This window comes from Loxodonta africana, chromosome X (genome assembly GCF_030014295.1).
Source record: "Loxodonta africana isolate mLoxAfr1 chromosome X, mLoxAfr1.hap2, whole genome shotgun sequence".
Taxonomy (NCBI): domain Eukaryota; kingdom Metazoa; phylum Chordata; class Mammalia; order Proboscidea; family Elephantidae; genus Loxodonta; species Loxodonta africana.
In genome coordinates, this window is record NC_087369.1 from 20,341,203 (window position 1) to 20,447,293 (window position 106,091).

The following is a 106,091-nucleotide window of genomic DNA, read 5'->3' on the forward strand; positions in this document are numbered from 1 at the left end:
GATTGTTGGGAGAATTTAATTAAATAAAAATCAAATTAGATGATCCACAAAGAAAGCACAGTCCCTGACACAGTTCCTGACACAAAGCAAATGCTCTGAATGTGTTGCTTTACTCCATGATCTCCTGCATGTATTTTTAATTCCTTGCCACATACCATGATAGCGACCACCATCAGAAAAATAATCCATTAAACAAACAAACAATTGAAAAAACTCCAGCTTGGCGATGGAGAAACCACCCGTGCTGGGCACAGAAAATCGGTCAGGTAAATTATTAAACCTATGCTGTTGCTTCTTTCTAGAAACAAAAATAGTGGGCCCTTGGGAAACATATGGCAATAACTTTTATTTTTATTGTTTTTTCTGCATGGAATTAATGTGACAGAGAAGACAAGCCTTGTTAGATGATGAGGCAGCAGGACCAGCAGTGAATCTAAGCTGTCCAAGCTCAGAACTGGACGACACAGATCTTCGACTCCACAGACAGGGCTGGTTGGGGGTCATGGAGCCAGCGACCCCTCAGGGTAGAGTCCATCAGATCTGGGCTCTACACTTGTCATTTTGGAGGTTTCTGCATCAGAGGAGGGTCCTCTGCTGTCTAGTGTTGCCCCAGGGTGGGTGGGCTCTCAGGCATCAAGTGAGGTTTTGGAGGTACTATGATGGTATGCTGCCCTGGAGAGGTTGCTGCAGGAACTGTAGGCCCAAGGGACAGCAGAATGTGAATGAAAGGCCGCCTGGTGAACCACTGCACAGGTACCCAGAATCCCAATGTAGACCTCTAGTAACGGCCCAGGAAGTTGGAGGCTTGAGGGCTACACAGGACCTACTTCTTTCTACTCCCATGGGACTAGCTGATCAGGCAGGATCTTAGTCAGGAGTTATTTGGACAGAGAGAATGTAATACAAAGAATTGTCAACTAAGCATCAAGTTGTTTACTAGGTAACCGAAAGGGTAACTGAAAGGGAACTCTGAGGTATCACATAGGTATCAACTGCAGGAAACAGTTACCGCTCCTAGGGCTGAGAGAACAAAGGGAAAAGATTGAAATTATTAAAACCGAGAAAGTTGGAGGGGGGGTCCCACAGAACTGAACCGCTGGCCTTTGAGAACGAGTGCTGCTCAGCTTGTGCTGCTGTCTCTGAGGCGCTGTCACGAGTCTGGCTCAGTAAGTGTTGGATAACCTGCAGACTGGACCCAACCGCTGCTACAAGGAAAAACTGCTGCTGCCTGAGAGCAGCAGCTAGATTACCCTGCCAGGAACAGGAAGCAGACAGAAAGAAGTGTGTCCCTTGTCCCTCTTCCGGCCTCTGCTCAGTGCCCCTCCTCCAGCCGGTTCCGACTCATAGTGACTCTATGTACAACAGAACGAAACACTGCCTGGTCCTGCGCCATCCTCACAGTCATTGCTATGTTTGAATTCAGTATTGCAGCCACTGTGTCAATCCATCTCGTTGAGGGTCTTCCTCTTTTTCCATTGACCCTCTGCTTTACCAAGTATGATGTCCTTCTCCAGGGACTGGCCCCTCCTGGTAACATGTACAAAGTACGTGAGACGAAGTCTTGCCATCCTCGCTTCTAAGGAGCATTCTGGCTGTGCTTCCTCCAAGACAGATTTGTTTGTTCTTCCGGCAGTTCATGGTATATTCAATAGTCTTTGCCAACACCATAATTCAAAGGCATCAATTCTTCTTTGGTCTTCCTTATTCATTGTCCAGCTTTCTCATGTAAATGTCTTATTTAGAAAATGGTAAAACCAAAGCAGTTGCTACAAAGTCAATTCCAGCTCATGGCGACCCCATGTGTTACAGAGTAGAACTGCTTGATAGAGTTTTCTTGGCTGTAATCCTTATGGTAGCATATTACTAGGCCTCTTTTCTGTGGCATCGCTGGGTGACTTTGAATCATCAGTCTTTTGGCTAGTGGTTGAATGCTTAACTGTTAATGCCAGACGGGGACTTTAGAATGTTTTGTAGTAGATCCTCAACATATGGTAGCTATTTTGTTCTATTATTAGTTATAGAAATAAAAATAAACTGATTATTTACTATCGATGTTGCTAATACTAACTAGAATAGACTTTAGTGATTATTTATTCCACTACATCATTGTACAAATGAAGATGCTGAGGCACAGAGAAAGGTCAACAGCTCTATGGAGGTGAAGAGCTTGGGCTATGGAGTCGGTCAGACCTGGTTCAAATCCTTGCTGTCCATTTCCACTTATTGGCTAAGTGACCTTAGATAAGTTACTCAGTCTCTCTCGGCCTCATAGTGTTGTGAGGACTGTGGGAGTTTTTACATTGCCTGGCCCTCAGTAAGTGCTCAGTAAATAGCACTGGAACAGTACTGTTGTGCCTGGAGATTAGGAGAGCCCCTGAGGAGAGGGTGGGTGGTCATGACATTGATTGTCTCACACAACAGGCATTTAAGGGAACCTGGGCCCTCACAGGAGTTGGAATCAACTTGATGGCGATGGGTTTGGTTTGGGCCCTTCATAATGATATCGTGAAAACACTTTAGATTTTAGCTAGCACTAGTTTTTTTTTTTTTTTACTACCAATTATTTGGTTTGTATTATTGAACAAGTCACTCTATTTCTTCTCACTGTGGTTTTTCCCAGTAAAGATCATGATGCTTGACCTAATGTCTATTTCCTGGAGTTTTCTGGAAGCTGAATAATGAATTGAGAGTCTCTGGAATCTAAAAGCCTTAGGGAAGCTCATAAATAAACCCTCTCAGATGACTTGTTAGCTGCATTCGAGTTGGCCCCTGACTCATGGCAGCCCCATGCACAGTGGGATTGGACCATTGTGATCCATAGGGTTTTCACTGGCTGATTTTCAGAAGTAGATCTGGGTCCTGGTATATACTCAGGGTCCCACAGCAGTACTAAGCCAAAGGACACTGTGCAACTTAAGGCTAGATTCCTGCTTTCAGAACTCATTGCTCTTGTTACAGTCAATTCTTAGTGTTTATATGCTAACAGGGAAAAATGAAAGAAGCCAGCTGATGTTGATTGCTCTTCACTCTTAACTTCAGGAGGACATATGAGACTATATTTTAAGTCTCATTATTTCTTACCTGATCTCTTTCTTCAATACCGGGAGACTACAGGATGGTTCAAAGGCTAGCATTCAGAGGGGAGAAAAGGGACCTGAATAATCCACAAACAAGACAATAATTATCATTATCCAAAAAAAAAAATTCCATTGCCATCGAGTCAATTCCTACTTACAGCGACCCTACAGGACAGAGTAGAACTGCCCCATAGAGTTTCCAAGGAGTGGCTGGTGGATTCAAACTGTCAGCCTTTTGGTTAGCAGCTGAATTCTTAACCACTGTACCACTAGGGCTCATTATCATTATACCAAAACCAAAACCAAACCCAGACCCGTCGAGTCGATTCCGACTCATAGCAACCCTATAGGACCCTACAGGACAGAGTAGAGCTGCCCCACAGAGTTTCCAAGGAGCACCTGGCGGATTTGAACTGCCAACACTTTGGTTAGCAGCCGTAGCACTTAACCACTACGCCGCCAGGGTTTCCCATTATTATTATAGTTGCCATTTATTTAGCATGTGCTTTACACCAGGCATTGGACTAAACTCTTCAGTTCTAGTATCTCATCTCATCCTCAAAATAGCTCTATAAGGAAGGTGTTATGAATTGAATTGTGTCCCCCTGCCCAAATATGTGTTGTAAATCCTAACCGCATACCTGTGACTATAATCCCATTTGGGAATAGATTATCTTTGTAATGTTAATGAGACAGTATTAGTGTAGGGTGTGTCTTCAGTCAATTTCTTTTGAGATATGAGAGGAGCTGATTAAGCAAAGATGTGAAGAAGCAGAGATGGGGAAGGATAGGTGCCAAGCCACGTGAATATCACCAAGGAACAGAAGCTCAAAAGAGACAAGGACCTTCCTCGACAGCCAACAGAGAAAGCCTTCCTCTAGAGTGGCACCCTGAATTCGGACTTCTGGCCTCCTAAATTGTGAGAAAATAAATTTCTGTTTGTTAAAGCCACCCACTTGTGGTATTTCTGTTACGGCAGCACTGGATGACTAAGACAGAAGTGGGGTGTGTTTATTTATCCACTTGCCTTTTATCAGTTGAATCTCAGTTGCAGGTGGAGTGAATCAGTTCATCGTGTGTTGTCATCATTGGTCTGTGCAAGACCCTGTCTTATGTTAATTAATTAATTAGTTAATTTTTTTTACCCACGTATCCCATGCACATTCACCTCCACCTATAAATAACCAATCTGTTGCATTTAGTGTGTATCTTTTTCTTTGTACACATTCTTATGAAATGTATATTGTGGTTTTGTGTATGTATATTTTTAATTTATGTGATATGGTATCATGTTATATTTCATCCTGGCTATAACTTTTGTTTCTAACTGTTCTAACTGAAGCACTAGGTTTTTAATGATCCATCCATGTTGCTTTGGGTTTCTTTAGTCTATTGCTTCCACCGGAAGTGTAATACTCCATGTTGTGAACCCACCACAGCTACACATTCTCATTCCCAGCAATGGGCCTCAGGCTGCACTGGTATCAAACTTCCTACTGCCACAAGTTGCAACTGTGTCCCCACACAAGTCCCCTTAAGGGACTGTGTGACGATTGCTTTGGGGTGTACATAGAAGAGTGAAATTGCTGCTTTATAGGGTATACATAGACTTTATTTGCCAAAGTAGTGCCAGATGTTGGCACTGTTATCATCCTCATTTTACTGGTGAGGAAACTGAGGCTTTGAAAGTTTTAATAACTTACCCAAAGTCACACAAATAGTAATTAGCACAGCTAGGATTCAAATTCAGGCAGTCCTGTTCCAAAATTTGTACTCCTAATAGCTATGCCATTGTTTTTCTCTGAACGTTTGAGGCTTGAGGACATTTTGACAAAAAACATAAAGATAAATTTCATTGCTCTTAGTCTTGATGTTCTTAGAACCTAGGAAACCAGGTGGACTGATTTTTTTCTAAAGCACCTATTTCCCCCATAACTGCATAGTAACTGTTTTTCTCTGACTTTCATATTCTGTGGTCGGCAGCGATAAGAGCCGCAATGATCATCCAGAATTGGTACCGAGGTTACAGCACCCGGTTGAAGGCCAGACAACGCTATGCCCTCACCATCTTCCAGTCTATCGAATACGCTGATGAGCAAGGCCAAATGCAGGTCCGTTTTGCAAGCTTGTCTTTTCTTTTGGTAAAATGCTTCCCTTTACCCCATTCTCACCCACCTTTACCCCTCGTTATTAAATGAATGAGAAGTTTGGGTCTATTTTAAGCTGAAGAGCTTTGGTGAAAGGCTTTAACAGGAGATGTAGTGAATGTGATTTGGGAAGGGGATGGTGTTTCTTAGTTTTGAAGTTCACATTTTTAGGGGGATTGCTAGATGTCTGGAGCCCTGGTGGCCCAGTGGTTAAGAGCTCAGGCTGCTAACCAAAAGGGCAGCAGTTTGAATCCACCAGGCGCTCCTTGGAAACCCTATGGGGCAGTTCTACTCTGTCCTATAGGGTCTCTATGAGTCAGAATCAACTTGACGGCAATGGGTTTGCGTTTTTGGTTTGCTAGATGTCTAGTTAGCAGATTTAAAATGGTCTTATTCTATTTTTGGGTACATGTCCCAAAAGGGAGTAAAGTTGTTACTTGAAGAAAGAAAAAATACTTAAAGAAGTTGAAAAATAAAAGAATTTCCTGGGAACAAACCTATGAAAGTTCTAGAAGAAAATATAGGCGGGTGAGGAAGGCCTTTTAAAAGCTTACAAAAAGGATACATAAATCTAACTTTAGTGCTCATTAATATAAAAAAGTACTTTTCAACAATAAAAAGATCTTGGAAAGATTACCAATAGAGTTGTGAATGAAAACAATCAACCTGTAGAACAATATGTAGCGTTTTATGCCATATGTATGAAAGAAAAACGTATAGCAGAGGCCTGGAAAAAGAAACAGGAAATTGTTTACAGTAATTACCTGGGGGGACAGGAGTGGAATTGGTGGGTGCATGGAGGTGTTAAGAAAGACTTTTATTTTCATTCTATATTCTTTGTAGTTTTTGACAATCCTGTATTTATATTTCACATAATAATCTTTTTAAAGATAATAAAATTTCAACAAGAATTAAAGAAATTGCTGAACTTATTTTTGGCAGCTATAAAAATGGAATGTTAAGGCTCAGTCAGGTACTCCCTTTGCCTTGGTTAGGAACTCAAGGCCTTGGCTGTCCTTTTAAGCCCTCTACAATATAGTGATGAATATAAAGGTAGCGTGAGCCTCCACATTGATATGCTTTATACACACACATTCCAGTATTAGGACATTCTTTTCTATTGACTTTTTTTTTTACAGCTTTATTGAGATATAATTCACATACTGTGTAATCCCCCATAGAATTAAATTATTTTTAATATATTCACAGAGTTTTGCAGCTATCAGAGCTATCAGTTTAAGAACATTTTCATTGCCACCCCGCAAAATCCCTGTACCCATCAGCAGTCACTCCCCCATTCCCTCTTTGCCAGTCACAAAAAAAGTCACAAGCAACCATTAATCTACTTTCTGTCTCCACGGATTTGCATTTTCTGGACATTTCATGTAAATGGAGTCATACGGTGTGTGGCCTTTTGTGTCTGGCTTCTTTTACTTAGCATCATGTTTTCAAGGTTCATCCATGTTGTGGCATGTGTCAGTACTTCATTCCTTTTTATGGCTGAATAATACTCCGTCGTATAGATAACGCCACATTTTGTTTATCCATTCATCAGTTGATGAACTATTTGGGTTGCTTCCACTTTTTTTTGGCTGTTATGCATAATGCTGCTATGAACATTTGTGTATAAGTTTTTGTGTGAACATATGCATTCAATTTTCTTGGATATATCCCTAGGTGTGGAATTGCTGGATCATATGGTAATTCTATGTTTAACTTTGTGAGAAACTGCCAAACTGTTTTCCAAAGCAATTGCCCAATTTTACATTCCCACTAGCAATGTACGAGAATTCTAATTTCTCCACAACCTTGTCAACTCTTCTTATTATCTTTTTTTAAAATTATTATTATTATAACCATCCTAATGGGTGCATTGGTAGGTCAGTGGTAGAATTCTCACCTTCCACGTGAGAGACCTAGGTTCAATTCCCGGGCAATGCACCTATCTATCAGCGAAGGCCTAAGGGTTGCTATAATGCTGAACAGGTTTCAGTGGAGCTTCGAGACTAAGACAGACTAGGGAGAAAGGCCTGGTGACCTACTTCTGGAAATCAGCCAAAGAAAACCCTATAGAGCACAACGGTCTGATCCCCAGCCCATCATAATGATGGCACAGGACCAGGCAGCATTAAGTTCTGGGGTCACCATGAGTTGGGGCTGACTGGGAGGCAGCTAACAACAACAAATGGGTGCAAAGTGGTATTTTACTGTGTTTTCTATTGACGCTTAATTGAGAAACCCATCAACAGCTTTAAAATCATGCATTTTGATATTCGTATGGAAAGTCTCCCTCTTGTCAACTGTCAGACTTACTCCCACATTGATAAAGTTCCCCAGTGCTCACTCTTCCTGGGAGGCAGGGCTTCCAGAAGAAGTTATGTGTACTGTATAAATGCAGGGCTTTGCAGGCCGCTGGTAGGCACCGAGACAGCATCTAGGCTATGGTCAGAAGAACGCCGGTTGGTTTTCACCTTCATCTTCCTCCCTTCCTTTATTTTCTAAATGTATTTGACACTTAAGAGTATCTCAACTTGGAATCTCACCACCAAAAAGAAGAGAAGAGGCCATAATAAACAAAATTCAGTAGCAGTCTTAAGTTGGGCTTCCTAGAAGCCGAGTCTGAGGCGGAGATTCTGGCACAAGTGATTTATCGAGAGAGTCTTCTCAGGAAAACCTATACGGACAGCAGTGAGGAAATCAAGAGAGGACAGGCAAGAAGCTAGGCAAAAATGTGGTGTCTGGAGAGGCACGACTTCAGCCTGATTCCACGGGGAATGATCACAGAGTTTGTCCCACCCAGAGGCTGGGGGGTGAGGGGGAGGACTGGACTGTTATATCCTTGCTTCCTTCGGTCATTGTCCATGGGCAGCCACCCAGGAGGGGGATACTAATACCCCATGCAACTCTGGGTGTGGTGTTTCCGATCTGCCAAGGACAGTTCTCCAGAGGAGAGGATAGGTGAGCCCACTGTAAGCACCCAGCGGCAGCAGTTGGGACAGGAATGGGCCAGGCTGGGGAAGGGGACTGGGACAGAGCACCCAGCATTTGCTGCAGTAACTGTTTGTGGTGCATTCATTGACTGATATATTTTTATTTTGTTCAGCTATCCAACTTTTTTTCCTTCATGTTGGAAAACTATACAAAAGCACATGAGGAAGAACCAGGTAAGCAAACACGTTCAGTCTTTTGAAAAATAGTCGTTAAGTATTGAGTTGTCCTCATCAAGGGTTGTAAATTTGGAAGATGGAAGAACACTAAGAAACTAAAAAGAGCCACCTGTCTTGCCAATGTGACACCAAACAACCGGTGAAATCAGCTCAACTGGCTTTTTTCCTCTCTGAATGGTGCAAACGTAACTGGCCGCTTAGAACTCTCACTTTTCAAAAAACCGACTTAGATTTCATTCAGCTCTCATTTGTTGAATCCCTTCTCTGAACCACAGTCTATTGATGTGCAACGGTAGCTTAGTAAAGATGGGCTTATTTTTCATCCACAAAACTTTTGTGCTGAGAGCTCAAAATATCTCGACTATTTCAGGCAGCAGATTGGGGAGAAATGACATACTTAACACAGTTGGCTCCATCGTCTCTCAGTTGTCTGTCTCCCTCTGTAGGCATTCTGAAGCAGAGATAGGCAACATAGATGTGGTTTACAACTCATTTTTTTTCTTTTTTTTTATTGAACTTTAGATGAAGGTTTACAGAACAAACTAGTTTCTCATCAAACAGTACACACATTGTTGTATGACATTGGTTAACAACCCCACAACATGTCAACACTCTCCCTTCTCAACCCTGGGTTCCCTATTACCAGCTGTCCTATTCCCTCCTAGCTTCCTGTCCCTGCCCCAGGGCTGGTGCGCCCCTTTAGTCTTGTTTTGTTCCAAGGGCCTATTCAATCTTTGGCTGAAGGCTGAACCTCAGGAGTGGCCTCATTACTGAGCTGAAAGTGTCCAGGGGCCATACTCAAAGGGTTTCTCCAGTCTCTGTCAGGCCACCAATCTGGTCTTCCTTTTTGAGTTAGGATTTTGTTCTCCATTTTTCTCCAGCGCTGCCCGGGGACCCTCTATTGTGATCCCTGTCAGAGCAGTCAGTGGTGGTAGCCGAGCACCATCTAGTTGTACTGAACTCAGTCTGGTAGAGGCTGTGGTAGATGTGGTCCATTAGTCCTTTGGACTAATCTTTCCCTTGTGTCTTTGGTTTTCTTCATTCTTCCTTGTTCCTGAAAGGGTGAGACCAGTGGAGTATCCTAGATGGACGCTCACAAGCTTTTAAGACCCCAGACACTACTCACCAAAGTAAAATGTAGAACATTTTCTTTATAAACTCTGTTATGCCAATTGACCTAGATGTTCCCTGAGACCATGGTCCCCACAGCCCTCAGCCCAGCAATTCGGTCCCTAAGGGAGTTTGGATGTGTCTATGGAGCACAACCTGTACAAGGCAAGGCCGTGGTAGCTCCATGGACACAAATGATTTTAAATGATAATTATTCACAAGGCATGTATTTCCTCAGCAAATTAAGATCTCCAAGGTAGATGTTAGACTCAAAAACTCCCTTTTCTTTAATTTGGACCAACCATTGTTTTGCTCTAATTAAAATGTGCATTGCAATAAGACTGTATTTTTAAATAATCTGATAAATACCCATCAGTGTGGTGAAAGAATGGTGTTTTAATGGCATGATTTGAGCTAAGTGCATATGTCTGAAACTAATTAAAGCCTTTAATGATCTGTAGAAGCTTTCTGAATGGTGGAATAGCCAAACCTGAAGAGTGAGGAGTGGGTGGAAGTGGGTACTTTGCCATTTTCTTTCTTTTAGATAATTGCAATTTGAAGACAGTTGTTTACGCTTCATGTTCGTTGGCAAGAATATTTTGGGGAGGAAATATAATAATGATGAAATGAAACAGCACTTTTCTGCTAATGGCCTAATATTTCAATCCAAACCATGCATCAGAACCACTTGCGGAGTTTCATAGCCTCAGATGGCTAGGTTCCAGCCCAGAGCTATTTACTCAGACTCTGTATTTTTAAAAATATGCATTAAAAAATTTCTCCAGGTGATTTAAAAATTTAAAAAAATACGTTTCCCAAAGAAACTGTCTTAGACATCTAGTGCAGCTATAACAGAAGTACTGTAAGTGGATGGTTTTAACAAAGAGAAATTTATTTCCTCACAGCAAAGTAGGCTAGAAGTTCAAATTCAGGGTGTCAGCTCCAGGGGAAGGCTTTCTCTGTCTCTTGGCTCTGGAGGAAGGTCCTTGTCATCCATCTTCCTCAATTTTGTAGATTGAGTCCTGCCTCATTAACGTAACTGCCGCTAATCCCACCTCATTAACATCATAGAGGCAGGATTTATAACGCATAGGAAAATCAAATCAGGTGACAAAATGGTGGACAATCACACAATACTGGGAATCATGGCCCAGCCAAGTTGACACACATTTTGGGGGGGTGCAATTCAATCCATAATACAAATGAATAACATAACCACCTGAAGGAGGTAGGGAAGAAACAAAATAACCTAGGTAACTATGGAAAATAGCATTTTGATCGTAATGTGCCTTGGCAAGGTTTCATTTTTATTTAGCCTGCTTGGGGTTTGCTGAGCTTCTTAGATATCTAAGTTGAGGTTTTTCATCAAGCCTAGGAAATTTTCACCCATGAATTATTTAAAATACCTTTCTTTTCATGTCCAAATATCTTTTTTTGTTGTTGTTAATTCTTTTCTATTGCTTTTAAACTTAGAAGGCCCTGAAATACTTAAAATGTGTACCACTGTCTTTTTTTTTTTTTTTTTTTGTCTTAGGCTGGGTTCTCTAGTAAAGCAAAACCAGTAAGGCATATAAATATATGTCTAGAGAGATTTATACCAAGGAAATGGCTCATGCTGTTGTAGAGACTGGAACATCCCAAGTCCGTGGGTCTGGCTGGAGGCTTCTCCTGATTCATGTAGCTGCAGGGGCTAGTGAACCCAAGATGGGCAGGTCAGAGAACACAGTTCTTGCTCACAGGTTGCAAAGATCAATGAATCCCAAGATCAGCAGGCAAGACTGCAGGTAAGCTGCTAGCTCATGTCCCAAGAACCTGAGGTTAGATGAACAGGAGCCAGCTTCAGGAACCAGAGTGAGCAAAAGCCTACGAGCCTTGCCATAATGTCCACTTATATTCGATGCAGGCCACATGCCCAAGGAAACTCCCTTTCAACTAATTGGCTACTCACAGCAGATCCCATCATGAAGGTGATCACATTATATCAAATCTCAACATGGAAGTTGAGATTTGACATAATTCTTATTTCATCGTATCAAATCACAACATCATACAACAGCCAAACCACTGAGAAGCATGGCCCAGCCTAGTTGACATACAATCTTAACCATCACAACCACCATGCCTATATTTCTAGACTTTTTTTTTTAGTTTTTATTGTGCTGTAAGTGAAAGTTCACAAATCAAGTCAGTCTCTCATACAAAAACTTATATACACCCCTCTATACATTCCTATACATTCTATATGGCTGCTAACCAAAAGGTCGGCAGTTCAAGTCCACCAGGCGCTCCTTGGAAACTCTGTGGGACAGTTCTACTTTGTCCTGTAGGTTGCTATGAGTCGGAATCGACTCGACGGCAGTGGGTTTAGTGGGTTATACATTCCTTACTGCTCTCCCCGTAATGAGACAGCACACCCCCTCCCTCCACTCTCTATTTTCGTGTCCATTCAGCCGGCTTCTGACCCCTCCGCTTTCACATCTCCCCTCCAGACAGGAGAAGCCAACATAGTCTCATGCGTCCGCATGATTCAAGAAGCCCACTCCTCACCAGCATCATCTTCCATCCCATAGTCCAGGCCAATCCCTGTCTGAAGAGTTCACTTTGGGAATGGTTCCTGTCTTGGGCTAACAGAAGGTCTAGGGGCCATGGCCTCCAGGGTCCTTCTAGTCTCAGTCAGACCATTAAGTCTGGTCTTTTTACGAGAATTTGGGGTCTGCATCCCACTGTTCTCCTGTTCTCTCAGGGGTTCTCTGTTGTGTTCCCTATCAGGGCAGTCGTCGGTTGTAGCTGGGCATATGGTTTGACTTTTTAAAATTTTAACTCTGTAGGGGGGCACTATGGGTCTCAGGGAACATCTAGCTCAATTGCATAACATAGTTTATAAAGAAAATATTCCACATTCCACTTTGATGAGTAGTGTCTGGGGTCTTCAAAGCTTGTGAGTGGCCATCTAAGATATTCCACTGGTCTCACCCCATCTGGAGCAAAGGAGAATGAAGAAAACCAAAGACACAAGGGAAAGATTAGTCCAAAGGACTAAAGGACCACAAGAACCACAGCCTCCACCAGACTGAGTCCAGCACAACTAGATGGTGCCTGGCTACCATCACCAACTGCTCTGACAGGGATCACAATAGAGGGTCTCAGACAGAGCTGGAGAAAAATGTGGAACAAAATTCTAACTCACACACACACACAAAAAGACCAGACTTGCTGATCTGACAGAGACCGGAGAAACCCCAAAAGTATGGCCCCTGGATACCCTTATAGCTCAGTAATGAAGTTACTCCTGAGGTTCACCCTCAGCCAAAGATTAGACAGGCCCATACAACAAAATGAGACTAAATGGGCACGCCAGCCCAGGGGCAGGGACAAGAAGGCAAGTGGGGACAGGAAAGCTGGTAATAGGGAATCCAAGGTTGAGAAGGGGGGAGTGTTGACATGTCGTGGGGGGTTGTTAACCAATGTCACAAAACAATATGTGTATTGATTGTTTAATGAGAAGCTAGTTTGCTCTGTAAACTTCCAAGTACAATAAAAACAAAAAAGGAAAAAGAAAAAATACGTATTTGAAGTAAATATAACAAAATAATTTTTTTTTAACACTTCATCAATTTGGATTTCAAAATAAATCTTGAAGCCATAGTGGTTGAGAATAATTAAAAAAACACAACTACAAAGAAAATTTCCAAGTAGTTAACCAATTTTTCCTGCACCAGAGTATATTTGATGGTATATGTTTTCCCTACTAATTTGTAGTGCCTCCCTCACAATGTATTTGTTTAAAAACGTGTAGTATATTTCTGGGCTGACTATTCTCTTATATATCTCTCTATTATAGAGTCCTGGAAACCCTGTTGGTGTAGTGGTTAAGTGCTACGACTGTTAACCAAAGGGTCAGCAGTTTGAATCCACCAGGAGCTTGTTGGAAACTCTATGGGGCAGTTCTACTCTGTCCTTATAGGGTTGCTATGAGTCAGAATCAACGGCAACGAGTTTTTCTTTTTTTTTTTTATTATAGAGTCCTAGAATCACCCTGTTTTAGTTATTGTAATGTACCAGAAAAAGAATTTATAGATTATTGCTTTTGGTTGATTTGTGATGGCCAGGGAATCTTCCTCTTTGATGAGAGGATTCCAGACAACCTCCACCTAGGCCTATTTCACTGAAGTGCTGTGTTAGGTAAGCAAAGTATTTTCAGGGGCCAGATGGTCATTTAATATTCCCAGGTATCAATGCCACTTTAATGATTTTAACTCTTGAGATCCATGGCGGGGGGCAGAGACTCCACGCATACGCTCCCCAGCCCACTTTTAACATCCTCCCATGGCTGTTCTTTTTTTTTTTCATGAGTAGAAACCAAAGTTGCCATACATAGGTTTAAACAGAGGTGGCGGAACTGGGGAGTAGATGAAGTGTGTGGAAGTGTTGTTTGGACTATTCTTTCTGCTTCCCAGATCAGCCAAAATGTCCTGTCAGACCAGATATTTTATATTTTTTGTTGCTATAGTGAATAAGATATTTTTCTATTACATCGTCCCATTGATTATTGGTATTATTTAACAAAGTTTTTGATTTATGCCTTTTTGTATTGTGCTATTTTGTTGTTGTTAGTTGCTGTCAATCAATTCCGGCTCAGGGCGACCCCATGTGTTACAGAGTAGAACAGCTCCACAGGGTTTTCTTGGCTGTAATCTCAATGGAGGAAACCCTGGGTGGTGTAGTGTTTAAGGGTTCAGCTGTTAACCAAAAGGTCGGCAGTTCGAATCCACCAGATGCTCCTTGGAACCCCATGGGGCAGTTCTACTCTGTCGTTAGGGTTGCTATGAGTTGGAATCGACTGGATGGCAATGGGTTTGGTTTTTGGAATCTTAATGGAAGCAGATTGCCAGGTACCACTGGATGAGTTCAAACCTCCAACCTTTAGGTTAGCAGTCTAACACAAACCGTTTGCACAACCTAGGGACCTTATTGTGATACTATTTAATAATAATATTAATAAAATTATTATTACTGTTGATATTTATTAAATGTTACCATGTGCCATGTATTTGAGTGCTTTAAATACATCACTTCATTTAGTCTCATGATAAACCAATGAGATTAGGGTTATTAGTATCCCGTTTTATAGATGAGGGTACTGAGACCTAGAGGGTAATTTCCCAAAGGTGTTCATCTCATCGGTCGTGATGGTGTGATTCTAATGTAGTATGATTAACCTCTGTATTATATTTAATTCTTTTATCAGTTCTGGGAGATTTTGAATTGATTTTTCTTGAGTGTAAGTATTTAATCACATTGGCCACAAGCAACTTCATTTTTATATCTTTCTATCCAATAGTTACCGCTCTTATTTTAGCTCCATGTCTTATCACACTGGGCCGAGGAGCCAAAACAATGTTAAAGTGAAATAGTGAAAGTGGACATCCTGGTTTTCTTTACGATTTAATGGAAAAACCATTATTGTTGATTTAAATTTTTTTATTGTGTTAAGAAAGTATCCTAAAAATCCGGAGCGGGTGTTGAATTGTATGACATTTCATTTTGGCATCTACTGAGTGTATTATATGGACACCAATGGTTTTGATCCGGATTCATAACTGAGAGATGAAATAATTATATAAGTGGTTAAACTGGTGCTTTTCTTTTTCTAGCAAGATCTGAAGCTTGTTTTCAAGGTGGTTTGTGGGTGGTAGAGGCAGAAATTATTTTGAAAAAATTATGGGCTTTCAATTTTTCCCTGTCCAGATTTTATGACTGTACTTGGTAAAAGAAAAGGCTGTGTAAGGGGGTATTTTCTGAGGTATTTTCTTTAGAATAACTTATAAAGCTATCGTTTGATTTCATTCAAGATTTTCTTATTTTTAATTAGTTTAGATTCATGTTGACAGAATGGGAAATCAAATAGGTAAGGATAAATTCTAGTTCCATGTTGCACAAAGCTTCATATATTGTTTGCATTCATGAAATTATTATTTTAGTTATAATAGTTATAGCCCACAAGGACAGTACATGCAATAGAAATGTTCAAGCTTTTGATTGTTTTCATAAAGGACGTGTATTATCTACTAGAAGAGGATCTATGTTACTATTTTTTATGTGGCAGAAGGATTATGAGTCAATGTGGACCAGTATTTCATATTGAGTAGTTTCTACTAAGAATAAAAAAAACTGTAAGAATAGGCTTAGGGAAATGGCACTTTTTCATATAGAGGTAGTCCCTGACTTGACCGTCAGAAGTCAATTCTGATGAGTCAAATACCTCATTTTTTTTTAAGTATTCATTATTATTGCCTTTTATTATCAGTATATTTATAACTCTGATCTTTGTCTCTGGGGGTTGGAAACATTACATATAAACTTACAGATATATTTTAATACATACATACATGTATAAAAAAATGCACAAATTATAAGTTTACTTCGACGGTAAAGAAGAGTTGGAAGATGTTGGCGTTTTGTCAGTTGTGGTAATAACTCCACTTGTGCAAGGTTCTGAATCATCTGGATTATCCCTGGGAATGAGGATGGCATTTCTACCCAGAAAATTAGAGTTTTCCGTATGGTCCTTTTCTTTTTTTCTTCATATATTTCATGGTAACATCTCACTGCTTCCCGAATTGGCCTGTAGACTTCAGCAAAGCAATCAACGTTTCAATCCATGTTTTCAAGTAACTGGAGCCCCTGATTTAGTTAGAAAACTAAATCTATATGGCAATGTTTTAAACAGTAAATCAGAAAATTGAACATCTGAGGATGATAACATCAACAAATTACACGCTGCAACTTTGTATGTAGTACATATTACTAACGATAAGATGTACAAAAATAAGGACAGTGTCTTAAGTGTAGTTCATTGTAACTCGAATATGTCGTAAGTTGGGAACTACCTGTATTTATCACTGAACTGATGAGGAATGAGGACCATCAGCTCTATGGGAGAAAGGGCTAGACTGAGCTTCTGGTTTAAAGAAAAAAAGACAATATTTTTATTTCATTCTTAAATGGCCAGACTGATTTTTAAGGACTGGAGGTGATGGAATTGGTTTGTTGTGTTAGTTAGCCAATGGGAAAGGGATTGTTGAGAGAGCACGAGTGAGGGCAATGATTGGGAAAATAACATACCTCACAGAGTTGGGATTGCTCAGTAAATCAGTGGTAAGTATATAAATAATATGTTATATTTTGCATGACGTAGTTAATGTTTTCATATGTAGTAAGAGTGTAGTGGTTAAGGGTTTGAGCTCTGGAGGCAGCTTCTCTGGGATTGAGTTCCATCTTTCTCACTTACATGCTGTACCCCGTGTTCCTCATCTGTAGAATGGGGATAATAGCAATATTACCTCATATGGTAGCTGTGATCATTACATGAATATATATGTGTAAATAGTATAGAACAGTACCTGGCACACAGGAAGCATTCGATAAGTGGCTGCTCTCATCATCATCCTCCTAAACATGATGCTATGGTAAAGGTGTACATTTGGACTCAACCTGGGGTGATGCTTAGTTTTGGAGAATGAGAAGAAATTATCCAAGGAGGAGAAAAGGCAGCCCAGGGAGAGGGAATGCAGGAAACAATAAGGAAAGAAATCTGTGGTAAAATTTATCAAGATGCTCTGCATTTCTAGTTTTCAAACAAAAACAGGAAAAATTATTTTTAAATTTCAAACCAAATCCAAATGAGAAAAATGACCTCTGCTGAATGACATTGAAGGCAGACATTATTACTCCTAAATTAAACTAAATTAAATTTCTTATCAACCAAACATCTTCAACCACCACCCCAATTTAGAAAAAATTTTAAAATTCCCAAATATTATGACTTATTTTAGAAATTTTGTTTCCAAGTTTAGTTTTTAACTGTAATCTCTCAGCATAACTGGATCATAGAAAAGATGTATTCTATCCACATCTACTAATATCTTACTGTCTTAGTCATCTAGTGCTGCTATAACAGAAATACCACAAGTGGATGGCTTTAACAAAGAGAAATTTATTTCTTCACGGTGAAGTAGGCTACAAGTCCGAATTCAGGCCATCAGCTCCAGGGGAAGGCTTTATCTCTCTGTGGGCCTTCTCATTAACCTTCCCCCGCCCTAGGAACTTCTCCTCGCAGGGACCCTGGGTCCAAAGGACATGCTCTGCTCCTGGTACTGCTTTCTTGGTGGTATGAGGTCCCCCATCTTTGCTTGCTTCACTTTCCTTTTTATCTCTTGAGAGATAAAAGGTGGTGCAGGTCACACCCTAGGGAAACTCCCTGTACATTGGATCAGGGATGTGACCTGGGTAAGGGTGTTACAATCCTACCCTAATCCTCTTTAACATAAAACTGCAATCACAAAATGGAGAACAACCACACAATATGGAAATCATGGCCTAACCAATTTCACACATATTTTGGGGGGACACAATGCAATCCATGACATATACCTTCCAAACATGCCCCACTATAAACATTCAAAAAGACAGAAACTTTACAGAGAACTTCGGATTAACTGCTTTAGTAGCAATCCAGTGTTAAGGAGTTGAAGAGTATGTCATCATCCCCTATACCCATTATCCATTATCATTAATAATACTGTGTATCATACAACTACAACACCTCAGTGGCATATAATAATAAATATTTATTTTTGCTCACCAATCTACAGATTAGCTTGACACTTCTGCTGATCTTGGCAGGCTTGGTAGGGCAGTTTTCTGGTCTTGGCTGGAGCTCACGCATGTGTCTAGAGATTGGTCCTGTGGCTGTTGGGTGATCTAGGATGGCCTTGGCTAGGATTACTTGGTTTTGCTCCTCATGGTCTCTGGCTTTTAGGAGGCTAGCCTGGGCTGCATGGTAGTAGCACAGTTCCGAGAGAGAGAGCGTGGATAGAGGCTGGGATAAAGAACTGGGGTCACTTTTACAATCAATTAACCACATTACCTTTCATCTTTCTCTACCTGATTTGGCCAGATTTCTGTTTGGGGTCTGGCCATTTCATAGGCAATCTGGCAAGAAGGGACCCGGGGTCTCAGTACCTACTGAAAGGAGCAGTGCAGGCAATCTGTTCTACAGAAATGCCTCTGTGAGGGAGACGCCTCTTGGGTGTTTCTGCCTATGGTTTGTCATCCGACTTTATCTGCTTTGTTACCAAGAAAAAAGAAAATCGTGTCAGAAAATTTTGTTTTTATGTGAATAGAGAAATCAATTACAGCTAAGTAGACATGGCTGAGGTGTTTAATGGGAAAAATTGAATGACTGTTGCAGTTTGATTTTCTGAAGATCCTGAAAATAGCAACGGATGTTTGAAACAAATGCAATGCAACGTTTTCAGCTCTATTTGTAAAAATCTGAGATAGAAGAGTGGGCAAAAACTTAAGACTTTGAGCTTCAAAGCATCAAAATAACTTGACTGACCAATTTTCCTTGTCCTTTTCCTTCTCCTCCCCACTGACTATGGACTTACTGCTTTGGTAAAATGTAGACCTAGGAAGGGATGATGGTGACCCATGTGAATACACCTCCGGGTCTCGGAACCTCCCATTTCTCATGGTTATATTTGGAATAGCTTGGTATTCTTAACATTTAGCACAGTGCCTTATGTGGACTAGGTCTTGAAGAAGATATTTAATAAATGTAAGTGTGGGAACATTGATTTTCCTCCTTTCTATCCTTCCCTTTCCAGAATTAATAACTCGACTTTTTGGTAGCAACCTCCAGTACAAGGATAGAGAGGACTATGTGAAGATGATAGATGTCCCGGACTCCTACAATGGTCCTCGGCTGCAATTCCCACTCACTTTTACTGACATTGATTTACTTCTTGAGGGCTTCAAGCAGCAAAAGGCAAGTAGAAGCAGATACTTCCCTGATTTTTGTATCTAGCAGGTGCTCAAGGACTCTCTGTTGAATGAATGAATGAAGATACTATAGCAGAAAACTTTCACATTAAGTGAGAGCTACCATCTGCTTTGCTGCTTAGCCCATTAAATAGAAATCTCCTCAGGTATGTAGAAGCCTACTCTCTACCTCTAGCAGTTCCCTTTTTCTTCCTTTCTTTTCTTCTTTCCTTCTTTCTTTGAGATATAATTTACGTACCATAAAATTCACCATTTTTAAATACACAATTTTTTTAGTATATTCATGAGGTTGTGCAACTGTTGCCACTATCTAATTGCAGAATATTTCATCACCTCAAAAGCAATCCCATACTCATTAGACATCACTCTGCATTCCTCCCTCTCTCCCCCAACCTTTGGCAACCAAATCTTTCTATCTTGAAGGATTTCCTATTCTGGACATTTCATATAAGTGAAATCATACAGTATGTGCCCTTTTGTATCTGAATTCATTAACTTGGCAAAATGTTTTCAAGGTTCATCCATGTTGTAGCATGTACAAAGACTTCATTCCTTTTTATGGTTGAATAATATTCCATTGTATGGATAAACCACATTTTGCTTAAGGGATTATATATTTATACATCTCTTTACATATTTCATATGTGATTATATTAATTTGTATATGCTTACAAATGCACAGAATTTTTTTTGAAAGATACTTGAGGCATAATTAACAGTGTTTCTAGGGCCAGGGATGAGGGGACTGAAGTCTGGGAAAGAGAGAAAATTGCTTTTCATTGCTGTGCTCCTTTTTACTGTTTAAATTTTTATTTCAACTAAAAAAAGGGTTAAGTTTTTTTCATTTAAAAACTAGTTAAGTTTTATTTTTTAGAAAAGAAACATTCTTTAAAAATTGTATTTTCCTTCTTCAACACCTTTAAAAGAATGTGACCATTTCATATGTTGTTGTTAACCTGAATATATTTATAAATGTAGAAACTAACAGCTGAGTTATTTTGAGTATTTAATATTGCAGCTGTAAACACAGCAATTATAACTCAATTGAAAGATAGCCTTATAAGTAAGTACTAATATTACCAGAGATAATTTAGCCAATCTAAAAAGGACCCAGAAAAACTATTTTAATAATAGGATTTTCTGTTGTTTTGATATATTCTCAATGAATATTTGTTAATTTAAAAGAATCACCTGATAATCTCAATTGATGCAGAAAAGGCATTCAATAAAGTCCAACACCCATTCCTGATAAAAACTCTCAATAAAATAGGTATAGAAGGGAAATTCCTCAACATAATAAAGCACATCTATACAAAACCAACAGCCAACATCATTCTTAATGGAGATCGGCTGAAAACATTCCCCCTGAGAACAGGAACAAGACAAGGATGCCCTTTATCACCACTCTTACTTAACATTGTGCTGGAAGTCCTAGCCAAAGCAATAAGGCAAGAAAAAGAAATAAGTGGCATCCAAATTGGTAAGAAAGAAGTAAAACTGTCCCTATTTGCAGATGATATGACAGTACACATAAAGAAGCCAAAAGGCTGCACAGGAAAAGTACTGGAACTAATAGAATGATTCAGCAAAGTAGCAGAATACAAGTTAAACACACAAATATCAATTGGATTCCTATACACCAATAAAGAGAACTACAAAAAGGAAATCAGGAAAGCAATACCATTTATAGTAGCCCCTAAAAAAATAAAATACTTAGGAATAACAGACCTATATGAAGAAAACTACAAAACACTGCTGCAAGAAACCAAACGAGACTTACATAATGGAAAAACATACAATGCTCATGGATAGGTAGACTCAACATGGTGAAAATGTCAATTCTACCCAAAGCAATCTACAAATACCATGCAATCCCGATCCAAATACCAACAGCATTCTTTAATGAGATGGAAAAACTAATCATTAACTTTATATGGAAAGGAAAGGGGCCCTGGATAAGTGAAGCACTATTGAAGAAGAAGAGTATAGTAGGAAGCCTCACACAATCAGACCTCAGAACGTACTACACAGCTATGGTAGTCAAAACAGCCTGGTATTGTACAGTGACAGACCCATTGACCAATGGAACAGAATCAAGAACCCAGATGTAAATCCATCTACCTACGGTCATCTGGTCTTCCGCATTAAATGGGGAAAAGACAGTCTTTTTAACAGATGGTACTGGCAAAACTGGATGTCCATCTGTAAAAAATGAAACAGGACCCGTACCTCACACTATACACAAAAACTAATTCAAAACGGATCAAAGACCTAAATATAAAACCAAAAAACTATAAAGATCGTAGAAGAAAAAATAGGTTCAACGCTAGAGGCCCTAATACATGGCATGAACAGTTTATGAACCATAACTTACAATACACAAATACCAGAAGATAAGCTAGATAACTGAGATCTTCTAAAATTTAAACACTTATACTCATCAAAAAACTTCACCAAAAGAGTAAAAAGAGAACCTACAGATGGGGAAAAAAATTTTTGGCTATAACAAACCTGACAAAGTTCGAATCTCTAAAATCTACAGGAAAATCTAACACCTCTACAACAAAAAGACAAATAATCAAATTTAAAAATGGGCAAAGGATATGAACATACACTTCACCAAAGAAGACATTCAGGTGGCTAACAGACACATGAGGAAATGCTTACGATCACTAGCCATTAGAGAAATGCAAATCAAAACTACAATGAAATATCATCTCGTCCTGACATTCCTGGCACAAAAAAAAAAAAAAAACAGAAAATAACAAATGTTGAAGAGGCTGCAGGGAGATTGGAACTCTTATTCATTGCTGGTGGGAATGCAAAATGGTGCAACAATTTTGGAAAACTATATGGCACTTCCTTAAAAAGCTAAACATAGAAATACCATACGATTCAGCAATCCCACTCCTAGGAATATATCCTAGAGAAATAAGAGCCATCAAAAGAATAGACATATGTACACTCACATTCATTGCAGTATTATTCACAATAGCAAAAAGATGGAAACAACCTAAGTGCCCATCAACAGATGAATGGATAAACAAACTGGTAATACACACAATGGAATACTATGCAACGATAAAGAACAATGATCAATCTGTGAAACATGTCACAGCATGGGTGAATCTGGAGGGCATTATGCTGAGTGAAATAAGTCAATCACAAAAGGACAAATACTGTATGAGACCACTATTATAAAAACTCAAGAAAAAGTTTACACACAGAAAGAAACAGTCTTTGATGGTTGCAAAGGAGGGGAGGGATGGGGAGGGAAAAATAGTAAATAGTAGATAAGTGGTAACTTTGGTGAAGGGTAAGACAGTACACAATACTGGGGAAGTCAGCAAACTTGACCAAGGCAAGGTCTTGAAAGCTTCATAGACACATCTGAACTCCTTGAGGGACTGAATTACTGGGCTGAGGGCTGGGGAGGATGGTCTCAGGGAACATTTAGCTCAATTGGCATAACATAGTTTATGAAGAAAATGTCCTACATCCTACTTTAGTGAGTAGTGTCTGGGGTCTTAAAAGCTACTTTTTAGCCTTAAAAGCTACTTTTTAGCTAGTTTTACTTAAAAGCTACTTAAAAGCCTCCACCAGACTGAGCCCAGCACAGCTAGATGGTCCCCAGCTACCACCACCGACTGCTCTGACAGGGATCACAATAGAAGGTCCAGGACAAAGCTGGAGAAAAATGTAGAACAAAATTCAAACTCACAAAAAAAGACCAGACTTACTGGCCTGACAAAGACTGGAAAAACCCTGAGAGTATGGCCCCCAGTCACCCTTTTTAACTCAGTATTGAAGTCATCCCCGAGGTTCACCCTTCAACCAAAGATTAGACAGGCCCATAAAACAAAAATGAGACTAAAGGGGCACACCAGCCCAGGGGCAAGGACGAGAAGGCAGGTGGGGACAGGAAAGCTGGTAATGGGGAACCCAAGGTTGAGAAGGGGAGAGTGTTGCCACGTCGTGAGGTTGGCAACCAGTGTCACAAAACAATATGTTTATTGTTTAATGAGAAACTGATTTGCTCTGTAAACCTTCATCTAAAGCAGAATTAAAAAGAAAAAAAGCAAAAAGAAACAGGTGAAATTAATTTTAATAATATATTTATTTAACCCAGTATAACGAAAGCACCATTTCAATATGTAATCATATTCAAAATAATTAATGAGACATTTTGCCATCTTTTCTTCATACTAAGTTTTTGTCATTCAGCGTGTATTTTCACTTAGTGTTTGAATTAGCCCCATTTCAAGTGCTCCAGAGCCCCATGTGGCTTGTGGCTACCATGTTGGACACTGCAGGTCTCAACAGCTCTGACACCTAATGTGGGAACTTGTCTGGCTGCCTCGTGAAATCTCTAAGCCAAGCAACATCTAGTTTCTATCCCAGATGGCAGGATGTCTCAAACGAATGCAAAGTAGCGGCTCTTAAATAGACTCTACGTCTCTTTCTGTCTCTCATTCTGTTTCCTTTCCCTCTTTTGGCTCCAGATTTCCTTAGGACAAGGGGGTTCCCTTTTTATCTGTCATTTCTCTTGGGCTGTCAGGACCAAAAACAATCATAGATGAGTATCAATGTCCTAGGAATCATTCATTCATTCATTAACTCATTTAATTTACAATTATCTATTGAGGACCTGTTATATGTCAGACATTGTTCTAGAATAATCTACCTGAGAATAATTTAGAGATTATCCTGAAATACAGCTACCAGAAATGTGCTCTTATGCTCCACCTTTATAATTTTTTACACGGTCATGTCTTCCTTCCTAGTTCATTATATTTATTTCCTCTCTCCCTCTCCCCACCCCCCACACAGATACTTCACGCCCATTATGTCTTAGCGGTGCTATTTGAAGCCAAGAAAGTCTTGATGCAAATGCCGAATATCTCTCACATAAAAACTTCTCCCTCCAAAGAGATAACAGTCTGTGGTAAGTTTCAGAGCACAGTTGCCAGATTAATACCTAGGAGCCTGTTGGTCCTACATCGTTTGCCCAACTCGAAAAGTGTATAAATTGGACAGTGTTAAAGAAAAAGTGCTGATATAGAGTTATCTATCATTTTTTTATCATGATAGTATTGTTCCCCATCTTGTCTTTTTTTTTTTTTTTGCATACCAGCCGGCAGGAATTAATTATGTGAGAAATTAAAGGACTCATAGCTTTTTATAAAGGCAGACAGTATTTTAATACAGTAAACCACCCATGGGTAGAATAAGCGTTCTTTGCCTTCCCTCTAGCTCTCATTATCTTTGTTCCATGTTGCTCTTTCTAGCTGGGCCTCTGTATGCCACTTGTGCTGGCAAGAGAAAAGCCCAAGGCAGGGTGGAGATTAAACTCCTCTCTGCCCTTGGCTGCTGTTTTAGATTTTTCCAACTAGTCTTTGCAGCTTTTAGAAGAGTAGGAATGTCCCAGAAAGCTGTTCCTTGTTCTTCTAAATAACAAGATTTAAGATTTTGTTATCATATAGGCCAGCCTGGCAGGATATTGCTTCAAAAAACAGTCCACATTGAAATTCATCACAGTTGGTGCTCAGCATGCTTGCGACTGTCTGAGAATGGGTTGCGTGGATGGAACAGCAATTCCCTTAACTTCTAATTAAGCCTTTAAGTCACAAAGCAGTGATGTTATTTTCGAAGTCAATTTTTAGCCTGTGTCTCTCTTCTTCTGGCAGGTAGAAGTAGACTTGACAATCTAATTAAACCATTTCCATTTCTAGCATCTGATAGTGGTGGCAGGCACTTGATGTTGCAGTACACGTTCCGTGACGTCCTCGGACTCAGGCTTTCAAAGAAAGTCTTTGGTGGTTCAATTTCAACTTAATCAGTCCACCATATCTCTGCACAGCAGATGATGTATCTCAGCAGTGGGGGCTTTTTATTCAAGCTACTTACCAGGTCTTAAATTTCATGGAGATAAAGAACTTTGGGCCACAAGGCTCAGGAAACCATGCCAGCCTCGGAAGCCTGTGAAGCCAGAGCTAGGCTTGCTGTCAAAGTATGTGCAATAGCCAGACAGAGTGGGACCTTCTCCCACATGTTCCCAGTATACCTCTAGTTGCCACTGTAGACTTATCTTCAGAAAAAAGCACCTGGAAAACGTGAATTCATTAGAGGGCCTGGAAGTCTTAGAATCACTCAGTGGAAGAACTGAAAGGTTCTTACAGAGACCGTTTATCTCAACTCTTGCTCTTCCAGATGAAACTGAGACCCAGAGAGAAAAGTGAATTGCCTTCCATGAATTTCTATGTCGTAACTTTTTCTTTTTCCCATGTTCACGCAGCTAGTTAGTGACAGGGCTGAAATTAAAAATCAGATCTTCTAAGTCCCAGATTAGAGCCAGCCTGTTATTTCCTACCCCAAGTCCCATCATGCACCGCTCTGATGTTTCATTTACCATCATGAGAAAAGGCTAGGGAATGGATTGATCGGACAGCTCCATTCATTTAAAGATCCCCACATCTTGGGTATTTACTTCCAGACTTTTTCCATGTAGCACTATTGGCAGAAGGGAAAAGCCAAGGCCAGTAGCTCCCCTTAGCAGAGGAATTATTATTTTCTGTCCTTAATAAGCCCATTGAACTTAGAAAAATTTGGTCATTTAAAAAAAAATTTCGAATTGGGGCCATATCTAAAAAAAAAAAAGGCTTCTGTTTGAAACAGTGGAAGCAAAGGGAGAGAAAGTGTGGTGAAAATTTACGATTACTTAAATTCAAGATGCATTTTTATATGCATATCTAAATATGCCATCTAGTTCCCAGCATGCATGAAATGTAGGAGGCGTTTTAGCCTGCAGTTGTGTTATAAATGATAACCAGTTCTGCATTCATATTTATGCTCGCAGTGAAGGTATCTTTCTGTGTCTGCCTTGTGAAACAGTCAAGTTTTTCTTTTGTTGTCCAACTAGAAATGAAAAATATTTTTGTAGCCTCAACTCAATATGCTGGAACAGGTTCATTTTTAGTAGGCCAGCTATAATAGCCCTGTACCCAAATATATGAAAGACAAGTCATCCTGAAAAAAATTAAGAAAACAAAACTATAGATTGTAAAAAAAAAAAAATCCTCCCATCTTTATTTCCTTGGATTTGGAGAGAGACCATATGAAAGCAATGAGATTTGAATATCAAAATAACATTAATTTACTCTTCAACTTAATAATATAGTCATATTTTATAAATAGCTATTGATGATGATAAGATTTGCATTTTATTATCCCATTATAATTGGAGTCTTCTTTTGCATGTATTTAGTTAATCTTTGTTGTAGGGTTTTAAGCAACCTGGGGAAAAGTATTTCTAAATTAAATTATATTTGTAATTAAATGAGATACAGAGAATAAAAATTTAGAAGCAGAGCTTATATTACCTAGAAATAGTTATCCAATTAGGGCTTTTTAATATTCACGCATTTTACTCTTATTTTTTAATTAATGGCTTCATATGTTCATATGGCTTCTCTTAGTTGGCTGAATTTGATAAAGCCATGCTTCAATTTTTATGTCCTATATCTGTCTTAGAAACCCTGGTGGCGTAGTGGTTAAGTGCCACGGCTGCTAACCAAAAGGTTGGCAGTTCGAATCTGCCAGGCCCTCCTTGGAAACTCTATGGGGCAGTTCTACTCTGTCCTATAGGGTTGCTACGGGTCGGAATCGACTCGACGGCACTGGGTTTGGTCTGGTTTTTTTGGTCTATCTGTCTCATCGAAAGAATGTCAATCATCTACTCATAGTTTTTAAATATCTGATGCTACTCCTGAAGCATATTCTTTAAAACATGGCTTTGAAAATTTAGGCATTTAGCAGTGAAACATATATTTATCGAGCACCTGCTATTCCTCAGGTACTGTGCTAGGCATTTGGAGACTTAATGCTGACTAAAATTGATACTTTTGCCGCCCTCCTAGAGATTACAGTATAGGCAGTGCAGAATAATTGCTAAGAGCTTGGGTTTTTAAATGAGGTAAAGTTAGGTTTGAATTCCAGTTCACATTCTTGGTAGTTGGGTAACTTTGCATAAGTTACTTCACTACTCTCAGACTCATTTGTAAAATGAGAATGATGAAAACAATACCCATCTCATCAGGTGGTTGTAAGAATTGAACAAGACGATTCGTGTAAATGCTTAGCCTAGTGGCCGGCACAGGGTAAGCCAAGTCCTGTGTCCATGGCAGAAGGGAACAGGTAATTGCAATACAATATGCTCTTCCCCCTCTAGCAATGGAAGGAAAGAATGCTATGGAACCAAATTGTCTATTAATTAATGGCATTATTAGGTAAAAACCCAAATGCTCTTAAGAACACTTGGAATAGATCAGCAGTATTTCAGCTTTAAAATTCTGTAACTAAACGGGCATTGTATCTTGTTTCCTACTGAACACCAGTTTTTCATTTGTATTCCAGGTGATTTGCATGGGAAACTGGATGACCTTTTTTTGATCTTCTATAAGGTAAATGATTATTTTGTTAAAGATCGGCATTTTTGTTGGGGGAGGGCAGTCCTAGGGCAGATAAGAACCTTCGTTGTGTCAGGGATATGTACAAATGCAGAGGTAATACAACGGCTTTTAGCCAAGAAGCTCGAAGATTATTAGAGGCATATCTTTTTTCATTTTTTGCACACATCTCATAACAAAACCAAAAACCAAACCTCTTGCCATCCAGTCAATTCTGACTCATAAAAGTTCAAAAAAATTTTAATTTGGGTCTTTGTTCAATATTATTGTTATCTGTGTATCCATTTTGATTTCTACCTGATTGTATCTATGGTCTTTTTTATTTAAAAAAAATTTTTTTATTGAGCTTTAGATGAAGGTTTACAGAACAAACTAGTTTCTCATCAAACAGTTACTACACACACTGTTATATGATATTGGTTAACAACCCCACGACGTGTCGACGCTCTTCCCTAGTTTGGGTGTGTCTGTGGAGCTACCATGGCCCTGCCTTGTACAGGCTGTGCTGGCTTCCCCAGTATTGTGTACTGTCTAACCAAAGTTACTGCTTATCTATTGTCTATTAAGTGTTTTTCCATCCCTACCCCTCCCCACCCTCATAACCATCAAAGATTGTTTCTTTTTGTATGTAAATCTTTTCATGAGTTTTTACAGTAGTGGTCTCATACACTATTTGTCCTTTTGTGATTGACTTATTTCACTCAGCATAATGTCCTCCAGATGCATCCATGTTATGAGATGCTTCACAGATTCATCATTGTTCTTTAGTGTTGCGTAATACTCCATTGTGTGTATGTGCCAGTTTGTTTATCCATTCATCTGTTGATGGGCATCTAGGTTGTTTCCAACTTTTTGCTCTTGTGAGCAATGCTGCAGTGAACATGGGTGTGCATATATTCATGTCACGACTCTTATTTCTCTAGGATACATTCCTAGGAGTGGGATTGCTGATCATATGGCATTTCTATTTCTAGCTTTCTAAGGAAGCGCCGTATCATTTTCCAAAATGGTTGTATCATCTTGCATTCCCACCAGCAGTGCATAAGAGTTCCGGTCTTCCTGCAGCCTCTTCAACATTTGTTATTTCTTGTTTTATCGATTCATGCCAGTAATGCCAGGGTGAGATGGTATCTCATTGTGGTTTTGATTTGCATTTCTGTGATGGCCAGGTATCTATGGTCTTTATTACATCATGGCACAGGGTAGGGAAAAGAGCAGTCTGTTTTATTTTATTGTTGTTCTGTTCAGAAGTGAGCGTGTCACATACCAGTCCTCTCTTCCAATGCAGACTAATTATACATGGAACGAGTTTCCTACAGTAAGGTCTGAATTGTTCTCTTCTCTACCAGGAATCACCATCTCTTGGCTCAATTGCTCTTCCAGTGCTCTGACTACTTTTCCTTCACCAGGTTTTGATTGAGGGAGCCAGCACAACAAAGCGGTTGAACTACATGGAGATTCCCTGCATCTCACTGACTTGGATCCATTGCTCTCCCTGAGCCAGCAGTTGCAACGTAAACGTTTGCTTCTGGGAAGACTGCATGTAGGAAACTGATCCTGAGGTGACCCCTGCCTTCACGGTGGTCCTCTTTTAGGCCAGTCTTCTGCATCTCTCTTTCTGACTGACATGCTTCTTTCCCACCAATCCCTGACACCCCCACAACTAGCATGTCGAGTAACTGCGCACAGCATAGGGGTCTCAGATGGGCTGAAAGAAAATATATTCTGACTAGTATGATGGCCAGTTAATTCCACTCTTTGAGACTGTGGGAGCTTGAGTAAGCCACATAACCTCCCTGAACCTCATTTTTTTTAGCTGCATTATTATCATCAGCTTCCACCCCATAAGAGGTTGTCGTGTGGATAAAATAACATAAGCATCCAAAACCATTTTTAAAAGTAGTAAATTGTAACAGCAACACAGGTTTTTGTTTCATTCATTCAGAATGGAAGCTTAGAAGGGAATGGGGCAGGCCAAACCAGGCGTGGATGAATGGAGCTGGCACTTAGGAGTAGATTCTGTTGAGACTGCAGGAGGCCTAAGCAAGGATATAGAGCATGAAAGCCAGAGAGTGGGGCCAGAGGAAGTAGGAGGCTTCCCAGATAGTAGGTTGGTGTCAGGAAATCCAACCAAAGGTTTGCTAGTAGGGAGTTGAGGGCACCGGTAAAGAGCAGTTCAGGCCATCAACAGCAGGATTCAAACTGGGTAGGGAGGGAAGAGAGGCCAGGATGGGCCAATCGACTGGTCAGTGAGCAGGCTGTCTGGCGTGAGGGCCTTAGGAAGCAGGAAGGGTGGGAAGTTGTAGGGGCAGTAGTCCTAGGGGATGAGAGAGTACAAAGTGAAGTCTAGAATGTGGGTGACTGAAGTGAGAGAAAGATAATACTGGGCATGAGGAGGTCAAGGACCTCGGGATGGGGAGGTCAAGGACCTGGAGCAAGTATGTTAAATGGGTGGGCCACATGGACAGAGGGATGAGGAGGAAGGGAAGGAAATCTAGTTAGATGTCATGGGCATGAAAGGAGGAGAGGTTTTTCCCTTAGGGTAGCAAAGTGTTGGTCTGTTAATGGTGCTGAGGAGTAGGTGGGCCCTCCTCTACTCCTGACCCTGAGGTATATGTCCTGTGGAGGAATGAGTCTTTTCCTCTGAGAGGGCTGCATGAGTCAGGACTCAAGCAGTGTCTTTGAAGGAGACCCAAATTTGCAGAGGGAAGTCTTTCTGGACGAGTTGAAGACAGAAGGGAGTTTATTTACCATGAAGTAGGGATTCTACTGGCCATGTAGGAAAGCTGTGGGGGAGATAGAAGAATGGACTAGTGAGGGGAAGCCAAGGAGTAGTATGGTTGGGGAATGGGATTTGTTTAACTCAACATATAGCTTCACCAAGATGTTCAGGCCCCTATCATTGATAGCTACAATCTGAGGAAGGAGGAGAAGGGCAGGAATATGTGAAGAACAGCAGCAACAACAAATCTTGTAATTATTTCTGGAGAGGTTTTTGGAAATTTAGGAAAGAGAAATATAGTTGAGTAAATTGAATTGGAAAAGTGACTTTCAGGTGATTTAGAAAAGAAAATTTCCCAAGAGATGGTTGAAGATCTCGAGTGGACAGATGAGAAAAGACAGAATTTTGACATTTTTTAAAATATCATTCAGTAAAACTACATGGAACATATAAAACTGGAAAGTGCTAATAATGTGAAGACTGAACAGGAGGAGGGGAGTGATAAGAAGTACTGTAAAAAGTATTACAGGTAAATATATAGCATTCAAATGAAAGCAAGACAGTATTTTGAGAGTTAACCAATGACCATGTTCAGGAAGTGAAGATTGAGAGCCACAGCAGCAAATGAGTAGGGCACTAGTATTTGGGATGGATTGAGGTGGAGGGAGGTGAGAAGGATGTCTGGAAAACACAAGGACACAACAGCCATGGGGTAGAATTTTGGCAGGCTTGAACAAGAAGATGGCAAAATGAACCATACACACCAGAATCTTGAAATTGCCTGGGATAGGAAGAGAAACTGAGGAAAGGGAAGAGCCATGATGACAGCAAGGTTCCACTTTAAGACACTGAAAAGATGGTGGAGTGAATGGTGTTCAGGAAGGGAGAATGACCTGGTGAGTTTGAGATGATGGGGAGTCACTTAGCTTATGGTAAATGAGTGGACTGAGTTAAAGACAGTGACATGAAGGGTCAGGGCACAGCAATGTTTGAGGAAGCTGTAGCCATAGCCTTATCTTTAACTTGCAAAAGTCAGCATTTTGCCTTTTTCTGTTTCATTTTTTAACTGCACTTTAAAGACAGAATGAGGATAGATTGCACGAGTGTAGTGTGGCCTAAAACCATGAATACAAACTATTCTGGAAGCAAGATTTCTATGAATAAAAATGACAGTGGTACTTGGCCTATCTAGAGCTCAAACTCCATCTCCTTCACTCATCTACAACATAGTCCCAAACTCAAAATGAAGTGGAAAAGGGTCTCTGAGCTCTTGAAATAGTTGTCACCAGTCTGGTGAACTTTATTGACAGGACAAGGCCTAGGCCCTTACTCAAAGACCGATGAACATAAATCAGCCAAACCTTATTGTACACGTGGTTCATACAAGTTTGTCTGTCTGGCTTCCCATCCCACAGCAGATTAGAGAGTGGAGAGGAAGAGGCAAAAGTCAGATAAACAACAGCGATGAAAAGTAAAAGCTCTTCCTGACCGTAGAGGAAATATAGAGCTATAAAACTGAAATAGAAAATGAAGTAGTAATATTCAGTGATCTGGGGCTGTGTAGTATAAAGAGTTCCATACGTCTCAGAAGTGCCTGAGGGATGTTTTTAGATTGATGAACCTGTGTGGTCAAGAAAGTTTCAAGTTATGTGGGGTATACTCTGTTAAGAAGGAAAGGAGCCAAATGGCACATTTTTAACATTCCCAACCAAAATGGCTAAAGTCATTTTAAAATATATTTTAGCCTTCAAAGAAGTAAGCTTCAGTGATCTGAAAAATTCATTTAAGCAATGCCTACAGTATGAGTGAGTATCATTGTTAGGTCTTAGGTATAGGAGGAGGAGAGAAAACGAAAAAAGAGAAGATTAATATAGAGAAGAGCAATGAGCCAGGAAAGTAGATGAGGAGGAAAGGAAGAAGGACATCTCAAAAATGAAGAGAGAGAGAAAGATCCTTGAGTGGGGAGTGGTGGGTCTCTATTTGTGACATAAGATACAAGGGCTGCCTGCTCAGGGATGACAGCAGGTGCCTAACTCTAATTTAAGCAATCACTTGATTGCTTCAGGAAATGGTAGAATTTCTGTGATGGCCTCTGAGTCTTAACTGCAATACACTGTACTCAGTGCATCAGCAACTTGTTGACTCCCTATTACATGCAATGCCCTTGTGAGGTGCTTTCCTCTGACTCATCGATAGGAGCACACAGAATGGAATCACGCCAGCCTAACCCACGGGCTTCCAATCTTCTGTTTGGAAGTAGCCAGTGACCATGCTTTAACTTAATTTTATTTAGGAAAACAGAAGTTCAAATGTGGGGAATAGTGTGGCAAAATACATCCTGTTGGAGATTTTTGGAGACATAAATAACCACATTTTATATTATGCTGTGATTGACCGATTCCTCTTCATCAACACAAAAGAGAAATCAAGCTTTGAATTAAGATGAATTTTTGATTCATCTTTCAGTTGGTGTTGTGCTAGATAATTTCTTTGTCTGCTCTTTTATACAGTATAGTATACTTAGTCTGTAGGTCTGTGGTAGTCCAACGCCAACCAAAGATGTAGCCTGAGAGGAAGTGTTATAATTGTAGGACCGCCGAGATGCCTCACCATATTACTTTAATCCGAGTTGCTGGTTTGCTTCAAGACTTCTATCATGATAACTGATCATATGAAAAAGTGACTCTATCCACTAGTTTATTCATTCATTCATTCGATAAACTTTTGTATGGTCCCTATAGTGTTCAAGGCACCATATAAAAGCTGTGAGAAGATATAAAGATGAATAAGAAGTTCATTCATTTCACGTACATTTATTGAACACTTATTCTGAATGAGGTACTCTGCTGAGAATGCAGTAGGACTAAGACACAGTCTTTGGCCCCAAAGACATCAGAGTTTAGTGGGGAAGGTAGGCTAATGAAAAGACAAGACAGTTCAGGGTGGGAAGTGTTCTGATTAGAATAAGCGCAAGCCTCCAAGGGAGAACATTGGAGGGGCACCTAACCTCATGGAAGACATCCTGGGGGAGGTGACATTTAAGACAGTCCCTCCAAAGCATTTTAGTAATTTGTTGTTGTTAGGTGCCATCGAGTCGGTTCCGACTCATAGCGACCCTAAGTACAACAGAACAAAACACTGCCAGGTCCTGCGCCATGCTCACAATCTTTATTATGCTTGAGGCCATTGTTGCAGCCACTGTGTCAATCCATCTCCTTGAGCATTTTCCTCTTTTTCACTGACCATCTACTTTACCAAGCCTGATGTTTTTCTCCAGGGACTGGTCCCTCCTGATAACATGTCCAAAGTATATAAGGTGTAGTCTCACCATCCTTGCTTCTAAGGAGCATTCTGGTTGTACATTCTGGTTGTACTTAGTAATTTAGTAAGTATACCTAAATCATGAAGGAAAATTTTGGATGATCAGAAAATATTTTATTCTCATATCCTTTTTGTGGTTAGCTGCAATAAATGCTGTTAGTCCATCTGAGATTCATTCCAGTGATTGTTTTCAGATTTTGGTTTCTTTAATATTTAGATGTCCTTAAAAATTGTATCATTTAGCACCTTAATACTGAACTAGATATTTTCAGTTCACAGTCCCACCTGGGCTTGAAAAGAATTTTTTCCCCTGGGTATCACATTGTTAACCACGACAGACCTTTGTTAAAAGGGCATCTCACACTTACATGGCTTCCAATATAATTGTGTCATCAAGTGAAGCAATTTACATAGCATTAGTTAGGTCAGATTTTTAGATTTTATTTTTGAAAAGGTTAATTTGAATCAGCCACTTTTGCCTAATTAGAGTGACCAATTTGAAATACTTCATTCAGAGCCTTAGCCTTGCTAAAATTACAAGACATTTTTCCTCGTTGAATAGAAAGCTTGGAATTTTCAATCAAATATTCACAAATTAGTTTGTTGAATTGGTGCTGTAAGTGGAGCCACCCCCCTCCTCAAGTTGAAAAACATGTGCATGGAGAGAGCTAATTAACTCTTAACCCTGTGGGTATCCTATTGATGCTGTCCTCTGGAAGCCATGCCACCTTGTTTTCCTTTTCTTTCTTTCTTTCCTCTCTTTCCTCCTCTCATTCCTCCCATAATTTTCCAGTTGCGAAGGTCCTTCAACATTTCTCTTTATCTCTATCACTGATGTACTTCACACTGCCACAGCGGTCAATTCTTTTTATTCTGGGATTAAGGCAGTGTGTTACAATCAGAAGAACCGACCTCTAAAATAGAGTTTACAAAAGAAATGAAAGTTAAAATAACGTGGAGTTGAGGTACAGAGGTTATTGTTTGTTGTGTTTGGGGGCATTGTCTAAATAAGTTGGGATACTTTCAAATGTCTGTTGTAAAATGCTCTAGTAGGAAATAGGTGACCATATAGTGAAACCTCTTGTTTTTGTGTCTATTCAAGTTAATTAATTGTGGTCTGCTATTTTTTCCCCCTGCAGGTCGTCCTGGGTTGTAGTTTCCTTGGGTTTTCTATAATCGTCAACTTTAAACTCCATGTCATGGACGATTTGTTATATATCAGCTGCAGGATGAGCCAGAGAGTGGTTTTCTAGAACCGAATGAAACAAACAAACAAAATACCCAAACCCATTGCTGTTGAGTTGATTTCGACTCACGGTGACCCTATAGGACAGAGTAGAGCTGTCCCATAGGGTTTCCAAGGTCGGCAGACAGACATCAGTTTTTGCTTCTTTGAAGGAAACCCTGAAAAATCCCAGTAGCCAGAAGCCTAAATATCCTAAAGACCCATATCCCAGGAGACTTAGTTCTTCACCTTCCTGTCTGTTTTCCAGTGACTTTGTTATTTTAAGACGCAAACATATTTGAACTCAAACTATATAAAATAATATGACGAATCTTAGACCAATAGAGCAGGTTTTATATGTCCAAGTAAGTCTTGCCTTCTTTGAAGTGGTTGCCTTGAGAGGTCAATCCTCACAGGAGTTCAGTATGCATTTAGGACTCCTCTTTTAGAATCGCTTTCAGAGACTACGACAAATTCTGTTGAATGTGCTTCATTATCATAAATCTTAATCTTTTGAAGGCATGTGTGGTTTTTTGAAAAGGTTAAAACTCATTAGGTGTCAAATATACTGTATAAGGTGCATGGCCTAGCTGACTATTATTATTTTTGGCTTAAAATTCGGTTTGCTCACTGTAGAGCTGAAACAATTCAGGGATAGCAAAGAATTCACCTACAAAGTTTGGTTTAACTGGAGATGGGACGTTTTCATTTGAGGAAATCTGTCATCACAATGGAAAACAGGTTTACCTTCCAAATATAATAAATATAATTTTAGGCTACTGAGTGTTTTTTTCCAATTTCGATATTAAGGTTATGCTGGTTTCATGAAATGACATTAGAGAGGTTTCCATCTTTCTCTGTGGTCTGTAATAATTTAAATTCCTGGTTCTTAAACTTGACTCTACACTGTAATCACCTAAAGAATTGGAAAATATATGTATATGTACTGATACACCTGGGTGCCACCGCTAGAGATTCTGATGGAAACCCTGGGATTTTTTTAAAGTTCCCCCAAGTAATTCTAAGGTGAAGCCAGATTGTAAATCATTGGTTTAAATGACATTGAAACTACTTGGTCTTGAAAATTGAAATAGAGCTCTGCTATAAATCCACACGGGCCAATACCTTTTAAAATGGTAGACTTTAATCATCTTTCGAACATTTTTGAGTAATTGCATTGTTCAAGTTTTCTACATCTTTTGAAGCAGTTTCAGTAGTTTCTAATTTTCAAGAAAATCATCCACTTCTCTGTTGTTTGTTGTTGTTAGGTGCCATCGAGATGGTTCTGACTCATAGCGACCCTATGCACAACAGAATGAAACTCTGCCCGGTCCTGCACCATCCTCACAATCGTTGTTATGTTTGAGCCTATTGTTGCAGCCACTGTGTCAGTCCATCTCATTGAAAGTCTTCCTCTTTTTCTTTGACCCTGTACTTTGCCAAGCATGATGTCCTTCTCCAGGGACTGATCCCTCCTGACATGTCCAAAGTATGTGAGACGTAGTCTCGCCCTCCTTGCTTCTAAGGAGCATTCTGGTTATACTTCTTCCAGGACAGATTTGTTCGTTCTTTTCACAGTCCATGGTATATTCAATATTCTTCTCCAACACCACAATTCAAAGGTATCAATTCTTCTTCGGTCCTCCTTATTCACTGTCCAGCTTTCACACGCATAGGAGGCAATTGAAAACACCATGGCTTGGGTCAGGCGCACCTTAGTCTTCAAGGTGACATCTTTGCTTTTCAAAACTTTAAAGTGGTCTTTTGCAGCAGATTTGCCCAATGCAATGCATCTTTTGATTTCTTGACTGCTGCTTCCATGGGTATTGATTGTGGATCCAGGTAGAATGAAATCCTTGACACCTTCAATCTTTTCTCCGTTTAGCATGATGTTGCTTATTGGTCCAGTTGTGAGGGTTTTTGTTTTCTTTATGTTGAGGTGTAATCTATACTGAAGGCTGTGGTCTTTGATCTTCATCAATAAGTGCTTTAGGTCCTCTTTACTTTCAGTAAGCAAAGTTGTGTCATCTGCATATTGTAGGTTGTTAGTGAGTCTTCCATTTCTCTACATTATAAAAATATATTGACATAGATATTGATATTCTTTTACATGTATCTTTCTTTTATTTACTTCTCTATATCTTTGTCTTTTTTCTACTCTTTAGTCTTACTCATTTTTTCATTCTATTTTCCTAATGATGAGTTTATCAATTTTATCACTTTTGTTTTTTCCAAGAACCAACCTTTGTATTTATATATCTTTTCTTTTTCCAGTTTCATTAATTCCAGCTTTTATCTTTATTTGACTATTTTTATTGTTCTTTTCCTAATTTCTTAGGATGAATAAAGCCTTTCTTATGCATCTTCTTTAATAATTAAGAAATTAAAACAGGCTATCTTTCTTTTGGTTTTTATCTATTTTTCCTAGTTTTAGTTTTAATTAGGCCTCCTATTAAACTTACAATTTTGGTTTTAATTTCATCTTTGATCCAATTGATTCCCATAAAGCCTCCACAGACATATGAAAAATTAATTGTATTCCCTGTTTGTAGGATGCAAGGTTCTTTGTATACATTGGTTAAGTCGATTTATTATTTATATACTTAATTTTTCTATGTATTTATTGCCTATTATACAAGAACGATCAAATCTGTCTTGGAAGAAGTACAACCAGAATGCTCATTAGAAGCAAGAATGGCGAGACTATGTCTCATATACTTTGGACATGTTATCGGGAGGGATCAGTCCCTGGTAAAGGAAATCATGCTTGGTAAAGTAAAGGGTCAGTGAAAAAGAGGAAGACCCTCAACGAGATGGATTGACCCAGTGGCTGCAATAATGGCCTCAAGTATAGCAACAATTGTGAGGATGGCGCAGGACTGGGCAGTGTTTTTTTGTGTTGTACGTAGGGTCGCTATGAGTTGGAACCAACTCGATGGCATCTAACAGCAACAACATATCTATCTAAATATGCGTATTAGTTATTTTGCTGTGTAACCAATTACGCCTAACACTTAGTGGCTTAAAACTACAAACATTTAGTAGTTTCTGTGGGTCAGAAAAAAAGGAGCCCTGGTGGTGCAGTGGTTAAATGCTTGGTTGCTAACCAAAAGATTGACAGTTCCAACTTACGAACTGCTCCGTGGGAGAACGATGTGGCAGTCTGCTTCTGTAAGGATTACAGCCTTGGGAACCCTATGGGACAGTTCTACTCTGTCCTATAGGGTCGCTATGAGTTGGAATCAACTTGACAGCAACGATTTTTTTTTTTTGGTGGGTTAGAAATTAGGGTGCTGCTTAGCTGCATGGTTCTGGCTCAGGGTCTTTCATAAAGTTGCGGTCAAGCTGTGGGCCAGCGCTGTGGTCAACTGAAAGCCTGACTGGGGCTGGAGGATCTGTTTCCAAGATAACTAACCCATAGGACTCTAGACACAGCACCTCAGTTCCTCTCTGGGTGTTGGCAGTGGCCTATCCACAGGGATACCTGACCTGGCAGCTGACTGAGAGAAAGCCAGAGCAGGCAGGAAGCCGCAGGGCCTTTTATGACTTAGTCTCCAAAGTTACACGCTGTCACTTCTGCTTCTTTTCTATTCATTAGAAGGAAGTCACTAAGTCCAGCCCATATTCGATAGGAGGCAAATTAGTCTCCACCTTTTAAAGGGAGTGTCAAAGCTGGCAAAATTGTCACGAAAGGAGAGACTGGAAGGGCTGACTCATTAGGGGGAGAGCAAGTGGGAGAACGGAGTAAGGTGTATATAAACTTATATGTGACAGTCTGACTTGATTTGTAAATGTTCACTTGAAGCTCAATAAAAGTTAATTAAAAAAATTAATAAAGGGAGTGTCAAGGAATCTGTGAACACTATTTTAAACCATCACAGTCTGAATAACTCACTATGTTTGTATTTTTAAACAATTTCTTCTTGTATTTATAGTAAATTCTTGAAGAAAAACCTTATTCTTTTGTTTATTGCATACAAGTTTATGAATCTTCTACATAAAGTGCCTTTTGTTATGGAATGATATCGTTTTGTGATCCTGATTAGCACATTTAATCTTAATTCCACCTTAAGTATTGAAATTTCCATTTTTGCTTTCACTTTGTGGCATTTACCTTATTTTCGACCTCTCCTTATCTATTTGTTTTATGTGTATTTCTCACAAACATAGTTCCTGTTTTAATACAGTTTTTAATAACATTACTATTTTGTGTTTTAACACAGCCTGATAATATTGGTATTTTAATGAGGTAATTTCACCCATTCACAGCCACATATACATCTACAAATACTTTTCCATCACCCTGAGGAGTTAATGATGTGTTGGCCGATAGAGAATTCTTCATTCACAGTCCTTTTCTCTCTTTGACTCGTAGATTCTATTTCCACATCTTCTACCTTCCACTTTTGCAGGTGAGAAGTCTGATGCCAGGCTAATTCTTCTCCCTTTGTAACTTGTGCTTTCTTTGACTACTTGTAAGAATTTTACCAGGTAATAGGGATTTTTTTCCCCCATCAATTGTGCAAAAAAAAAAAAAAAAAACCATTGCCATCGTCTCAGATATCTAGTGCTGCTATAACAGAAATACCACAAGTGGGTGGCTTTAGCAAAGAGAAATTTCTTCTCTCACAGTCTAGGAGGCTAGAAGTCCAAATTCAGGGTGTCAGCTCCAGGGGAAGGCTTTCTTTTTCTGTTGGCTCTGGGGGCCCTTGTCATCGAGCTTCTCAGTGCAGAAACCCTGGGTCCAAAGGCCATGCTCTGTTCCTGGTGCTGCTTTTTTGGTGGTATGAGGTTCCCATGTCTCTCTGCTTGCTTCTCTCTTTTATATCTCAAAAGAAATTGATTTAAGACACAACCTAATCTTGTATATTGAGTCCTGCCTCATTAACATAACTGCTTCTAATCCTGCCTTATTAACGTCATAGAGGTAGGATTTACAACACAGGAAAATCACCTCAGATGACAAAATTATGGACAATCACACAATACTGGGAATCACGGCCTAGCCAAGTTGATATTGACAGCCATTGAGTTGATTCTGACTCATAGTGACCCTATAGGACAGAGTAGAACTGCCCCATAGGGTTTCCAAGGAGCAGTCGGTGGATTTGAACTGCTCGCCTTTTGGTTAGCAACCAAACTCTTAACCACTGCGCCACCAGGGCTCCTCAGTTGTTCACTGGTGTCATGAGCTCTTTCAAACTTTGGGTTGAAGTCTCTTTTTAACCATGGAAAACTTCCTCTCTTATTTATGCAATTATTGCTTCTTCTCCATCTGGCTACTTTTCCTTGATTCTGGAATGTTTATTACTGGTATATTAGGTCTCTTGTCTCTCGACTTTAGTCTCTTATTTGTACCTCATGATTTCCATCTTTTTACTTTTTGCTGTGTGTGAGAGATTTTTTATCTGCTTGCCCTTCCAGGTCAATAATTTATCTCCCAAACATTCTTCTTCTAGTTAGTTCTAATCTATTGATGTCCCTGGGTGATGCAAACATTTAGGTGCCTGACTACTAGCCGAAATGGTGGTGGTTCAAACCCACCCAGCGGCACCTCAGAAGACAGGCCTGGTGATCTGTCTGTCACAGCCTTGAAAACTTTATGGAGAGCAGCTCTACTCTGACACACGTGGAGTAACCATGAGTTGGAATTGACTCAATGGCAACTAACAACAATCTACTGATATCTAAAATTCGAGTAATATATTATTAATGTTGGGAATTATTAACTATTCGTTCTTTAATTTATGCGCCTTTTATTATTTTTAAAATAAAGTTACCCTCTGCTCCTCCAGCAGTCATTTTCATCAGGGCCAGATCCGGCTTAGCAGATCTGATTGGCCTGCTGCTCCCTGGCTGCTGGATTCCCTTAAGTACCAGGTTATTTAAGTTTTCTACTTAACCTAGCAATAGCCTCCACGTGGTTGGATTTACCGAAGTTTCTACTCCGGCATTATGAGTGTGAGAGGAAGTCTCCATGATCCTAAAACTAGTTGCCATCAAGCCGACTCTGGTTCAGAGCAACACCCTGAGTGTCAGAGTAGAACTGTGCTCCATAGGGTTTTCAGTGGCGAGGTTTTTGGAAGTAGATCACCAGGCCTTTCTTCCGTAGCACCTCTGGGTGGACTTGAGCTGCCAACCTTTAGGTTAGCAGTTGAGTGTTAACCAGTGGCACCACCCAGGGCCTTCTCTGTTCCTAAGTGCCCCCAAATGCAAGTGTTAGTGTCCTTTTAGCTTCGGGGATACAGAAGACGTTCCCCTACAGTTCTTGCAGTAAGATCCGCCCCCCTCCCCCAACCAGGATAATACATGCAGTGAGGCCAAGTCCCCCCTAATCAAAGAGTCCACAGGTCCCCTCAGGCCTGGTTCTTTCATATTCTCACCCCAGGGCACTCTGCTCCGGGTACTCTAGATCCCTTCAAGCCTGAACATCCCAAGAAAGCCTGTAGCTTCCAACACCCCTCAGGCACTTCAAGTTTACTCTCCCAGCCTTTTGAAGGCTGGACAAAGGAAGAGTATCAGGGATGCATAACCTTTCCCTTTTCCTTAAATTTTGATGAGAAATAGCATTATAGCTGGCTTATATTATCTAAGCCCAATGTAAATAAGGGTATATGAATTAATATATAAGAAAATATACAATAATGGAATTTTAAACTTAAAAAGAACGTGGAGGTCGTAATAAAATGAATATATTATTTTGTATGATGCTTTTCAGTTTTTAGGAGCCCTGGTGGCGTAGTGGTTAAGAGCTATGGGTGCTAACCAAAAGGTCAGCAGTTCGAATCCACCAGCTGTTTCTTGGAAATGCTATGGGGTGGTTCTACTCTGTCCTATAGGGTCGCTATGTCAGAATCAACTCGACGGCAATGGGTTTGGTTTCAGTTGGTTACAGTTTTTATGCAATTTTATGCAAATAGTCTCATTTGAGTTCCAAAATAGCCATGTGTGGTAAATACAGGAGTATTTTACAGTTGAGCAAGGTACGGCTCACAAAAGTTAAATAACTTCCCCGAGGAAACATGGGTAATAAGTAGAGCTGGACTAAGGAATATGTCTTCTTACTTCTGGCCCAAGACACTATACCTCTGTTTAGGTTTTTTTCCCCAAATGCCTTTAAAATAAGTTGCATTGCATAATAACTTCTGGAATCACTAAGTTACATGTAGCAACCTGTATTATTTTTTCGACTACTTCTATTTTATTGATATGAAAAAATGAAATGTATATAAGTATAAAATATTGAATATAAAGTAATAAGATTTTCTTGCATAGTTTGAAAACTAACAAAAGAGGAATTTAAAAGTAGTTTTAAAAAGATTACTATAACTAGAATATGTATATTATTTCCAGAAGGTAATCATTTTTTTTGAAGGAGAATGTACACATGGAATATGTGAGTACTTAAATTCTCTGTGTAATGTATTTTTTAAGCATTTGTATTGATTTTACTATGCAATAGAATTGCACTAGGCCATTTCCCCATCAGGCATGACTTTAAGGTTTGTAGTGTAGGAGTCAATGAATTGATAGCTGTTATAAAGACCAGACCTCTGTCCCGATCTCAGCTCTTTTCCGTGCTCACAGTGTGTTTGCAAGTATTATGCATACTCAGGAGTGATATTCAAAATATCCAACACCTAATATGGCACAGTTAGTGATCAATCAGAATACGTGCCAGCTATAAACACCTGGTGTGATCATATCGGTGCGTACTGGTGGTACCTCAGCCCTGTTCAGTTACATAGCACCTTTTACTTTCCTGGGTGCTTTTATATCCATTCTTTATTTGATTTGGGGAGGTATGTAGCGTCATTCCCTTTTGGCAAATTAAGGGAATCACAGCCCAGACAAGTTATATGTAGGACTCTTTAGAGTGAAAGACTTGGATCTTAATTCCGTGTTCTTCCTTGGGTAGAAGTTTCCCTCTTTTCTTCAGGGGAGAAAGAAGGGATGAGAGATGCCGTTTTTTAATATATATATAATTTTTATTGTGCTTTAAGTTAAAGTCCACAAATCAAATCAGTCTTTCACACAAAAACCCACATACACCTTGCTACACACTCCCAATTACTCTCCCCCTAATGAGACAGCTCGCTCTCTCCCTCCACTCTCTCTTTTCCTGTCCATTTTGGCAGCTTCTAACCCCCTCCACCCTCTCATCTCCCCTCCAGGCAGGAGATGCCAACATAGTCTCAAGTGTCCACCTGATCCAAGAAGCTCACTCCTTACCAGCATCCCTCTCCAACCCATTGTCCAGTCCAATCTATGTCTGAAGAGTTGGCTTCGGGAATGGTTCCTGTCCTGGGGCAACAGAAGGTCTGGGGGCCATGATCACCAGGGTCCTTCTAGTCTCTGTTAGACCATTAAGTCTGGTCTTTTTGTCAGAATTTGGGGTCTGCATCCTACTGCTCTCCTGCTCCCTCAGAGGTTCTCTGTTGTGTTCCCTGTCAGGGCAGTCATTGGTTGTAGCTGGGCACCATCTAGTTCTTCTGGTCTCAGGATGATGTAGTCTCTGGTTCGTGTGGCCCTTTCTGGAGAGATGCCATTTTTGATAGGACAAGTATCAGCTCCTTTAGAGAAATCGCATAGTAGGTGGTGGGTAGAAGGAACAACTGCCATCCCCACTGGAATCTTCCTGTCCCAAGCTAATTCTTCACTTCCAAGGTCCCTTGCAGGAGAAGCATGCCCTGGAAGAGTGAAATTAGCTCAAGGGAGTGAGCAGCTTTTTTTCCCAATGAAAGGACCAACTCAGCCTCTTTTCTCCATATTCTCAGGGACATGAAGTATAAAACGTTACTCTAAAAGTACATTCTTTTGACTGCTTGCTTTTTTTCTCTCTCCTTCCACAGAATGGTCTTCCCTCAGGAGAAAACCCATATGTTTTTAATGGTGATTTTGTAGATAGAGGAAAAAATTCCATAGAGATTCTAATGATCCTGTTAGTGACTTTGCTTGTTTATCCCAATGACCTGCACTTGAACAGAGGGAACCATGAAGATTTTCTGATGAATCTCAGGTAACTTAGGCCTTCAGGCTTTCCCTTTTGTTTCTATTCTGGAAAATGCTGCTATGTTTAGTTCCTAGCTGAGAGTTGGCAGTAAGGGTAGAGAAGTGGGAAGGGGGGGAGGGGATGGTAGGAGATCTGAAGGAAAACTTCAATTCTCACCCCAGTTTATGACCGCCAACCTTCTACTGAAGCCCCCTTATCTTTTCTTCCAACTCTATTATTTTCCTCTTTCTCCCTTCTGTTTCGTTCTTTCTCTCCCTCCCATACCCACAGTTCGCAGGCCTAATTGTGTGTTGAGTAGGTATTTTAGACCAGGTGTGGAGGTGTGGTGGGTTCTGTGAGCAGCCTTAGATGGATGATTCTGTTCCTACACTTTTGGCTTGCCTCAGATTTTGTCCCAGACACTAGTACTGTGATATTCACTGGTGTGTATATTTTTTATGACCTGGTAATTGCTTCTGGCATAGTTGTTCATAAACATATTTGAGAATAGCTCTAATATAGCATTCCAACTATCTGCGTCACTGGAGATTTGAGGAATAAAGATTGGTTAAATGGTTTAAGAATTTTTGCTGAAAGACACAGTAGGTAACAAATGTTCCCTTTTTCTTTCTTTCTTTCTTTTCCTTTTTATTTTATGAAAAACAGAAACCAGTTTGTTCTATGGCAGTTGAAGGCATGACATGTTTCATGCTTTTGGTTCTGAGCTTTTGAGTGCCTTGGTCAAAGCTCAGCAACTGATCACTTTTGTCTTTTGGGCAGTTTTGGTACTTGGCCTGAGTAAAGTTTCAATTCTACTTGTCAGGTATAAAAGCTATTGCTAAGGCTGTAAAGAGAAAAATTCCAAGACTATTATCAGAAAGTCATTATATATAATATGGCTCAATACTTTCATTTGGGCATGTCGTGTATCCAGCTACCCAATCATAATTATCTAATGCCTACAATGGTTAAGGAAAGAGACAGGGCCCCTGCCCTTGTGGGGTTTATATCTAGCAGTGTTGAGCAGATTTTTCAAGTGTGATGAGTTTGTAAACGGTGATCCAAGTGTGTCTGAGGGGTGGTGGAAGTTTTCCTATACAAGTGTGATGTTAGCCTGAGACCTGAAGGATGAATTAGGAATCAAGGGCCATGGAGTGGGCGTGGGAAAGTGTCCCACAGTGAGGAGACAGCTTCATGCAGAACCTGAGACAAGACCTTTTAGACTTGAAAAAACTCAAGAGGGCAGGAGCATAGAATGAAGGGCAGGATGGTACCTCATGTTGCTGGAGGGGTAAGAAGTGGTTGCATTATATAAAGAGATTGGACTTCTAAGGTCAATGGTTATCATTGAAGAGTATTATAAAATTTGTGTTTTAAAACTCAGTAGGAAGAGTGAATTGGAAAGGGCTAAGCATCCCTGGGTGTTGTAAAGGGTTAACATGCTTGGCTGCTAACCAGAAGGTTGGTAGTTTGAGTCCACCTAGAGGCTCCTCAGAAGAAAGGCCTGGCAGTCTACTTTGGAAAAGTCAGCCATTAAAAACCCTGTGGAACACAGTTCTACCCTGACACATATGGGGTCGCCATGAGTCAACGGCAAATGGGGGGAAAAAAAGGGTGGATGTAGGTAGGCCAATTAGGAAGTAGTTGAAGAGATAGATGGTGCATATCTACTTAAACTAGAGTGGTGGTGATGGCGATTCAAACCGGTAGATAGATTCAAGAGGAATTTATGCACTGATGATTTAGAACTTGGTGACATGATATGGGGGATTTGGAAGAGGAGGTTCCTGGCCTGAGTTTGGGGGTACAGCAGCATCATTCACTGATACTGGGAACACGGGAAGAAGAGCAGATTGGGAGAACGATGAGTTCGGTTTGCTGTGAGCTGATCTGAGGTGCTGTTGGGCAGGCTGTTGAGTGTATGTGTCCAGAGCTCCGAAATGAAGTGTGGCCTGGAGCATTGTCCTGTGGTATTGACACATGGGTGGTAACCGAAGCCTTGGGCAGGGATGAAGTTGCCAAGGGAGAGAATAAAGGGAAAAGAGGGCCTAGGGTACAACCTGAAGGAACGCCAACATTTAAGTCTGGGTAGAAGAGGAAAATTTGCAAAGGAGATTCAAAGTAGCCAAAAAAGGAAGAAGGAAAACCAAGAGGGTTTGCAGTCACAGAATTCAAGAGAAGAAAAGTTTTTAGGAAGGACAGTATAGTCAACTGTATTTAGTGCTTCAGAGAGGGCAAGAAAGTGGAGATTGCAGAGTGCCCTTTGGATTTAACAGTGTGGACACATTTGGTGAATGCACGATTAAATTCATCTCCAAAAATATAACGTTGCAGTGTAGAAGGCTGACACGGCATGACTTGCGTGGGAACATGGAGGGAGTTCTGTGTCCCAACTTCGCTGTGTTGGGCATTAAGGGTACATATTATTATTCTAAGACAAGGAAAAAAATACCTGAAAAACATTCCCATCATTAAAACTCACTTTCCAAAAAACCAAACCTGTTGCCGTGGAGTCAATTCTGACTATAGTGACTCTATAGGTCAGAGTAGAACTGCCCCATAGGGTTTCCAAGGAGTGGCTAGTGAATTTGAACTGCGGATCTTTTGGTTAGCAGCCAAGCACTTAACCACTGTGCCATTAATCCTTAACTACTGCTGTTCAGACATTGAAAATCCTGACACTTTCTATTTAAAATACTAAATACCCTTACAGGAACTATATTAGAGACAGCATAAAGAGCCAACTTGTTATCATCTAGGCTTTTCTTTGTCTTTGTTTAGTCTTGCATTTTGATCATTCATTCACTGTAAAATATAGAATGCCTGAGAAGTTCTATCTACATGAAAAGCACTCTCCCACACAGCTGCTACCCCGCACTTCTCTGAATATTTGCAGCATTTACACAACCTGAACTGATCACCGGAAACCCTGGTGGCGTAGTGGTTAAGAGCTACGGCTGCTAACCAAAAGGTCAGCAGTTCGAATCCACCAGGCTGTCCTTGGAAACTCTATGGGGCAGTTCTACTCTGTCCTATAGGATTCAACTCGACGGCAACAAGTTTTGGTTTGGCATTACCATCCATTTCTTAAGTTGTCTTGTAATTGTTTCATGAAAAATTTATCTTCTTTCCCTAACTATAGACCACAGTGATGTCATTGATTGATTTTGTTCTTTCCCGTCATGCCTAGAAAGACTTGGCTATGCATAGTCATTTCCAGCTTCTTGAGTTCTTGAGGATTTGTGATAGTGAGATGTCAAATATTCCCCTTCTTGCATGATTCATTTAAGGAGGAGTTGTCAATATTTAATTAAATAGTTTAAATTTCCTCCTTTTTTAGGTATGGCTTCACAAAAGAAATTATGCATAAATACAAGGTAAGCTTTATATCCTTTTTTTGCATTCTCTTTGCTGTCTACAGTCAGAATCTATGCCAATAGAATAAAAGCACAGCAGGTCATGATAGAGTCTTGTGCTTTGTTTCTGGAGGACTAAATCAAACTTTTTAATTTTTACCTCTATGTAAGTTTCAGCATAGACACAAAAGTATTCATTCCATCCACTAATGAGTTTAATTCCAGTCGTTTAGCGTATGTGGTTTCTGGAAATTTGGGGATATCCTCAAGTCCTGAATTATTTCAGCACATGGTATATATTATCTCAATGGAAGAGTGAATTCGTAACACTAGGACGTTTGCTTCTGTGTCAGAATCACCCGAGCAAGATCAGGGGTCAGCACAAGTTAGCATAGAGACAGAGGCGGTAAACTATGAGTGCATTACTTGCTCACTGAGAACTGTGATGGAATAATTGGAAGATTAAAGTCTGCATAGCATGGGGTTGGAAACCCTTGGGGCGTAGTGGTTAAGTGCTATGGCTGCTAACCAAGAGGTCAGCAGTTCAAATCCGCCAGGTGCTCCTTGGAAACTCTATCGGGCAGTTCTACTCTGTCCTATAGGGTCGCTATGAGTTGGAATCGACTCGACAGCAGTGGTTTTTTTTTTTTGGGTAGCACAGGGTTGGGGGCACTGGCGGTGCAGTGGTAGAATTCTCTCTTTCCATACAAGAGACCCAGGTTCAGTTCCTGGCCAGTGCACCTCAAGCGCAGCCACTACCCATCTGTCAGTGGAAGCTTGCATGTTGCTATGATGCTGAACGGGTTTAAGCAGAGCTTCCGGGATTAAGACAGACGGAAGAAAGGCCTGGCGATCTACTTCCAAAAATCAGCCAGTGAAAACCCTATGGATCACAACAGTCTGATCTGCAACCAATCATGGGCATGGTGCAGCACTGGGCAGTGTTTCATTACATTGTGCATGGAGTTGTCATGAGTCAGAGGCTGACTCAATGGCAGCTAACAACAACAGCAGCAGCAGGAGAGTTAAGAACCTAAGCTCTTTCTATGGTAGAAGAGAATGAAATTCAAATCCTGGCTCCATATTTCTACCTTATGTGACCTTATACAAGTTACTTCACCTTCCTAGACCTCAAAAAAAAAAAAAAAAAAAGCACCATCATTCCTTGATGCCCTCAGATCCAAACTCAAAGAGAGGTTTCTTAGTGATCAACAAAGAACCAGTCATAGAATTCTTAGAAGAAGCGGTGTGACTATTCTAATGGCATAGATTGCCAGGCAGCATAGGGTAGCGGAGGAAACACTCGATACCTTAAGTCACACTGACATACGTTGTAGTCCTGGTACTCCTACTAATATCAGTGGGACCTTGGGAAAGTCAGTTAGCTTGTCTGAGCCTCAGTTTCTTCATCTGTAGGATGGGGATTATAATTTCTACTTCATGGGGTTCTTACAAGGGTCAAGTGAAATAATGCGTGTGAAAATACAAGTGTATATAAGGATATGTTATTATTTTAATTTCTAATTTATTCTCCTAATGCTTGCCACAAAAATAGGTGACGATTTAATGCCAAGGACTAGGCCAAGAGAGAGGAGGTACTATCTGTCTCAGATTCACTGGGTGAGATTGATGGGCACATCATCTCTCTAGAGCAGCCAGGGACTCTCACTGGTGGAAGGCAACAGCTCTGGGAATTTCCAAGAACCCTGTGACAGATGTCTCACGTTCCCCTTCCTCCTTTTCTCACTTCCTAGCCCTTGCCTCTAATCCATTTGATGGCCTGCAATTCTGCTTTCCTACTACAGTCAGATCAAACTTTATAAAGAAAACCTTCGAAGGTTTTCTATGGTTTACTGAATAAGATCTAAATTATTCACTGGATGTGGGCATTAGGCGAAGATTGAGAGTTTTACTTCAAAACCAACTTTAAATCACTTAGTCTGACACATAAGGTTCTCTAAGACTGGCCTACAAACTACCTTCCCAATTTTACCTTCTTCTGCTCTCTCTCAGGCATCAATTGAGCTCTAGCAAAAATGGCCTGCTTACTGTTCTCTGAATTTGACATGTATTTTCCGGCCTTAATTCCTCTGCTAATTCTATAACTTCTACTCAAAACACCCTTTCTCACATGTCTACTAGTCATAAATCCTGTTCATTTTTCAGAGTCCAATTTAGATGCCACCTCCTCCATGGTGTTTCCTTTGAACTCCCAGACTTTATTTTCTCATCCTCTTTACTCCCAAAACCCTAGGTTCCCTCTTTACTTCTAGAACCCTAGATTCAGAATGGTAGTTAAATTAGAGCACTTATTTTAGCTATCTGTACACGTCTCGTCTGCCCTACTCAGTTATGTATTTCCGGAGGGCACAGACTGTGTCTTCTCAGACAACATCAATAAGGGTTTGTCAAATCTAATGGTTTTCCCAGAAGTTACAGATAGCAGGAGCTAGCCAGAACCAGAACTGTGGAAGTGTCCACTTCCACTGGGGTTCTTTTCTGTTTTAAAGGGTTAATGTCTGCTCAGATTTGACAAGCCTGGCTCCTGACCTCATCAACTGCCTGTTGAGGATTTCTCTAAAACAGATTCAGTGGCCTAATATTGCCATAAAACACTTAGTATTAGCTGAGCATTTGAGTGAAACATATTCCTCTTTAAAAGGTTCTAGGTGGTTAGTGATTCCATGCTAACTTCCTTAGAGTGGCATGAAAACAGTTGCCTTTTGTCCATACATTGGGACTATTCAATAAACTTGAACCTATCAGGAAAACAAAACTTACTCAAGCTCTTTATTTACAGCTATATGGAAAACAAATCTTGAAAATCTTGGAAGAAGTCTATACCTGGCTCCCAATTGGTACAATAGTTGACAATGAAATTCTGATCATACATGGCGGGTTATCAGAGTCCACAGACTTGAATTTACTTCACCGAATAGAAAGAAACAAAGTAAGAAGTAATGTCTGCATAAATCTCATCTCAGAGTTTTATTAGGGAATGTGTGTCTCTATTATCGTATATTGATCTGTGCTTTTGTGGTTGTAAGAAAATTAGTAAAAATTTTAAGAAGAATTTATGATTGCATGATAAAGAACTAAATGAGTAACTTCTATATATGGAAAATATTTTTAAAATTCGTGGTGGAAGTAGGGAAATGAGGAAAAGTTGCCATTTCATATAGTTTCTAAAAGTGAAAAATCTGATCTTTTAAAAGTAAAAACCTCAATTTATTTTTGAATTGATATAATTTCCCTTATAATACACTTCACATGGCTCAGGAATTTTAAAAAATATTTGAAACTAATAATCATATTGAATACAGCAGAAGCCAAGCAGGAAAACCTGTAGAGAACTCTGAGGGAAGTGGCTGTGTGGAGCCTATAAAGATCCCACACTTAGTGAAGGACTCCCTTGGGTGGGCCTTGCAGAGTGAGTGGAGTTCTCTTCTTCTGCTACCAGTGCCAAGCTGAAGCACCCAGACTGGGGCTGAAGGATGACAGGTAGGGGAAAGGGCTGGTGCTCCACAGAGGCACCACCTGGGTATGAGGGCCAACAGCAGCTCCAGAGCTGGATGATCATATATGGCCCTACCCCTTTGGTCTGCTAATCAACTTCTAACCAATCTAGCCAGGTGGGGTCTAGAACTGGAATTTAATTCGATATAGACAAAAATGTGACATTTATTGCACCTTGAGTTTTTTGGAGCCTTTATACACATATGAATGATAATATTGTTGCTAATGTCTACTCATCCTTTTAATTTCAGCTTAACTATATGCGTGCTGTGGGAAGCCTTCCACTACCTCTGGACTAGATCAGGTTCCCTTTGATATGCTCTTAAGCCCCTTGTATGTGTCTTTCCTAACAGTTCCCAAAATTAAGTGAGGAATTGTGGTGCTGTTTGTTTACTGTCTTCCTCTGTTTCTCTAGTCCACTTCTGTAAACCCCAGTACCTAAGATATACTTAATCAATGTTTGTTAAATATCTTCTAAGATATTTCAGACCAAAGTAGGGTAAACCTAAAACAAAACTGGATGGAGACTTTTTTTCAACCCCTGTGCTGATTCTGTGTCGATTTATATGCCCCTTTTTAACTCACCCAGTGAGGACCATACTTCCTGGCTTTTACCTGTTGTCTTGTGGCCCTGCCCAACTGTTAATAGTGCCCCCTTTTACCCTCACAAGTACCTCAGTTGTAATAAATTTTAAGATCACCCTGAGTTACAGTTCTACTCTGGCACACATGGGGTCACCATGAGTGAGAGTCCACTCCATGGCAACTGTCTTTTTTTAAATTTAAGATACCTTTCTCATGATATCAGTAAATAGTCAAGCCAATAAGACCTTTTGATCAGCATGAAATAACCAATGTTAACAAGTGGATATGATTCTAGCCAAGAGGAAGGGAACATGATGTTTTTGTTTGTCAAATGTTGGCAAGCAAGTGGCATGAATGCTACAGTTGGCCACCACCCCACCCTGTGACAACAGTGCTAATCAGCCATGGCAGCCATGACCGATTGATCAGATGGAAAATGTTCACTTTCCTGACGTTAGCCTGAACAGCCAACCCTAGCCAGGATTTTTGAGATACTGAGAACATAACTCTGGGATGCCTATTACTATCTTTGTGGAGACACTCAGTTGAGAGCCACCTTGGCATAGTAAAGACTATGAGCCTCTGAAATCAGATGGATGTGGCTAAGTTTACATCCTGCCTCTGCCACTTCCTGGCTGGGTGACTTTGGGCAAGGCACTAAAGCTTTCTAAGCCTCAGTTTCCACACCTATAGTTGAAGATAAAATTAGCTACCTTATTGGATTGTTAGGAGGATTAAATATAATTACCTAGGTAAAGAAAATGGCATATAGTAAGCACTAAACATATCCCTCCCTTCTCCAGCTCTCTCCTCTTCTTTCCTGATACTTGGATCTAAAGTTGGAATTTTAGTCACCAAGACAGACCGTGGGGAAAAGTTTTGGGGCCAGGAATTTTTCCAGAATACCTCAAGTTTCATCCCCTTCATGGATCATTGTTCTGCCTCTCCTAAGACTGGTTTTAAAGATAGAAATTTTTGACTTGTGTATTTTTTTGTATATTCTACTCCTCCTAGAGAGAGGTTGAACTTGCAATACATACTTGTATTTAAATAGAATGTAACAACAATGAAAGTAATAGATTTAAGCCTTTGGGACTCTATCATGAGATACAAAAGTAGGTTCCCAAGTCTAATTTTGTAACTCCTACTTTCCCATCCCATAGGACCCACCGACTATAGGGGTGACCATACTTCCCAATTTGCACCTGTTGTCATAGTATAATTGTTCACAGGGGAGGGTTAGGGTTGAGGGAACCTCAGGACATTCTCCATTATAAGTTCATTAGAGGCATTTTGTAAAGTGAGGCAGGCTGGGGGCCAGTGCGGAGAGGCAGAGAAAGAAGATTCTATAAGCTAAGTCTCTGGTTTCGTATTCTTCAAGCTCCTTGGAAGGGGGTATGAGAAGAGGTGGGTAGTAGGACTCCAGAAGAAAATGGTGATGTGGTGCCTTAGGCAGAGCTAGAGGAAAGTATCCCGACCCCAAGTGGCCTTGAAAACTGTAGAGCTGCATACACTTAAGAAATCGTGTGGCCTTGCCCAGCGAGTGTATCAGAAGTGAGTTGTGTGGACCTAAGTCCAGAGAGTCCTCCCAGAATGTTCTCCTCTGTCTAAAACCTAAGATATTTGCTGGGGAGAGAGAGGGAGGGTGGGCTGTGAACTCTCTAATAATATCTGAAATTGGATATCCAACTAGCTCAATGAGACAGGACCTCAGAATAAGATTTAATTTAATTTTTGAAAAGTAAAGGTAAGAGTTCATATACACTCTAGCTGGGAGAGGAAATGAAGTATCTACCACAGAGAATTGTCCATCATGGAACTATAGCCACCAACGTAATAGAAGCACTCTTTACAAATTTAATTTTGTATAAAGGCATGGTCCTACAAAGAAATAAGTATAAAATTACAATCTCAGGTTGTATAAGGGAATGCAGAGGAATTATAGTAATTAACTTGCTATCAGAAAGATATTTTATTTTCCAAAGAAATACAGCGGCTTTGTCACTAGGACTAGAGAACATAATCAATTATTGGCACTATCAAGTTGAGAACCACACTGCATTTAGGTTGAAGCATTTCAAAGGCTTTCAACCAGTGTCCCCTTTGAGAACCCCCCTGGACACAAATCTACTTCCTCTCATTTTTCCCGGAATACACAACAAAACAAAAAGCAGTCCACCCCTTAAGAGGTATTTCTGAACTCCTCAAAGTGTATTGGTTCTCTTAGTCCCACACACAGCTAAAGGCTCAGAGGGAAACTAGTTTTCCCTATTTCTAGCATCTTCCATTTCCTGTGGTGATGCCTCAGAACATGTTTAGCACCTAAAGTTGTGGCCTCTGGGATCCCCTAGGGACTCTAATGATAAACTTTCCCTGTAGGACAATGTCTCTAGTTGAAAAATGCAAAAGCAGGATTCACAGGCCCACTTTACAGAGAGCAATGGATCAATGAGACAAAGGAGGTGGCTGAGATGGATAAGGTGACCATGTGTCTTTCATTGGGTTGAGGCACAACAATATAGACCGTGCCAACTTGTACCGAAGTCTCTGCATGCAACACACTAGCATAGGGTTTGACTAATGCATGAGTTTGTTTTGCAGATGAAATCTGTGCTGATGCCACCAATTCCATCAGATGGAGACTCTACCACTGACTTTAGGATAAGTAAAATAGGTGGCGGGGGACTCAGAACAAATGTATCCCTTTCTGACCAGTTATTACAGCATGAATGGGAACAGGTAGGTAATCAAAACTGTATAGAAACCAAGTGTTCACCAAAGTGGAGATGATGATGACGTCTCTTGCAATATACAGAAAATAAGTGATTTATAAGCAGACCATAACATTTCTATCTGAATTCATCACTATATTTTAACAGTTTTATTGAGATATAATTTGCCCATTTGAAGTGTATATAATTCAGTAGTTTTTAGTATATTCACAGAGTTGTGCAACTATCCTCACAATCTAATTTTAGAGTGCTCTCAGCAAAACAAACTCTATACACATTACCGGTCACTCCCCATTTCCTTCCCCTCTCCAGGCCTTAGATGCGAACTAGTCTTTTTTATGTCTCTACAAATTTGCCTGTTCTGAACTTGTTATATAAATGGACTCAGACAATATGCCGTCTGTTATGTCTGGCTTCTTTCACTCAACACATTATTTTTAAGGGTTCATCCATATTGTAGCATGTATCAGTACTTCATTCCTTTTTATTACTGAATAATATCCCTTGTGTATGTATACTATAATTTGTTTACACATTTGATGTACATGTGCGCTATTTCCACTTTATGACTATTATGAATACTGCTTCTGTCAACATTCATGTACAAATTTCTGTTTGGACATATGTTTTAATTTCTCTTGGGTATGTACCCAGGAGTAGAATCTGGACCATAAAGTAAATCTAAGTTTAACATTTTAAAGAACTTCCAAACTGTTTTCCCAAGTGGTGGCACCATTTATATCCCCACCAGCAATGTATGAGGGTTTCAATGTCTCCACAATCTTGTCAACACTTGTTATTGTCTGTCCTTTTTATTATAGCCATGCTAGACAGTGTGAGGTAGAACCTCATTGTTGTTTAATCAAAATAGTGTGTTTTCCTAATGACTAATGATGTTGAATATCTTTTAATGTGCTTATTGCACATTTGTATATCTTTTTTTCAGAGAAATGGCTATTACCTCCTTTGTCCATTTTTTAATGATTTCTTTTTTTATTATTGCATCGTAAGAGTTCTTTATATATTTTGGATACAGGTCCCTTATCAGATATACAATTTGCATTCTCTCCTATTCTTTGGACTGTCTTTTCCCTTTCTTTGTGGTATTATTTGCAGCACAAAAGTTTTTAATCTTGATGAAATCCAATTCATCTATTTTTTTCCTTTGGTTAAATTGTGCTTTTGATGTCACATCTAGAAGTCACCAAAAGTCTAACCTGAAGTCATAAAGATTTATTCCTATGTTTTCTTCTGAGAGTTTTATAGTTTTAGCTCTTTCATTTAGGTTTATGAACCATTTGGAGTTAATTTTTGTGTATGGTGTGAGGTAGGGTTCCAAATTCATTCTTTTGCTTATGGAAATCCAGTTGTTCCAGCTGCATTTATTGAAAAGACTGTTTTTTCCACATTGAATTTTTTTGTCACCCTTATCAAAAATCAATTGACTGTAAATGTGAGAGTTTATTTCTGGACTCTCAATTATATCCCATGATCTATATGTCTATCCTTATGTCAGTACTACACAATCTTGACTACTGTAGGTTGGTATAAAGTTTTGAAATCAGGACGTGTGAGTTCTCCAGCTTTGCTCTTCTTTTTTCAACATTGTTTCGGTCGTTCTGGGTCCATTACTTTTCTGTATGGATTTTAGGATCAGCTTGTCAATTTCCACAAAAAAGCAGCTGAGATTTTGATAGGGATTATGCTGATCAATTTGGGGACTATTGCTATTTTAACAATGTTATGTCTTTGATTCCATGGGCATGGATGTCTTTAGATCTTTAATTATAGCAATGTTTTGATGTTTTTTTTTTTCTTGTTTTGTTTTGTATTTTCGGATTTCCTTGATTGAATGGCGGTGTGATGGAAAGTGAGAACTCAAGGATGACTCCAATGTTTTTGGTCTGTGTAATTGGAAGGATGAACTTGCTACCATTTGAGATTTTTTGGGGGGGAATATCAGGAATTCATTTTGGGGCAAGTTAAACTTAAGATATCTATTAGCCATCCAAGTGGTAAGGTTGACCAGTAGTTAGATATATGGAGCTGGCGTTTTGGACGGAGTTTTTAGGCTGAAGTACAAATTTGTGAGTCATTAGCATGAGACACGGTAAGATCAACAAGGAAGTGAGTATGGTGAGAGAAGAGAACCAAGGACTGATCCCTGGGGCTCTCTAAAAATTAAGAAACCAGCAAAGAGAAGGAACCAGCAAGCAATGGAGTTTGAGAAGGAACAACCAGTGAGGTAGGAGAAAACCAGAAGTGTGCAGTGTCCTGGAACCCAAATTCGGAAAGCGTATGGAAGAGGAAATGATCAATTGTGCTAAATGTTGCTGAAAGGGCAAGTCAGATGATGATTGAGAAATCGCAATTGGAATTATGACAATTAGCAATGTGGTTACTGGGGGTCTTGAATAGAGCAGTTTTGATGGAGTGGTAGGATGGGTTTAAGAGCAGTCTCTGAAGAGGACAGGAATGGGAGACATCAAAGTACAGGCAACTTTTTTGAGGGATTCTGTGGCATAGAAGGTAAAGGAATAGGGCGGTAGCTGGCAGGGGAAGTGGCATCAAGAGGATTTTTTTTAATAGGAGAAATAACAGCATATTTGTATATTGGTGAACATTATTCAGTAGAAAGACAGAAAAAAATGATGACATGAGAGATTGGAGGAGAAGCTAGAGCAATGGCCTTGAATCACAAGAGGTTGTAACAGGCAGAAAGACAGATATAGTTAGATGTGCATATGTGGCGTCTGAATATATCTGTTGTGATTAAATAAATTGAAAAGTTCGTGGAGAGTGTTTCAAAGCCTTTTTCATCTATCTCTCACTCCCACCCCCCAAAGTCAATATTTTCAGCCACCACAGATACACTTGGTGAAGTCTAAAAATGGAGAGAAGCGCTCTGGGTAAAATGAAATCTATTTTAACCCATCTCTTGATTGTGTTTAAAGGTGACAAAAAGTTCAAAGAAAAGAGGTATTATCACATAACCAAAGGGAACCAATGAAGGTTAGTTCAGTGTCTTCTTTTACCAGGCTCTCATCCAACCTCTGTACACCTACCATCCTCTGTAACCGTTACAAAAACCTCGTGGGAAAACTGAAGCTCCAAAGAGTGAACTGACTTATTTGAGGACACTTGGCCTGTGAATGAATGATAGAGCAGGATTTGATCCCAGATCTGATTCTAAGGCTCATGTTCTTTTTTTTTTTTTTTAACTTTTATTAAGCTTCAAGTGAACGTTTACTAATCCAATCAGTCTGTCAGATATAAGTTTACATACATCTCACTCCCTACTCCCACTTGCTCTCCCCCTCTTGAGTCAGCCCTTTCAGTCTCTCCTTTCGTGACAATTTTGCCGGCTTCTCTCTCTCTCTATCCTCCCATCCCCCCTCCAGAGAAGAGTTGCCAACACAATCTCAAGTGTCCACCTGATATAATTAGCTCACTCTTCATCAGCGTCTCTCTCCCACCCGCTGACCAGTCCCTTTCATGTCTGATGAGTTGTCTTCGGGGATGGTTCCTGTCCTGTGCCAACAGAAGGTCTGGGGACCATGGCCGCCGGGATTCCTCTAGTCTCAGTCAGACCATTAAGTTTGGTCTTTTTATGAGAATTTGGGGTCTGTATCCCACTGATCTCCTGCTCCCTCAGGGGTCCTCTGCTGTGCTCCCTGTCAGGGCAGTCATCGATTGTGGCTGGGCACCAACTAGTTCTTCTGGTCTCAGGATGATGTAGGTCTCTGGTTCATGTGGCCCTTTCTGTCTCTTGGGCTCTTAGTTGTCGTGTGGCCTTGGTGTTCTTCATTTTCCTTTGCTCCAGGTGGGTTGAGACCAACTAATGCATCTTAGATGGCCGCTTGTTAGCATTTAAGACCCCAGACGCCACATTTCAAAGTGGGATGCAGAATGATTTCATAATAGAATTATTTTGCCAATTGACTTAGAAGTCCCCGCAAACCATGTTCCCCAGACCCCCGCCCTTGCTCCGCTGACCTTTGAAGCATTCATTTTATCCCGGAAACTTCTTTGCTTTTGGTCCAGTCCAATTCAGCTGACCTTCCATGTATTGAGTGTTGTCTTTCCCTTCACCTAAAGCAGTTCTTATCTACTGATTAATCAATAAAAAACCCTCTCCCACCCTCCCTCCCTCCCCTCCTCGTAACCAGAAAAGTATGTGTTCTTCTCAGGTTTACTATTACTCAAGATCTTATAATAGTGGTCTTATACAATATTTGTCCTTTTGCCTCTGACTAATTTCGCTCAGCATAATGCCTTCCAGGTTCCTCCATGTTATGAAATGTTTCACAGATTCGTCACTGTTCTTTATCGATGCGTAGTATTCCATTGTGTGAATATACCATAATTTATTTACCCATTCATCCGTTGATGGACACCTTGGTTGCTTCCAACTTTTTGCTATTGTAAACAGAGCTGCAATAAACATAGGTGTGCATATATCTGTTTGTATGAAGGCTCTTGTATCTCTAGGGTATATTCCGAGGAGTGCGATTTCTGGGTTGTATGGTAGTTCTATTTCTAACTGTTTAAGATAACGCCAGATAGATTTCCAAAGTGGTTGTACCATTTTACATTCCCACCAGCAGTGTATAAGAGTTCCAATCTCTCCGCAGCCTCTCCAACATTTATTATTTTGTGTTTTTTGGATTAATGGCAGCCTTGCTGGTGTGAGATGGAATCTCATGATAGTTTTAATTTGCATTTCTCTAATGGCTAATGATCGAGAGCATTTTCTCATGTATCTGTTGGCTGCCTGAATATCTTCTTTAGTGAAGTGTGTGTTCATATCCTTTGCCCACTTTTTGATTGGGTTGTTTGTCTTTTTGTGGTTGAGTTTTGACAGAATCATGTAGATTTTAGAGATCAGGCGCTGGTCGGAGATGTCATAGCTGAAAATTCTTTCCCAGTCTGTAGGTGGTCTTTTTACTCTTTTGGTGAAGTCTTTAGATGAGCATAGGTGTTTGATTTTTAGGAGCTCCCAGTTATCGGGTTTCTCTTCATCATTTTTGGTAATGTTTTGTATTCTGTTTATGCCTTGTATTAGGGCTCCTAAGGTTGTCCCAATTTTTTCTTCCATGATCTTTATCGTTTTAGTCTTTATGTTTAGGTCTTTGATCCACTTGGAGTTAGTTTCTGTGCATGCTGTAAGGTATGGGTCCTGTTTCATTTTTTTGGAAATGAATATCCAGTTATGCCAGCACCATTTGTTAAAAAGGCTTTCTTTTCCCCAATTAATTGACACTGGTCCTTTGTCAAATATCAGCTGCTCATACGTGGATGGATCTATATCTGGGTTCTCAATTCTGTTCCATTGGTCTATGTGCCTGTTGTTGTACCAGTACCAGGCTGTTTTGACTACTGTGGCTGTATAATAGGTTCTGAAATCAGGTAAAGTGAGGCCTCCCACTTTCTTCTTCTTTTTCAGTAGTGCTTTGCTTATCCGAGGCTTCTTTCCCTTCCATATGAAATTGGTGATTTGTTTCTCTATCCCCTTAAAATATGACATTGGAATTTGGATCGGAAGTGCGTTAAATGTATAGATGGCTTTTGGTAGAATCGACATTTTTACTATGTTAAGTCTTCCTATCCATGAGCAAGGTATGTTTTTCCACTTAAGTATGTCCTTTTGAATTTCTTGTAGTAGAGCTTTGTAGTTTTCTTTGTATAGGTCTTTTACATCCTTGGTAAGATTTATTCCTAAGTATCTTATCTTCTTGGGGGCTACTGTGAATGGTATTGATTTGGTTATTTCCTCTTCGGTGTTCTTTTTGTTGATGTAGAGGAATCCAAGTGATTTTTGTATGTTTATTTTATAACCTGAGACTCTGCCAAACTCTTCTATTAGTTTCAGTAGTTTTCTGGAGGATTCCTGAGGGTTTTCTGTGTATATAATCATGTCATCTGCAAATAGTGATAACTTTACTTCTTCCTTGCCAATCCGGATACCTTTTATTTCTTTGTCTAGCCTAATTGCCCTGGCTAGGACTTCCAGCACGATGTTGAATAAGAGCGGTGATAAAGGGCATCCTTGTCTGGTTCCCGTTCTCAAGCGAAATGCTTTCAGGTTCTCTCCATTTCGAGTGATATTGGCTGTTGGCTTTGCATAGATGCCCTTTATTATGTTGAGGAATTTTCCTTCAATTCCTATTTTGGTAAGAGTTTTTATCATAAATGGGTGTTGGACTTTGTCAAATGCCTTTTCTGCATCAATTGATAAGATCATGTGGTTTTTGTCTTTTGTTTTCTTTATGTGATGGATTACATTAATGGTTTTTCTGATATTAAACCAGCCTTGCATACCTGGTATAAATCCCACTTGATCAGGGTGAATTATTTTTTTGATGTGTTGTTGGATTCTATTGGCTAGAATTTTGTTCAGGATTTTTGCATCTATGTTCATGAGGGATATAGGTCTATAATTTTCTTTTTTTGTAATGTCTTTACCTGGTTTTGGTATCAGGGAGATGGTGGCTTCATAGAATGAGTTGGGTAGTATTCCATCATTTTCTATGCTTTGGAATACCTTCAGAAGTAGTGGTGTTAACTCTTCTTTGAAAGTTTGGTAGAACTCTGCAGTGAAGCCGTCCGGGCCAGGGCTTTTTGTTATTGGGAGTTTTTTGATTACCGTTTCAATCTCTTTTTTTGTTATGGGTCTATTTAGTTGTTCTACTTCTGAATGTATTAGTTTAGGTAGGTAGTGTTTTTCCAGGAATTCATCCATTTCTTCTAGGTTTTCAAATTTGTTAGAGTACAATTTTTCATAATAATCTGAAATGATTCTTTTAATTTCATTTGGTTCTGTTGTGATGTGGTCCTTCTCGTTTCTTATTCGGGTTATTTGTTTCCTTTCCTGTATTTCTTTAGTCAGTCTAGCCAATGGTTTATCAATTTTGTTAATTTTTTCAAAGAACCAGCTTTTGGCTTTGTTAATTCTTTCAATTGTTTTTCTGTTCTCTAATTCATTTAGTTCAGCTCTAATTTTTATTATTTGTTTTCTTCTGGTGCCTGATGGATTCTTTTGTTGCTCACTTTCTATGTGTTCAAGTTGTCGGGACAGTTCTCTGATTTTGGCTCTTTCTTCTTTTTGTATGTGTGCATTTATCGATATAAATTGGCCTCTGAGCACTGCTTTTGCTGTGTCCCAGAGGTTTTGTTAGGAAGTATTTTCATTCTCGTTGCTTTCTAAGAATTTCCTTATTCCCTCCTTGATGTCTTCTATAACCCAGTCTTTTTTCAGGAGGGTATTGTTCATTTTCCAAGTATTTGATTTCTTTTCCCTAATTTTTCTGTTATTGATCTCTAGTTTTATTGCCTTGTGGTCTGAGAAGATGCTTTGTAATATTTCGATGTTTTGGACTCTGCAAAGGTTTGTTTTATGACCTAATATGTGGTCTATTCTAGAGAATGTTCCATGTGCGCTAGAAAAGAAAGTATATTTTGCAGCAGTTGGGTGGAGAGTTCTGTATAAGTCAGTGAGGTCAAGTTGGGTGATTGTTGTAATTAGATCTTCCGTGTATCTATTGAGCTTCTTACTGGATGTCCTGTCCTTCTCCGAAAGTGGTGTGTTGAAGTCTCCTACTATAATTGTGGAGGTATCTATCTCACTTTTGAATTCTGTTAAAATTTGATTTATGTATCTTGCAGCCCTGTCATTGGGTGCATAAATATTTAATATGGTTATGTCTTCCTGATCAATTGTCCCTTTTATCGTTATATAGTGTCCTTCTTTATCCTTTGTGGTGGATTTAAGTCTAAAGTCTATTTTGTCAGAAATTAATATTGCTACTCCTCTTCTTTTTTGCTTTTTGTTTGCTTGATATATTTTTTTCCATCCTTTGAGTTTTAGTTTGTTTGTGTCTCTAAGTCTAAGGTGTGTCTCTTGTAGGCAGCATATAGATGGATCGTGTTTCTTTATCCAGTCTGTGACTCTCTGTCTCTTTCTTGGTGCATTTAGTCCATTTACATTCAGCGTAATTATAGATAAATAAGTTTTTAGTGCTGTCATTTTGATGCCTTGTTATGTGTGTTGTTGACAATTTCATTTTTCCACATACTTTTTTGTGCTGAGACGTTTTTCTTAGTAAATTGTGAGATCCTCATTTTCATAGTGTTTGACTTTATGTTAGTTGAGTCGTTACGTTTTTCTTGGCTTTTATCTTGAGTTATAGAGTTGTTATACCTTTTTGTGGTTACCTTATTATTTACGTCTATTTTTCTAAGTAAAAACTTAACTTGTATTGTTCTATATCGCCTTGTATCACTCTCCATATGGCAGTTCAATGCCTCCTGTATTTAGTCCCTCTTTTTGATTATTGTGATCTTTTACCTATTGACTTCCATGATTCCCTGTTATGTGTATTTTTTTTTGAATTAATATTAATTTGTTTGTTTTTGTGATTTCCCTATTTGAGTTGATATCAGGACGTTCTGTTTTGTGACCTTGTGTTGTGCTGATATCTGATATTATTGGTTCTCTGACCAAACAATATCCTTTAGTATTTCTTGTAGCTTTGGTTTGGTTTTTGCAAATTCTCTAAACTTGTGTTTATCTGTAAATATCTTAATTTCGCCTTCATATTTCAGAAAGAGTTTTGCTGGATATATGATCCTTGGCTGGCAGTTTTTCTCCTTCAGTGTTCTGTATATGTCGTCCCATTCCCTTCTTGCCTGCATGGTTTCTGCTGAGTAGTCTGAACTTATTCTTATTGATTCTCCCTTGAAGGAAACCTTTCTTTTCTCCCTGGCTGCTTTTAAAATTTTCTGTTTATCTTTGGTTTTGGCGAGTTTGATGATAATATGTCTTGGTGTTTTTCTTTTTGGATCAATCTTAAATGGGGTTCGATGAGCATCTTGGATAGATATCCTTTCGTCTTTCATGATGTCAGGGAAGTTTTGTGTCAGGAGTTATTCAACTATTTTCTCTGTGTTTTCTGTCCCCCCTCCCTGTTCTGGGACTCCAATCACCCGCAGGTTATCCTTCTTGATAGAGTCCCACATGATTCTTAGGGTTTCTTCATTTTTTTTAATTCTTTTATCTGATTTTTTTTCAGCTATGTTGGTGTTGATTCCCTGGTCCTCCAGATGTCCCAGTCTGCATTCTAATTGTTCGAGTCTGCTCCTCTGACTTCCTATTGCGTTGTCTAATTCTGTAATTTTATTGTTAATCTTTCGGATTTCTACATGCTGTCTCTCTATGGATTCTTGCAACTTATTAATTTTTCCACTATGTTCTTGAATAATCTTTTTGAGTTCTTCAACAGTTTTATCAGTGTGTTCCTTGGCTTTTTCTGCAGTTTGCCTTATTTCATTTGTGATGTCTTGAAGCATTCTGTAAATTAGTTTTTTATATTCTGTATCTGATAATTCCAGGATTGTATCTTCATTTGGGAAAGATTTTGATTCTTTTGTTTGGGGGGTTGGAGAAGCTGTCATGGTCTGCTTCTTTAAGTGGTTTGATATGGACTGCTGTCTCCGAGCCATCACTGGGAAACTAGTTTTTCCAGAAAATCCGCTAAAAAAAAAAATGCAGTCAGATCCCTATCAGAGTTCTCCCTCTGGCTCAGGCTATTCGGATGTTAATGAAGCCGCCTGCGTCCAGTCCAAATCCCGGCGGGATGGTTCCCTGGCTGGGACGCTGCTCTCCCCGTTCCAAGACCAGTCACTGCCTCCCGGGGACTTCTCCTACCGGCTGCGTCCCATGCCGCCTGCAGAACTGGCTGGTCCCCCTCCCGGGGTTAGTTCAGGGGGGTGGAGCAGCTCCCTGTGCTTGTGCCGTACCTGACTGGTACGCTGGCTCCAGGCTCTGAAAACAATCGCTGCTTCCCTGTATTAGTTCGTTCTCTGTCTCTAAATCTGTGTTTGTTGTTCACGGTTCGTAGATTGTTATGTATGTGATCGATTCACTTGTTTTTCCGTGTCTTTGTTGTAAGAGGGATCCGAGGTAGCGTCTGCCTAGACCGCCATCTTGGCTCAACCTCCTGAATAAGACTTTTAAAAACAGTTCTAATGTAAAGCTGTATTCCTGGGTTAAAGTTCCTTATGCCATGATCATCAAAAAGCAGTATGAATGAATGAAGAGAGACGCATTTTTCAGTTTTGCTTCAAATTGAAATCACATTGACTTCCGCCAAGGGTTCCACACTCACATCGCCCAACTGCGAGGACCTCTCCGTCGCCGGCTACAAGTCGGTGCAATCCGTCGCCGTTGCGACCGCCTCAGCCTGTGCCTCCTGCCCCCTCATGTTCTTTTTGTGAAGGGAAAAGGAACTCAAGAGTGATAGGAGATCTCAAGAAAGAGATGAACTACTCTAGTCAGCCCTCATCCAATGAGGCAAAAGCTGTATGAGGAGTAGGAGGAAAGCATTTAAAGAACTTGAGGTACCTAGCTAGAAGGTTTGAGCTGAGCACAGCTTTTAAATGACATGTTCAAAAGCTGGAAGGAGGACACACAAGTAAGGGAAAATACAAAAGAATAGAGAATAGTGTTAGTGTCTTGAAAGAGAACATTTAGAAACACCTTTCAGAGCTAGGAACTCTTCCCCCAAAGCATACTTTTGGAAACTGGGTTACTTGGAACTGCAGACAAGCACAGGGTACTTTTTGCAGGATTTATTTTGGATTGAGGAGGTTTGAAAGGCTGAAACACAAATAGATTTTTGTTGACTGGGTCATATAAAAGGAGCCCTGGTGGCACAGGTTACCTGCTCAGCTACTAACGAAATGGTTGGTGGTTCAAACCCACCAGCCGCTCCATGGAAGAAAGATGTGGCAGTCTGCTTCCATAAAGATTACAGCCTTGGAAACCCTACAGGGCAGTTCTACTCTGTCTGTAGGGTCGCTATGAGTCAGAAGCCACCGGACGGCTATGGCGGAGGGGTCATATAAAAGTTATAGCTCAGTAATACTTTTCCTTTTTTAAAAATTTCAGGGAAGAATCCTGTAAATAGTGATTCTTTCGTTCAATTACCACAGAAGAGGCCCCTGTGCTTCAGAGGAGAGGGTGGTACTGAGAGGAAAAAGATCTCTCTGCTGAGGAATTTATTAAAGGGCTCCAGAATTCAATCTATGTTATGGCCATGATCTGGGTGAACCTAGGCAAGTGAATGAATTCTAGACAGAGGAAAGAAATGCTGAACTCACAGAATGGATTCTGAAGAAGTTCATTTTTATATAACTTATACCCCATATGACTTTGAATCAAAGAACGAATGGATGTACAATCACGTTTAGTGAGGCAACCATTTCTGGTCCTCTTCTTAAGACCTGATGTGGATCCACTGGAATAATCGCACAACTTGTATGCTTCTTTATGTCCTCAAAAGAAACATGTGGGAAATATAGACTCTTAGAATCATAGTCTGTTAGAACTTTGAGATACTTTACGGGTCATCTGACCATTTAAAAAAAATTAGGAAGGAGACCTAGAAAGTTATCTCAAAGTTGCACATCTTTAGTGACAAAGCTAGTTTCTCTCACTACCGCTTAATCTCTTGTGGGAGAAATTTAAATAAAGAAGCGTTATACATAGATCAGGGAGCCCTGGTGGCGATGTGGTTAAAGCGATTGACTGCTAACTGAAAGGTTGGTGGTTCGAAACCACCAATGGCTCCAAGGGAGAAAGTTGTGGCCATCAGCTTCTGTAGAGATTTACACCTCAGAAACCCTATGGAGTCGCTATGAGTCGGAACCGACTCGACAGCAGTGAGTATCCATAGATCAGAGACACAAAGAGGGAGTATCTGATTTTCTATGAAAAATATTCTTAGAAACTTGGGTCTTCAGTCCTGGGCATTGTGTAGGCTCCATTTGCCTCTTTCTTTCTGTCCCAAAAGGAAATGTTATACTAATGAAATACTTGCGGATTTAGGAGAAGATGTTGCGGAAACCAGTCAGTAGCTAAAAATGACAGAATCTATTGCTGAAACTGAGAATGTAGCTATCGAGGGGGCAGAAAGTGAAACAGATGCTTCAGGAGGTATTCTTGGATGCACAGTTGTCTGTATTTGTGATGGGAGAAAGCAAGGGCTTCCTCAGACTGTGTGCTCAATAGGACAAAAACCCTGCACCAAAGCCACAGCTGGGAGACCTACCTTCTTCTCTCTTTGAACATATTAAGAACATTGTATTAATTTCCTAGGGCTACTGTAGTAAAATACCACACATTGGGTGGCTTATAAGAACAGAAATTTATTATCTCACAGTTCTGGAGACTAGGAGTCCAAAAACCAGGGTGTTGGCCATGTTGATTCCTTCTGGGGCTTGAGAGAGAATCTGTTCCATGCTGCTCTCCTAGTCTCTGGTGACGGCCTGTGATCCTTGTCATTCCTTGGCTTGCAGCTCCAGTCTGTGCCTCCACTGTCACATGGCTATCTTCCCTCTGTCTCTGTGTCTCTCCTCCTCTTTTGTAAGGACACCACTCAGATAGAAATAGGACCCACCTAACTCCAGTGTGACCTCATGTTAACCGATAACATCTTCAAAGACCCTCTTTCCAAACAATATCATGTTCACAGGGAAAGGGATTAAAAACAAACAAAAATTAAATGGACTTCATAATATCTTTTTGGGGACACAATTAAATCCATAACAAACGCCTTATATGTGTTCATTGTGGAAAGCTGCTTTCTCCTCTGAACATGACAATGAAGCTCTTTTAGGGAAAAGACCTTTGTAGATTCAACAATTGTGAAACAAATGTGATAAGGCTTTTAAAGACAAAAAAAATTTGCAAGGGCTGATTCTTCAGGATTACTAAGTATTGCTAAATTGGTTATTGTTGTTGCTAAATTGGTTGTTGGGGATGAATGGAAAGGGATTGGCGTGGCTATGGACATTAAAAGTGTTCTGGAAAGGATTCATGGAGCAAATGAGCTTGAAACAATTTTGAAGGAAGAATGAGGAATAGTTTGTCTTTGGGATAACTCAGGTTAGTATTTCTAGCACGTAAGGTGGAACCTAGAAAGATAGACTCTCCCTTGTAAGTAGCAGCCTAATCTCGTTTGTTGTTCAAAGGTTATCGATATTCTATGGAGTGATCCCAGAAGCAAAAGAGGCTGTTATCCAAACAAAAGTCGAGGAGGAGGCTGCTATTTTGGACCAGACGTTACTTCCAAGATTCTTAATAAATATCATTTGAAGTTGCTCATTAGGTCTCATGAATGTAAGCCCGATGGTTATGAAGTCTGCCACGATGGGAAGGTAAGTTAGCCGTGTTGGTGATGTTCTCACAGATATCCTTCCCACAAGCACGGTCTTCTCTTGTCATAGTGTGTTTGATGTCTGACCTAGAAGCCCATGAGAAGATGTCTACCCTAGCGCCCAAACAGAACGCCATGCTTTGGTAGACAGACACAGGAGACTGCAGGGTTCACAGGGGTTGTTTGAAGGTGCTTCACTGCCCCTCACCCTAAGAAATATTTGGCTAATTTCCCTTATCCCAGAGATAGAAATTCTGGCACAAAGCACACACACAGAAAGGCCGCATTCTTTATAAACTGTAAGGCAAATCTCCAGTGCAGTGGGATTAAGCAGGTACAAAAAAAATTTTCTTTTTTATCCTCACAGGGAATGTAAAAGGCATTAATGAAGCTGGTTTGCTCTCTTCCACCTTTTGCACTTTCCCTGTGCAGGGCAGAGTCACAAAATACACTTCCCTTCAACTTGCCAAGCAGGTGATCTCCAGCAATTGCTCACTGTGGTTAGTTTATCTGTAGCCAATAAAATGGAGTGTGTTGTGCCCCTTCAGTGGTGTCTGATAAGGCTAGACGAGTTAAGGACTGAGGAACTGGTTTCTTGTCCCAAGCTGTCCTGGGATGTGCCTTTTTCTAAAAATGAACAGTAGTAAATAAAAATGAACATCAAATGCGTGGCATTTCCTTCTCTCTTAACATGATCACTTTTCTTCTATTAATTCATTTTAGGCTCATACTAATGTTGTGAGACGGGTTAGGCAAGTGTTATTTAGGGTTTCTTTGTAATAAGCAAACTGTTTTGATCAAAGATTCTATAGACAAATCCTGATCAAAAGGGGAGAAATGCAGAACAGAATTTCAGATTCTCATGGAATCCAGACCTTCTGGAGCCATTGAAGCTGGATGAATCCCCAATACTATTGATCTGAGATAATCTTTAAACCTTAAACCAAAAAATATCCCCTGAAGTCTTCTTTAAACCAAGCAACAATTTAGCTTAATCAGTAAAGAATGTCTGCCTTGAGCATTGTGTTAAGAACTATCTATATGGGATCAAATTGGCAACAGCAGCTTGAAAGATTAGGTAGGAAACATGGAGGGCAGTAAGTTTATGTTAATGGGAAGGAACAATTTGGAAAAGGAAGGTGGCACAACTTGAAGAATGTAATCAAAGTCACTGATTTGTACATGGAGAAATTGTTGAATTGGTGTATGTTCTGCTATGTATATTCTTAGCAACAACAACAAATAAAATAAATTTTAACAAAAAAGAAAAGAAAACTGAGAGAAAATAGCAGTGGTCTTTTTGAAGTGGCATACTCATTAGGGCATGAATCAGAATCGACTCGATGGCAATGGATTTGGTCTTTTTGGTTTGGGGGCCTAAGCTAGCTTTCCCATCACAGACCAGTGGTGTCCTCACACACTCCACCAGAGTCCCAAGGCTGGTTCCTTCCCAAGGTGGAGGTCAGGACCCTTTACTCTAGCCACTATTTCACTGCCCTTAAGACACTGGTTTTGTGGGGCCCTGAACCTACTAAATCACTCAACTCCAAGCAAAAGAAAAAGACAGTGGTAGTGAACAAGTTTTATTTTGACTGTCCAAATATTATAACTTCTCCCCTTGGAAAATTAGAATTTGCAAAACTGAACATTAAGAAGGATTCTAAGACATGGAAATAAAATTATATACAAGATTGGAAGGCCATGCACCGGTGATATTGGATGAGTGGGAATAGTGATTTCAAAACAGCCTTGTTTTCCTCCAATGTAATTACAGAAATCACATCAGACATGGATAATTTTCAGTGGTTATGAAGTTTGTTTAATTTTTGCTTTTTAAGAATTTATTGGATGACCTTTTGAAAACTGATTTTACATGAACCTGACCCTCTTTTTCTTTAATCAGGTTATTACTGTATTTTCTGCTTCTAATTATTACGAAGAAGGCAGCAATCGAGGAGCTTACCTCAAACTGGGTTATAGTATGGTCCCTAGATTTGTCCAGTATCAAGTAACTAAGTCAACGTGCCCAAGGCCTCTTTACCAAAGGTGTGTATACTTTAAGGAGAATACTCAGCACTGGCATTGTGACTGAGGAGAGCCAGTCCAGAGTGACTAAGAGCAGTCATGAGAGTGCAGATTACTTACTGGTGACTCATCGATACAAACAAAATGGTAGTGGTTCCAGACTCCAAGTGGTGAATGTGCCCATATTTAAAACCAAAAGGAGCAATTTTCAATTCATATAACTCTTTATAGCACCTGGCGGGACAGTCCCTAATTAAATGGAAAGAAATGGGGGTCCTACACCCACTCAGCCCTCTAACCTACAACCTTCTCTGCTCAACATAGAGCCCAATCTGGTCTTGCCCCTTTTCTTCTCTACCCTGAAGTGTATACACCTAAAATAGTTGCAAGTATCCTTCCATGTGATCCCATTAATAGCTTATCTTCCTTTGTCCCTCTCAAATATTATCTTTTTTAGATTTTTAAAAAATTATAAAACTAATATATTAATTGTTAACAAGTAAAACAAAACAAAGATGAGACTTTAAGGAGAACAGCTTCAGGGTTTTTTTGACTTGCAGCTGCAGTTTCACACGGTGTCCTTCCCTCTCTCTGTCTCTGTCCCTTCTCTCACACAGGGTTAGAACCCCCTTCACTCCAGTGTGACCTCATGCTAACCTAACTAAGAACATCTTCAAAGACCCTATTTCCAAACAGGGTCACATCCACAGGCTGGGAAAGTTCCCCTTCTACTCCTAGTCTGTTAAATGCTTTTAGCATGAAAAGGTGTTAGATTTTGTCAGATTTTTTTTCTGCATTTATTGAGATGACTATGTGGTTTTTGTCCCTTTTTCTATTAATATTATGTATTACCTTGCATACCTGGGCTAAATCCCACTTTGTGGGATGATGCATAATCCTTTTATATGTTGCTGGATGCAGTTTGCTAGTATTTTTGAGGATTCTTGCATCTATAGTCATAAGAGATATTGGTCTGTAGTTTTCTTTTCTTGTGATGTCTTTGTCTGGTTTTGGTATCAGGGTAATACTAGCTTCATAGAATCATGTGGGCAGTATTCCCACATCTTTTATTTTTTGGAAGAGTTTGTAAAGGATTAGTATTAATCCTTTGAATGTTTGGAGGAATTCACCAGTGAAGCCATTTGGGCCTTGACTTTTCTTTGTGGGAAGGTTTTTGATTACTTATTCAGTCTTTATATATGTGTGTGTGTGTGTGTGTGTGTGTGTGTGTATTAATGTGTATATATATATATATAAATTTATTTTGTTGTTGAGAACATACACAGGAAAAAATACACCAATTCAACAGCTTCTACATGTACCATTTAGTGACACTGATTACATTCTTCAAGTTGTGCAACCATTCTTACCGTCTTTTCTGAGTTGTTTCTCCCCCATTAACATAAATTCACTGCCCCCTAAGGTTCCTATCTAATCTTACAAGTTGCTATTGTCAATTTGATCCCATATGGATTGTTCTTAAAAAAAGCTTAATGCTCAAGGCAGACATTTTTTTACTAGTTAGGCTAAACTATTGTTTGGTTTTTAAGAAGAATTCAGGGGGTATTTTTGGTTTAAAGCTTAAAGCTTATCTCAGGGCAACAGTTTCAGGGGTTCATCCAATCTTCATGGCTCCAGGAAGTCTGGTGTCCATGACAATTTGAAACTGTGTCCTATATTTTCCCCCTTTTAATCAGGATTCTTCTATAGACTCTTTGATCAAAATGTTCAGTAATAGTAGCCAGGCACCATCCAGTTCTTCTGGTCTCAGGGCAAAGGAGGCAGTTGTTCATGGGGGCAATTAGCCACACATTCCTTATCCTCCTTCTGTTTATTCAATCTTTTTACTTGTTATAGGTCTATTCAGATTTTCTATTTCTTTTTGAATCAGCTTTAATGGGTTGCATCTTTCTAGGAATTTGTCCATTTCATCTAGGTTATCTATTTTGTCAGTTTTTGCTTTATGTATTTTTGGCTGACCAAGAAAAGAAGAGAGAAGATCCAAATTACTAAAACCAAGAATGAAAGAGGGGATATCACTACAAACCTTACAGAAATAAAAAGGGTTATAAGAGAATACCATCAACAATTGTATGTTTGGGAAGCATGTATATCTTACCATTGTTTGATGGAGTGTTGTTATTCTAGCACCATGTCTACTGAATTGTAATGCTTTGTCATATATATCATTCCCACATATAGTCAGCAATATTTATGAAATTTCTATTGTGTTCTAACTATGTATTTGTCTTCTCTTGTGTCAGTATCTGCTGTTTTCTTTAAGAAACTTTATAGTAAATTTGAGTATCTGGTTTAGCAACTTCCTCTTTATTTTCCTCCTTTTTCAAAATTATCTTGGATATTCTCAAAAATTAATTAATTTGAAATACAAAAGAAAATCTAATCTTTTTTAGTCATCTACATACATACATACATATATACACATGCATTCACCATCCACTAACATGACTTGTATGATGACATGTATGAATTTAAGCAATTCATTTAAAGTGGAAACTGGTAAGTGGTAACATAAACCAAAAACCCAAACCAAACTCACTGCCGTGGAGTCGATTCCGACTCATAGTGACCCTATAGGGCAAAGTAGAACTGCCCCATAGGGTTTCCAAGGAGCGCCTGGGGGTTTCCAACTGCGTACATCAAAGTGAAGCAGAACAGGGTGATTTAGGTAACTTTCACCTAATAATTGTTTTCTTGACATAGGGTGAGTACTATTGAAAGCAGTGCCATCAGGATACTAAAAGAGAGAATGATAGCGCGAAAAACTGACCTTGTTCATGCTTTCGAACTTCACGACCGCAGTAAATCAGGTAATAAGATCATGTAATGTGTGCCATTTATTAACATATCAGGTAACACACTGATCAATTTTTATTCTTTTTGCTTCCTTAAGATTTCAGTTCTCTATTTTTACTAGAAAGGAATGATAGACATAAAAATAAAATATAATCTGTTATACACTGGGAAAAAGTCACATTCTTCCTTTTCAGTAAGTTTCTTTCAATTAAAACAACAACAACCCTGAACTGCATTCTATCCTGGTAGTATGTCAGACTAGACACTCTCCAGGGCCCTCCGGTTAAGAAACAACCAGATTTTGGAAGAAGCAGAATTTTGATGCATTTGCCAACCTCACAAGAAGCGAGGTAAATCTGTAGGCCGCATCTCCTCTACCTATGAAGGGCTATTTGAAACTGCACCTGGGAGTATGAAGCAGAAGTGAGCACAAAAGACTGGATTGCCCTGGGAGGAAATGCTAGTATCAGTGTGGCAGTCGATCCTGAAACTAAACTGTAGGATAGTAGAAAGATGGAGAAGCTGAACCTGAGACTTCCACATTAATCCTGGACCCTCGAAGTGCCTAAAGTAGACCTCGGTTTGTAGTGTACCATGACTTTTGGCAGAATCAAATGCAAAACCATCTTCAAGAGAAACATCCTTCATTTTGGCCATTAGTATATTCAGAGATTAAGATCAACAAATATGAGCTTACAACTAAAGATCACCAAACAAATGAGGAAACAAGCTACCATGAGTGAGTGTCAGCAGAAACAACACACGACAAATTTAGTTCCCCAAGGACATCAAATATTAGAATTGTCAAATACACAATATAAAATAACTGAGAAAAAAATGTTTAAGAAATAAAAGAAGGAATCATAAAAAAAGCATTTGAAAATTACTTGAAAGAGAACCAGACAGATATAGAAACATACTTGTTAAAATGAAGAGAAAACATAACGGATGAGTTAAACAGTTTAGACACTTACTAAGAAAGAATTAACGAGATTAAGAGTCATGGACAGTAGAATGAGAAAGCCTAACGTATATAATCAGAGCCTCAGAAGGGAGAGAATAAAGAGAATGTCAGGAAATATTTGACATGATAATGGCTGAGACTTTTCCAGAACCAATGAAAGTCTCAAACGCACAGATAAAGAAGAACAGTGATTCTCAAGCGGGATAAATAAGGTTCAATCCACACCTACAAACGTTTGTGGTGAATAGCAACAGCAAAGAGAAAATCTTGAAAGCAGGCAGAGAGAAACCACATTACTGCAAAGAGACAACAACTACACTGGTATCAGACTTTTCAACAGAAACAATTGGAGAGGGTGTTTCCATGGCCCACTAGATGGGGGAGAAATTCACTGAGGTGCCTCAGGTCGAAGCTAGTCTACAGCTAGTGGGTCAGGACTAGAGAGAATGGAGCCACCCGCTAGGATGCATGCAGCAAAACTCTCTGGGGGCTGTGCACCACTGTGTCTCCTACACACTGCTGGCAAGGAAACTACCCACTGGGGTACCAAAAAAAAAAAAAAACCTCTAGAGGCTGTGTGCCACTGTGTCTCCCACATACTACTGGCAAGGAAGCCACCCACTGTGGTGCCAGTGAAATTTACTGTGGATTGGGTGCCACTACATCTCCTGCACACATCTGGCCACCACATTGTGCTATAGGAGCAGGAAGCAAAGCACGCCAGAAACTGCTGTTTCTGCTATGCCTGACAGTATTCTTCATATGCCCTCTACTGACAAAGCCTAACATCATACCAGCTGCCAAAGGAGAAATGTTCACAGGGTCCAGCTCCAGTGTCACAAAGCAGGGCAAAGAGGGGTAAATTTGGAGCTGAATGGAAATAACTGCTAGCGTAGCCAGTAATTAACTTACAGATAATGAGAATTTTAAAAGATACCATTCACAAAAGTTTAACCAAGTACCTAGGAAGAACCTGATGAATGATGTATAAGATTTCCTCATGGAAACTACAAAATATTGCTAAGAGAAATTTAAGCTAAGTGAAATAAATGGGTGAATATTACTGGGTTCATGGGCTGTAAGGGTCAAAGCTGTCACGATATAAATGCTCCTCAAATTGAGCTATAGGTTCTAATGCGATCTCAATCAAAATCCCAACATCAGGACTTTTTGGTAGATCTTGAGAAGTTGCATCTAAAATTTATAGGAAATATTCAAAAGGCCAAAAATAGCCAAGACACTCTTTTTTTTTTTCATGTCTTACTCTTGCCAAGACATTCTTGAAGAAAAGCAATAAGGTAGGAAGACTTGCCCTGTTGTATATCAAGACATTATAAAGGTACAGTAATTACTGTAGTATGGAATTGCCACACAGATCCCCACATAGACAGGTGGAACCAAATAGAGAATCCTGAAACAGATTCATGCGTATACGGACACTTGAAGGTACTACTGCTGAGTAGTGGGTAAAGGACAGTCTTTTCAATAAAATGCTGGCTGAGCCAAATGGATATCCGTATGAAGAAAAGAAACGGACCATTGCTCGTAACGTACACAAGAATAAATTCCAGGTGGCATGTAACCTAAATATGAAAGACAAACAACAAGGCTTCTGGAATACAATATGGGAGAATATTTATGCCATTGGACTTGGCAAAGATTCCATAAATGGAACAGAAAAGCACTAACCATAAAGAGTGGTAATATTAAGTACATTAAAATTAAGAACTTCTGTTCATCAGACCACTCTGAAAGAAGTGAAAAAAGGCAAGCTACAGAATGAGAGAAGATATTTGCAACATATGTAATTGACAAAGGGCTCATATCTGAAAAATACAAACAATTTCTACTAATCAATTTTGAAAAAAGACAGAAAATCCAGTAGAGAAATTGGTGAAAGACTTGTACAGACAGTTTGCCAAGAGAATATCCAAATAACCAATGTATGCAAAGGTGCTCAACTCTTTGGTTATCTAGGAAATGCAAATTAAATCCACAATGAGATATTACTACATGCCTCCTAGAATGGCTGGAATGAAAAAGACTGACAATACCAAATGTTGGCAAAGATGTGGACCAGCTAGAATTCTTACATACTGCTGGTGTCTAAATTGGTACAACCACTTTAGAAAACTGCTTGGAGTATCAAATGAAGCTGAACAAACACATACCCTATGAACAAACACGTACCCTATGATCCAGCAATTTCATTCCTAGGTATTTACCCAACAGAAATGCAGGTAGATATATGCACCAAAAAGGCATGTACAGAAATGTTCTTAGCAGCACTGTCTGTAATAACCCCTAACCAGAGATAATTCAAATATCCATCGACAGTAGAATGGACATATAAATTGTGAATATCCATGCAATGGAATTCTATACATCAGTGAAAATGAACAAACTACAAATAAATGGAACAACCTGGCTGAATCTCTTGAACCTAGTTTTGAGCAAAAGAAGCCAGACCCCTCCCCCCCATATATGTATAGATTAGAAACGGCAAAAAATGAACTACAGTGTTAGAAGTCAAGATAATGGCTCTGCTTGGGAATGTGAGAGGTAGCAGTAATTGTCAGGGGCACGAGGGGGCCTTTCGGATACTAGCAGTGATCTAGTTCTTGTATTGGTGGTGGTAACACAAAAACTCCCTTTGTAATAATGCACTGAGTTCTGTATTTGTTTTGAGAATTTTTCTGTCTAAGTGTTAAACTTCACGAAAATAACAAAAAAGAATTTTGTCCTTAGCTGCTAAGTGTGTGAGGAAATGGTCTGATGGGAGCGAAAGTGGATAGACTTTCTCAAAAGCAGTTTGGCATTGTATATCAACAGCATTAAAAATCTACATACCCTTAATCCAGCAATTCCATTTCTAGGAATTATCCTAATGAAATAATGGAATAATTTCATAGCCATTAAAATGATGATGTAGATTTGCATTTATTAATATAGATAAACCAAAAACCCAAACCAGTGCTGTCGAGTCAATTCCAACTTATAGCAACCCTATAGGACAGAGTAGAACTGCCCCATAGGTTTCCAAGGAGTGGCTGGTGGATTCGAACTGACCTTTTGGTCAGCAGCCGTAGCTCTTAACCACTATGCCCCCAGGGTTTCCATTAATATAGGTAGATGTCCATAATTTATTGGAGGTAAAAAAAAAAGCAGGTTAGAGTAAATATGTCTGTGTGTGTTGTCATATGCAATACAAGTATATAAAACATATGTTAAAGTATAATGTATATTTTGTTTTAAGAAAAACAATATATATATATATATATATATATACACACACATTCATGACTACACATGCTTCTATATACAGAAAAAAGACTGGGAGTAATAACACTGCTTTCTGTATATTATAAATTAGTTAAAGTCAGCATATCTTTCATCAGGAAAAAATTAAGATATTTCTACTTAGAAAAAATTACCTGCAATATTAGAGGGGGAAAGGAGGTTACATAGGAAAATGACAGGTGAATAATACATCAAACACTGAAAACAAAAGTAAATCTTATTTTTTAATATTCTTTTGTGTTTTCAAATCTTTTGTAATAAGCATACTTTACTTTGCTAATCAGAAAAAGGAAAAAAAAAATCACATCCAAACTCTGATTCCTTTCAAGCAACAGTAAGGGAAAGATCTGTGGAACCGAAAGACTGTTATTCCCCCAGGGCTGGAGGCCTGATAAGGCAAATCACAGGGGACAGTAGGATACCCTAGGCCTCAAAACCCCGGGGCTGCCCACTGATTCTGCCAGGGAGGTTGCCTTTCTTTATCAAATAATAACCAAATGATGTGGGCTTTGTTGTTGTTGTTGGTAGGAAGACTTTCTCTGAGCCAATGGGCTTTTTCCATGGAGAGCATTTTGGAGCTGAACTTACCATGGAGATCCCTGAGTTCGCGTCTGGTAAACACAGACAAAGATGGAAATATTGACTACATGTCCAGCTTCCAGGATGTCCAAATTCAAAAACCTGTGAAAGAGGCAAGTGGAACCTAGCCCCAGCTAAAACCTGGCTAGAGCGAAACACCTTTTGGACAACCTAAAAGAGTAACTTGGCCCTTTGAAAATTTAGGAGAGGAATTATCTGATGGTTGGGGGTTGTCCTAGTAAAGGTCTAAAGGGGACTTGTACCCTGTGATCTGTTGGGAAAATTTGTGCATGCTAAGGGTAAAAAAAAATCCAAACCCATTGCCATCGAGTCGATTCTGAGTCATATTGACCCTACAGGACAGAGTAGAACTACCCCCATAGGGTTTCCAAGGAGCGTCTGGTGGATTCGAAGTACCGACCTTTTGATTAGCAGCCGAGCTCTTAACCACTGCCCCACCAAGTCTCCATTCTAAGGGAAACCCTGGTGGTGTAGTGGTTAAGTGCTACGGCTGCTAACCAAAGGGTCAGCAGTTCGAATCTGCCAGGCGCTCCTTGGAAACTCTATGGGGCAGTTCTGCTCTGTCCTATAGGGTCACCACGAGTTGGAATCAGTTTGGTTTTGGTTAAGTGATTCTATGGCAAATGTGTGATTCTTATTTTAAGTGCTTGCCGGTAGAAGGGAAGGTATGACATCCATTCTTTCATACAACACCCCTTTTAAAATACCCAATGGATTCCCTCTTAGCGCATGGGAGTCTAGACCTGCTGCCATGACCCAGAATATACATTAAAGATTTTTAAAATTAGAATCTCTTATTAAAATGTGAATACCCCAGTATCCGCCCCCTCCATTGCCGTGAAGTCCTTTCGGATTCCTAGTACTTAGTTAACGTTGGAACTAGGACCTGGGTGGTTGTTTGCAGGGGAGATGAGACGTTAAGAGCAGAGAGAAGGGAAGTAACAGTGCATTAGAAGACAAAAATATCTACAGGAAAGAGGCTTTGACTTCACGTAGAGGCAGTTTAGTATCATGATTATGATCATAGGCCTTGGCTTCAGGTGGCTTAGATTCAAGTTCCGCTTACCAGGTATGTGAATGCAGGAAAGTTACTTTACCTCTCTGTTTTCTAGTCTGTAAAACGGACGTAATAATGTTTGTACTCCTAGGGTTGTTGTTGAGGACTGAGTGAAATAATTCACACAAAGTTCTCAGTGCAGAGCCTGGTACACAGGTCCTCTCAGTAAATGTTGGCTATTGTTATTTTTTTAAAAAATCAGTTGCCATCCAGTTGAAGCTAACACATGGTGACCCCACCTGTGTGGAGTAGAACTGTTTTCCTTTGGATTTTCAATGGCCGATTTTCCAGGTCACCAGGCCTTTCTTCTGAGGTGCCTCTGGGTGAACTAGAATCTCCAACCTTTCTGTTAGCAGTCAAGCACATTAACTGTTTGCACCTTCTTTACTGTTGACTGCTTCTTTACTCACCTATTGGGTTGCTATGAATCAGAATCGACCCGACAGCTATGGGTTTGGTTTGGTTTTATTCACCTTGAAGGAGCCCAGGTGGTGCAGCGGTTAAGCACTGGGCTGCTAACCAAAAGGTAGGCAGTTGGAACCCACCAGCTGCTGCGAGGGAGAAAGATGTGATTTGCTTTCTTAAAGATTACAGCCTTCGAAACCCTATGGGCAGTTCTACTCTGTCCTGTAGTGTCACTACGAGTCAGAATCCACTTGAAGGCAACAGGTTTTCTTATTGGCCTCGGCCCTGTGCCCTGAGGAAATTGCACAGCTTCATAACACAGGGAGCAAAGTTTTTTTATCTGATTAAAGAGGGCTGGCCTCCAAGGAAGGCTTGCCTTCTCAAATTTCTAAGTCATATTACTTGAATTGGCGGTGTCTTAATGTTTTGTATGTTTGTTACACTTACTGAAATCGATCTGTGTCATTAATTCTCTGTTTTAACACTTAGAAAATCTTTATTTTAGGTTCATTCTACTCTCATTGAGACTCTCTACAGATACCGATCTGACCTGCATATCATATTTAATGTCATTGACACTGACCACTCAGGTAAGTGAACTTTGATTAGTCTGATTAGCAAAGGTTGGTCCCGTTTCTCTGAAACCAGAACTCTGTTTTCATTTGTTTCATCCTTCATCCAAACCTGATTAAACATGAGGGGAAAAATGAACTCATTATTATTTTAGCTTGACCACAAACTCTGTCTTCAAGACCACAGAGGCCTACATAAGCCTACGTATTCATCAGGCAAACTGCAGTCACTTCTTTTATAAATCACCAGCACAAATGTTAAAATAATTCACTGTCCATTTCTTAACAATTCCTGGCAATACAAACCATGCCTAGAGTTCCAATTCTGTTTTTTGGGAATGAGGGCTGTGAGAACGGATTTTCTACTTAGTTTTAATGCACAATCACTCATTTCCAGACTAAAAACTCATCAGATAATCCTGTACGGCAGAGACCTTTTCTTAACACACACACACATCAATAATCTAACACTTGAAAGTAAATTATCGCCTATAAAAAAGACAGAGCCATTGTTTGTAGTCCTCTGTAGTCCTCTGACTGAGTCTCTGGTGTCTTCTTCCTCTGCTTTGATGTTGCCCTCCTCTCTGCCCTCCTTCCATGTTCCCCTCCCTTAAATTTCAGATCTTAAAATTTCTACACCACATATTGTCCCACAGCCCACAACTCCGTCCTCATTCCTTCACTCTTTTCTCATTGCAGCTTCAGTGCAAGCTCAGGATCATTTGGTAGTTGAAAGTGACATATGGTTTCTTACACTTATGCTCTTACTCTTCCATCCCTTCAGGCTCAGGCGTGTTAGTAAGCTTCTAATTGGGACTATTCAATCCGTATGGCTTCCCCACCTCTCCCTTAGGTGGGTCTTCAAATGAGCGCTCACAGCCTTCTATATTCTTTTAGGCATGATCTCCATGGAGGAATTTCGCGCCATGTGGAAACTTTTCAAAAAGCACTACGGTGTTCCTGTTGATGATTCTCAAGTGGATGAGCTCGCCAACAAAATGGACTTAAACAAAGATGGCAGCATTGATTTTAACGAGTTTTTAAAGGCTTTCCATGTAGTGCATAAATTTGATACATCGCACAAATCAGACAAGCTTGTTCTTGAAGATTGAGGACTTCCTCCAGGCTCCGTATATACTGGGTTCAAAGACACAGTCTTTCCTAGGCCCTTGAAATTCACAGTCAGTAGTAGAGAAGAGTAGACCCTAACTTACTCCACAAGTCGAAGCATAGTGTGGGCGGAAGTGCCTAGTGAATTGTTGCTGGTAAGACTAGGTTAAATGGCACCTGATAAGATTTGGCTCCACTCTTACAAACCACACATTGCCAGTCAGAAACTAGTTTTGAGCCTTGTCCCAATCTCTTGGATGCCACCTAACCAGGAGAGGAGAGCAGTTTGGCAATAAACTGAAAAAACAAAACAAAAAAAAACCCCATAGTGGATCAGGAAACCTATTAAGTGCAATATCTGTGAATGGCTGAGGGATGGGAGGAGGAATACCAAACCATTACTGGAATAAAATATTTCCATCTCTCATCTGTAATTTTCTTTGGAGATATCATAAACCAGTGATTTTCAAACCTTTCAGGGATGGAGGCCATATCAGATTCTTGGGGGAATCCATGGGAGTATACTGTTTGAAAAAGCATGTTTTTTTTTCTTAGCTGTTGGGGATGAAAGTGAAAACATTCAGATTGAGCCTTATAATTAATATGGGTTGACATCTTCGTTAGTAAGATGGGGCTTTGGTTATGCATACATTGTGCAATTTATTCTGCTATTCTGATTGCATATCAAACATAATAAGAGATTTCTATTTAAAGGCAAGTATGTGTTTTATGGAAACCCTGGTGGCGTAGTGGTTAAGAGCTACAGCTGCTAACCAAAAGGTCGGCAGTTCAAATCCACCAGGTGCTCCTTGGAAACTCCATGGGGTAGTTCTACTCTGTCCTATAGGTTTGCTATGAGTCGGAATCGACTCGACAGCAATGGGTTTTTTCTTTTCCTGATATGTTTTATCTTATTCTTAAGTTTCAGAACTTCAGGATCTATCAGTATGTTAAACTAGATATCTTGCAGCCCAAACCTGCCTGCTACAAACACCAGAAATAAGGGATAAAATATAACAAACGTCTTTTTAAAATACACAGCTGAGCTTGCAAGAAAGTTAGACAAACTGCTAGGGGTTAAGGGGAAAAGAGCGTAATCAAAAGTATATCAATATTAGCATCAGACAGCGTAGGCTTTAAGGCAAAGAATATCATTAGGGATATAGAAGGTCATTCCTGAATGCTAAAAGAAATGATTCACTGGAAAGACATAACAATTATAAACTTATATGCATCAATAACAGAGCTTTAAAATGTATAATGCAAAAATTGACTTAACTATCAGGAAAAAATAAAAGATTTTTAATATACCTCTGTCAGTAAATTAAAAATTAGCATATAGAAGACTGTTGTTGTTGTTAGGTGCCATCGAGTCAGTTCCGAATCATAGCAATGCTATGTACAACAGAAAAAACACTACCTGGTCCTGTGCCGTCCTCACAATTATTGTTATGCTTGAGCCCATTGTTGCAGCTGCTGTGTCAGTCCATCTCATTGAGGGTCTTCCTCTTTTTTGCTGACGCTCTACTTTACCAAGCATGATGTCCTTCTCCAGGGACTGGTCCCTCCTGATAACATGTACAAAGCAGTAAGTGCTTCAAGTCCTCTTCATGTAACCAAAGGAGGGTTCTTGTCCTGTCCTATTAGCTGATTGAAATAAGACAGACGCCACACCACCGGTTGCGAGGGAAACAGAAAGTGGAAATTTATTGTTTGCACAAACAAGGAGCAACATGGGGCTTAGCAGCCAAAAGACCACGTGCCTACTGTCTGAGGGGGTTGGAGAGCTTTTTATTTCCAGTGGCGTCTAGGGGTTGGGTGGTTGGGTTTAGTGCCCGGGACTCTCTGCCCTTAGCCCTCCCATGTCCACATTTGGACGTCTGGCTGTTGAATCATGTTGGCGATGTTCAGGTCCAAGGGCAGATTGAGGACACAGCTCTTTAGGTCCTGTGCATGTGCCAAAATCCTGGTTCACGTATGTGTGGGATTCTGACACCAAATTCAAACTGCAGTTAGGGCCACAGCGTGGTCGGGCCAAACTGCAGTTAGAAGCCGTGGCTTGGTAGGCTGCAAGGGTGGGGAAGGGGGAAGTACCACAGCAGAGCGGGGGAGAAGTCTCTACAGAGGCTTCATTCACTTTTCAGCAAGCAAGGTTGTGTCATCTGCATATCACAGGTTGTTAATGAGTCTTCCTCCAATCCTGATGCTCCATTCTTCTTCATATAGTCCAGATCCTCAGATTATTTGCTCAGCATACGGATTGAATAATTATAGTGGAAGGATATAACTCTGATGCACAGTTTTGCTGATTTTAAACCATGCTGTATCCCCTTGTTCTGTTCAAATGACTGCCCCTTGGCCTATGTACAGGTTCCTCACGAGCACAATTCCCGTTCTTTCCAATGTTATCCATAATTTATGATCAGATGCCTTTGCATAGTCAATAAAACACAGGTAAACGTATTTCTGGTGTTCTGGTAATACGCACACACACAACCCTGTGATCAGTTTTAGAGAATATGCATTTCCAAGCACACATGGAACAGTTAAAACAAATTGATCATGTACTAGACTATAAAACATACGTCAAATACCAAGTTATCAATAACAAAGTGACTATATCCTCTGATCATAATACAGTTAAATTAGAAAATAATATTAAAGATAACCATGTTAATTAATGAATGAAAAAGGGACATAACAGTAGATATACCAGAAAAAAATTTTTTTTAAGATAACAAGAATTCTGTGACTAATTTTATACCAATAAATTTGATAAATTAGATGAATGGGCTATTTCCTAGGGGAAAATTTAATTTGCTAACTCTAATTCAAGAACAAAGAGTAGGTCTGGAGAGACATATAACCACTAAAGAATGTGATGGCTTTATAATGTGTCAATTTGAATGTGTCAATTTGGCTAGGCTGAACTACATTTCTCAGAATTCCCTTTTTCATATGTTTCTGGTTAGGATGGGCCACAAGGGAGATACTTGAGAAATTTGGAAGGTGAAAAGGAAGCAGGAGCCATTTTGTAGGTCACACGCACTGTTGCTGATCTGTGAAGCAGCAGCTGTCTTTCTCTGGATGCTCTGCCAGTTCCTCTGACTCCTGGGCATGTGTGCGTGTTTGGCTCTATGACAAAGGGCCCCATCTTCTGCAGAATACCGTCTTCACCAAGGTCAGAGACAATCGTAACGGCCATGGGCTTCGGTCAATCCTTGTGGGGTTCTAGCTTGTGCTTGTGGGTTTCAGCATGCCAGTGATCGTCTCTTCCTGACTGCAGAAAGGAAGACAAAACAGCCTTACAGAGACTGCTTAACCAGCTCCTACATTTGCATAAGCCACTTCCCTGTAGCAAATTACATATGTATCTCCCCACTGCTGTTTCTGCTCCTCTGGTTGAACCTTGACTGAGAGAATTTGGCACTGAGAGTGGTTCCAAAAGAACAGAATTTAAGGAGGAATGCTCTGAATTGGTTCTGGGGTTTCTGGAATTGGTTTCCTAATCTGATTAGATTTGAAGGCATTAATGACCCCGTTCCCAGTGGTTAAAAAGGAGGTTGTAGTCCACAGCATGAAGTGGCAAAATAATTATTCAAATCACCACCTTTAGATACCTGTAACCAGGTCTCAGGGTGACCAAGTATTTTAGTCAAAACAAGGAGTATAAAAGGGTTGGTTGGTTGCTGGAGAACATGGGGAAAGAAAATGATCAGCTCAGAGCTTTAAATTCCCAGCTCAAGGTCTGCATAAAAGATCTGAATGTTTCTATGACTACCTTGAAAGGAACCCTGATCCTCTGTAGCCTCAGGGCTGAGATTTCTGAAAGCAAAAATCCTAAGTCTGTTCCCGCAGACGGAGTCCCTGGGTGGCTCAGTTAAGGGCTTGACTACTAGCTGAAAATTTGGTGGTTCAAACTCACCCAGAGGTGCCTGAGAAGACAGAGCTTGCAATCTGTATCCGAAAAGTCACAGCGTTGAAAACCCTACGGAGCGGCTCTCCTGTGCACACGTGGGGTCCCTGGGAGTCAGAATGGACTAGATGGCCACTTAATAACAACAAGAGCATTCCTACAAATGGCTGAATTCCAATGCAATTGAATTCCCAGCCTCCCGTGGTTTCTTTTGTTGAAGTGAGGGCATTGATTGGGAAGAAAAAGGATCCTGAAAATTGGAATGGGGACATACGGGCAGATTGGGATGAAGCTGGGGACCTCAGAGCCTTTGCAGGAGAAGAAGCCCTTCTGCCCCTGCCTGAGGAGGTTACTTTTCCCCTTGGCCCGAAGAACCTGTAATGTTCCCCCGCTCCCTCCATAGTTGCTTAGTGAGGCACTGCCGATCCTTCACAGGACCTACCGCTACCCCTCTCTTTTCTTCTAGACCTATAAATAGACTCAAACAGGAGGCCCTAAAGAGCGAAGTAGAAAGTGTGACTCACGGGGAGGTATGATACACACCGAAAGAATTGCATGATTTTTTTCCAATTTACATTGACAGAAGTTTGGGGAATATGTGTGGGAATTAATCTTATGGGAGTGGGATCAGGGAAGAAGGTATGTGACTTTGGATCAGGCTGAGTTTATTGATATGGACCTACTAAGCAGAAAGCAGAAACAAACAACAACAAAGTAGAGAGGCTGGATTCAGTGTTTTAGCTCAAGGGGTTAGGAATGGCTCTAACATTTTTCTTGGTTGGTTGACTGAAATATGAACCCAAAGGTTGTTGTTATTAGTCGCCACCGAGTTGATGCCAACTCATGGCGGCCCCATGTGAGCAAAGTAGACCTGCTCATTGGGTTTTCAAGGCTATGACGTTTTGGAAGCAGATCACCAGGCCTGTCTTTCAAGATGCCTCTGAGCGGGTTCAAACCATCAACCTTTTGGCTAGTAGTTGAGCGCTTAACCATTTGTGCCACCCAGGGTGCTTCCACACCAAGGTGGAAATGCCAGAACTTCCCTGGTATATCTACAGATGAAGATATAGGGAGACTGGAATAGGCTTATCATGTAAGACCTACTCACCTACCCTGGGAGGGTCCAGAGGACACACTTTTCACTAGGGCTGTGAGAAACAAATTTGTGAGGAGAGCCCCAGCATCCTCGAAGAACTCTGTGGTGGCTCCTCAAGGTCAGAGATTACAATGGGAAGTGCTACCAATCAAACTAGGATCCCTAAATGCTATGGGGATAACAGGATCCTGGGGTGGCAGGGGCCAAGTAGTGGCACTTAATCACCAAAGGCAAGGTGAGCTGTTACCATAATGGACAGTGGAGTCAAAGCAATAATCTGACTCCCAGAGACTTTTGGTATAGGCTGGAGTCCCTGGGTGGTGCAAATACTAACCACGAAAGAAAATCCAATCAATTGAAAGTGACTTAAAACTAACACACGTTAGAATTAATAAGCAAGGCCCTTAAAATAGTTATTATAACTGAATTCCATATGTTTGAAAAGTTAAGTAGACACAAAATAAAGGATATTACCCATAAGATCGGTGCTCCACTAAAAAACCATCTATATGAGACCAAAATGTCAACACTTACTCTAAAGCAGAGAAGAAGGGGGCAGGGAAACTAGAGTACAGGAAACAGAACAACCAGAACACAATTAAAGAGAATGGTGACCTATTGTGAAAAATGTAACTAATGTCACTGAACAATTTATGTGGAAATTGTCAAATGGGAACCTAACTTACGGTGCAAAATTTCACCAAAAACACAAAATGTTATTTTAAAAAAAGGTTAAGTAGAGATATGGAAGATAGAAAAAGATCCAAATACAACTTCTAGAGATGAAAACTACAATGTTTAAGACGGAAAATACTTGGTTAGGATTAATGGCAGATTACACAATGTGTAAATAAAAATAAATAAATAAATAAATGATTTTAATTTACACATTGCAGAAGAAAAGATCAGTGAACTTGGAAGACACAGAAATAGAAACTATCTGGAATGAAACATAGAAAAAAACAATTTTAAAAATTGAACAGCGTATCAGTGGTCTGTGGGAGAATTTCAAGACGCCAAATATATGTTTAAGTGGAGTTTCCAGGGGCGGGCAGAAGAAATAGTTGAAGAAATAATGAACAAACATTTCCCAAGTTTAATGAAAACTATAAACCTACGGACTGCAAAATTTCAACGAGCCCCAAGCACAAGAAACCTGAAGAAACGACACTGATGCATCATAATTAAATTGCTTAAAACCAGTGATCAAGAGAAAATCTTAAAAAGCAGCCAGAGAAGGAAGAAGCATATGTACAGAGGTACAAAGATAAGGATGACAGCATTTTTCTCATTAGAAATAATGCAATCAAGAAGACAGTGAAGAAATATCTTGAAAGCCCTGAAAGAAAAACCTGTCAACCTAGAATTCTAGACACAAAACATCTTTTAAAAAAGAACGTGAAATAAAGACTTCTTCAGACATTCAAAGGCTGAAAGAATTCATCGTTAGCAGGCCTGCACTACAAAAAAAAAAAAAAAGTTAAAAGAAGTCCTTCAAGTAGGAAGAATGATACTAGGTGGAAATAAGGATCTACACAAATGCCCGGAAAGCACATTAAAGAGTGTGTTAACGGGCAGCAGCTGGAAGACACTGCTTGTAGTCCTCAGCAGGACAGCCAATGGTTGAGGTGGAAAGTCTGGGTACCAGTCAGACCCTCAAGTGGTCAGCAGTGGTGGTAGTGGGGCTATAATAGGGAGGCTCCAGGCTCAGTTCACTGAGGGGTGCTGTCAAAAGTAATGTGAGACCTGCTTAGGTTAGAACTGGGGTGAGAAGGTCTCAAGGACAAGCTTAAGTTCAGTTGTTGGAAGTGGAATACATGGAGCAGGCTTGGAGGCAAAGCCAACTAGACCCAGACTCAACTCAGCTCTTCCAGCTGCCCCTCCTGAAAGTGAGGCCCAATCCCAGGCCTGCCCAGACACTGAAGTTATGGGTCCCAGCTTGTTACCGCAAATTGCGTGTTCGAGCCGCCTGCTGCAAAGCCAATCCTGAGACAGAAGGAGGTAAGCAGTAAGAAGGCTTTATTGCTTTATTGAATACTGGTATTCAAGAGACAGAGGGGGTTAAATTTCTCCCAAATTCTGTCTGCCCTAAAGGGTTGATGGGAGGGTTTTATACGGGAAAGACCACGGTTACCTAATGTTTTGAGCATGTAGTCCGCAGATGTCTTATACATCACAAAACAACTACAATAACTCTTTATTAAACTAAAGATAAACATGTCAGGCACCTGGACTCTAATCAGTATATTTATAACAGGCTGAAAAACTCTCATAAGAATCTCTTGGCTCGTGGGGCTGCTTTGCCAAGTCCACTGTGGCTGAGATAGGGAGCAAGAAAGAAAGCCTTCTTGTCGGTTTGCAGGCTGAAGGCCGTTTCTCAACAGAACAAAGAAAGGAGAAGACACACCAAGGCCACAGGAGCTGAGATAGCGCCATACCCCTTTGGAAGAGACCGGTGCAGCTGGTGCAATTAAAAAACGTTCAGAGATTACTTAGAGCATCATTAAGGCGTTAGTCACGTCAAGCTCTCAATCACCTGTTTCGAATAGGGGAAAATGTGTTGTAAGGTATTAGGGTGTTTGTTATGTTTAAGAGTGGAACAGGCTGCTCAGCTATATTTTGAACAGAGCCTGCACCATTTTCCAAGGACTAGAAATTAATCACAGCTTAAAAAAAAACAAACTAGAGATTAATCACAGTTTATACAGCTATATTAAAACAAATGAGAAAATATATTCTCCCTAATATTAAAACACTTAAGAAAAAGCATTTTCACTACTTCAAGCTGGTCCCTCAAGCGACCGCTCCTGCTACCTAGCCATCGTGTCTCTCCCTCTCTTTTTCTATCTCTACCTCGCTATCTCAAATACCTTTATTGAGGTATATTTTGGATCATATAATAATTCATCCTTTTCAAATGTACAATTCAATGTTTTTTTTTAGTAAATTTACCAAGTTATAAAACATCACCGTAAATCAATTTTAGAATGCTTTCATCACATCAATATGATCCCTGATGCATATTTAATCTCTGTCCCTTCCGGACCCCTACACACCTCGCTTCTAATGGCTGTTCGTCTTTTTCTTATTGATTTGTAGGAACTTTTAAACACTTTTCGATATCAATTCTCTGTCCCTTATTTCTAAATTAAAAAAAAAAATTTTTTTATTTCTAAAGCAGATATTTTCTCCCAGTCTGATTTTTCACTTTCTATTTTCAAGCAGAAGTTTTTAATTTTTACTTGTCACATTTGTCAATCTTTTCCTTTATAATTTGTGCTTTTGGTGTCTTGTCTAAAAACAACAACAAGAAAAATCCTTTTCAACCCCGGAAATATCATAAAAATATGCTCTAACATTTAAAAAAAAATTGCTTTTCAAGAGCACTTCGTTCTTTAATCCACTGGGAATGATTTTGGGGTATGAGGTAAGAAGGTCTGATTTTACCTTTTTCCATGTGGATAACCAGTGATTGTCCCAGCACCATTTAGTAAAGGATTCTTTGTTTTCCACCAATTTCTAATGCTACCTCTGTCATACAGTAAGCTCCCATATACACATGGATCTGTTTCTATGATCTTTGTTATGATTGATTGGTTTCTTTGTCAATCCTCACATTAATACCTCATGTACTAAATACTAGATTTATAATAGTCTTGGTGGTGCAGTGGTTAAGAACTCGGCTGTTAACCAAAAGGTCGGCAGTTCGAATCCACCAGCTGCTCCTTGGAAACCTTATTGAAAAAAAAAACAAAAAACCTGTTGCCACCGAATGAATCCGGGTTATAGCAATCCTATGGGACAAAGTAGAACTGCCCCATAGGGTTTCAAAAGAGTGCCTGCTGGATTCAAACTGCCAACCGTTTGGTTAGCAGCCATAGCACTTAATGACTATATCAGCAGGGTTTCCTACAGGGGAGTTCTGCTCTGTCTTATAGGGTCACCATGAGTCAGAAGCGACTCAATGGCAACAGATTATAATCGTCTTGGTATCTGGTAGCATGAGCCCCCTTCCCTCTCCTTTTTTCTTCTTCAAAATTTCTTCGGCCCTTTACCCATTAAAAAAATACACATTGGCCCTTTAGTCCTCTGTATATATTTTAGGATCAGCTTGTCAATTCTGTGAAATTTCCTGTTGGTTTTGGTGGGAATTTATAGATTTATTTAGAGAGAATTGCCATCTTTATTATAGTGAGTCTTCTTATCCATGAACATGGTGTATTTTTTTCCAATTATTTTAGTCTTCTTTTATGTCTTTCAGTAGAGAATTTCTCATATCATTACTATAATCTTTTGTAAAAGATTCGTTTGAAAATACATTATGGGTTTTTTGTTCTATTTGATTATTTTCAATTCTGCTTGTTCTTTTCTCATGGAATTTAGTTCTAATTCTTAGGATCTGATTGCTTCTTTTCTAGTCTTCATTTTATATGTACTTATCTTGTAATATTTCGTACTGGTTATCTATGTATATTTGGAGGTCCCTTGGAGCGCTGGTGGTGCAGTGGTTAAGAGCTCGGCTGCTAACCAAAAGGTCAGCAGTTCAAATCCACCACTTGCTCCTTGGAAATCCTATAGGGCAGTTCTACTCTGTCCTATAGGGTTGCTATGAGTCACAATTGACTCAGTGGCAACAGCTTTTTTTTTTTGTTTGGTTTAGGTGGCACAAACAATTTGTGCTCCACTGCTAACCTAAAGGTTGGAGGTTTGAACCCACCCAGTGACACTGTGAAAGAAAAAAGCTGGCAATCTGCTTCCATTAAGATTACAGCCAAGAAAACCCTATGGAGCAGTTCTGCTCATAACACACGGGTCACCATCAGTCAGAATTGACTGTAAGGCAACTAACAACAACATGTATATTTGGAGTTCGTGGGGGTCCAATCATATGCTTGTGGTATATGCAGACTCTCGATCAGGTTGTTCACTCATGGGCTTTGCAATTTTTTATTGTGAACTCATCATCATTAGCAGGGCTTATATTTTGTTCTGTGAATATCCCATGATATTTGAGATGTAGGAGCATCCCTTCAGAGGTTTTTTGTTTACTTCTGCCTTGTGCCCCAGGAGTATCACTGCTTGAGAAATAATTCTTGTCTTACTTTTTGGTCTGGAGTTTCTGAACTATGTGGGTAGAGTAAAAGCAATGTGAATTGTGATCCTGTGGTTTTGAATTCTCAGAGAGCTTTTTTTTTTTTTCCCCTCCCAAAGCCTTGTGTCCTGTGGTCTCTTTTGTTTTTGAATCTTTTCATAAATAGAATAGTTCCTTGAGGGTCCTGGCTTTCTTCAAAGTTCTCAGCTCCAATTCCCTACCTCCCGAAACCTCATTTCCTGCCCCCATGTGGGCATTAAAATCCAAACCCCTAGGTTCTAGCGACAAACACCGCCCCTTAGCTCAAGCACTCACCCCTTTGTTTTTTCAGTTCCCTCTTTGTTTCTGATACCTGGGGATTTGCTTTTATTATTTGTGAGCCTAGCTGTGCGTTTAAAATAATTACGTTATGTTTTACCCAGTATTTCTAGGTGATTGTACTAAAAAGATTTTCAGATTGTCTGAGTCCACCATATTGCTATAAGCTGATAGACTTTTTTGTAGCCATTGCTATCTGGTAATAATATTCAGGCTTCATATTTTCACTTGGACAATGAGTGAATGTTCATAATATGCTATGTGCTTGCATTACGCAACATGTATCATGTACTAGGTCTCAATTTTTTAAACTTTGGTAGGATTTATTTCTGAAAGTTTTTTTTGTTTTTGTTTTACATAAATGGGATCATATGATCCCTGTTTTTTTCCTTTCACCTTTCCTTCCCCAACAGCAGCCTGGCTCTTATCATCTCATCTCTCCCACCTAGGGAAGCCATTCTGTGTGTCCTTCCATACTTTCACCTGTCTGCATACAAGCCTGTATAGACCTATATGTGCATATATATCCCCAACTATGCATATATTCACACACACACTAATACATAATCAAGGTGGTTTTGTCATTGTATGCCGTATAAAAGTAGAGTTATATTTACACAGTTTTCTGCATCCTGCTTTTCTCAATCAACGATACCTAGTTGAAGTCTCTGCAAGCTGTTATAGCTCTTTTTTTTTAATGCACAAATCATTAGTGTACTTCTGGATGAATTTCCAGAGTGACTGCATCCATGTAACCAACATCCAGATCAAGAAACAGAACATTATCAGTACCACAGAACCCCTCTCGAGCCCGCTTCCATTCACCTCCCGCCCCCTGCAAGGATAACCTTCATCCCGACTCCTAATGGCTTTGTGTTTTACATAAATGGCACCACTCAAGACACACTCTTTTGTACAACATTGTATTTATGACATTTATGACCTAATATTGTGGTAGTTGCAGTTTGTTCATTCTCATTGCTGTATAAAATCCCATTGTGTGAATATACCAGAATGTATTTATCCATTCTACTGTTTATGGTCATTTGCGTTATTTCTGGGTTGGGGTTCTTATGAACAGTGTTGCCATGAACACTTGTGCTCATTTGTTTATTCTTTTTGATGGCTGTATAGTATTTTGTGCTATGCTGAAGCCACCCTTTATTCAGTTTCTTTTAATAGGTGTTCACTTCGTTTCTAGTTCTTGACCAACAAGACAAAGCGGAAATAAATACTGTTTTTATGTCACTACCAAGGGGCACTAATCTAGCCCTGCTAATGGGGTAGATTGCCAGAAGTTGAATTGCTAGTTAGAATAGTAAATGTATTTTAAAATTAGTAGCTGTTGCTTGATGTCTTCCCAAAAATCTGTGGCAACGCCATTTCCATCAGCAAAGTATGAAAATTCCCTTTCCCTCATCTCGATTAGAATTAGGTGCTATAGTTCTTTCTATGTCTTGTGAATCTGACTGGTGTAAAATAATATCTCGTGATTGCTTTAATTTATATTCCCCTGACTACTAGTTTGTGCAGCTTTTCATGTGTTTGAATTTGCTCTTCTGTGAGTTGCAGATTCATATTGTTTGCTCGTTTTTCTTTTGGGCTATTAATCTTATTCTTATCAACTTGTAAGATATTTTTGTATGCTCTAGAAATTAATCCTTTGTCATCTGCATTACAAATCTTTGTCCACATCTCTTGCTTGTCTATTGACTTTGTTCATGTTACTTTTTGCCATATAAAACTTCTTAGCTGTTAAATAGTAAACATATCTATATTTGCTTTTATAACTTCTGGACTTCCAGAAGGTCTTTCCAGCCTCTTTAGATGATACATGTACTCTCTTAGATTTTCTTGCAGGGCTTTTATTTTTTGCATTGAAGTCTTTGCATCCAGGAATTTATTTTTAAAGAGTAGAACATGTGGTTTATTTTTACATTTTTTTCCATATGGATAGCCTGTCCTGGCAGCCTCATTTATGGAGTAGCTCATGCTTTTCCCACTGAATTGAACAATTACCCTTGTCATATCTGATTTCTCAAATATATTGGTATCTAATTCTAGATTTCTAGATGCTTCCATTAATTTTTTGTTGTAATAGATGCATAACACGTACATTTAATCGATTTCTACATGTATACTTCAATGACATTGATTATGTTCTTCAAGCCATGTAACCGTTTCGCTCTTTTTCCAAACTATCCCACCACCCTTAACATGCCTGCAGTATACTCCGAGCAAAATTCCCATCTTTCTCCCTCCCTTTGGCCCCTCCAAACCCAAACCAAACCCATTGCCGTTGAGTCAATTCTGACTCATAGCAACCCTATAGGACAAAGTAGAACTACCCCATAGAGTTTCCAAGGAGCGCCTGGTGGATTTGAACTGCCGACCGTTGGGTTAGCAGCCGTAGCTCTCAACCACTACACCACCAGGGTTTCCCTTTGGCCCCTGATAACCACTAATTATTTTTGGTTTCTATGTATTTGCTTATTTCATATAAGTGATATCATTATTTGTCCTTTTGTGTCTGACTTATTTTGCTCAGAGCCCTGGTTGCGCAGTGGTTAAGCATTCTGCTGCTGCTAACCGAAAGGTTGGCAGCTGGAATCTACCAGGCACTCCTTGGAAACCCTATGGGACAGTTCTACTCTGTCCTATAGGGTTCCTAGGAGTCGGAGCCGACTCAACAGCAATGGGTTTGGTTTGGTTTTTTTATTTTGCTCAGCATAATGTTTTCAAGGTTCATCCATGTTGTGGCATGCATCAGGACTTCATTTCTCTTTATGACTGAGTAGCGTTCTGTTGTATGTACATACCACATTCTGTTCTATCCATTCATCTGTTATGGACATTTGTTTCCACCTTATGGCTATTGTTAATAGTACTGCAAAGAACATTGGCGTACATGTGTCTGCTTCGCGGTTTTCAGGTCTTTTGGGTCTATACCTAGGATTGGGATTGCTAGGTCATATGGTAGTTCTATGTTTAACTTTTTGAGAAACTGCCAAACTTTTTACAGTAGCTGCACCCTTTTATATTCCCACCAGCCATGGATGAGGGTTCCTGTTTCTTCACAGCCTCACCAACACCTGGTATTTTCTGTTTTTTTGATCACTGCTATTCTCCTGGGGGTGAGACGGTATCTCATTGTGATTTTGCTTTGCATTTTCCTGATGACTAGGGACTTTGAAAGGAGCCCTGGTGGTGCAATAGTTAAGAGCTTGGCTGCTAACCAAAAGGTTGGCAGTTCAAGCCCGCCAGTGGCTCCATGGGAGAAAAGACCTGGCAATTTGCTCCTGTAAAGGTTTCAGCCTAGGAAACCCTATGGAGAAGTTCTACGCTGTCTTATAGAGTCACCATGAGTCAGAATTGACTTGACAGCAACGGGTTTGGTTTCTGTTTGGTGTACGGTTTCCTAGGTACACGATTATAGCATCAGCAAACCAAGCTAGTTTATATCTTTCTTTTAGAGTTGCCAGATTTAGCAAACAAAAACACAGACCACCCAGTTAAATCTGAATTTCAGATGAACAACAAATAATTTTCCAAATCACAAAAAGAAACTTTTTGTTGTTTATCTGAAATTCAAATTTAACTGGGCGGTCTGTGTTTTCTCTGGCAACACTACTTCTTTTCCAATGATTATGTCTGTTGTTGAATTTTCTTTTGTTGCATTTGCTAAAGCCCCTGAGGCAGTGGTTCTCTCTCTGGGCTGCATATCAGCATCAGCCAGGAAGCTTTTAAAAATATTCCAATGCCAGGCTCCTAAGCTCAGAAATCTAATTGGTTTATTTCTAAGAAGCTTCCTAGATGATTCTCATGGGCACCCAGGGTTGAGAACTACTGCCCTAAAACAATGTTCAATAATAATGGTGTTAGCACGCATCCCTGGCTCGTTCTTGATTTTAATTAAATGTTTTCAGTGTTTTGACATTTAAAATAATATTCTTTGTTGGTTCTAAATAAATATCCTTCATTTTGTTCACATAGTTTCTATCTAGTCCTATTTTTATTAGGAATGGCTGCTTTTAGCATCTATTAATATGATTATACAATTTTCTCCAGTTTATTGATATAGAAATTATGTAGCTAAATTTCTTCATATTGAAACACTTTGTAATTTTTTTTGTTTCATGCTGGAGTCGATTTGCTGATGTCTTATTTAGAATTTTGCAGCTATATCTATAAGTGAAATTGATGTTGAGGATTTGCTATTGTTTCTGGAATTCATTTTGTCTGATTTCAGTATTTCAGCGATGGCTGCTTCATAAAGGAGTACTGGTGGTGCAGTGGTTAAGAGCTATGGCAGTTCGAGTCCACCAGCTGCTCTTTGGAAACCCTATGGGGCAATTCTACTCTGTCCTATAGGGTCACTATGAGTTGGAATCCACTCGACAGCAACGGTTTAGCTTTTTTTGGTCTGGCTTCATAAAATAAACTGGGGAACCTTATATCTTTTTTTCTACTGCCTGAACTACCAGCAACTATCTCACCTGGGAGCTTGTTAGAAATGCAGAGTCTCTGGCCCCACCCCAGACCCCCTGAATGGGAATCTGTATTTTAACAAGATCCCAGGGGATATGTGTTTGAGAAGCGCTGATATAAATGACAGTGGAATCATTTGCCCATGAAACGTTAGCTAACACTCAGCTGCAGGCCCCTGGGGTTGCTATGAGTTGCAAAAGCAAGCCTGTCTAACTGACCAAACATGGCTGACACGCAGACTGGCTTAGGGTCAGGTCTCCCACTCTCTCACAGGCACATCAGTGAGGGTCTCTGTGGGCCAGAACTGAGCAGTGTAGGTGGAAAGGGTTAATCTTCAGTGTCATGTGGCTCCACAGGCCTGGTGAGGGCAGAATTGCAGGCCTGTGGGGTATATTCCTCAGAAAGCCGTTTTGGCGAGTTCCTGCCCATCTGGGGACATGTCCTCACCAGCAGAGAGTTGCACCCTTGGATTCTGAGCATCTCAGGCCAGGGGCAGAGCTTTGGGCTCTATGTCCAGGGCTTTAGAAGGTGCCACCTTGAGGGCCCCTATGGGTTTTGGGGCTGTCACCAAACCATAACAGTGCATAGTCTCTGCCTTGAGAACAGCTTGAGGGGCTCTCGCCACAGCTGCCTCCTTGAGTCCTCATCTAAGCACTCTCCTGGGGGGCTTAAAAGACTGCCCCGGTGGGGTCAGTGCCCGGGTCCCCTCCTGGGGTCCCTGGACCTTCTGGGAGGGCCAGCATCTTAACAGGAATCCCTGGGATGCTGTCCTTTGAAAAAGCCTTCCAGTGACTGTACCCAGAGCTCTAGTAAGACACCTTAGCCAACAGAAGTGTCACAGTGCTTTGCTTTTGCCAGGAATCCCAGCTCCTCAGCTTGGGAACACAATTGTCACGTGCAAAACAGATACTTCATCTGGCCATTATGTTGGTCTCCAATGTAATAAATTACAGGAGAAGAAATTAATTTACTTCTCACTTGCAGCTTGGTAGATAAAATCTTTCCAAGTATAGTGTCATGGATTGAATTATGTCCCCCCAAAAATGTGTGTATCATTTTGGCTGTGCCCTGATTCCCGGTATTGTGTGATTTTCCTATAAATTGTAAATCCTGCCAATATGATTTTAATGAGGGAGGATGGGCGGCAATTGTGTGAGTGAGGCAGGACTCAATCTACAAGATCGGATTCTGTCTTGAGGCAATCTCTTGAGATATAGAAGAGAGAAGCGAGCAGAGAGACAGGGGAACCTCATACCACTAAGAAGGTAGTGTGGGAGCAGAATGCTTCCTTTGGACCGGGGGTTCCTACATGGAGAAGCTCCTGGTCCGGGGGAACATTGACGAGAAGGCCGATAGAGAGAGAAAGCTTCCCCTGGAGTTGACACCCTGAATGTGGACTTTTAGCTTACTTAACTGTGAGGAAATAAACTTCTCTTTGTTAAAGCTATCCACTTGTCGTATTTCTGTTATAGCAGCACTATATGACTAAGACATATAGGGCACAATGGGATGATGATAAAAAAGATCCCTGGAAACCCTGGTGGAATAGTGGTTAAGAGCTCGGGTGCTAACCAAAAGGTCGGCAGTTCGAATCCACCAGGTGCTCCTTGGAAACCCTATGGGGCAGTTCTACTATGTCCTATACGGTGGCTATGAGTCAGAATCAACTCGAGGAAACGGGGTTTGGTTAGAAAAAAGTTGGGGATACCTGAGGCTACGTACATGTTGGGGATGAGTAGATTAAATAACCCTTCATTAAATAGCTCCCAGGGGATCCCCGAGGAAGCAGTGCAGCCCCACCCTGCCAGTGTCATGTGACAACAAGATCCCAGGGCATGAAGCCCCTTGACCAAAGGTCACAGCTGATGACCGGTAGAGCGGGGCTTTGAGCCTCTGCTCCCAGGCTCCCGGATCTGTGTGTAGCCACTGCCCTGAGCTGTCTGGCACCTGTCCTGGGAGAAGCTCGAAACACTGAGTTGGGTTTGGTGTCCTAGTGCACAAAATGATCCTCCCCCAAGTGTCTGTAGTAACGAGGTAGCTGGAGCTGAGTGAGTCAGAGCTGCACAAGGGTCACAAAACTTCCTTTCCACCCAGCTTCCACCTCCTCCCTCTCAGCAAACTTCGTCAATGGAGGCAGTGGTGGTTCGGTGGTAGGATCCTTGCCTTCCGTACGGTTCGGTTCCAGCCAATGGACCTCGTGCATAGCCACCAGTGAAGTCTAACAGTGGAGGTTTGCATGTTGCTACGAAGCTGAACAGGTATCAGTGGCGCTTCCAGGCTAAGATGGTCTAGGAGGAAAGACCTGGCAATGAACTTCTGAAAATCAGCCAACAAAAACTCTATGGAGCATGACCGTCTGATCTGCAACCGATCACGTGGATGGTGCGGGACTGGGCAGTGGTTAGTTCTGTTGTACATGGGGTGGCCATGACGCAGAGGCTGACTCAATTGCTGCTAACTACAACAGCAATAGTCAAAATGGCCGGATTTTCCTCCTGCCCCCTGGTGGTCCAGGGGTATCCTTGGGAGGAGAGGAGCCCCTGCTGGTGGCGAGCTGATTCCCACTGCGGCTCTCCTTCCTGGCTGCCCAGCTGGGCCCTTAGCGGAGTCCAGGCTCCAGGCTTCCTCCCACCGAGGACAAATAAATGGGGAGCCCAGCAATCCTGAGCCGAGGTATAAAGGCCCCAAATACAGCAAATATAAATGGAAACACTGAGGCTGTGTGATTCACTTAAGCAACATGACTCATGTTCTGCTAAGATTTCCGCGAACAATATGTTCAGTCTGATTTAATTATAGCCTATTTTTTTATGGTTACTGGCTGCTGCCTCCTGGAGCCTACGACGTGCACCCCATCCCGCGCTACCTCTGGAGCCTCCCGGTGGTAGAGTGAGAGAGCGCATTTGTCACATCACGTGCAGTGGACAGCTCTTGAGGGCACCTCAGCAAGGAGGGTGGCCTCCCCAAACAAGCTGTAAAAAGCTTTGCCATTGATCTGAAAGCCACCTCTGGGGCTTCCACTCCTTGCATGGGCTTGAGCTGAGATTCCCAACTGCCTAGTGTGGGGGTTTGGAGCCATGGCTTGAGAGAGAGAAATAGGATTTAGTCAAAACTCCCTCAAACGAGGGTGGAGGGAAACCCAAGGCTGCCTGCCATGATTGGCGGCTCAGCTGGGACTTGTCCCTTCCCCTCCACTGACAACAACAAAAAAAAACACTGGATGGAAAATGTTCCATTTGCCCCCTGTTTTGAGGTTTCAGCAAGAACACTCTGGGTTACTGCATTTGAAGGGGACCATTTTACAACCATGGAGATGTGACCCCAATGACATCCTTGTTATCCAGCATAAACAGTAGTCTCCCTCTCCCCCAAAGCTAGAATGCATGTGTGTCATGCCTGTCAATGTCATATGATGCATTTCTCCCAGTATCTGCCATCATGCGGACGTGGCACCACTGGCCTCTGATCCCCCGGGCTTTAGGGTTGCCAGCGACAATGCAGGATGCCCAGTTGCATTTGAATTTCAGGTAAACAACAAATCCTTTTTTAGTATAAGCATGTCTCAAACATTGCCTGGGACTACAAAAGTAATCGTTGTTTATCTGCAATTCAAATGTAACCGAGGGTCCTGTATTTTATTTGCTAACTCTGGCACCCCTCCTGGGATAGTTGCTGGGTGCTGTGGAGTAGAGCTGCCCCGTAGAGTTTCCTAGGTGGTAATCTCTATGGGAAAGAACCTTGGTGGTGCAATGGTTAAGCACTTGACTACTAACAAAAAGGTTGGTGGTGGGAACCCATTCAGCAGCTCTACGGGAAAGATACATGGCGACCTGCTCCTTTACAGCCTAGAAAATCCCAGGGGCCAGTTCCACTCTGTCACATGGGATCGCTATGAGTTGAAGTTGACTCCACGGCACACAACGAAAACCAATTGTTACAGGTGCAGATCGCCAGGTCTTTCTTCTGTGGAGCCACTGGGTGGATTTGAACTGCTAACCCTTCGGTTAGCAGCCAAACACTTAATCATTGCACCACCAGGGCTCTCCTCAGACTGCAGCAAAATGAAAGAGAATGTATAGGAAGGCTGCAGCACCAGCTCCTGGGGATGTTGGCTACTACCACTCCCACCGGCACCCCTTGCGGAGACTTGCCTGGGCTGGTGGGAGGCCCGTGCCCAGAAGGCTATACCACCACTCCCCTCACCCCCAGGGGGCAGCAGCAGCAGATGGGGGCCGGCTACAGCACTCCAGCCCCCTGGCCTCCAGCCAGGACTGCTCTGCGGTGCCATTCACGCTCCCGAGCTCCCTGTGGGATCAGGTGGAAGCTAGTGGCCACCTGAGCCAGGTCCTCTCAGCTCCTGCCCTGCTGTGATTCTGTTCCTCTCGCTTCCTCACAGGTTTCTCCCGTGAGCACACCCTCAAAATACTCCTTGCCCCAGACTCCCCGACTAAGATGCTTGTCTTTCTGTTATGCACATGTGATCATGAGTGTTTCTGTGACCCAGGGTCTGTGAGACTCGGGGACTGTGGATGCTTTTCAGCCATGGCTCCTGCCCTGAGAATGGGGCCTGTCAGGGCGTGGGCACATTGCTAAGGAGGAGAGAAGGGACCTGCCTCCTCCTGGGAAGTTGAGAAATGATGGGGTGGGGGAATGGGCAAGGACAGCCCCAGGCTGCAGAGCGTAACCAACCCCTAGGAGGTGGGTGGCCACAGCTCAGCTCCCTTCCTGCTCTGTCAGCCACGTGGGCCTGGAGCGGCTTGGCCTCAGCTGGGCAGGGCTTGGGGAAATTGTCAGAACTCAACTTAGTGGACAAAAAGACATACATGGGTTGGGGAGGTGGTGCTTAACTGGGTGCTATATTAAGTCTCTCCGTCCCCCCATCTTGCCTGTGTGATTTTGCATCTGATAACACATTGGAAAGAAGTTCTAGAAAGGATAGTTTTTTAGTCCTCCAACTGTTGAAGAAGGTCTAGAGTTTCAGAGAGCAAAGCCTGGCTTTGAATCCCAGCTTTGCCACTTATATACAGGCTGTGGAATCTGAACCAGCCTCTGTACCTCTCCAAGCCTCAGCTGTCCTCACTACCGAATGGGATAATAACCCTCCCGTCAGAGAGGCGTGCTCTAACCTATGGAGAGTGCCGGGAATACAGGTAACGCGTGGTCAATCAATGCTGATTTTCTCTGCCATAAAAGCACTCTGTTCCGACAGGAATTTCAAAAGCGAAGAACATTGTCAGATACATAAAGAAGAGACCACTTGACAATGAAGTTTTCATTCTGATATTTGAAATTTGACTCTTTGCTGCTTATAGGTCAGCTGCCTACATTTTTTTTTAATTAATTTTTTTTATTATGCTTTAAGTGAAAGTTTACAGTTGCGGTCAGTTTCTCATACAAAAATTTATACAGCATTGTTATGTGACCCTAGTTGCTCTCCTTATAATGTGACAGCACACTCCTCCTTTCCACCCCAGATTTCCCATGTCCATTCAACCGGCTCCTCTCCCTTTTTGTGTTCCCATCTAGCCTCCAGATAGGAGCTGTCCATTGAGTCTCATGTGTCTACTTGAGCTCGGAAGCAATCTCTTCACAAGTATCAATTTTATGTCTCATAGTCCAGTCTAATCTTTGTCTGAAGAGTTGGCTTCGAGGATGGTTTCAGCTCTGGGCTAACAAAGAGTCCGGGGGCCGTGTCTTCTGGGGTCCCTCTAGTCTCAGTCAGACCATTAAGTCTGGTCTTTTTACTAGATAAATATGTGTTTGTTTTTTTTTAAATAATTTTTATTGAGCTTTAAGTGAACGTTTACAATCAAGTCAGTCTGTCACGTATAAGCTTATATATACCTTACTCCATACTCCCACTTACTCTCCCCCTAATGAGTCAGCCCTTCCAGTCTATCCTTTCGTGACAATTTTGCCAGTTTCTAACCCTCTCTACCCTCCTATCTCCCCTCCAGACAGGAGATGCCAACACAGTCTCAAGTGTCCACCTGATACAAGTAGCTCACTCTTCGTCAGCATCTCTCTCCAACCCATTGTCCAGTCCCTTCCATGTCTGATGAGTTGTCTTCGGGAATGGTTCCTGTCCTGGGCCAACAGAAGGTTTGGGGACCATGACCGCCAGGATTCCTCTAGTCTCAGTCAGACCATTAAGTCTGGTTTTTTTATGAGAATTTGGGGATCTCCTGCTCCCTCAGGGGTTCTCTGTTGTGGCCCCTGTCAGGGCATTCATTGGTTGTGGCCGGGCACCATCTAGTTCTTCTGGTCTCAGGATGATGTAAGTCTCTAGTTCATGTGGCCCTTTCTGTCTCTTGGGCTCATAGTTATCGTGTGACCTTGGTGTTCTTCATTCTCCTTTGATCCAGGTGGGTTGCGACCAACTGATACATCTTAGATGGCCGCTTGTTAGCATTTAAGACCCCAGATACCACATTTCAAAGTGGGATGCAGAATGTTTTCATAATAGTATTATTTTGCCAATTAACTTAGAAGTCCCCTTAAGCCATAGTCCCCAAACCCCCGCCCTTGCTCCGCTGACCTTTGAAACATTCAGTTTATCCAGGAAACTTCTTTGCTTTTGGTCCAGTCCAGTTGAGCTGACCTTCCGTGTATTGAGTATTGTCCTTCCTTTCACCTAAAGTAGTTCTTATCTACTAACTAATCAGTAAATAACCCTCTCCCACCCTCCCTCCCTCCCCCACCTCGTAAACAAAAGTATGTGTTCTTCTCAGTTTATACTATTTCTCAAGATCTTATAATAGTGGTCTTATACAATATTTGTCCTTTTGCCTCTGACTAATTACACTCAGCATAATGCCTTCCAGGTTCCTCCATGTTATGAAATGTTTCACAGATTCATCACTGTTCTTTATCAATGCATAGTATTCCATTGTGTGAATATACCACAATTGATTTAACCATTCATCCGTTGATGGACACCTTGGTTGCTTCCAGCTTTTTGCTATTGTAAACACAGCTGCAATAAACATCGGTGTGCATGTATCTGTTCATGTGAAGGCTCTTATTTCTCTAGGGTATATTCCGAGGAGTGGGATTTCTGGGTTGTATGGTAGTTCTATTTCTAACTTTTTAAGAAAACGCCAGATAGATTTCCAAAGTGTTTGTACCATTTTACATTCCCACCAGCAGTGTATAAGAGTTCCGATCTCTCTGCAGCCTCTCCAACATTTATTATTTTGTGTTTTTTGGATTAATGCCAGCCTCGTTGGAGTGAGATGGAATCTCATGATAGTTTTAATTTGCATTTCTCTAATGGCTAATGATCGAGAGCATTTTCTCATGTATCTGTTAGCTGCCTGAATATCTTCTTTAGTGAAGTGCATGTTCATATCCTTTGCCCACTTCTTGATTGGGTTGTTTGTCTTTTTGTGGTTGAGTTTTGACAGAATCATATAGATTTTAGAGATCAGGCGCTGGTCGGAGATGTCATGGCTGAAAATTCTTTCCCAATCTGTAGGTGGTCTTTTTACTCTTTTGGTGAAGTCTTTAGATGAGCATAGATGTTAGATTTTTAGGAGCTCCCAGTTATCTGGTTTCTCTTCGTCATTTTTGGTAATATTTTGTATTCTGTTTATGCCTTGTATTAGGGCTCCTAACGTTGTCCCTATTTTTTCTTCCATGATCTTTATTGTTTTAGTCTTTATGTTTAGGTCTTTGATCCACTTGGAGTTAGTTTTTGTGCATGGTGTGAGGTATGGGTCCTGTTTCATTTTTTTGCAAATGGATATCCAGTTATGCCAGCACCATTTGTTAAACAGACTATCTTTTCCCCAATTAACTGACACTGGGCCTTTGTCAAATATCAGCTGCTCATATGTGGATGGATTTATATCTGGGTTCTCAATTCTGTTCCATTGGTCTAGGTGCCTGTTGTTGTACCAGTACCAGGCTGTTTTGACTACTGTGGCTGTATAATAGGTTCTAAAATCAGGTAGAGTGAGGCCTCCCACTTTCTTCTTCTTTTTCAGTAATGCTTTGCTTATCCGAGGCTTCTTTCCCTTCCATATGAAGTTGGTGATTTGTTTCTCCATCACGTTAAAAAATGTCATTGGAATTTGGATCGGAAGTGCATTGTATGTATAGATGGCTTTTGGTAGAATAGACGGTTTTACTATGTTAAGTCTTCCTATCCATGAGCAAGGTATGTTTTTCCACTTAAGTAGGTCCCTTTTAGTTTCTTGCACTAGTACTTTGTAGTTTTCTTTGTATAGGTCTTTTCCATGTTTGGTAAGATTTATTCCTAAGTATTTTATCTTCTTGGGGGCTACTGTGAATGGTATTGATTTGGTTATTTCCTCTTTGATGTCCTTTTTGTTGATGTAGAGGAATCCAAGTGATTTTTGTATGTTTATCTTATAACCTGAGACTCTGCCAAACTCTTCTATTAGTTTCAGTAGTTTTCTGGAGGATTCTTTAGGGTTTTCTGTGTATAAGGTCATGTCATCTGCAAATAGAGATAATTTTACTTCCTCCTTGCCAGTCCGGATGCCCTTTATTTCTTTGTCTAGCCTAATTGCTCTGAGCTGCCTACAGTTTAATGGCCAAAGAGAAGGACTTGTTTTCTAACTTCTGGAAAAAAAAAGGAAGTTGCTGTCAAGTGGACTCTGACTCATGGCGACCCTATGTGTGTCAGAGTAGAGCTGTGCTCCATCGGGTCTTCAGCTCTGATGTTTTGGAAGTAGATGGCCAGGACTTTCTTCTGAGGTGCTTCTAGGTAGACTCGAACTGCCAACCTTTTGGTTAGCATCAAGCATGTTGACCATTTGCAGCACAAATCGCAGAGCTTAAATGGTTGCTGAGATATTTGAAATTCAGGAGGGACATTTCAGGAAGGCTGAGCTTTGAGGTTGGTGACCCTGGGACACAGATGCTGCCACTTTATGATGGAGAAACAACTCTCAGTGGAGCACAAGGCAGAGGTCACAGAGCCCCACCTCTTAGGAGGCGTGGGAGGGCCCCCCGAGGAGGCAGAGCAGACAGGGGTCCTCGTTAGAAGTGCCTCTATGGCTGTTTTTTCTCTTGATCCCTCCCAGGGAGCTGCCACACGTGGTTCTTTGCCTTTCCAGGGCCTATGAGGGAGGAAGCACCCGTGGGACATCAGGGAGACATCAGCGACAACCACTGGTGGTGTGGGCAGGTGGGACCGGGCCTCTGGGCACACTAATGGGCACTCCTAGCCATGGAAGGCCCCACCTTTGCAGGACGCTGAGCCTCCCTGTCCCAGAGCCCTCCTGCTCTCTCTGCAGGCCCCTTCCAGCAGTTACCGGTGAGAATCTCGCATTCCACTGGCTGGCAGAGGACAGACTCGTCACCAGCTTTGGGCTCAATTGGCACCTGGATGCTTCACAGAGAAGCAAATTCTGTTTTTCATTCAGAAAGGCAGGATGGGTGTCATTCATTTGCCCACTGTCTGATGACAGACTGGATGGGTCTGGACTAGTAGATTCCTAGCTCCCAATTCCAAATTGTCAATGACATTTCCAAGTGGGGGGGCAGGGACTGTGGTAGAAATACAGTGGTTTCAGCACTGGGCTCTGGGTGCAAAACTCTTCTCCCCACTGGAGGGGGCTTACACCCAGCTGGGATGCTGGTTGGCTTTGAAATAGGCCCACTTACAGTCAGCAGCCAGGGCCACTTTCTGCTTTAGAAGTGAGGAAGGGCCCAGCACCAGTCAAAAGCACCTCCCCAGCCCTGTGAATTGTCTGAGAGTGTCACCCCCAAAACGATGCCGAAGATGTTGATGATGATGGCAGTGATGATGGTAACCAATATGGCCCACAGACTTACGACATAGCTGCCATTGGTCTGAGAGCTCTTCACTGTTTACCTCAGTAAATCTTCATGGCAATCCTCTGAGGCAGGCACTGCTCTTATCTGGATGGCTATAAGTCCTGCCAAATTTCACATACCCTGTCTTAGTCTGGGTTCTCTAGAGGAGCAAAATCAATGATGTGTGTGTATATACATATATATTTAAAAAAAAAAAATTAAATAAATAAATAAATAAATAAATAATTTTTTTAATATATATGTATATATATATGTATATATATATATATCAATATAGAGAGATTTATTTCAAGGAAATGGCAGGTGGCAGGCCGGAGACTTCTGCAGGCTCATAGCCCAAGAACCAGAGGTTAGATAACGAGAAGAGTGCAGGGTCAAGAGAGTGAGCGCTGCCAGAACATCCATTTATATACCAGAGGCAGGCCACACCCCCAAGGACTCTCCCCTTTCAACTGATTGGTGATCACATCAGATCACGTCACGGAGGTGATAACATTATCCAGGCAGTCCTGGAGTTATGAACGGCAGACTTAGGGACAACTCGGACTTGCCCTTTAATGTTATGTAAATTTGCCCTCACTTTGAAATGACTGAACCAACCCCTACTAGAGACAAATTCTTCCTCACAATCACCTTCACACGCTGCATGTGCAGCTTTTAAATTATTGAAAAGGCTTTGAGCCTTTTCTTACACTAAAGTAAGGCTACGTAAGAACCATATGCACCTGTCCCAACTTACGTACAAATTCGACATAAAGACACTTAGGCACAGATCTCGTTCGTAACCCAGAGATTGCCTGTATTACATTATGGAAGAGCACTCAGTCCAGCATCTGCCAAACCTCTGAGAATCACAGTCTAGCCAAGTTGACACATAACATTCGCCATCATGCCCCAAATCAAACCCCGATCCTTGCCCACAAACCCGTTCTGTTTCAGGGGATGGCAACTCCACCCTGCCAGCTGCTCAACCCCAAATTCTTGCGGTCATCCCTGACTCCCCTTTCTCTCACTGCCCACTTCCAATCTGTCAGCAACTTATG

The 106,091-nt window shown here is 40.6% G+C and overlaps 1 protein-coding gene across 1 annotated transcript; it reads left to right on the forward strand.

Moving 5' to 3' along the window:
• Window positions 1-226: 226 nt before the first annotated feature.
• PPEF1 (protein phosphatase with EF-hand domain 1) lies at window positions 227-80,611 on the forward strand. The gene is made up of 16 exons (XM_010595832.2): window positions 227-266; window positions 5,061-5,188; window positions 8,328-8,388; window positions 19,173-19,333; window positions 24,178-24,292; window positions 27,760-27,806; window positions 43,933-44,099; window positions 47,413-47,449; window positions 50,229-50,378; window positions 54,131-54,268; window positions 67,294-67,479; window positions 69,382-69,524; window positions 72,228-72,334; window positions 77,113-77,276; window positions 79,152-79,236; window positions 80,116-80,611. Exons 1-16 carry the CDS (start codon window positions 227-229, stop codon window positions 80,328-80,330), a joined length of 1,944 nt encoding a protein of 647 aa, XP_010594134.2. The 3' UTR covers window positions 80,331-80,611.
• Window positions 80,612-106,091: the final 25,480 nt, after the last annotated feature.

Bases quoted from the DNA above. Each gene is read 5' to 3' on its own strand.
- PPEF1 (XM_010595832.2), top strand. From the start codon at position 227: ATGGAGAAACCACCCGTGCTGGGCACAGAAAATCGGTCAG. The intron at 27,807-43,932 runs GTAAATGATTAT...CTCCTTCCACAG, and splicing joins TTTTTTTGATCTTCTATAAG to AATGGTCTTCCCTCAGGAGA. The intron at 69,525-72,227 runs GTGTGTATACTT...TTCTTGACATAG, and splicing joins CCAAGGCCTCTTTACCAAAG to GGTGAGTACTATTGAAAGCA.